The sequence below is a fragment of the Balearica regulorum genome, chromosome 2 (assembly GCF_011004875.1).
Source record: "Balearica regulorum gibbericeps isolate bBalReg1 chromosome 2, bBalReg1.pri, whole genome shotgun sequence".
Taxonomy (NCBI): domain Eukaryota; kingdom Metazoa; phylum Chordata; class Aves; order Gruiformes; family Gruidae; genus Balearica; species Balearica regulorum.
In genome coordinates this window covers 40,986,365-41,130,543 of record NC_046185.1, presented here as the reverse complement: position 1 = coordinate 41,130,543, position 144,179 = coordinate 40,986,365, and the positions used below count along the sequence as shown (strand labels likewise).

The following is a 144,179-nucleotide window of genomic DNA, read 5'->3' as shown; positions in this document are numbered from 1 at the left end:
TTGCAAAAAATGTACTTTTAGGCTCAAGACCCTAAACTAAACTAATAGTCTACAATGGTAAACAATGACTCATTAGAGAAAGTAATCAGTTCTTATTAATTGTAGAATAACTGTTCTAATGTGAGAGAATAATGAAATATAAAACATATTACTTGAAACCAAACGTACCAGAGAGCATTGATAATATTGCTAGAATCTTGAGGTAAATTGTATGTGATTCAGACTCTGTATTCATTTCATTCAGGCCCGCTTGCTACTTACATCTCAAGAGTATCCACCTAAAACTTAAAATACTTTTTTTTGCTATATTCATTGACTGCTCCCTCACCTCCACATATATGTGGGGTTTTTTGTAAATTCAAGGCTGAAGATTTAAAACACTGAAGACAATCTAAGGGAAAATAGTGATAAACACATCAAAATTTTGAGCATTACATTAAAATTCAAATCTCTTGCTTTTCCCTCTGGTAATATACTGTGCATCTTTTCAAACTGACTGTAAACCAAATTTTCTAAGGGATTTCAGTCCAGCCTGATAATTGGGCCAGCCATGTTGGTTCTGCAATACATTGGAAACATTATCTTACAAGGTACCAATTGCAGGTACAAATGATCAAATTCATAAGTCTCTTTTCCCATATCACGCATTTTGTCTCCCAGAAAGCCACTTGCTCTTCAGACTATCATTTAAGCTGCAGTTAATTGTTACTTCAGGAAGCTATTGTGATTAATTGCAGGGTCAGACTTGCTGAGGATTATTTTTTTTTTTAATTGGACCTATTTGCCTATTCTTGAGTATGATAAACTTGTTCTCTTCGCTTTTCAATGAAGTGAACTCTAAAGATACTTACTTATCACCTGGGTTTGTGTATGCACTCTGCTTTGTGTTTTTTTCAAGTCTTTTACTACTGTTCATGCATGAGCAGATGGTTCTAGTTAAGTTGAGGCACAGCGTCAAAGTTTCTGCTTCAAGCACGATTGCTTGTCCTATTGATATTTTGTATACATTGGGATTTTTTGCCATCTGGGGAACATGGAAGAACATTTCCTCAACACTCTGAATCAATTAGGGAATTTGTTTTGTTTTGTGCTGGGAATAATAGTGTGGACCCAGGTGCCCAGCCCTGAATTATTACTTCTTCAGTAAATTCTTCAGTTAGATATTTCACAAATATTAATGAACTCCTAGAACACGTCTGTGAGAGAAGGAAGTATTGCTGATAGGTAACCAAGACACAGGGAAATAAGGAGCCTTATTTATGGCCACATAAGAGATTATGAGATACCCTGCAATCAAACCTAGATCTTCATTGAGGTCTTACCTAAAAGATCATTCTTCTTTGAAGGCCACATGATGAACTATTCACCCAAACAGCATTCTCATTGGAAAGACTGGGACCTCCCTTCTTACATGAATCCTCTTGCAACTCTATGGTGACTCTACTATGCGTTGAATTAAGGTTTAGGGAAACTGCGTTAAAATGACATGCCCATTGGGAATGTGCAGAGGCACTGGCAATTATTCCCCAATAGGGAGCATGATTTCTCCCACAAAATTACTCAAGTTGAGCCACAACTCAAGCTGGGTAGAAAATTCGTCCTTTTGTGAGAAACATCCTGCTACTTTTAATTTAGCTGTTCCTTTCTCCAGAAGAAATTAAAAGCTACATATGTCCAATTTCCCCAAGAGGGAATCATGCTGTCAAGCCCCATTACCATAGGGAGAAGAAACCAAATAAAAAAACAAACATGAAACCAATGGAAAACTAGCCACAAAACAAAAGGGAAATTTACCCACTGTACAAATAACTGTAGCAATTTGAAATTGTCCACTAAATGCAAATATCAGGCTTCAAAGCACAAAAGCCATAGGCTACTCAGTGAAATGGTAAAAATGGGTCAGATCCCAAAGAGCTAAAATATGGTTCCGCATTCACCCTGTATCAAATTTCTGCCCCTGTTGAACTTACTGTCTTATGAGTCACTGGGACAAAGTAAGAGGGAAAAATGCATAATTATCTTCAAGTGAAATATCTTTTTTCTGGTGGCTGTCCTCAGGTTTCCATCCCAGACTCGGATAAGGTTCTGTCATTTGTCCCATATTAATTTCTACATCAATTTTCTGAGTGGAACCTGTTCATGTTTATTGCCAACAGTAATGTCCATTAAGTTACGGATGTTGCTCCTTTATTGTTAGGAACCCTAGAGTCTTCCCATTTCTTAATGTCATCTGGGTTTTTCTAATGGTTCCAGACAGGCATCTTTCCTTTGATTTTAATGCACTTTGCACCAGGCCATAAAACCCTGCCTTTGTTCTAAATTTTCTTTAACTAGGTGTTCATTCAGGGTGCTACTGCTTGCACCTTAGACCTCACAACTCTGCCTGGTGTCCTTTGGTCCCTTTCACTGTGTATCTCAGTAGCTATGCCTTCAGGTGGAGCCACCTTTGAGATTACCACCATCTGAATCTGCCACATTGTTCACTACTGACACCCAGCTAGTAGCTTCCCCACCCGCGCCACAGCTTGGCTGTGGTCTCCTGCTCCACATGATGGCTGTTGGTGGTCTGCAAATCCAATATCTCATTCGTCTCTCCTGCGGGTATATGTGCCTATGACTTGAGATCAGTTTTGGCCTCACAGACTGGGAACCCCAGCATATGGAATGCAAACATTATGATTTTAATTTATGAATGAAAAATAGCCTAAGAAACAAAAGAGCTAATGAGGGGCGCATTTCTCAAGCCTTTTCTCTGCTTTCTGTGAGCCACTGATGGAGTGGGAAGCCTAACTTCCACTGCTAAATAATATAACAAATTCCAGGCGAGCATGCAATGGCTCCTAACAGAAATTTAGCCAGAAGGAATTAATTGATTAATTAATACTGCATATCTGCCTTCTCTTGCCTCCTCTACTATTACGTATAATTTGTCCTAACCAACTTGTTATGACTATTTACATGCAAAAAAAGATGTGGTCTTTGTGCAGAAGAATTTAACAGATGCATTTTAAGCTTGACCTGGGCTGGATGCAGGACAAAGACAGAGGGTTAGTAGTAGTCATGTCTCTGTACCATGGGGCCTATATTACCAACAGATAATGGATTTTTGTTTGCTGACAAGGCACAGATTTGTACAGTGACAACAAAAAGGTCAGTTTTTCCCATCAAGTGTGACAAAACAGTATTTGTGAAATTTCAGGTGATTAAGAATTTCCTTATGGTTTTTGAGATTGGAAAATACCTGTGAAGTTTAACGTGCACAATACAAACAAAAATTCAATATTGATAGCGTAGGCAAGCTACAGAGTTCCACATAAGGTCATTTGGTATGTGATTTTGCTAGCTATCTCAGGATTACTCTTACAAGTACTCAGGTATACTTTCTGTGCGCTAAATAGCTGCTTCTGTGTAAATCTGTTAAGCAATAAAATTTGTCACTTGCTTTCCTGGAGACAAGAGACAAAGAGATAAGTTTTTCTTCTGCAATGAAAATTACTGTTATAAAGCAGATGTACCCTGGCTTCTCATTTTCCATCCCACCTTTCAGTGAATGTATGTGTCATTCGAAAAAAAAATTTAAAAAAATATAAATTGGAAGATATTTTCATAATATGAAAAGGTTTTATCAGAATATGCTTCATGATTTCTTGAGATATTTTTGATCAACAGAGCAATGTAACTGCTCAGCCTAAGATAAGTAAATATGTGCTGAATGAGGGCATAGAGCATGAAACACAAGCAGAAAAGAAGAAACCAAATACGTCTCTGTATTTCTGGTATTTATGGAACCAGACAGATTCAGTAAGGCAATCTCCTACAATGTATTGATAGATGAATTTTTGCTGCCCCTACTTTTCTCCTGCAATTTCACTAAATATTATTTCTGCTGTGGCTTTCATTCTTACTGATTCTTTACTGTTTTGTTTGTATTTATACTCAGAAGCTATAAACAAATACAGAAGTGGCTACATTCTTTGCCGCAGAATGTCTTTGTGGTTACTAAGGAATTGCACAGGCCTGTGATAATAATTGTCCGTTAAGAATAAACATTATGCTACAAAAAGCTCATTGTGGAACAGGAAAAGATCCAGATTATAGACAGACAGTTTAAGAAGAGATCTCAAAAAAAAAAAAAAAAAATTCTTTGTGATCCTAAAAAGCAATATTAAATATTTCCCCAAATCCTTAAAGCAGAAATACTATTAATGTGTAGAAGTATGGAAAAGACGTCACCTTTGTCTCAGTAGGTCTTTCATTTCATAATGAGACCTGAGATGTGAATTTCTATTCCTTCTTTCAGAACTTTCCCATAGCAGCCTTACGGCTGGGTCTAATAATTCTTTTAATAAAAGTTCACTCTGTAATGTGAATCCAGAACATAAACTTAGTGAAAGGTGCCTGGAGACATCCATCAATTCTTACTTCAGACAATGTAATGTTACCTTGTTTAAAGATCTTCAAAACCAGCCCAGTGGGCTGGGATAACAACCACTGAAGTGGTGACAAATTTGGTCTGTCAAGACTGGTTTTGGAAAAGAGGACCCAGCTGGTCATGTGGATTTTGCAGTGAAAGGTGTCAGTAGACTCTTCTGAGTGGCTATGTATGGCAACTCACCGGTAGAAGTTGACATATAAATTTTAATTGCAAAATAAAGTGCTGTTCTTATTAACTCATGGCAGATCCCTTCAAATCAAGAAGTTCCAGCAGAGCTTGAGCAGATCCCGCTTTATAATGCCTGTAAGGCAATAGAAAATCTCAAGGAGAAAGGCTCAAATTATTAATGGGTTGGGCATTTTTTTTGATGTCACGCAGCAAGACTGGAATTATTATGGGATTTTTTTGGTGTGAAGGGGAACATTTCTTGAAGAAGGCTGTGCCAAGAATTCATAAAATCATAGAATGGTTTGGGTTGGAAGGGACCTTTAAAATCCTCTAGTTCCAACCCCCCTGCCATTATTGCAGAATTATCCTCCGAAGTGCTTGAAGTGGTTGGATATGCTGCCTATCTCTTTCTGGCATTTTAGAGGCCAGCTGAAGAAATCTGGTTAATTAACAATAATGGTGGCTCTTCCAGAATTGCAATGATTAGGTAGGCACAGGTGCTGGGTTTCGTATGAGCTGGGTTCAAAGCTAAGTTGCAGTTTCTTCTGCTATATATAGAGTTACTTCTCATAAAAATAATATTTTATTTAAAAAATCAAGGGTCAAGATATTAAAAAAAACAGGCCCTGAAGTTAGTTTCTAAATCTGCCATTTTGCACTATTTTCCCTGTCACTGACTGTGTCAACTACATCATATCTTGAGTTTCCTGTAAGATAGGAGAGAAGAGAGGTTGAGGAGATACATGGAAGTACTTCTGCAAGTCTCTCACACTACTGCCTGAATTAATTTTCAAGTAGGATCAGAACACCTCAATGCAGAAGATAGTCACTGATAGACCTCACCACCTCATGGTCTTGTCAGTTATTCGTCCTTACCTTTTTTCTCAGCTACAGCAAATGTCATAATATTCTTTTATTTTTCTACATATCTTCAAAGAGTATGATCTGCTGAAAGCTCTAGTTCTTGTCTCTCCAGGCCTTTGTTTTACTGGGATGCTCACTAAAAGTACACTGAATTGCCATGGTTTTTCTAGCAATGGGTAGAAGTCACCTTGACTGTTCTGGGATGCAAATGCTCACGGAAGTGTGTTACGCTTACGCATTGTGGTCCACTCTCTTCTTACCAAGTGTACATCTTCTGGACAGATGTAAGTCCCTTCGCTTTCAGCATAATCTCTGTGTCTTGTGTCCCCTCGCCTATTTTTGAAAATGAAGAACTTTGGAAAACAAAACTAAAAGAAAAGTGTATGTTTTTCTAAAAAGAGCAAGTTAGTGACTCCTTCAGTATTTCCAGTATTTCAAGACAAGTTGTTTGTCTTTTCCTTTGGATCTTTTGAGGTCTGTGAGACTTCCTTTAATGAACCAGAATTTTGCAATGGACTCTAGCATACTAGAACTGATATATGGACAGGTATGATACTTAAGGACCCTTTTCAAGATTTAGACTTAAAGTTGATAATAAGACACTGGCAGCAGATAGTCTCAAATTACTTTTTCTTTCTAATTGGCAATTAGGTCTCATTAACTTTTAGTTAATATTCAATGATTTCCTTTAACAAATGGAACCCTGATGAGATCACATCTGTTAAGACCACTTGGTTTGTCTCCATTTTCTGCATATTTCTGTAGTTTATAATGAATTCAACTTCAGACTAAAAGAAGATCACGTATCAGCTGGAATGAAAGTATGCATTTATCTAAAGTTACCATGAATCCAGAAAACTGAAACAGTAATTTGAAAAATAACATCGGTATGTAATCCTCAGGGCACAGGGTATAAAACTGGTAGAGATCAAGCCGGAACTTTGAATATATTGGCGGTTTCTTTGATAGTAGCTGGATTCTTTTTGTGAAATGATTTATAATATTGCTCTGATTCTTAGACTCAATGGATAGAAATTTAAAGGGTCATGTCCTCAATTACTAGCTTTGGGGGAAAAAAAGACCACTGGATAAGTACTCATTCAAAACAAGTTGAGGATTCTGCCTCAGTGTATATACAGAAAATATATTTTGCTGATGGATCTTAGAAATTAATGTTAAGATTTACTTGAGTCTCCCAGGATGAGGAACTGGAGATACCAGATTACATTATATTAATGAGACATGAGCAAGCAAATAAGTATACTTAAGTGTTTTAGGAACTCAGCTGCAAAATTTTATCCTTACATGGACAGTCCAACTAACAAAAATAGAGCTGTTTGCATGAGCAGAGAACATTTGCCTAAGTAAAGGCTTGCAGGACAGTCATCAGGCACATTTTGTTCCCTTAGCTTTCCAGGCACTGATTTCATTCAATATCTATTTTTTATTGCTTTTTTATTTTCTCACATTGAACTAATATGTGTCATGGCTGGATTTTTTTGCTACTCACCCTATGTTTTTCCTTCTGTTTCTGTCCCATTTGGAGTGTGTTTTGTGCAATCTCTCAGTAAAATAACATGCTAGTAAGTCCTTGGAGACTGTCTCTATTTTAATCCTGCTGATTAGGAAGACTTTTCTCACTTGTTTTTTCATCAGTTCAGTATTTAATAAATATGCAGGTATTGCTCATCTTATGTGGATTAAGGGACATTTTGGCCAGCAGAATAAGACCTTTCTATATGTGGAAAATTCATACCATACAAACCACAGAATTAAAGTTTGGTTATGACTAGTGTTTTGTATTTGAAGATCAGATTCTACTTCCTTCACAGAAAAACAAAAAAATTAAATTTTGCTTGAAGAACTGAAGCAAAACAAAAATGCCAGTGCACAACATCTTTATTGTTAAAATATGGTGCTAAAGTTCATGTAACAAGCAAAATTTACAGTGCAAAGCTACATGGAGTAGCTGGATGGAAATAGCAGAAGTCATTACTCTTTGTATAAACACCATATGTCATAAAAGTTTGTTTTGGCTTAAATATAGGGCCGCTATGTATCAAACCTTTGCCACTTCATTTCTGCAATTCAGGATTTCTTTTTTTCCTGCCTTTTAAATTGAACTCTGGTTGCTTGAATGAAAAAAAAAAAAAAAAAAAAAAAAAGGAAAAAAAAAGAAAAAAAAAGACTTTCTTCACAATCAGCAAAGATTGTGAATACAACTCCTGTCGTATTTCTCTACCTAATTCAGATCCCAAATTCCAAATTTCACCTTTCCTTTGGATATGATAGGCCTGGTTCAGTGCTCATTTGCCATGGTTCGTGCTGATATGACCACGCTGACATTGTGGAATTACTTCTGACTTTTATCTGTGACAGTGGCTCAGACTGCTGCCACACTTTTCTGTAATGTAATCTCATTAAATTCCAGAAATCAGGTAAGACTTGGTTAGGTGGAATCCTTCCAAAAACAGCCCCGCAAGTGCTTAGGAAAAGAGTATGATATTCTGTGGGGTAGGTTTTTATCACAAACAAACAAAACATACAGCAAGTTGAATTCCTATTTTAGTATTTAAGAGCACTGTACAGGTTCTGTATTTCATTCTTAAAAGCAAGGTCCTAGCATCTTAGGAAAATGTAGAATATGATAGTACTTCTCATGAAAGTAGGGTTGTTAATTAGCTCTAACGCTTTGCCTAGAACAGGCTTTTGTTAATTATATATGCCTAGGTTAAATATTAATGGTTAGCATTTATAAAGAGCTTTGCATTTTTTTTAAGTACTCAGCAAACATAAACTAATTATATGTCACAATATCCTGTCTAATTAGATAACTGTGTAATTTCCCCACAAGATACATTATTTTTCACTTCCTGTCACTGAACTATTGTATAGTATTGCTTTACATCGCTAAATGGTTTCTTTCCACTCCAGGAATGATTGAAGTAGAAGGAAAAAAAAATACATGAAAGCTGCCTGGGAAATTTCATTTTGTCATTGGAAAATTCTAAGCTTGCAGTTTGCTTGAAAGAGTCACTATTGCTGAAGCTTCTGAATAGAAAAAAATGAGTGGTTTCTTTGTACAATGTGGAAATACTACATATGGTGTTTTCAATAAAAAAGATTTGGGAAAGTCTTTTTGCTCCAAAATATTGGTTTCTGTATACTAAATATAAAGGAAACACACCTTACTTGCCCCTTTTGCAGGAAGTTTTGAAATCTTTCAAACTGCTGGCTTTTGGCCTAAATCTGTTCTCTACTGCTGGGAAGCATTTGCAACTTGTGGTATATGTAGCACTAGCAGATCTTCTGTGCATCCTTCTGGGCAAATATGTGTTGCCTTTGATCTTAACATTATTAAAACAGTATGCTATGATATCTGCCCATTTGTCTGTCTATTTTTTTATGTTATCCATTCTTAACATTTCTGAAAACATCAGTTTGGGGATCAGTTTGGAACAGAAAAATTAAATTTGTACCTTGAAAATTCAGGTGATATTATGAAATCAAGGATACCTTATCAGTAGAATACCTTACATAGTATCCATCTGAGCTTAGATTTATTGGAAATACTGAATTTTGCTACATTTGCTCTCCTCTTCCATTTGTCACATCAATGCTGAGATACGTCCTGTGAAAACCGATGTCACTGACTTCACTAAATGGCAAATTGCTTTGCAAATTTGTTACGTCAATGCACCAAGAGTGACTTAAACATAGATTTCAGAAAAATTGTTTATTTTATGTAGGATGAAACCTGTCTCTTAAGAGATATCTGTGACACACCCTGCCACCAAATTGCACCTCGGTATTTATTTACCATATAAGCTTGAAGGAGCTTCTCTGCTTCTGTTTTCATGACTCACATGTGTCAGACCCAAGTTTTGTTAAGATCCTGCTAATGCTACAAGATTTGCTTTTACTATTTCATATTTGAACAGGAAACAACTTGAGTCAGGACCTTTCCTCTTCCCACAGAGCAGCATCCTGGATACTGGGACATGTAAAGCCCTTTATGCACCATGGGCAGGATGAACAGCTGTTTTTTCCTAATGCTTGGCAAGCTTATGAAATTGTCAGCTTTAGTTGCTGCTCATAGTTGTCAGTTTGCCCAAGCAGAAGGTGACATGGCATCTTTCACTGAGGCTCTAACAAATAAATATATCTACACAGGAATTCTTCTTTAAAAGAATGCGTAATGGTTAAATTCCTCATCTGTGATTTTTAGAAGGAGCTATGGGTATGAAGTCCTCAAATCCCACTGAAAGTCGAACATATAAAACTCTTAGGCACTTAAATGTTAGGACTGCCTGTTCCGAGGACTTGACAATATAACAACTGTTGTTCAAATTAGAAACTGTGTAAGAGCGAAGTGTTGCTGAAAATTAGGCCACTTATTTAGGTACTCAGGGAAGGATTGAACTGCAGTGGCAACTCTGACCCTAAATCACTTAGATATTTTGATCATGGTACCAAAAAGGCTCATCTTAAATTTACATTTCTGGTAATCTTGGCAATGCAGGAAAGTAATTTTTGCCACTCTTTCTGAAAAAAGGACTATTTCGATCCTTGTGTAGATTGTGGTAAACATCATGTATATGAGGAAAAGAAAAAGGAAAGATCCATCTGTGCTCTTCACAACAGCAGCTTCAGTAAATGCAGAAGCACAATCATCTGAAGTTTGTGTTTAAGGAAAAGGTAAAGGAAGACAGCATTTCCAGAGCTTGATGTTTTAGGGCGGCCTTTCTGGAGTAACTATGCTAACTTATCTGCTGTCTCTCTATCTGTTCTATTTAGACTTATTAGAGCTGTACCTCTTTTGAGGAGCACTGCCTGTCAAAGTTACAGCTCTTGGGTTACGCAGGCCCTACATGCTCAGTCACTCAGCCCCTATTCATGCTATGGATACACTCACCCTGCCTCAGTCTAGCTCTAATTCATAAACAGATAGATTCCCAAGGTGCTGTGCAAAGCACAGCTGCAGTGCAAACATAGATATTAACATTCCCACAGCTTTAGAAATATGGCATTACAGCTCGTGGAATTTAATAGAGTGCCACACACTCAATTCCTGTGTCACTGATGTTATTATACGTATGTTAGAAATCCCATCTGAAAGATATAGATTACTTCAGTGTCTTTTGTTCTTCACTAACTCTAGAAACCATATGGATTTTTCAAAAGCATGCACATGGACCTAAGTCTGCTCGAGTTCAAACCAGAGAGTTTTATCATTAACTTCAGTGGAACCTGAAGTAGGGCAGTGCCAGCTGCTGTAGAAGATCCAATCCTTTATGCCTATTGAAAGAAAGATGACAGAGGGAATCATTCTAGATTCAAGTCAAGGGGATCTTTGGATGTGAAAGACACTAATGGCTGGCTCTTGTGAAAGAAGAAACAAGACCTCAGAAATAGGATTTCAGAGAATGACTTTGGCTGCAGCCATGTATCCAGACATGTTGACATAGGCTCCTCAATTCAAACAGTTTCCAGGAGCATATGCGCTGGCACATTAACAGTCCTGCTGCAGGATCCAGTTCTGAAGGACGTTGTAAGAATGAGCTTAGTGCCATTCTTTTTGAGTTCTAATGCCTATGTTTTCACACAATATTATACACTGTGGTTGTGAAATGGCAAAAGCAACTTGAAGTGCTGAATGGGTACCTTAAAGCTAAGATTCTGCTAAAGCCTAACACAAGTCAGGGCAGGCAAGTGAACACTTTCAAACCTCCATGGAGTATACAGCATTTCTAATAACAAAGAATTCAAGATGAATCTGCAGGACATCAACTGCTTTTGTATCTCACAAAAGCCTTTGGGGAATTGTAGGCTTTTTGGAGGTAATTCAAATTCACATATAGCCCTGATCCCAGAGTGCATCTTGAGTGCAAAGTAGATCTACACCACTACTGGCCTCTCTTAGCTATTCTAAAGTGCCGTTCCAAAGCAAGGTAATAAAGAATTACTTAAAACTGATTAAAGAGTTACATCCCATTTCCAAATGTGCTGGAGAAATATAAAAAAATTTTAATTTAGATAAGAATCAGGCACTATCATCTTAGTCTGATAGCATTTCGCATCACTTGTAAAGCTGAATGACTACAGAAAGTGAAGAGTAATAATGAACTGATACTCTGCTTCAAGTGAGATTAAATTTTAAACAAATATCTGTATATAGATGGAGATTTATAGAGGAGTCTAAGGAGAAAAAGCTTGATATGCATTAATACAAGTATACTCTACAAATCTTCAACTTAACCCCAGGGTATCCACCTTATGTACAGTGTATTAGTATTTAATTTTACCTGAGCATACCTTTCTTTGTTATTTCAGTCCTCTTCTACAATGTCTTGGGATATGTTTTTCATGGTATTTTGTTTTTATCTTAATATTTCAATGTCTTTTATTTGTCTCCCTCCGTTCTTCTCCTCTTCTGTTAGTGAGCTTTTGGAGGTTTTTTAGACTTTCCTGAGATAATGAACCAAGAAAGCCTGGAGACCTGGTGATGCAGTCTCTGTATACCTTCAAGACTCGAAACACAAGGCAACCCTCTAAAATTAAGCAGTATACTATCCTCTTTTCCCTTCAATAACCATATTTAACTTCAGTCCTCCAGTTATGTAGGGCTCCAATAAACATTTTCTCCACAAGAGAATATTTTGGGGCAAATCTTGTCCGTAGTCTGGCATCCTGCCCAGCTCACAAGAACAAAGAGTTGGGTCACTTTCTTCCAGATTTCTAAGTCTGCAGTATTTCTCGTGAATAAACATGGCATGTATTTTATGGAGCAAAATGCTAGACTAAGTCTTATATGCTGAGCTGGGACTGGGTGGGGAAGTTGACCTACCAGCCATGCATTTAGCCCTTAACTCGGCCTTGGGCCATACCTGGCCAAATGGGCTACCACAGGAAAACCTAAAAGTTATTATAGCTCCGTGCAACCTTTCTGTGAAATAGATGGTGGTGAAGGTTTGTATCTGACCCTAAAATATAAATCAATGTTGTGCTACTAGATTTACCTTGACAACAGAAAGCAAGCAGGCTATCATTATTCCAGCACTGAATATTTTTATTTTTGTAAATTATAAATATTACTTTTTCCTCTCCACCTTCAGTCTTAAGAATGTGGTTTCACATTTCATTTAATGCTAAATGGTTCATTACATAGAGTAGCAACTTAGTTCTCTTATTATGGTGTTATCTTTCACTTTGTCAAAATATGTCTACTTGATAAGAAATCTGACAGAAGTTGCTTATGATGGGATCACTAACAGCCATCAGTTTCTCTCTAGCAAATGAAACTGTAACCATGGAAACGGCCTTTTTTTGCCAGAATGAAAATGAGACAGCACTCTGCTGCAGCCATTAGTAGAATACACAAATGTCCCTCAAGGCAAACATCTAAAGCAAATGGACTGCAAAGTAAGGAGCACTAATTTCTATTTATTTAGGATTTGTAAACCTAGCAGAGCAAGATATTAACAAAGGAACAAACAAAGGAGGTTAAAAAAAGATGTTTGTATTTTTCCTTCCATTTACAAAACTCCTTATTTTTAATAAAAATACTTTATTCTGGTTTTATAAGTATAAGCATCAATAGTACTATAACAATGCACTTAAATAATGCTATGGTTTGATTGCACCCTTTAGATGCAGAAAATATTTTTTTTAAATGACACTAGAAGAATTGCTGGTTGTTTTGGGTTTTTTTTTCCATTTTTGGAAATGTGTATTTTAGTGCAAAAGTATTAAAAATACTGAGTGTGAGCCTTTTTTTTCACACTGTTTAATTTTCAAACAACCCTGTTCATTCTGATAAGATACACCAGGGCTGATAATAAGTCTATTCTAAACACTATCAGCAGTCGACCAGTGGCTATCAAAGACCTTTCAAGTGTCAGACTCTTCTTACTGTCCTCTTTATTCAGTACTACGTCCCTCTTGCTACAAACTACTTATTGAATGCATAGATTCTTTCGACAGACTCGGATTAGGTGAGGGGTCTTAAACTATCTATGATGTACATCAGTAAGATATATCTTAACTTGTTTGCCTTCTCCTTTCACATCAAAAATCATAGTTGCTCTGGGAACAGCAATGTCTAGCCTCTGTTCTATTTCCAGCTCACTGAATAAACTGAAGATACAATTTTCCAGTAGGATAATTAGTTCGTTAACCAAAACTCTTTAAATATTTAATTCATAGCTACCAATGGATTGGAATCATCATGCCAATTAGTTACAGATATGTTGAGGTGCTTCAAATACCTGTGTGCCTATAAGTAAGACAAAGTGACATGCTGTGACAGCCAGTTTCAGAGACCTGTTTCCCATAGCGTGATTAGAAATACCCACTATTGTTCTGATATGTTTCACATAGGTCAGGGTTAAGACATACTTATAGGAGATGCCTACTGCCAGCTTACTGGCTGTAGCTGTAAAAAATTAAAGAACACGCAATGAGAGTAGAAATACTAACCTGAGAAGGCTCTAAAGGCAAAGTGTTCAAGCTTTTATAAATTTACACTCCTTGACCTTTATGGTTTTGTAAGTGTTAACCATGTCAAAAATGAACTGACGTGGATAATTAAAATGGCATGACAAAGACCGCTGCCTGTTACTTGGTTATCTTACCTGCAAAATGCCCTTAAAATACTCCCTCTCAAATCAAAAGTACATGTTAAAATACACGTTAAAAAAGGGAGAGGTGTCTTGATTTTTGGTTTTGCTTGATATTGTCTTTTAATTGTCCTAAGCATATGTTCATCCATATGTGTGAATATATATGTATACTCGCATACATACGAATATAAAGTAACAGTAGTAGAATGACATTGCAGGTGAGTTTGCAAAAAGCTTTTTCAGACTCAATTAGATATCTTCCCGAGCAGATGTATGTTTGGGAAAAAAGCAAGCTAGTAAACAAATCTTGATATATTTGGAAACTAGGGGGTGGGGGACACACAAATAGCTTTATTTTCTATCTTCTGTTATAAAAGCATAGGACTGCACCAACATTTTAAGATAAAGAACACATACCCAGACATAGCACTAGTTAAGTGCAGCGCTTGCACATACTAGTATACATAGTAGTTAATTAAAATTGGCAAAATTTCCAAGTAAATAGGTTTGTTATTGGCTGCTGGAAGCTGACAGCTGGAGTTACAATTCTCTTTAGTCCAGACATCAGAAAAAGCTTTAGCTGAATAATACTAACCTAGTCTGAAACTCTATCTCTAGAAGAACAAAAAAGATCAGTTAGCAGCTGAAATGTCTAGTACCAAAATACATTTGATGTGAGAGGACAGAAATAGATTATATCTATGGCCACATTCTTACTATTTGCATTACATTTCAAATTCAGTTATCTTTATCATGACCTAACACAGTATCTTTGTAGTTTAAGGTACAGACCTTTACTGGCTGCCCATGACTTGTTATTTCCCCACAAGATGGTGAATTATACCACTAATTATAGAAAAATAAACAAATATATGCAAATATTATGATGTTTAAACTGAATGTGACAGTGATATTACATTGCTCAAGTAGTTTGCTGTTCTGTATTATCACCATACATTCAATGGAGATTATGTACTCGTAATTTGCTTTTCAGCTGTCATCTGAGCATTTATATTTGTCCCGTAATCCTGAACTGATCCAATCTACTCAAGGCAACTAAACGGAGAGAGTACCTCTCCCAGGCTTCTTCAGTATTCAGTAAGCTCACGTAGAGAAGGATTCAGCCACCTAAAATCTAAATGACTTTGTGGAGGTGCTTATTTTTTCCATTGACCATATACGGGACTGAGAGCTGAGTTCAGATACTGCCTAAAACTGAGTGGACGAGCATTCTGCAGAAGTAGGATAAGTCACCTCCTATGCAGAAAACAACAGATCAAACATCTGAAGTCAATCTAAAAATGCACAGGCTTGCAGCACATTTTGTCACAGCAGCAGCTTCACCATTGATATTGCTACCGTGCCACTCCTTGTGTACGAACAAAGGCAAGAAAAAGAAGAAAATGAGAAGAAAAAATCAATCAGCTAGCAGGAAGAAGAGAAAGAGTAACATTCTTTTTAACTCTATTATAGACATTTTTGCCTTTGAGTCTGGCTCTGAAATAATGCTAAATGTGCCAGGAGAAACTGGTATGGCTGGAGCTGTGGCAGCATTCGCAGTCCGGACCTGGCCCTGTGATACGGCACTTCCACCAGGCGTGTGCCGTGCATTCGCTGCGGGCTAGGTCAGAGAGAGAGTTGCTGTCACAACAAATTCAGTTTTACCTGTCCTTATTAATACTACAAGGGGTTCTGTTCTTCATCAAGTAAGTGGACAAGTTGAAATATATCTTAGGAAAGCTTCTGGATTGAATTTTTTGTGATCATTCCACACTGGACTTCACTGAGCATTTCTTCTTACAATAACACCACTGAATCCCACAGTACTGCCAAGCACCATGAGTATGGTGCACTACTACATATGGTTATACTGAAAAAGGAACTTTGTATGTAGCTAATGGCCTCCGGTAACGTCAGTTATTTCTGGTCTGAAGAGCTTGTTGTGCCTATATGACAAAACAGAAATGCATTTTCTCAGTGATAGAGACAAGTTAATTTAAATCAGATAATCCTGCCTCAGACAGAAGTGATGAGAAAAATTCCAGATACTATGTGCTCTTTGCATTCAGAAATTATTAGTTTGCATATCACTATTTTCATTGATCCTAATGATGACCTAGTGATCTAAGTTCTTAGTTGCTGTTTATTGTTTGATTCTTAAAAATTATTATAAAAGGATTCTGCTTTATAAGGTAAGAAAACTTTTAAAAATAAAATATGTGAATATATGTGTGTGTTTCAAAGTGCAAATGAAAACAGGATGTTTGCCACTTTGTTTAAGAAAATATCATTTTTAAGATCTAATTAGCCCTATTATCAGTGCAGTTCCTTGGGACCATAGCCACACTGACTAACTTTGCCTGACTGTAGTGTCCCAAGATTCTTAGATGCATTGCTCCTCATAGAAATCTACCTCTTCCAGCCACTTTATAGAGAGACTAGAAGGTTTAACTTCTTATTTTGAAGAATCACATCAGTTCAACGCCTAACGCTAGGCAGTCCTAAAAGCAAACCTTGACAAAGGATCATTGATTGTTTACACTATTTGTCCCTTTCAAATAGCCCATTTCTCCCAGACCAGGTTAGGAGCAAAGTTTTTGCTACATATAAGTATGCTACATCTTTGGTTTCAAATCTGATTTCAGTTTTTGTATTGGCAGATACTATCCTGGTTGAGTGCACGAAGCAAATATCTGCATCATTTGAACCATTAAGTTCAGGAACGTCCATAGAAATTCCTCAGGTTTATTCATTAGCAGAGCATAAGTACTTCAATGAGTGTAAGAGAAACTGTATTCTGCTGACTGATTTAGTGTTTTTCAGTATGCTTAGGCATCTAATGGCACTTTAGCTCTGCTATCTATTGTAGCTTGGAGTATTCTGGGCATCATGAAAGTATGCCTTATATGTTTTCTTTAACAACCGAAAGCACCCCAGTTATCAAATAAAATATAATTGATAAGCAAGTGAGATCTGCATAGAGAACATTAAAAGGCAGATTCATCACTAAATCTAGTAACTCCTAACTGCACTAGCACGTGTATTATAGCATTATGTTCCCTGGCATAAAATAAACCTCGTTTCAAAACTCTAGGATAAATTACAGACAAACCCATTGTTGCAATTGCTACAAGGAGTATAGTTTCAAGTAATACTAAAACCTTTTATATAACAAACTAAAAAAGTAATCATGTGAAGAATCTGATTATAGGGAATAAAGAAGTCTGAAGATCTCCCACTCTAAAAGATCTCAGGTCTGTATAGTTTGATATGCAATATATTGTTGGGCTCACAGTCAGTAGATCTGTAGGGATCTGATCATAATAATCCCTGGTTTGTTTCAAATAAACCTCTGTTCTCCTGTGCTGAGCTTCCTACAGCTGTGCAATAGCTTTTTCCTGGAAACACTGCCAAGAAGGAGCACAGTAACAGGGGTCAACTCCAACCATGAACTTTATGAATTGTTTAGTGGCACATTAAAGGACAGCATCAAGTTCACTTATAAGCTTTGAAATGATCTTATTTCTAGCCTGTGCAGGTGGATGATTCCCTGTACATTTGATTCAGTTGGTCCAGATTTAACCCATTGTCTCTTGCAGCTCTCCCCTCTGCAAAAGTCTCTGCCTTCTGCTTTTTATACTTTATAACAGTTTTACCAGAAAACCAAGGGGGAAGGAGGGGGGGGGAGGGGGAGGAATCTAGAGTGTTTAGGATGCAGGGATATTGCTAACGCACAAGGCTGCTTCTTAGCTTTTTGACCACAGGTCCAAGTCCAGCAGGGACGGCCTTCTCCACAGAACTGTTTCAGAGTGGAGAACCATCTAGTTCACACAATGACACACATGGTCCTTCAGGCTCAACTGTAACAAGAACAAGGCTCCTGGTTTCTTTGGTGTTCACCCTTTCAATGCCTCGAAATGACAACAGATTTACCTAATTCAGTGACCTGCAGTTACAGCTAGCTGAAATTTGTGGGACATGTTTTGCCAATTTCTTTCATGTACTCTAAAGACCAAAGAATTAAATCTTGCAGTACCAACTTCCACATTTTCAGTGCCACTACCTATCCACCCAGAAGACATTAAATTTACCCTTGAACAAGCTCTGAATCCAAGGTCCATCCTAATCCCCATGAAAGTATCAGCTTGGTTGCTACCTGAGCAAATTCAGCTCCGCTTCCATACCACTCTTAAAATACAAAGCTGATTTCTTGTGGGGGATGTGGAACCAAATAGACAAGACAACAGTCAAGATAATATTTCTTATCTAGAAATTATTAAATAAAAATCCAGCTTCTCTTTTTTTAAACTTCATCTTTGGATTGACTCTTCTGCTTCATCTGGGAATGTTGTGCCAAGAAATTTGCATGCTAGCAGAGAGCGAATGATCCGTTGACTGCAAACTGATGGGTGCTAGTCGTATTATGAAAACAGTGTAATCCCACAGTCCCTTAGTGTACAAATAATATTCAGCATATCCATATAGACCATATCCATGTAAGTGCTGCTTTCGTTTTTTTTTCCCTGCTATGTAGCTAATTATTTTCCTTTTTTTTTTTTTTTTCTTCTGTTAAACTTTTGGCAAAAGGAGGGATGTTGGAAGCATAAGTTCTAACGGGATTAGTCTATTGCTTCCATCTACTGCTATTGCTGATGTAACATTCCTCCTCAGATTGGAGATCTTTTCTTAGTAAGAAAAGTTAGTTCATCAGTAACATGAATGATGGAAGCTTAAACATGTAACTCAGGTGCATTTAATGGAGCTGAAATGGCTACTATCATAGTAGTCTTACAGGAGTGCTAGAGGAGACCTGTGTGAATAATGGAATTTTTTGAACAAGTGGATAAAGAACAATCAATCATAAAAAATAATTTGAACATTTTTAATATTGCCACAGAAAAGAGATTTGAAAGATTTTTTTCAGATTGCCCAAAATATTAAATATTCAGGGGATCATCTTAAAAAGTGGTAAATTTTTCTAAATGAAAAGTTGTTTTGAAATGAAAAAAAAAATCAAAACATTCCACTTGAAAATGTCAGAGTGAAGTGTTTTGACTATTTAAAATGTTTTTACTGAAAAAATGATAAATTATACATGAATTTGTGAATTGTTTCATCATCTGAAATATGCATTTTAGTTAAAACAAAGTTACAGCTCCCTTCAGAGGTTTTTTCTCATGTCTCTGGTCTAAGTAAGCAAGGTTTTCTTCCCCACTTTTTGTCTTTTAATTTGTTTGATATTTAACATATATAGCTATCATAATCTCAAAGACTTGAACCATATAATTGTGTTAAGAGTAGATCTGACTTCACTGGAAAGTAATACATTCATAGACACACACACACACAAACACACACAAAGAGGGACAATTTCTACTCTGAGTTACAATAGTTTAGAACTGAATAATATGCTAAATTAAACTGAGTTACTTCAGAATCAAAATGATAAAAGGTTTAAAAGACTGGGCTCGTAGTTATAGGGAAAGTTGTGATAAATCATGGTATGACCTATTGGGTGCTCAACAACATCTTCATAATTACTGCATGATTATTGCAATATTGTCTGTACTGTATTGTATGATATAGCTTCCATGATAGAAATTAAATACTGTCATAATGTTATTTCTGTTTTCAAAGAGTTGTTTGGACAGCTAGGGAAATGAGGTAGCATTCAATTTTAGGTTTTAAGTTAAAACAAAATTGAGATCAGTAATTACTAAAAATCATTACTGAGCTTGAACCTGCTATTTCTTCCTATATTTCTTAATTTATCTGATTTATATTTGAGTAAAATCAAATCCTGAGAGAAATAATTTCTGATTAGATCATATCTGTTATTTAGTATCTGTGGGGGATTTAATGCAATTGCTACTAGTTCTTGAAATTTGGCCAAGTGGTAGTTAACATCCTACAGATGAGTTGTAACAAAATACCTTCCTTTGTCTCTGTACACAATGTAAATACAGAGAATATAAAGTGTTATTTCCTCTTTTGGTTATAAAAAGTATTTATGCTTTTTGATCCTTTCCTGTTATACATTTTTTCCATTCTTTCCTATGAATTATATTTATTTTCACTATTTCCAAACTTGGTTTAGGTCAAATATTGGGAAGGGTTAATGACTAATGTAGTTTTAAAATATAAGGAAAACTTTTTATCCTTTAAAACCATTAGAAAGAGAAAATAGAACTAATACTGCATTATTTATTTATGTTCAAAGTGCATTATAGCCCTGCAGTGAATGTTATGTCTCTCTGGGTTTGATATAAAGATAGTTTTTATTTCAATCATGATTGTTTAAAATGTAAGAGTTTAATAGTAGAAAATGAACTTTCTACCCTATAAAAGGCTTTGGGCCTTTGGGCTTTGGTCTCTTCTCTGGTAAATGGCTACAGCTCAATGAATTTCCTCAATGTTCATTCATTTGTTTACATCAGCAGAAAATTTTGGCCTCACAAATAAATACTCCCATAGGACCCAGGTGAAATGAATGGTCAAAAGACATATCACACTGAAATGAATTTTCAACATGTTTTTGTTTTTCTGTTCTGAAATGGAAGAATGATTCAAATGAAGATAAGTATCACATCAAGCATCATGACGTGTTTGCGCTAGCTGACATTTTCCTGGCTATTTTAAATAACTCTTTAAACAACTGAAAAGAGCCTTCCAGTAACTTGCTTGTATCAGCTGTGCTTGGAAGACAATAGCTTGCCAGGCTGTAATCTGGACCGTACTGAATCCTCTACATTTTCCCTTGAGTGTGAATGTTATAAATAGTGACTAACTGGAACTTTCAGACTTCAGAGCAAGATTTCGTTTGCTGGGGAATGGTGTGGGAGTAGTGTTCATGCAGAGGTGCAAAGAAAAACCGAGATAATATAATAATAGCCTAACTGGTTCTTTTTGTTTAAACTATTCCCTGGAGGTGCCCACAGTCTGAATTTGCAGGCACAGTCTCAGAAGGACTGGAAGACCTTTCTGGAAAAAAGACGTATGCCAACACAGTTTATAACAAAGAGGACATGAATTGAGGTTTAATTTGGCATCTTTATACACTTCATCAGTATTCATGCCTGTTTCAGACATCAGCATTGCTTTCAGATTAGTCAAACTTCATTGTACAGCTATGTTAGGTAAAACATAAGAAAATAAGTAAGAGGGTTTTTATCAGATGATGGCAATATTTAGGTATTCAAAAACATCTAAGTTTGCTTCTCTTCAAGATATCTCAATTTTCTTATGTACTGTATTGAAAGTATTTCTGTTTAGCTTGATTACATTTCCATTTACCTTTCTCTCAGGTTTTATTTTCCAGTAAATATTTCACCAACATGAAGTTATTTCTGAATTATTCTCTGTTTCTATCAACAGAAATGCTAAATACAGTCTGCAGCAGTGGCTGCCTTCATTAATATGATTTCAAAACAACAAACATGATGCTCAGTGAATACTTTATTTCTGCTAGGAGACATCACATTTCTAATTAAACTCAAATCATAGCTGAATGAAAATACATGGAATTCAGCATGATTATTTATATTGTACATTTAATTGTTATTACTTTTCTTTTACCAGGCAGAAGAAAAAATAATCATAGGGCAGAGGATAACATTTGAGAAAAATATACTCTCTCTATAAGCAGGCTTTGTTGTCACAAGTACTATACTGACAATAAGATCTTTAGGAGAGCTCTGTTTGTATCACAACATGTAGTATTCCTCAGGAATTAGTAAATTCACCCAAGAAAGAACCCAAAGGATTCTTTGCTATAGATCTTTGTAGTGCTTCTCAGGAAAAGTTTTGCTCTTTTAGTCTATGGAAAATTTCTTTGTACTTAAAATGAAGAAAGACAAAGAGAGAAAGAAAAAGATTTTCTTTTATTTTTTTTTTCCTGAAGAGCAGTAAGGAAGATGATGGATTAAAGCAGATGCAGACTGTTTGCAGTTATATAAGACTATTAGGTACCCTGCTTGTTCTGGCTTTTGTAATTTGTCCATGTCCTACTTTATGTAACTCAATCCATTGTGAGCAAAAACATGCAATACCAGAATAGTTCATATTTCATTTTGTCAGCAAATTAGAAAAAAAATACAAAAACAAACACAATAGACATCATATTTGCTGAGTATAGAACTGAGTATTTTTTCATATCAAAAGAGTCTGAAAAGAACAGAAGGTTAAGAAGATTTTTTTTTACAATGAGCAGATGTGCTTGTTACTGTTGATGGACAAGCTTATCCATTTACATCAATTAATATCAACAGCAAGCACATCAATATGGAAGCTTGTCCTGACGCCTTGATTTTTTCCCATCTGACAGGTAATAGTAGGGCTGGGAAAATGTCACAACAATTTAGTCATGCTTCACTGACTTTAACTACTTCAGTGACAATGGGAATGCATCATGCTAAGATTCCTTATGATTCATAATGGTACTGCATTAGTCGGCTATTGCAGAGGATTTAAACTAGTCTTTGTCAATTAAGGGTTTAAGGTCAAATCCTCTTTATGGTTTTTTCATTCGTGCATTAAGTAAAAGCAAGTTAAAATATTTATGAATGGCACTAAAATGTGGAAACTTTCTTTAGGAACCTGTCTTTTCATATTGAGTCATAACTGAAACCAACTATGTTTGACAAAGAAAGGCTATTTCATCACATGGCACGGCTTATCCCTCCCCTCCTCTAAAGGCCCAAGCTACAATCTACTCAATTTTGGCAGGAAAACTTCTGTGGATAGAAACCTGCAGTTGTAACCATTTTAGACTGTGAGATGAAGTTATGCTTCAGCACAGTTGACAATGATCAAGATATGACCATAATATTTGTAAATTGAGTGCACAGCAACCCAAGAAATATTTAAAAACCTGAAGCGAACACTGTAAATGGGTCAGTGAAAGGGGTGCAGGGTGGGGTCTCTGCTGTCCCAGCAGGAAAACCACAACAAGGCCAGACAAGCCCGGATAAGCCGTGCTGTCCCCACGGCCGCAGTGGCTGTTCAGCCCACCATCTGCAGGGCGTCCATGGCTGGCTTCCCCGGGCCCGCACGTCCTGCTTTGGGGATGGTTCAGGGAGCAGGGACAAGGAGCGGCTGCCAGCTTCACCCCTGGAGCCTTACCTGCTGGTCAGCCCATTCAGTCAGGGGGACCTCTGTGCCTTTCACTGATTTTACAAGTCGAAAACTGCTGAATATCCATACGTGTTCTTCCTGAGTAAGCAGTAACAGGCCATGCTTTGCTTATTTGCTTAGGTGCTGCCTCACTGTTTTCCATGGGTTGCACCAGGGTAGGTGAGAGCCTGTTATGTCCAATATAAGCATATTTTATTTTTATGCAATATTTTATTTCTTTGGGCTAGAAATGGCATGATGAATCCTTGTATGTAGAAACGCATACTTGCACGCTTTCTCCATTCAAATATTTTTGACTGAAATTGCCATGTATTCAGATGGTTTCTTTTCTGCTCAGTTGTTGCAAAGGGAACTCTACCTGAAGTAACAGAGGATTCAACATTCAGCTATAAGTCATTGATTTAACCTTTCTGTCATGAGAAAAGTAAAATCAACTTGCTTCCAATATAGTTAAATGTTTAGTTATATATGAAACTAGATCTTTGGAAAGGATAGGAAATTACATTTTCTATAATCAATCAATCATCTGTGAAGAGAAGTTTATTTAAAGTGACTCTTTTCTGATTACTTCTAGAAGAGATAAATAGAAAATTATTCATAAAGAACTCGATCTATTGATAATGTGACAGCCGAGAGGTTGTGCTCTTCAATGTAGATCATTTTCCAATTTTATGAATGCCTGCGAAACCAGACAATGTTATTTAAATAAGCTTGTACTAATGGCATATGTATATTGGAACAACAGCCTTTTTGGAAATTAAATAGCAATAATTAAAATTTTCTAGTCACTCTATGCCAACTATATGTAAAAGTATCAGCATGAAAAATGTATAAATAGTGAGGACATTTTTACTAATTCAGAAATTGATATGAAATATTATAAAAACAGATAATAGAGCTATATGAATATGAATGGTTTTTATATACTTACCAGACGCCTTAGTCACAGACTTTGGCCCTGAAGTTGCACACAAGTGTGTGGTGTTGCCCCCATGGCTCTGTCCTGGCCCTGGAAGCCGTATTTGGTAGATATGAGTCGTGTCCCTCATCACAGGACCTTGAAGCATGGCATATCTTTGTGCCCACTGCTAAGGTCATGGGCATGTAACAGAATGTTTTTTGTGAGGAAATACGGAGATGTTCAGTCTATATGGAAAGGCATTTCTTGGGACAACATGATGGTCTTGGGGAAAGTAATGAGAGGCACATAACAGAAATCAGCACCCAAAATCATGAAGGTGGCAGTTTTTGCGTGTCCAAATCCTGCGCTTAGTATGGCTCTGAGAGGAATAAAGAAGGAATTGAAACCTCTTAAAGATCATCAGTTTCTCCTTTTCTTCCACCTTCTGAGAAGCACCTTTTTCTAGAATGTCAGATTTCTTGGGGCAAGGTAACAAGGGACATGTCATTAAAATACTGAAACTGGATGTTTTTAACTAGATCACTTCGTGGGTTTTTTTTTTTTTTTTTTACTCTGGTCATAAAGTTCATCAGATTCAGTATGTGAAAAAGCTTGATTTTTGCCAAAGATGAAAATGGTAATTTTCAGAAAAATAAAAATTTGCATTCAGAAACTTCAATTTTTCTGAAAGTTCACTTTTCCCTACAAAAAAAAAGCCTACACCATTTCTATGGAAAACTCTCAGAAAATATGAAATACAAATCTAGTCCTAAGTAGTTAGGAGACACTGTATTAAACTCAGTGGAAATATGTTTATCAAAATTAGAAATTATTTTGACCTATTTCTTTTCCTAATGTTAGTGGAAACACCTCATAATTATTTTTTTTATATATAATTAAGGTATTTGGTGGTCTCAGTATTTAGAAATTTGATTCTTTACATTTTCAAAAAAACCTCTTATGTGTAAATCCCGCAAAGATAACTGGACTGAGAAAAATAAGAATAGAAGTATTATAAGGAAGAGTGAGTGGAAGTTTCTTGAAATGCTTTGAAAAGTTCTCTCTTGTTTTTATGAAATTTTGTTGGCAATTTTTGAGAACAAAGCAAGAGCTAGCACAATAGTGATGATGAGTACAGCTCCATACTAATGCTGGACTTACGAGGTGATCACCCTGCAAGAGCTGCTTTAAACATAATGCCTGATTCTTAGTGTAAAGTTGAAAGAGATCTTAAAGAGAGCTGTTAGTTTTCTGAGTCCTCAAAGGGAAAAAGACCTGACAAACTGGAAAAAAGAAAGGAATCTGAGAAATAGAACGAATGCACTGAAACTGCAGGATTCTGGCACAGGTATTGCCTAAGAGACTATTAGGAACAAGACACTGATACCCAAAAAGGCACTTTGCAAGGAATGAAAGAGCAGCTTTTGTGGATTTGGTCCACTGTAAGAATTTATTTCTATTCAAAAATTTGATTCTGATGCCCACTGATGTCTTATTTTGCTTCACTCTTTGAGATATTAAGGAGATGTTAAAGCATACATATTTGGTCTAGAAAATGTAGCTCTACAATTTGGAGCCAGTAGATGTATTCCTACAGAAAGTAGGCCCGGTTTTTCCCTTTGATGTGCTGCTTCAGTGGCACAGAATTCCAGGAAGTAACTTTCTGCCATTTTGTTAGAAAGAAAATCAAGGGGTGTACTGTTCTGGAGGTGCTGCAGAAACATCTTGAAACGGTCATGTGATCTGTTCTATGAGCCAAAAGAGGTGTTTCTTCAAGGCCTTTTTTAAACTGAGATGTGCTTCTGCTTGCTCAAACCCTCCCACGTACAGATGAGGACATAATATAGGGCTATGTCTCATTATGCAACCTACCTCCCACATGCATGTTCTAAAAGAAAGCCCTGAGCAGCTGCAAAACACTCCTTTGGGCATGAATAGAGTCTTTAATACCAACACTGAAATAAGAGTGATTAGTACTGTTACTGGCACACGCAGCACCTGAGCATTCATAGTTCAGTTCAATGCAGCTGATGGAATATCTCGATTTTTGAGGGGAAAGAGCTACCAGATTTGCTCGTGGGATATGTCATAGTGACTTACGGCCCAGGCGTTACTGAACCTTGCACATGGCACTCTGATTCACGCTGACTATGCGATCAACATAGACCCCTCATTAATTAGCAGCTTATTGTGATTGTTTTGCAAGAATAAAATAACAGGGGTGATGGTACAAGTTAGAATCACTAGGCTGCTACTGGGATGCCACTGCCAGTACCAGGATGGACAGTGAGAGCCTTGCCTGACCCACTCAACAGGCAGAGCCATGCAAATAGTAGTTGTAAAAGGTGTGCATCACACGGTGAAGAGAAACTCACTGTTGTAGATGGATATGTTCTCTGACAGCTCAGAAGGAAAAAGGAGAAACAGATTTAGTTGCAAGCAAGGACAGTATACTGGTAAATTAGTCCTATTTATATTCCTTGGCAAACTGAGCATTTTACCCGCCCTGCCAGGATCGCTGCCTGACCCCAGAAATCTCAGCTGTAGGAGGAGGATTGTAGAGGCTAGGAACAGGCACCGTGAAAAAATAATGCTCACAGCTCATAGCTCATGCAACAGGGTTATTTATTTATTTAGGTTCCTGCAAATGTGAAGAAGTAACTTCTCTATATGGCCTAAATGCCATTGATGTAATCTGAAAATACCTCCTGATACTCCCCATTTTTAAATAGAATGAAAAAAGATGAGCCTTGCAATATGCCCTGCAGGTCAAATTCAGGTTATATTAAGTCAGAGAAGGGGAGGAAGCCATTTCAGTGTTAGTGAGGAGTGGATCTATTTATAAGATCTTTTTAAACCATTGCTTCATTTCACAGCGTATATGACAGCTGATTTTCTGCAGCCTAGGTGACTATGGCTACAAGAGCAGCACCTTATCAGGGACCTAACCAGTCCATTGATTTCTAGTTCTTAAAAACATAATAAATAAAACAAATGAACAAGGCAAAAGAGAAAGAGAACTGAAGAAACATCAGCAGAAGGAATTTTTTTCTGTTGGTATTACAAAAGTTGTGAAATCTTTCAAGACGTCCAGTGTGGCATTTAGCATTAGGACTTTGTTCAGTACTCCAGCAAATAAGAACATTTGGAAAAACGTCCTGCCTTAGTGCCTTGTTCCAATAGTAGGAGACAATATTTGTGGGAACTTGGTTACAGATTTCAAAAAACATACAAACGTGGGTTCCCACATTTGTTAAGTACTGAAAATTCAACCTTTGCTATCTGAAGATCTAACTTTTGCAAATACTTAAGCACATGATAAACGGGAATTCCATGAGTAAAACCACACCTCTGTTTAAGTGTTTTGCAGGATTAACCATCTTTGTACATAGACTATTTTCACCATAATGCTTTTTACTTAGTTTTCCTGCAAAATATAGAACATCTATTTGCTGTGGTGAACCAAATATGATATGCAGATCAATTATCACTTTTCATATTGCACTAAAAAAAAAAATGTCCATTTAACAGTGCCTGAATACAAGAACTATTTCTCATGTTCTGTGAAACATCTTCAGTTTGTATATTAACAGAAGACCAACTCTTTGGCTTGTTAAAGAAGGAACCTGCATAATAATTTGCTTTGTGGTTGAATTCATTAGATCAGTTAGCTTCCAGAGAAGCTGATATAATGTGAAGCTTTTAAACCATCCTTTCAGATTATAGCACAGGAGCTCTGACGACCATCCTGGACTATTCTTTGTTCAAGAAACAGCTATTCTTGTATTAGAGAAAAACATTAACATTATGAACATCTAGTCAAGGAGTACCAGGCAGTGAAGAATAAAAGCTAGTTTGCTGAGTTTTATTTTCTAAATCACAAATTTTTACATATTTATCTAAATTACATAGCCTGAGTAGACGCCTATCTGTGGAGAGGGTAGAGAGAGTATCTTTGCAAATCAGAATCCATACTCCATGGCAAATTATGCTTGTTGATATGCTTTGGATTATTCAGCATTCAGAGAACGCTGATCTGCTACAGAGATCTGATGGCCATGTGCTGTTCAATGCTGGTGCAATCAGGTGTCAGGGTTGCGTAGCTTTTCTCAGAGAAGTGCCAATAAACTCTATCTTATTGCACTACCAAACATACGGCACTTCTCACACGTGTGTATGAATGCCTTATTTTCTGACTGTGAGTCAGTTAAACCTGTGTCCCCCTCTTTATGACTCACAAAGAAGTCTGAGAGAGAGCAAGGTGGCTGCTAATGGTGGGTTTCCCCTAGCTGCAGCATTTTAAAGGTAAGCTTCCACTAGAAGATAGTTGCCTAGGTTCTTTCTACGGGCACTGGAGAAAGCACAATGTTAAATAAATAAATAGATAGATAGATAGATAGATAGATAGATAGATAGATACCTGTCTTAAATCCAGTGAAACAGCCCCATGAAACACCTATACCTCTCTACTGGCTATGGAAGTAGGCAAGAATTTTAAATGGCTACAATTAGGAGAGCCACTGATGCATTTTAAAAACTTCTAAAAACTGCCTAACAGAGTTTCTTAACCCAGATGCCTACTCATGTGTAGAAATTGCAATCCAATATCTCACAAATTACTGAAAGCAATTATAAGCTGTTAAAAAATAGAGGTATTGACTTTCTAAAGGTGCCTGATTACAATGGGTAGCTTGTGGGGCCTTAAATATGACTTAAATATGAGGCTTAATATTAATAATGATGGGCCTTAACCTAATTATATTTTGTGAAGGAAAACCTATGCTTGGGAGTAAGAAGACAGTTGTCTGGTGAAAGCATATACATGTGACAGTGAATGTTTAAAAGCTGCTTTGCAGTTTGGATAACACTGATAAAAGTATACTTTCTTGCAGAGGGTGATCAGTGTGCTTAGTGGAGGCATGAGAAGATGCCTGGAGGGAGTAATAAATGCAGCTGGACGCTTTCAAATACTCATGTGAATACCTACCTGATAGTGATAGAAACGGAGATGATAGACAAAGCCAAAATACTGCACTCTACAGATTGCCCATTAATTTTGAGATAGTACAAATAATAGAAATGTATGATCATACTTTTCAGTCTCTATAATGGGACTCTTCTCGGTGCAGTGCTGCCTTCTGTTAAAAAAATAGAACACTCAAGTACTGGCATTATCCCTGCATTGGTAATACCTCCTTTTGCTTCATCCATTTTCCCAATCATTTACTGCAGAAATCCACAGGAAAGAATATTGGCACAGGTCTCTTCACTCATTAATATAATTTTTTGAATCTGTCAACACTATTTTAACCTATATTTCAAGGTTAAGTGGTAACCTCTTTCAATCTAGAGATATTGGGTAGCTGACTAGCACTAGTCAACACCTTTTTCAAAATGTCTAGAAATTCTTAATATCACAACAGTCAGAAAGGACCCATGAGGGATCCAAATCAGACTGTCTGCCCAGCTGGACACTGAAACATTCGTAGCTGGTTTCTAGCCTTGATTGTGCTTCAGACAACAACCAATGCAAAAATCTTACCATCTTTATCAGTAACTAACACTGAATCTACTTTATCTTCATTGTTGTATCTCATATAATATTGCAGTGTATATCATGTAGACCATCAAAAATACATATTGAAGCATAGTCTCCGTTGAATGGACAGGATATAAAATACATAGACAATGCCTCCTCTTGCTTTGTAGTTACAAAGAAATATCAAAATACATATGAAAAAATAAACCTTGTAGGTTTAAAAATAGACTTTGTTACACCAGGAATGTGAGATTTTTTCTTACTGTGTTTGGCAAATAGCTGGACAGTGCATTACGACCACAGTATTTGTTCTCACTTCTGAAGGAGTATTTTCAAACTGTTCCAGCAGTTACGAAAAGCCACTTATCTCTGCACTGGAGACAAACCGAGAGGCTGGTCTTTACTTAGAACTCTTTGTCAAGGATTTACTAATGCTTAACTTTGTTAATCCTTGACATTGCCACTGGAGGTGTTTGCTGAATGGCTTGTGTAAGTCACTTCACATCCTCTTGCCCCATGTCCATGCCTTGAGCATAACAGCAGTTACTGTTTCTTTAAAGTATTTTGACCTTTATGTCTGAAAGGTAGCACGCAGTGAATAAACTGTAAAAAGGATGTTACGGGAGCATTTTTGTTAGTATCATTGTGATTATTTGTAGCGTTCGACTTCTAAATTACTACACTCACCTTACCTAAGCAAGATGGGTATAGCGGTTGCATCCTAAAAATCGCTTTAAATAGAATAAGTAAACATTCATTTTCTCATCTTTCCCTTCATTGGCCAGAGTCAGAAAGGTTTCAAAGCTGGAAGAGCTTTGTTTGACTCAGTTGTTGAGGTGGATTACAATCTCCCAGAGTTACTTTCCCCTCCCATACACAGATCTGTGTGTGAATAGGCACAGGTATTACTGAATTACTGGAAGGTAATTTAGTAGATGTTTACAACAGATCAGATTTTTATTGCAATGGCAAGAAGTGAAGGGAACACTGTTGCACTATTTATGCTGATATCAAGTTTCACTGACTGCCCTGTATTGTACTACAGGTACAGTAGTTTTCACTTCCAGAAACTGGGAATAATTCCAGAGGAATGCATCTGGATAACATTTGCCTGTTACCCTCCCCAGAAAAGAATTAGTCACCAAGGGCCCTATTCATAAAAACTAATTCAGGCCATTTCCACATGAATATCACGTCTTTATGTGGAAAAAGTGTGGAGTATGCTTTTTTTTCTACATAAAGAATCCTTTTCTGTGATTAATGGAGCTGTTTCCCCCTGTCTGTAAATGGACACCTCCCTGCTTTGTTAAAGAGGAGACTGAAGTCCGAAGCAGAAGAAGTGGGAGTGGGATGGATAAGAAACTCCTAGCTTTCCAGAGTATATATGAATGGCGTTTGAGAATGGTTACAGTATAAATTATTTGGCTGCTTGAGCAGACAAATGCTTAAAAATGTAAAGGAAGAAGGATCATTCCTTACTGAACACAGAGATTTTTATGAACTGGCCTAACGTTTTTCTTAAAGTTTATAGTTCCTTATTAACTTCTCAGTGTTAAGCAAGCCAAAGCTTCCGCTTTGTGTTGCACTTTGCAAATTCCTGCTTCCAGCAGCAAGGAGTTAATCATAATGGTATGATAACTTTAATCAGCCCACAAGGTTGATAAATTGGATTGATTGGAATCACGTCGTTAGCATGTGAATTTTGGTGGAATTTTAATAGCCACCAGGGGTGCACAAGATTTATGGCGGAGTCAGCTTATGATTTTCTTTTGGTTGAATGCTCATTTTAATGTCCTGTGACATACACTAGACCTTGCCTACTGTTCAATTTGTGCTGTGATGAAGGGTTTTAACATACTGTAAGTTCAGATCATTACATTTCATGTGAGATACAGTATATAACTAAAATATTATGTTTTTCTTCAGTCACTCTAGGGAGAAGTACAGTTTTATTGAAGACATTTAAGGCCATTTGCAACTACAGCTGCAAAACACTGCCTGAATGAGGCTCACACGGCAGTGGATGTTGCTGGTTTTTGATGGATACAGTCCCAGTCTTGGTTTTACCAAGAAAATATTTAGACAAACTTGTGTAGGAGTCTTCTAGATGTTTGTGACACTCCCCTATGACAGTGAAATACAATCTATTACATGCATTAAGTTAAGAGAAGTACGATGGAAAGAAAAAACCAGAACCAAACTTTAACTTAGTGGTTCAGACTGTGCGAGTATACTGCTTGAATGCTTCTAGAGAAGATGACAAGGAGGAAAAACAGACTATTAGAGCTAAGTTGATCCATATGATAAACTCTGATGCCACTAGATAGAAATAATAGGATAATGTAACCCATCTGAAACATGAAGAAACAAAATGTTTCCTGTCATAAGACTCAAGCCTTCAACTTGTTACACAGTGATGTGTATGCCTTGCCTATGAATTAGACATGTCTGTCAAATTATGAGAACTCTCCAGATTTTTCATAAAGTATAACAAAATTTTCAACTACAAAATATCCATTCATTTAAGGACAGTATAGTAAAATGGCAACAATGTCTTCTCCATTGCCATTTTCACTATGGAGCCAACCCTTCTTGTAACAAAATAAGCAAAGTCACCAGGTATTGCTGCACACTTTTCTTCATGCACTGTTTTCTGGATTTCTCTTTTTTTGCACAAAGTTTTACAATACTGTAGCCTCAGATTTTTTGTCATAAAGTTTGCAGTCTGAATGCATAACAAATAACTTAGAACTAAAAGATCCTGAGAACTAAAATTCCCAAGTCATCCAATCCATTACAGAGATCAACACTGCCACAGGCCAAAAGCCACAGAACTAAGAAAATAAGGGCTGTTGTGGATTTTTTTTTTTCTTCCTCTGATAAACAGTAAGCCGGTGACTTTACTTGCAGTTGAATGTTAGTAGCAGTCTTTACAGGTGTAGAGCCAAGCATTCCCTATTTAGCATCAGATGTCTACTGACCATTAAGCAATGTAATTTAGAAGTACAGTCAGTTATCACTGTTTTGCTGGAAGGATGGTCCTCTGAACTTGCATTTCTGAGTGCACAGAGGCTCCATACTGGAGGGCATGTTTAGTGATCATTTTGTAATGGCATAGAAACATCAGAAACCCAGAAATAAATGGAGCATTCTTGGGCAAATTAGATTAGCTTGAGCTCTTTCCACATGTGATTGGAGATGATCTAATTGGCCTGTGGCAGTAAGTAAGTTATATTGAGTGTTTGAATATAATGCATGTATGTTTACAATAATAAATGCATTAGAAGCATTTTTATTGTTCGTCTTTCTCTTAACATGCTTCCTGTTAGCATGAAGTGCATAGTACTTGCTGTGGCAAAATGGAATATGGCTTCATACCAGTGTAAATTATTTTACTCTGCCTGCAGTTTCACCTCTTCCTGAGATCTGTCCTTATTCAAAGGACAAATCCTTCAAAGCAGAACATTGTTGAGGCGTAACAGCCATGCAGTACTGCATTGCTACAGAGGAGTTTACTTGGCACACTTAATAAGTTACAAGCATAAAACGTTTGCTACCACTCTGATAACAGATATAGATTATTAGCTTTTTTCTACTTCGGTTGAGTTCTCAGACTCATTGTCTGACTTCAGGTCCTGTTCACGCTCACAGATGTCAGTGAATTAGTGAACAACATCCTTCTACAGCAAACAAACAAGATACTCTTTACAATAGCATGATTGTTTCTGTATGGATCCATTGGTAAAGTGAGGCACAAGAAATTACAAATTCTGAGGCAGCCTTACACTAATGGCCTAGCCTTCTATAGTGCAGAGAGCCTTAAGATAGCCATGACACATGAAATCATGACCTCATCAAATTCTTCGGAGTTTCCCCTGGGTGTCAATGAGGTCAGAATTTCCCCCTGCAACTTACGGTGCTTGCAATAGAATTTGTGAAGACATCAAATAGATCCTCTGATGACTAAAAAACCATTGAGGTTTGCTTTCAGTATAGAAAATAATAGCTCCTAATAAGCCAGTTTTGTTATAACCCTGCAAAACAGTTCATCTACCACCTTTCATCATGTTCTTTTGATGACTATGAACTCAAACAACTCTAAAAAGATAGATGGAGGCATGAAAAGCGAGAAGGCTAGGGACAGCATCACACAAACAGAATACCAATTCACTTTGTAATACATTCCTTTTAGCCAATAAATTTAATTTTGTGTTGAAATGAAGTAAAATACTAGACTGTATTGACTTGGTATATAGTATAATAATAATAATACTTCCGTGTTTTGTTTTTTACTTGAGGAGAAACTAACATCCAGGAAAAAAAAAGAGCTTCTCATATTCAGCTTCTCCAACTGTTCTCCATGCCTTAAATCTTATTCAGCTACACTATCGGCTTCGTATAAACAATTGGCTGTGACTGAGTAACTCCAACCAAGTTACAACAGGGATGAATTTGGCTGATAGTTACAGAGAGCTTTCTCTGATGGTGATTTGAATTCTCAGAACAGTTTTCTGGGTGTTTGGGAGCTCTCGGGTTCATGATTACAGTTCGGCCTGCTATAGAGAAGAAGCAAATCACAAAGCCCAGTTCTGCAGAGGTACCTCATCATGGATGTCCTGGTCCTGACAAAGTGCTTTTAGCCTAATCACTAAATGATGTTTCCTATAAAAAGATGAGCTCTAAAACTCTGTATTCACCAAATGCATAAACAGAAACAAAAGAAGCCACACATAAAAAAAAAAGGTTGCATTTTTCACCTCTAAAAATCCTAGAAAAATATTAATACAGAATGTATTCCTTTATCTAATTCTGTTTAGATCTCCACTGCTGGTTTTATTTTTTACTTTAGGTAAAAGAAGCCATTACTCATACTAGTAACAAAGATGTCTGCCTTTTTCTTCACAAATGTAAGAAACTTTCTGCATGTCTGACCTGAAGGAAATTGCTTACTCATTGTAAATAATTATACACACAGTACCAGCTACCAGAGACACTATACTTTTCGCATTTCCCCGCTGCTGTACTTCGTGCATATGTGCAACATAATTTGAGTGGGAGATTAAACTTCCGCTGAAATGCTATCTAACTGCCAAAAGATAGAGAAAATTTCAGAAAGGGATGAATGCCACCCAAAACAATTAATACAGCACTAGTAGAGCAGAAAATTTTAATACAGTTAGATTTCTCTTTGTCTGTTTGGTATCCCTTTTGACCCAAGGGTAGCCACTGGGGCTGGGGAGGACAGTAAGAGGTTTGGAATTTGCTTCCACTTCAGATTAGGACTTGTATTTCAATGGTGCCATCTGTTTATTAAGGTTCAAGCTCTCTGCAGACAGCAGGGATGAAGCAGGGGGAGCCAATTTCCTTCCTCATTCCAAGCTTCTTCTTGAACAAGTCTCTGCCCAGAAGCTCTTTCACTCTTAGCTGTTCCTCAGGTTTCTGCTACAAGTGTCTGTGAGGCTTCCTGTTGATTACTCTGCGTTCTTCTCCAGTCTTTCTGCTCTGCTCTTTTAAATCCCACACCTCACACACCCCCCCCCAACCTCCCCTTCTCCTTAGTAAAATGGGAAAATTCTTTCAAATAGGGGTCAATCTCTTAGTGAGTTTGCACGTGGTCTGTTCAAGTTGATGGTTCCTGTTGTTTGTACCACTGAGAAACTTTACTGGTCTGTTAGTTACGTTTATTTTGGAGAAAGCATACTATTGTGTGTAATAGCTTCAAAAGGCTTCTTCAAGCCTTGATATCATCATTATATTAGGCCAAATCACAGCTGCCCACATTTTATCATTGAGCTAAAAAAGAATATTTTTTTTTTCTTTTTTTCCATGTATGGTTTTATCCCCATCTTCAATCCAAGTTCGTATCCATAGATTTTGTAGGAATATAGCTGAGGTTCTTCAAAAAATGATGTCCTTTATGGTTGCTACTGGAGATCTTACTTATTTGAGTCAAGTTTTCTTAAAAGAAAGTGTGAGAGGTGGATGAATGTTTATACCTAGTACTTCTTTCTAGCACAGCTTGAGGTAACAGTCTAAGTCTATTTCTCAGCTCAGCTTGCTTTAACTCCACAGTATATATCTATGCTCCTGCTCCTGAGGGTTTCAGGCTTTTCAGGGGTATATCTCATCTCTGTGAAGTCCCGTTCAGATTGCTCTAGAACAGTAAAAAAAAAATCCCAAACCTTAGTGTTGTCATAGTTATACTTTCTCCTTTGCAAATGTCATGCATTTGCGTTTATATTCTCATACAAATGAGAATCAGGTCCTAATTTTCTAATGGGATTTGACATTGAAAGAACACTTCAAATCAAGGATCTAAATTGGCTGCTTTTGAATTCAATTCTGAATTAAATGGAAAAAACGGCTTTGTCTCTTGATATAAATCTCTAATGGTATCTGGCCTTGCTGACATTTACAGGACTGCTGCTCTATATTTTCACCATGATATGAGCACTCTCTCTGGGGAAAACACCATCAAACCGTAGCTCTTTTGGCAGCTTTCTACAGTCAAATTTCTTTGCATCCACTTCCTTTCTCATTATTTTGAAGTGGAAATCCCATGGCTGTAAACTTGAAAACACATTGTATCAAGTCAAATCATGACTGTAGTTACTGGCTTTTTCTAGCTCTGGTGTCTCTGTGTCTAATTTAAACTTCATGTCTCACTTTCAGCATGATCCAAAATTTTCTCACAAGAAAGCAAGGCAGGAAACTAGTCAGCTTTGCCTTCTTTACTTTTATTTCAGAAATGAAATGCTTCATGAATAAAAAAAATAATTTAAAAGTATGCCCATTTCCCTTTTGCAACATGAAATACAGTAGTTTTAACATAAATGCGTATTGCAATCTCTAGACATTTGATTAGAGTCTACAGAGGCTCCAGATGATGGTCATTCAAAGCACCCAAGTGAAGAGCCTGTATTGACTGCACTGTGAATGCTGCTCAGATATGAAACAAGAACCCAGGAGTTGCATCATGGGAGATATAAACTGGATATTAGGAAAAATTTTCTTCACTGAAAGAGTTGTCAAGCACTGGAACAGGCTGCCCAGGGAAGTGGTTGAGTCACCATCCTTAGAGGTATTTAAAAGACGTGTAGATGTGACGCCTAGGGACATGGTTTAGTGGTGGGCTTGGCAGTGCTAGGTTACCGGTTGGACTCGATGATCTTAAAGGTCTTTTCCAACCTAAAAGTTTCTATCATTCTATGAGTACAGACACTGCCACACAGAAGCATATCACTAGCCCATCTATCAAATTTCCTATTTCCACCAGTAGCAGTATCAGATCCTTCAGCTGATTCATCGACAAACACATGAAATCCTGAACTAAAGTGTTGTGAAATAATTAGGCAGCAAGGAGAGCCTCTTAATTAATCCTCAATGAATGACTGAGGATTTGGATAACTTTGCCTTTTTAAATCTTGGCACTGGTAGCTGAGCACTCCTATAAGGTTGTTACATGCTCAGCCTTAGGTGGGTGTTAGTAAGCTTTGCTAAAAAAATATGCAAAAATGAGTTCAAAGGGCCAATTGTCAATTCAGTAAAAATGATTTCATTTTATTAATGTTAAACTCGTTGCATTCCAGATTCTGTGTACAACTTGTTCAGGCTCCTTTCTGGACCATCAGTCTCTGTCAGTCCATGAAGGTTGAAACTCTTATCTCTGTGAAAGCTGGAGTGCAGGTAAGTACAGGGCTGTTTCATAATCAGGTCACAAAGAACCTCTGCTTTGTTTGTGAGTTTGTTTTTATTATTTCCGAAGGGTTTTGCTCTTTTCAAAAGAAATTATTCTAGTGCTGTCAAGGCAGAACCACTTTTTCATTTTTTTTTTCCTTTCCAACTATTAGAGAATTTGAGGATTCAGCAATATTTTCTTTTCTTCCAGCTTTCACTGTTGTTGAATCTGTGGCCGTTGTTTATGAATGAAGAACTGTTATAAAATGAGGCTGATAAAGCCTCATCTAAAATCATTATCAGCAACTACTTCCTGGGTTTGGGAGTACAATAGATGAATAGCGTATTCTGCAGTTGAATGCTGCTCTTCTTATATAACGAATAAGCTTTCACCAAAGTGCCAAAACCTCTCCCCTGCATATTAGTCAGTCTGAAGATGTACTAAACTTTAAAATAACTTATTCAACAGACACATTACTCGTTCTGATTTGTTTAAAGCAAGTTTGCATGAAATGTAAAATGTAACTTCTGTTGAGCTATATTTCTCCTCCTCTGCATGAAATTTTTAAATGGTGATTCAGAATTAAAAATGAAGTCCCTGGGCTAGACTCTGATCTTGCATTTCACCAAAGTCATGGATTACCTGGCAGAGAATGAAGTGTCTCTGGGTTATATCAGTATAAGTAGGTCTGCAAATTTGGGGCCTAAGTTACTATGACAATAACTTCTTTTTATTCTGCAAATATTTATATACAGTTTCTAATGGTTTTTGGCATGTATTTTCTAGGTTTGTTCCAAGGTAAAATGTAATAAGTTCTCTGAGAAAACACAGGTTTTGAGGCAAATATAAAAGTTAACTTCTCTACTTAAAGATTTGCATTCAGAAACATCATCATTTTAACAGTAGAACAAGCTTCTATCAGCAAAAAATAAAGTATTTTGCCAATGCAAAACAGTGAGTGGCTTTAAATAGTGCACAGCTTCCACTGGAATTCAACAGCAACTAGCTGCATAGGCCAAAGACTTCTCTGAAACCTTTAAGCTTAAAGCTTCTAGTCTTTATTGACAATTCTACTTTCACCACTCTTGCTAGCAGTGAACTGAAAATATTTTTCTGTAGTCTCAGTAGTACTGCTCCTTTTATCACCAGTTTTACCACATAAGGTGAACACAGGAATAGCAAAGATTAAAAGCAAAATATTTTTCCTAGATTCATGGAATTTTGTCATAAAGCAAAGTGTTTACGATTAAACTATTTGTGTAACTTTATGTTCATTTTTGTTCAGTGTTCATTAGTAAGCAGCAGAGAGTGAATTTATTCAGTTTCACTCATTTTACTACAATGTCTGCATTCTATTAATGGTAAAACCAAATGGTTTTGTTTTTCTTTTTGACGGACTATATATATTTTCACTCACAACACCCACTATTTCAAAAAATCTAACATTTCTCCTTTATTTACTCAGATGAGCAAAGTTTCATTTATTTAGCATACATCATGAATCAAAAAAGTTCGTTGCATATTTTCCAGACTGCCTTGATAAAACATGCTCTGTCAATATCAAGTGTTACTTCAATAAGCATTTAAGTATAATATTTTCCAATGTGTAAGTATAAATCAGAATGAAATTGCATCCTGAAACGTGGAAAAGAGAAAGCAGATGAAATGATTTAGAATTAAAACCCTGGATCCAGATATCTCTGTTTTGGTATATCAGAGAGATCAGACTTGTTTTTTAACTGATCTCTTTTTAATCTTTCACAAAGAACTGGCGTGGAATTTGGACTCCTTGTTCTTTTTTGTTATTATTTTACTTATATTAACAGAAGTGGGTTAGGCATATAATAGAAAATAAAATGTCTTTGATGCTAAGCATTTGTAATCTAAGTAAACAATACTTAGTGAAAAGAAGACAACAATATGACAGAGTAAAAATCAGCTACTTTTGTAGGGTAATATACAGGGTAATGACCTGTAGCTGTTGCTCTTATTGCCTTATTTTTAACAGCTCTTTGTGGAAAGGCCTAGAGTTGCAGGTCACAGGGAAAAACCTTGAGATTTAAAGAAAACTTAAAATTGTAGACCGTAGATTTGAGTGCTTTATCATAGATCAACTCATATAACAAACCCTTTAGTATTTCTACCATCAGTTAATGACAGGATTAAACATAATGGCCTGGATCGTTCTTTGGCTCAAGACGACCATAAATCATAAGTCTTGCAAACTGGGAAGAGGAATGATCCTTCCCCACAAACTCTGATTTTCTGGCCCTCTACTAGAGACGTAATACTAGGCTAGACCTTTGATCTTATGCTCTGTGAGCTCACATGGTCTTTGATTATCATTCTATGAAAGTTTAGATTCAAATATAGCCTGTTCTTACTGTGTCCTAATTCCTTCTCTACCTTTCTCACTTTTCCTTACATTCCCCCTTATTAGCAAGCATTAGCAAAGAATACCACCTCACATGGGTTTTATCTATACTGCTTCCTATGGGGGCTGGATGTGAATGGGGAATGGCATTTGATAATCTCTGACTCCATTGTAAATTAAATTTAAATTAAAAGCAGCTGTTTCTTTTAAAGCAAAAGACACATCTGCATTAAATATAATACAACTTCATCTGGCTTGGGCTGTCAACACTTCAGTAAGTGTCAGACAGAAGATTCATATGGTTTTGGTCTTGTCACTGACTGTCAGCCATTTCCTAAAGCTTTTGAAGTCTTTTCAGAAAGGTGGGGAGGAATTGATTTAAGTCATTTTTAAATAGTTAAATAATGGGTTTCCTCTCTCCCCCTGACAAAGTACGCAGCTTGATGAATTTGGATAGTCAAGTGCTAAGGTTATCAATACATAAGTAGCATTTGCCTTTGATGGCAGTGTCTCATGAGCACTGGATTAACCAACAACAAAGGAGGCAGTTGGGAACAAGTCAGCCCCAAACTCACAGCCACTCCTGGGAAAGACCTTTTCTGGAGGTTGGCACATGGATGTTGCAGCTGTGAAAGCTCAGTGTATGAGTGGCTACAGGTGTTGGCTTCATTTTTCCTCCACATGTATTTGTGGGAAAATGGGCATCAGTGCCAGGGACAAAGAAAGGTTGTGCCAAGCTGTTATAGAAAAAAAGAAAATTGCTTGTGACACAATACAATCCGTATTGCTTGTATGACAGCTATATGGTGTTCTGGAGAATTCTGTTTATGAATAATAATGGGGGTTCTGGCAATGTTGGCGGTAACACCCAATGGAAAGTCAAACAAAGGGCATTTTGTTTCACATTCATATCTTTGGTAGTCAGGCATTTTGGAATCCTATAATCACAGTGGTTTCCTTTTCTAGTTTCAATTAGGTCCTTCTTCCAGTCCTGTACATTTGTTTCCACTGGTTTAAGCAAGATTATCTAACAGAGTTTGAAATTAAATGCTCTTAAAATTACTCATCCAAATGTGATTGATTAGATGAGTAAAACTGGCTCCATCTTCGGGGGCAGGGTGGGGGGAAGAAGAGGAAAAGAATGGAGATGAAAAGGAAAAAAGATGGAGAGGAAAGCTGTCTAGAAGGAATTTCTGCACAAATATTTTATCTGAGGTGGAGACAAGGATTACTTCCTATGCCTACATTGTACTGATAAAGTGGTACAAGCCACAAATTCAGTAAATTGAAAAAATAGGTGTTCTTTCAGGAAAAAAGTAAATCTAATCTTTTGGCCAAATCCAATATCTCTTCTTCTGGAGAATGACTCCAGAATTTTGAAGTCTGACCTTGAAATCCTTTAATTTTTGAACAAATTCTCTGTGGCATGGAAGTGACGTCTTTTCTTCCGAACCCCTTTCCTCACCAGTTCTTCCCTCCTGCTTGTCTCTATCCTGGCAACAGGAGAGAAGGGGAGACATGGTGTAGATGTGTGCGTAGCACAGAGGGAGCAGGATTAGAGGAGATGGTGCTCTGGAAAAGGGAGGGATCCACTGCCCAGCCTGCCGATCCCCAGCACGGTGGTCACGAGCAGAGCTGGGACTCTGACGTCTGCTCAGACGCTCAGCTGATGATGACCTTCCCTGGGATCCTGAAAAGAAAAACAGCATTGACAAAATATTATCCTCTCTGGTATAATTTTAGACTACTACAAAATTCTTTTTGGCCCACTTTCCTATTTTTTTTTCACTTGGTGTTTTAAAATGAGATTCTAGAAACAATCCCAAAATATCTCATCAAAGTCACGTGTCATGTGAAAGAGACTGATTGATGGAGAATACAGTCTTCAGAGGATTTGGTGGAACTTGGATTCTTCTGCAGAATTTTTCTCTTTTCTTTAAGGAAACAGACAATATGAACTGTGGAAAGCGGTGCAACTTTCCAATCCAGTCTTCCATTCAGGAACAGAAATCTTTCTTTAAAAATAAAAGCCCTAGACCACAAAGATAATAACTCTGCACACAAATAACACCCTCATCTATCTATAGAGAATGTCAAATTTGTTATTGCTTCTCAGACAGGATAATGTTTTCCTTGCGTGCTTAAAAGGTCTGTTTAAGTAATGCTAAACAAAGTAAATAAATTATATGTGGGATTTGCAGCACTAATTTGAAGTACATCTGGTTTTGGCTTTGAGAAGGGCCAGTGTCTGACACTTCGCAACAAGCAGCCAAAACAAGAAGCAAATGGGGAGTAATCTACCTATCAGCACTGGATTTCCTCCTAACCTTTAATAACTAACAATAGACTTACACCTTGAAGCACCGAAATTAGTGTCACTTCCAGATTTGAAATTGTGACAGCTCGGGAGATACTTATTATCAGTAAGTATATCCTTACAGTAAATGGTATCGTTCTTACTGAGGAACAGTTTGAGCTGTTCAGTTAGTTTGCAGGGTATAGTTAGATCTTCTTTAATCTCTAGCTTACTCTTGCAAAGTAGTGGTCCTTCGTCTTTTTTCTTTGGGAGTTCTAGCTGTACATATACAGAATGTTTTACTAGTTGTTTGGAAAGTCAGCCTAACTTGTGGGATTTCTCACTAAAGCCATATTTTTTGACGTCTGGTTTGACCTTCCTTTCAGACCTTTTCATTTCTTGCATGATTTCCCTTTATTACTATTAACCTTCCCAGGTGATCATTTACCAAATCAGCTCTGTAATCCCTCCCATTTCCCCCATCACTTGGGTACAAACCCTAATAATTTAGCACGTCATCCTAAAGAAATGCCGATCTCTTCATGCACATTCCTGGTCTCCTCCGTCAAATGCTTCACAAAAGCTTTCCCTGATGAAACCTAGAACTGCCTTTATAGGCCTGCCTTGGTTAATTCTTCTGTTTAATATAAACTAGGTTAATTTCTGGTTAGCTCACGCAAGGTGTGAAGCCAGCGGTCTTTCCTCTTTCTGGTTCAATGGCCACCTGGCGAAGGAAGTGTGGCATGCAATTAACCGTAAGACTGTGTTTGGATTAGTGGCAACTAGTACATCAAACTAGATTCCTGCTGTTCAGAGATTGAGTAATATGAGGGAAGTAAGTACTAAGAAAAGTAAGACAGTTTCTGACAGGTATTTTTTAATTTTACATAGGTCAAGAAACTTTTAATTGCTCTGGGTTTTGCTTTTTTTTTTTTAAAAAAATTGTTTTGCAAAGTCCATTCTCTGTTGTGTCAGCTATCACATACTCCAAAAGAAGTAGACTATAAGCCAACACATCTATTACCCTGGAGCTCTGTCAGAAGCTGTGATCAAGCTAGTGCAGCACCCTGGGAGTGGAGCAGAGTGGAGCCGGCACACAGACCTGCGGCAGCGTGCTTTTGCTTTGTGCAGAAGCACCTCGGGGAGGCTGGAGCCCCGTCCCACGGGAGACTGTGGCACACGAGACTGCTCAGCAGCTTATCTGTCTTACCCGTGCAAAACAGCTGAATCACCAAAGAATCATCAGTGGGATTTCCAGGAATAATTTTTGGTTTTAACATAATGGGGACACCATCAGTGGACCTGTTTCTATTTTGATCAATACCAGAGCTGTCTTACATTGTACAGATGCTTTTTGAGATATTTCTCTAGGTGTCATCCTATCAGATGACAGAATATACATTCCATTTTTAGGTTATATACCTAAAGCATAACAGACGTGTTAGCTAGTATATGACAGGCAAAATTAAAATGTTAAGAACTGTGAAAACTTGGAATAAACTTGAATTCGTATGACCAGTAAAATGTGGAAGTCTGCCATGTGAGATAATAGAAGCACTTATTTATTTTTTTTTAAAGTTATAAGAAAATAAATGAAGAAGATGGGGAAAGGGATTGAGTCATTAATCTGTTGGCCAGAAAGCCACCACAACCCTTTGTTATTTAGCCACATATTGAGCAACCATTTGTTTCAGAGCATTAAACTCTGAGGACCTCTATGGTGGCTGGTTCTGAGAAAACACATGAAGGTTAATCCCAGGCTAATATGACAGTCTAGCAGGGCAGCTGTCCAGCAAGAGTTCATACCTCTGCATAGTTTAGCTTGGCAAAGTATTTAATTTTGTAGGTTAAAACTAGCCTTGTTCTGTTCATTGTGTCTCACAATGAACCTCTCCTATTGATATGGATAACCAGGAGTGTCTAGAGAATTCAACATCCTGTAATTATTTAGAGCTTTTATAGGGCTTTAAAACGTAGCATGTTGCAGCAAACAGTTTTTCTTGGCTTGTCGACGAAAACAAATATCTCTATATGTCGCTCTTGCTTCCTTTCAGCATTCCTCTCCCACAATACTGGACCAAAGTACAGTCAGCCAGTGCATATGAGAGCCAAGGCGTATCCAGGCTTTCATACAGAGGACTTAAAAGAAATCTACTGTTTGGAAGCAGAACTATAAGTTTTGGTCTAGAAGAGAAATATACTCTAGAGTACAATGATGCATTGCGCTCTTTTCGCATGTATATTCTTGGGAAATCAATAATGTTACTGTGATATGGCCAGCCATATGTTACATAAAGGGCTGCATATTATGAATCGTAACAGAGATGTGATCCAGAATGTCTACTGGCAATGGAGTATAACATTACCACACAGAGCTTTATTACAAAAGTAAACTGCAGTTTTGATATTGTATTCCTCATTCCTGGATGTATTGACTGTATTTATTTCATGGAAGAGATTAATGGAATGTTTAAACAGAGATTTTGCAGCCTTCATCCTTGTTGGTAGATGCTTTTGTCTTTCTGTCTTAGCTTGAAGCATCATGTGTCTTTCAATGGAGCTATTTGACAGTTGACATTTTCTGCTTTTACTTCTACTCCAGCTGCTAATTGCATATTTACAATCCTTCAATCAAGAGGAAAAGAGAAACAGATTAGAAAAATTCTCAGTCTGTCAAGCAAACCATACATATAATGAAACATCCACTCATTAAACATAGAGAACTTTTATAGCTTTAATAATAAGTGTTATAAAGGGCACAAAGGTATTATTAATTCTGAAGGAATGCAGGACTGGAAAAACAATAAGTCATTTTGACAGTTGCTATGAAGACTATTACCAAATGTTATGTTTACTTCACTAGGTTCAATTTATAAAACAAGTCCCATAAAAAATCTACAGCCTAATCAATTGAGATACCCTATTACAAACAACAGTTAATGGAGTGAGATTCTGATATATTGATTAATGATTGAATTGTGATCATGGATTTTACAAAATTAAGATACTTAGTAATGTGGGCTGATTCCGTACATTAAAAAACAATGTGGCAATGAATTAAAATGATAGAATAAAGATTTAACACTGTAAATGTTTTTTTCTAAGTTAAGGAAGTGAATATATCTGAATGTGTGATTATCTTTCTAAAAGGAACTCACAAAAATGTGTTTATTATGCAAATATAGATACAGGAGCTTTTGTTCCCTTGCTGTAATCACCGATTAAATTCCTCCATACATCTCTCATGAAAATGAAATTTGGGGAACATAAGAAATTCTCTTCTGTTTTTGAGTAAGCTGGTTGCAATCCTGAACATAATCAAGCAAGCTGACAGTATGTATGATTATATATGATACCACTCTGCAGGAGACAGTTCCAATATTGTATCTGCACCCCTCCATTCATTATTGACAAACATGTGCCTGGAACTCATTGCAATGTTACAACTGGCATTTTGAAATACTGTGATTTCTTTTTCTTGTAGTCAGGACTTGGATTCCCCACAGGATTTATGCACACTGCATTGTATTATTCAGTACATGTTCATGACTTCCGCTAGTATTAGGAAAAGCTGTGTGTGTACATTCAGAGTAGAATATATCCCATAGTGGATTTCAGAAAATGTAACATACAGTTATTTTAAAACATGCGGTTAACAAAATAGGAACTGAAAGATAAGGAAGGGAAAACAAGCAATTTAAAAACCATTCACCCAGTAGGTTTGATCCTGTTCCCATTCTCTCCATAGTAAATCATGAGTTGCTTTACGAAAGTCAGTGCAAGTTGGCATAAAGCTGGTAGGAAATCCAACCTGAGCCTATCCTGCTTAAAAACCTGAAATATGTTCTTCTTTTTACAGCAGCCATTGTCCTGAAACCTGAAAACTGATAGATGCATTCAAACCATTCATTAGGTCACAAAATATTCTTCATAAGACCATAACTGAGTGTGGCAATAACAATACCGCAGTAGTCTGTAGCAGAGCTAAAAAGCCTAACTGGTGCTTAGGACACCATAATGGGACTCTTAAGCTCAGTTTCCAGTTCTGCCAAAATAGTATCGGCAAGTCACTTTCCCTCTCAGAGACTCTGTCTCCGTGAACTTAAAATGTGGGTACTGATACTCTTAACAGCTTTGATATCTACTGACAAAGAGCAGAGGCAATTATGTCAATACAGTTTATCAGTTACATCAGTTGGACAGGGATACCACCAGTGGGGCAGAGCCAGCTCCTGGAGAAGCCCAGGCTTCTAGTAAGGCAGAATATCTCTCTGGATCTCAAGGCACCCACAATCACAACCTCTGCTACTTATGCCTATTCAGAGGATGTTTTTCTCTGTCTAAGAAGTAGAAAAAAAATCTGGTTTACTAATGGTACCTGCTCCCACACCCTCATTCACCAGAGGAGGGGTTAAGAAAGTATGTTCACCTGATCCTCTGCAGGCAGCTGCAAGCTATCTTTGGCACTGCATGGAGCAGATGTGGTCTGGCCACTTCCAAAAGCGAATCTGAGAAACGAAGATTAGTGCTGCCCTCAGCCAGATCAAATAAACCTTTGTCAGAGCCATTTCAGATCCAGCTAATGTCCAGTTAGGGCAGAAGACCATGTGGACATCCTCAGAGCGGAGAGTGCCCTCCCCAAAGATCAGGACATGCCGCTGCACCCAGCCTACGCTGGGCTGCTCAGAGGAGAAAGCGCTGGGGTTTGGGAGGCCTCTTGAACAAAAAGGTCAAATCCGGAAAGGTTTTGGGCTACCAGATACTTCCAGTAGATTGATGAATAAAGATGATGAACAATAAAATAAAAAAAAAAAAAAAGGCTATGAAATGAAACCTAAAAGAAATCTCTGACTTTGTACCCAGTGTCTGTCAGAAAAGGTCGCCTGTTTTACAAGCCAGGAAGTGCACAACGAGAGCATCTGTAACTATTTGTAAATAGTGTCAAATTTATGGAGCTGGTTCAACATGAGGAAAAAATAACCCTGGAAAAGAGTTGCAAAACACTCTAAGTGGCTTATTTTGACATTTAAAAAACTTTTTAAAATGTTATTCTGCTTAAAAATTGATCTAAATTTACATTAGAACTATTTTGCAAGTAAACAAAGGACTTCAAAGTGAAATAGAACATTTCATTTGGGTTCAAACAAAATGTTTATTTGGATCCAAAATATTGTCTTCATTTCAGCCAGAGAACTGAAAAATAGGCAGTCATTTTCATAGCTTTCACTGTAACATCATTTTTTTTAATTTCTTTTCTGCCCCATTTCTCATATTTTCTATAAAAAGCACTCATATGATTTTTCCCCTAGTGAACTGCAAGCTTTTGATTTTGTCATAAGCTGCCATCCTCTTTTTAAAATGTTGAATTCAGTGACTGGTTGTCATCGTTGTTAGTAGTAGTAGTAATAGTGTTATTAGTACTATTACTTAGGATCTTTCCAATGTAACAATGTCATTTGCTTTTCACTATTCTCCTTCCTCTTCTGTTTTCTAAAACTTGATACTTAGTTAAATTGTACTCCCTCCCCTCCAATTACTTTTTCATTTTTATATTTAAGGTAGAAATGACTGAAAACTAAAAACATCAATGAAATTTTCCAACAGCTCAGTTTGACGGAAAATTTTCAAAATGTTCATTGAATCACTTGGAAATTTAGAAAACTATTAAAAGGTGTAAGTAACAACTGAAAAGAAAAAGCCTGAAGTTAAGAACTTTTCCAGGGTTTTTTTTTCCCTTATTTTAGCCCTCGTTATCTTTTTATCCTGCTTCCTTTTTTTCTAACACTATATTTTTCTTCCTTCTCTTTCCTTGTAGGTCTGAATCAGAAAGGTCTATCTGCAATTTAGATTTATTGGAATACAGGTAAAAAAGAATAAGAGCAACTTTTCACTGTCAGATTTGTACAAAGGAGTCAGTGCAAGTGAAAGCCAAGTTCTTTCCCGTTTATCTCTTATTCTTTTTTATCTCTGTTCACTTTCTCTCTTTCAGTCCTTTCCATCCTTCTTCCTTGCTTTCCTTCATACTTTTTTTCCCCTCTATCCCTGCCTTTGGTTTTTATAACCATCCCTCACACATCCCTACTTATTATCCAGGGACCTATTCAGCCACAGAAGTCTTGAAAGTTAAGTGTGAGAAAGTGAAAGAGAGAAACTGTTGCAACGAGCATGATGATAGATGATTTTCAGTGGGGTTTTTTTATCTGAAATGTTTTAATATTTTCAGCCAAAAATGTTCCCATCCTTTCAATAGGTTAAAAAATAACCCCTGAAGTGTTGATGTTGCTGGTATATATTACTATTGTTACAGAAGCCAGCCAGAGGGAGGAAATGACCTTTAAAATGAGAAGAAGAAAATTCTCATTCATTTCTGACTCTTCCCTGCTTTCCATTTGCTCTGTGTTTTCTCATTTTCTTTTCCTTACTTTTACATCCTTCTCTTCTGCCAGTTCCCCTACACTTTTCATTTTCATTTTTGGTGGTTAATGGATGTAAGGCTTATAATGCACTTGAAATCCGCTTTCTTAACCTAATTTGACTGCAGAGTGTAAGAACGAAGGTGAGATGCTCTGTACCTATCTCAACCCCACAAAGCCATGAGAGAAATTAAAGCAGGAGAAAGAGCGTGCTAAATATGTCAGCACAGTTACCCCCTTGGCTGCAGTCGTACATGGATGTATTTCTTAAGCACATCCATCACCGCACCCACAAACTGACCTCTCAGCATTTCAGGGTGCCGCTGTACGACACTGCTTTGTCCGTGGGGTCACACTAAAGGCTTTCCTTGATGTTGTGATGGCTCACATGAAGAGGAAGGTGCTGTGGATAATTGCTGCCTCCCAGGAAGCCTTTTTTGCTCCCTTTGCTGGAGATAGAGCTGGAGCCGCTGCATGCCTGCTCCTCTAGGACAAAGCCTGTCTGGACAGGACTGGAGCAGACAGGAGGGTCCTCTGCACTGCCCTGTCTTCATGTGAGACAAGAGAGGAGCATCACCCAAGGGTTACTGAGGGAGCCCTTCTCTAACCAGGCCTGCGCATGCACCCACATAATTTCAGTTCTCAAGTTCATACTTTGGGAAGAACCATATATACATAAAAACTCCCTGTGCATTGCAGCACCAAAAAAATGTAGACAGGAGACATAGTATAACAGTATCTGTGTTGCGAACCAAATCAAGAAGTGCTGAAGTATCTCTTATAAATACACTTCTTTGGGAACAGAATCTGCAGAATGGATTCTTTGAAAAAAGATTCAGACATATGCTCCCTCCTCTGCTAAGTGCCCTGAGAAACAAAGCTTCAGATGTCAGCAGAAAGTTAATATATAGAGTTGGGAAACCTTAGAGGAAGGTTGTAGAACAAATTCCTTAAGGAGTTTGACCTTATATGAGCTTGTATAATGTTGCAGGAAGAAAATGAAAAAAAGAAATCAAGGGAAAGAAAGTGAAACAACTAATATCTATCCAAAAGGAAAGAGAAAAATCAATATTCTAGATTTATTTAATGTTTTTGGTTGAAATAGGTTTCAGGAAAGGGACCCTTTGCTTTATCTCTAGATCTCCTCATAGGAACACAGCAGAAGGAGACTGAGAGAGAATTATTTGCCTTTCTTTTAGATTTTATTTTTGAACAATCTAGTGGAGTACTTGACTCTCTTTGTCCTTCACAGTTTCTGGTCAAAAACTATTTTACTGATTGCACAAAGACAAGTGGTGCATAGTTATGTTGCAGCGACCATGACCATGAAATTAAGAACACAACACATTTGAACAACACAAACATTTGAAATGCTTGTTCTCTGGGCTTCTTTATTAATCTTACGTGTTGGTACTTCCCTGGCCGTATGAATTTGGGAACTTCACATTAGCAACATAGCTGTTGCTTAAACTGACCCAATAAATTGACAAAACCTATCTTCTCAACCTTAGTTGAAACCACCCTTCTTAAAATTGAAGTCTGGATTCTTCAGAAATTAGTTTCATGGGTCCAGTTTTGCACTCACATAAAGCTGACATTGCTCACAGACATGGGCTCAGCCCAGGTTTAGCCTGGATTGACCACAGGAGTCTGAAGAATGTCGTCTTCCTTGCAGTTTTATATCAATACAGATGCTCTGTGTATTCCATGAACCCTTTGCAGTCAGATGAGAGTTGTATTTGGATTTTGTTTGTTTGTTTTCAAGAATTTACCAAGTCAGACTGTTCTTTTCCCTGAAATGTATTTGTCCTGTACATGAAAGAAAGTGGAGAGAGGAGGAGCTGGCTGGCATATTCTGAACTACTATATATTGCAGAACAGGCTTCCAGTTGTCAGCGTCTGCACCCTGTAGAAGTATGGTTTCAATTTTACTTTTGAAATCTGAGTCGAGCAATGTTGCCAACACATATTTTTCCCTGTCAAAACATTTCACTTATTCCTGAGTCTGTAGACAGCTTTTAGGTTACATCTTTTCCCCAATCTTATTGAAACAGGATCTTCATTTCTTTTGAAATCATTTTTCATTAGTGTGGGAGCAAAAAGTAGATACTAGAGCTGATAAGTGGCAGCACCTGGCTTAAAGATGTTCCATCAGCTCTTAGTTTCTGTGTGATCACTTCTGATAATTGGAAGATGAAAACCAAAGCAGCAGTCACATTCAAATCAGGATAGGTGAAGACATTATCTTCCTTCCTCCTCTAAGCCTTTAACAGTGCCTGTGCTCCCTCTTGTTCCACTGAGCTGATAGAACATGCAAAAAGCAGACTTAAGGGTTCACATGCTGCCTCAGCAAAAGATTTTTTGACTAATTTGGTCATGATGAGGAGTGGCTCACTGATTAATTAGACTCAAATTAGCTTAAAATGCATATAGTTTTGTGTTTCTGAATGACTTGTAAACTTATTCCCATTCTGTAGTTGCCTTAATTATTTTCAAACATATGCACACATTTCAATCTAGAGGATTCGTGCAAGTGATTGCTTCAGCTATTTGCTCTTCACTAGCTATTGTTCATGGCATGTGGCAAAGTCATATGAACTACGTTGGAGGATTCCTGCTTCCTAACTGGGTGTCCGGCAAGATAATGAGTAATAATTGGACACTAAGAAACAATGCAATTTCACCTGCCCCCCCAAAAAAATTAAGATTCAAAATTATTTGTGTTTGAAATAGTATATGTTCTGGGAACCACATGACAGAATTTTTAACCTTTAGCAGCAAATAACAATTCCCTTAATAACTAGGAAACAAAATTCCTTACATTAAAGCACAAAGATATTCAGAATCACTTCTCGTATTGTTTACCAGCCGTATTTATTGTTTCTTTCATGCTTCTGGATAAAAGCCATCCACAATTCAAACACCAAACTCCCCAACAATCTGATTTTAATCATTTGCCTAACATCAGACTGTAAAGGAGAAGCAGATCTGAGCAGTATAGAGGGGAGATGACACACTCATCAAATCTTCAGCTTTTATTTCTAGCCCAGTTCTCTATCAACATGAGGCTCAACAGCTGTACTGTTTGCAAGTCTGTGCATCAGCGACAGATTAACAAGCCAATAGAAAATGTGGGGGGCAAGAGAGTCCGAGAGCTCATGTAGACCATTCTCCTTTTCCAAGGCACGGTCAGCTCTCCCTTAAACATTTCTCGTCAATCTGAATCTAGCTCTGTCTCAAAGAGTTTCTGCGATGGTGATTTTTCCATACAATCTATTGCAGTGCTCTGTTTTCTGTAGTATTAAAAAGATTTCATACTACCTAATCTGAACCTTCCTTGCTGCAATTTCAGCCTATTGCTTTCTTCCTGCCCAACTGAGATCTGACATAATTTTTTTCTGTTCCTCTCTGCTATTTACCCTTTTGACGTCAGACATCATATCCATCCTCAGGGCCGCCTTCTTTATTCAGATATCCCCACCTGTTCAGTCTTCCCTTGGAGGCTGTGTTGTAAAGACTCTGATCCTTCTTTTTCCTCTTTGGATTTTCTTCAAACGTTCCATAATTACCTTAAGGTGGAGAAAGTATTTCAGACTGTCTTACAGGCAGTATTCCTACTTAGTCACTCTAATGTGTTATTTATTTTTTCTTAATAATAAAGTGTTGTTTGTAAATTGTGATCAACAATAATCTATAGCTCTTTGTTTGCTACCTAGTTAGCTGTTCTTTAGCTTGTCTTTAGACAGCTGATTATTCTTTCCTAAATGTAGCACTTTGCACCTGTCCCTGTTAAATTTTTAGTGAGCTCACCCTACTAACTTTTGAACCGGTTGGCCAGTCTCAGCTGAACAGACTTCAGCTGGCAGAGCTCAGCTGACACACAGTAATTTCCTACTCATTTTGTGAAAATAGTCAGCTAGAAGGGGGGAGAACATCCCCATGGAGGGGAAGGTTATTGTGTGAACTTGATGCTTCTTAGCTGCTAGCAACCCAGTACAACATGACTCTAAGGGAAATGCAGCTTCATAGAAGTATTTGTTTTAAAATTGCAGAGCTGTAAGGTTACTCCGTCCTCATGCTCTTATGTCACATAACTACTTTGGGATGTTTTCTTGTACATCTGTCAGCCACTAGAGAACTTACCACAGGACTTCGTGATCCTGGCGTTATGTTGGTTGTAGTGCTGGGTCATTCTTTGGGTGGTACAGACTCCTGGCGTTAAATTCAGAGGTCTTGCATTCAGCAGTTACTGTTAATGGTTCAGTCACAGGCTGTAGGCTGCAAAATCATGCCAGTCCAGGAGACACCTGGTTTGTGTGTGAAAATCGTTTTCTGAAGTGGCTGATATCTTTAAAGTGGGATTGTGAGTGCGTGGTGTTACAGGCTCCACCTTTATCAATGGTAGCAAAGAGTTAAATTCTCAGTTGCATCCATTTCTCTAACAAACTTTTCATGGTGTTGCGATATCATGAAAGCTCATTAAGTATTGAACTTGTGAATTAATAAAATACAGAATATCTCTATGCTGCAAACACAATGGACAAGAATTTTTACTTCACAGTATTCTGGTCTATGAGACAAAAATTGGTACCTACAGCTATGAGAAAATAAATAGGCAATTTCTTTAAGTATAACATTCTTATAATGTCGACAAAATGAAATTCCACATATTAAAAGCAGAGTAAAAGACAGGAAGAGGATCAGATGAAATACAAAGTGAACTGGAAAAATAAAGATCTGTTTGTGCATGACCACTATTCCCATTAGTTATTAAACCACAACAGAACTACGTACAGAAATAAAGACAGTAATTTAAAAGCTACAGTCAAATATCATAGTGTTCTGTGGTGACAGTTGTCTGAAGAATATATAATCAATGATTGCCTTTTCATCATTTCTATTGAGTTTAGGAAAAAGTTATATAAAAGAATATTACTGAGAATATGAAATTTTTTTCCCCTTGTTGGAAAGATATTGCATTTTATTTTGGGGGGGATGTTTGGGGTTTTTACTGGAAAAAATAAAACCTGAAATCAGAAAGTATCATATTGGGGGGGTTGATTTTTAGGATATCCTTAAGTGCTGATAAAAACAGAGGTCTCTGTGAGGAATTACAGACCATTCAAATTTATTTTGTGCTGGAATAAAGATTGATGATAAATTTCTGGCTATTTCTTATTCTTGATTGTCTAAGTAGAAACATACAAGCCAACTGTAGTAAAAGAAAACTGAAGGAAAAATTGACTGACATATGATAGGAAGTTGAAATGTATGATTTGGGGATTTTAGGTCTCTCTCTTCTCTTTGAAATAAGAAGTTTAATCCCATGAGAATGTATAGGAAACAGAAGTGAGCTGGCTGAAAATTTTCTACTCGACATTTTCTTTAAGAGAAAGATACATTTTTGATTAAACAGATTATTTTTTTCTGGAAAATGTCTGCCTTCATTTAAAATGTAACTTCCTGAAAACAAATTCATAACTCTCGTCTTTTATACCATAAAAATGAAGCAAGAACTCTAATTTTGTCTTGTTTTTTTGATGAAGAGTCAAAACCCCAAGCCATGTTTCTGCAGTTACCATCCTAGTTTTATCTGTGGTTGTCATCTGAGGTAAGTAATCTTACACTGTTAAACTTTAAGAACATATCCCAGATGATTTTATAGTAATATAGACAAATAACACAATAGAACATAAGAGTACAGACAGAAGAAAGAAACCAGAAGAAAAAACAAAACAACACAAAACAGGAAAATAATTTTTTAAATTAAACATAAAAAAATCATCAAGTAAAGCTACAAATAATTAGCTTGCTGTCTTAAGTGATGGAAATATGAAAAAAGGAAAGTTTGCAACAATGTCAGAAATACCATGGCTAAATATAAATGACAAAATATTACCTCGTTGGTTTGTTCTGGCTGTGTCAAGATTCACTTTTTACATTCACTTTTCTACTCAGTGCCCATAACAAAAGTCCTTGTAGGAATCCAGCTGCTGACTTAATTTTACATTTGGCCCGCTGACTATCATGGATACATCCCAATTTTAGAATTCAAAAGGTAGCATTATTTAGAAGAATGTTTTTCTTACTTTTAAATCCAAAGATGCTCACCCACCCATTAATATGTTTCTTTGTATCATATGTCTTTATGTTAGTATCACTCCACATTTTTTATTTCTGTGAATGCCAGATGAACAAACGGATAAAAGAGCTACTGTGGATAATACGATGTAACATATTGTATACACATTCGTGCACAGCATGTTTGGGAAGGTTCATTTGTTTGCCTAAGGCAGTGCCTCTCTGCTACCTTTTGCTTGAAAAAAGGGTCCTGGATTGGGCATGCCAGAGGGGACACCTGTCCAGCACCCCACATTGACACCTGATGCTTATAATAAAACACTTTAACACATCTCAGGATGCAGCTTCTCCAGGGTATCTACCCACGTGCCTGCATTTGGAATAGCTCATGTCCATAAGCAACGTATGGACAAGTTCATGTTTTAAACGAAAAGCCTGTATCCCCATAATAGGTCAAATTCTGCACTGCAGAGGTGAGTCACTGTCACTCCAAAACACCCACCAGTCACTAGAGACAGTTGGTGACATATACAACAAAATCCTGCCTTGTCTGTTGCCTCTTCCCATAACTGTGTTTCTTGGTTATGTGCTCATCATAACTACACCCTTCTTCTTTCTAACGTGAATGTTTTAGATTTAGTGACGGTCACCTTTCAAACTGAGAACTTTCCCAGGGTTTCTGTCTCTGTCTCCCATCTAATTTTCTCAGAAGGAAATATATTGCCAAGTTGAGTAGCTCTTCTGTTTGAGACAGCATTTGTGCACATGCAGAAAGTATTTTCAAGCATTATCTTTCTCACCTTACACATCACAAAAATGTAAGTGTATAATGATATGTTCTGTTTCTATAGAGACCAAACACAGTACATTGAGAATATAGACAAGGATTTGTAAAGAATGTTTATGCCAAATTACCTTTCTGCTTCCCCACACTTTCTATCTATTGCAGGGGCACTTGGCAAACAACAAGTTTCTAACTAGGTCTTGAGGCAACATCCAAATGTTAATCCTTTTTTCTCTGCCATCTATGGCCAAACAGAAGTTGAGACAATATCTACTCCACCTTTCTCTTCCAAAACAGCACCAGCTATATCTGATTTCATTATCTTTGTCCTAAAAAGCCTCCAGTGATGCATGCTTACTAATTGCAATTAATTCCAATGCATCATTACCTTTGATAATGCCTAATTTGGACACTTTTTGATGCAATGCCCTCTTTACCATGGGCTAGAAAAGCACATTCTTTTTTAATCAAAGGATTGAAGATTTTTGTCTTGAGTCCTCTTTTTTTTTTTTTTTTTTGATGTAGGTGTTTTGTTTTGTTTTGAGGATGTTCACCACCTAAAGATCACACTGTGACTAACCTTGATTTTAGCATGTGTATATAGCTTATTGGTGGGTTATAGATCTAAGAAAAAGAGCTGAACAAATCCCAACATAGTTGGAACACTTTCTCTTGCCCTTGGGCTGGAGATATGCCAGGACAATGCCTTTTATTGAAGAACAGTAATATAAAATGTATCACGTCTTTTGAACTGACTGACATGTAGAATTTACCAAAATGGAAACCACATGTTTATAAAAATTTAAAACACAGAGGTGGCTGCACTAGCATTATACTCACATCTGGAAGCAGCCATCTCTCACAGAGGCAGTTTCATAAATCTTTTGTGGGGGCACTATCCTAAAATTCATTTTGTCTGTGCTAAAATACAATAAGATGCACTGAAAAACATACGGTTAATGTAGGAACATAATATGAAGAATAGACAGGGAGAAGAACAAAAGGACAGACATCAAACAGGAGAGAAGGGAAAGCAAGTGGTGTCATTTCAGTGAAAACATGAGTGTACTTTTTGTTTTTCCTTTTTCTCATGAACTCATTGCCAGAACAGTATAATTCTTATCTAGCTTGTCTTTGTTCAGTGTGCAAGCGTATGCTGCGAATGACCAGATGAAACTATACCTCCTTACCCAAAAGAACTGTTTCCTGTGTATATTCAAAACCACATCTACTTTATTGACTGGAATAAGTTATTACTATTTTTTTTCCACCTTACAGCCCTTCAAAGACAGAAGAGCTGTGGGACCATGAGCAGGACTCTGATCTGCCTCGTGCATCATCCGCAGAATTGCTAACTACGCCCTGATTCACCGGCTTTATTACTGGTGGCACAGAAGGCAGAAGCACTGTGCCTTGACATTTGTACTCCAAGGGGATCTGGAGAAATTTAGGGAGCAGTACTGCCATTAGACATCTAGCATGGAGGGGTGATTCATTCCCGTGACTACCAGAATAGGAAATTCTTCAATGTCCAGGTTGAACTGGAGGTAGGATTTCTTGATCTTCACCAGAGGATTCTCTGGGCCTCTGATTTAGAAAACAGGGCTTAGCTATGTGAGCACAAGGAGCAAAGAACATGGTATGTATTTCTGTTTGAATCTTGGTTACTTTGTTGAAGAGATTCCTGGTGTGGAGGTATCAGCAGGAAGCAAATGCCATATGGGTTTGAGCTCTGTAAAAGAGAAACGGGTATATCAAATTCTGCAGCATGGAATCGATCCATATTTTTATAAGGAGTGCTGACAAAGTTGAAGAGCTAAGCAGCAGGCCAGAAAAAAGGTTATACGTGCCCTTGACTGAGTGTCCCTCAGAAACATATCCCTCTCATTACACAATTGGGAAGCTCCACTACCATGGAAATTTCATCCTCAGAGCGAGAATCCAAGGGAAACAAGTTCCAGTAGCGTCACACAGCTCTTCACAAAGTTGAAGGTAGCTCTCTAAGTAGCAAAAGGGCTTTAGCTTTTCTGCTTTCTCAGCTGTTGGAGACAGATTCCTGCCAAAAGGGCTAGCAGTTGGGAAATCACACACACACACACGCGCGCGCACACAAAAAAAGTAATATGCTCCTTTCAAACAGGTGCACTATGCCCGCAGCAAAGAGAAAGACACATGAGAAGAAGCATTTGCACAAGGAGGCATTAGAATAAAAAAGGCCTGAGCTGCAGAGACTGAAATATCTTTACAAAATGGCAGGCAGCCAGAAAGCTGGAGGGTGGGGGAATGACTGCTTTTTCTTATTTTTCACATTTTTGATTGAAGACACTTGATTCTGATTTCAGCTACATGGTTACATATTGATGCTTAAAATGTGAAATCAGCTGTTATTCAGAAGCTGATTTAACAAGCTAGGCAGGAATATCTGCCAGCATATCTAAGTTCAGAAATCAGGCACAGGTTTTCTGCCAGAAGAATTGGGAACCAAGTAAACATAACAAAACAGAGCCACACCAGCCAGTGTATGTTGCTGAAGATCAGACCCATATTAAAAATATTTTCTCAAAATGTAACAGGAATATTTATGGGTGTTTAAAAAGAGTTCATTTAATTTAAGAGAACACAGTTTGTATTTTACTATAAAAATGCTGCAATGCCTTTTAATGGATGCCCCTATTGCTGCCCTTATGTGCAACTGAGTTCTTTATGCCTGCAGAATTCTAAACTAACATAAAGTGAGATGTATACATACAGGAGCAAGCAGATACTTCTGTCAAATGGTTTGGCCTTCATTATAACATCCATGAGTTTGCAGGATGTACATGCAACCATCTGTACCTTTCCTTGAAGTGCTTATCTGTGTGATCCTTCAAAAAATTAAGCCTATTCTTTGAGTTACACAGATACATTTTTTTCACTCATATGTAATTGGTGTTTAGAAAATAAAAGCTGTTATTCTCAGTTCCTGTCTCTCAAACAATTTAACATTTCCAAAGAAAATATATACTTTATAAGTGAATCCAAGATCCCTCTAACTAAATATGTTCCATTTTTCTCACATCTTGAGAATTTTATTCTGCTTCTTCATTGACAAGCATAATGGAAAAAGTGACACAGCAAGAGCTCTGCTTATTATTTGCTTTGATAGACATAACTGGGAGGAGATGTTCTAAGTTCCAAGTATCTCAGGTAGCCATTTTAAAAGGCAATATTTACAGAGTGGCTCTCTGAGCTAGAGAAAAGACTTACAATTCAAAACTCCTGTCTGATAACATCCTGTCCACTCATTCCAGTTTATTTTGCTGAGACTTTATATGGTGATGCAAAACAAATAGGTAATGTCATACAGTTGCAATTTTTCGGTTAGAAATTTTATGTCTGCTCTCATTGCCTATAGTCTCAAATTCTTCACATTCTCTGACAGTGTATAGGAAGATTTCTAACACAGAATCAAATCTTTTTGTCGTCTTTTTGTCATAATCTCACTGCCATAATATCATCACCTTTGGCAATCATGTCTGACAGTTCATGAAAATGCAGATTCCATCAAACCTACAAGGGAGGAGCCCTCAGATGCCAGTGCATCCTTAGGGCAAGAAGTCAAACTAAAAAGTTTATTGTTCTTCAAGTGGTCATATCCCTTTGACATTTTTCCCAGTCTTTCTCCTCCCTGAACTTTTGCATACATTCAAGAAAAGAAAGATGACGTGCAGCAAAATTGACATTAATATGCAGATTTTTTTAGAGGCCTTTATTCTAGATTTAGATTGAGGTAGGTGACCAATTAAACTAGCAATTTCCATACCTTTCCTCTCAAATGACAGATTTACTTGAGGTTGGAATTTTGTTTGTATTTTTTTTTTTCATAGCATGACTGCTATTTTTCTTAGGAATTCAAAATGACCAAATATTAAATAAAATGCTTTTAGATAGATGGTTAAAAAAAACGCAAACAAAAAAAACCCAAAAGCTGGCAGCTTGAAAAGTTAAAAAACCCCAGGAATATTTAAATGCAATTGTAGCATATAAGAATCATCTGTGTATGTTATACAATTGTTAGATACTGTTAGGGAACAGCATGATCCACAGAGCCCATCTGAACATGAAGAAAAATAATTGTCTGACAAGGTCTACTCTGACCAGACATAAATGATGCCAAAGAAGATAAGAATATGAAATCTGTAATGTATACAGGAACTACAATATACAACTCCATCTCAACCCACATGGATTTCCCAATAGCTCTTTGTCTAAGGCTGACATAGATCAGCTGGTATAAAGAAAGATTCACTTCTATTAGTATTTTTCTATTTCCACAATGGAAATATCTTCTACCCCCATCAAAAGTCCGTCTTAAAAAAGGAACAACACTTGATTTTTGTGTCTTGAAGACACATAAATGCTAGTTACTGATAATTGTGTGCACAGTCAACCACCAACAATGTGTAAACACCAAAAGCATAAGAAGATTCATTGGAACATCAGCAAAACAAATATTGCTGAAATGGAACATGTGAATCAGAAAGTCACTGAGGATCAGAGATAGCAGTTACTGACAGGTATCTGAAAAAAACCCAAGATAATCCCCTGGTCTGGCATGTAATTGACTACATTCTGGTGTATTAATTAAGTCTTCATTGACAAGGGCTAGTTTTTAAGGGTACTATGTGTTTAGAGCAGCTGTTGCAATCTTTGGCAAACGCAATACTGACCCTGTGACTGATTCAAACCTATTGTTCTAGCACCTTTGAGTTTCCTAGGGTTGAAGTGAAAAAAGGTTAAGCTGAGAAGCAGAGAATGGGATAAGAAGAGGAGATGGGAAGACAGATGAAAACACCAGAGACAGGTGAAAACCTACAATTACTTTGGTAATTAATTCATTATTAAGAGCAAGAATTTGCTTACAAAATAAAGCAGGCTCTCTTTTCTTATGCCACAATTTTGCATTATAAAGTAATGAGAGGGTTTCAGAAAAACAAACACACAAACAAACAAACAAACAAAAAACCCCAAACAGATAAGCAAATACTACAAATCTGAAGCTACTGAGGTGATGAGACAAAAAAAAAAAAAAAATCAATTGTTATTAACCATTATATCATTGTGTATAATCATGTTATTTGTATATGACTAGAGGACAACATGGTCTCCAGGGTCATTAGCAAAAATGTAGTAATGAGCTGAGTTCCAATTGCACATACACTTACATAAATCATCTGTTGCTTCTTCTGAGTTACAGAGATTATGTCTCAAACCCAAACTTAATCTTGTAAAACATATTGCTTGCTGCATCATAAGAAGGTACATTGAAGTCTATGTACATACCCTTACAGAATCAGGACCCTCACACAGCCACCCCTCAGGAAGATCAGAGCTGATCCCATCTGCTTCGGCATTCCTTAAATTGTTCATCTCCCATCCTAACGCAAGCAGTAAGCTTTTCCATTCTTAATTCTTTTATTCTTATGAACTTCATTCCAATAGTGAATATTTGTTGTTGCAACCATAGTGATAACAGATAGTTACTGGAGACACTCACAAGTATTTTCAACCACCCTTTTTAAAATTTGACTATATAAGGATCTTTCCTTGGTAATGCTACAATAAAGATAAGATACACTGTTGAAATAATTGTTGCATCATTTTTCAGTTATTACATTAGCAACCGTTCTGTTTAAAACTATTCCAGAAGATAGGAAGATAGATCATTCTTCCATCTCAGCGTTTCCTTGAGAAAATACAGCTTCTCAGTGTTTTCTTCAGAACTTCACTTGTGTTTAAGCTCTTCTGGGAAGACAGCTACAGCACTTAACACAGTCTGAGTGTAGTATAAATTACCAATATTTTGTTACACATGACTGAAATAAGCAAGGGACTTTTCTTGAGGGCACATTAATATAGGCATAAAGGAGAATTTGTACTACTTTCAGAAAAAAACCCCATTTTTTTCACCTGACATAAAGAAAGGAAAAGCAAATTAAGTGAGTAGAGAATAAAAAGTATGAGGAAGGGAACAATGATTTCTATTTTCCAATTAAAACTGAGTAGAATAGACTTTTATGGACCCAATGAGATTTTTGGGTGAGATATGGAATCTAGTCATTTTAAATATGTATTTATATTTTGATATATTAGGCTCTCTTGCACATTCTGTTTCTTGTATGTGTATGGATATGTACATGCATATAGACTTGTACATGTGCATGATAGACACATATCACAAACTGTTAAAAGCAGAACATATCTACCAAGAAGTGGAGCTGATCCAGGAAACAGCTTTACTATCTTCGGAGTGGGCCACTTGTGTATGACAAGGAATAGAGTCACAAGTGGATCTGTGTAAGTAAGTAATGGAGAACAGATCTTAAACCCAGTAATCAAATTAGTCAGATAAGTTCTCCAAGGAATCATTTCAACAAAGTAGGTGTTTAACATGAAAAGATGAGATAGCAAAAAGGGGATCAAGAGCTTTATTGAAAGGCACAGCAGGATTAATAGTCTTTTAATTGTGCCCATCATAGAAAATCAGAACAGAGAATTTGTTTTGTTTGGATGTCTGAGAAATTCTGGAGATGTAAAACGAATGGAGAATTAAAAGTTTTGAATTTTGGTAAGCATAGTAAGGTTGTGAGCTGGCTAAGGGAAAATACAGTAGGAAATTGTCCAGCTGGAGGTTTTAGCAAAACTAGATTAAGGGTGGACTTCAACTTGCCTCTTTTCACTCTTTGGTACTTAACGCACTAGAGTTTCTTTGCAGCTTGTTTTACCAAGTGAGTTTCTATTTTTCCTTCTCATATATACACTTTGCTGCTTTAATTTGCTTGAGTGAATAGAACATTAGAATATATTTAGTCTACTATAAGCATTTGAAAATACAAAAGCCACGGAGCAGAAAACCGCAAAAACACAGTATAGCAAAACTTAAGGATGAACAGCAACTCAGCAGTATTAGACATATCACCCTCTCCAGATTTACCATGACATTTGAAATGAATAGGGACTGTTTAAAAGTGGAGAAAATTAGTAATGCAAAGTATAAAGAAGAAAATTAACCCATGTGAGACATCTCAGTCTGGGGATTTGGCAGTCTTTGACTGGGAAATGCGTAAACCAGATATCATGTAAAAGGATAACCTCTCACCCTCCCCAACCCCCAAACTCCCAGTAAATTTCTTCCATGATAGAAACAGAAAAATAATACTTTCAATACATTTTATTTTGTTTCACTGAAAAGATAGTCTTGATTATTTTGGGGCGGGTGTGTGTGTGTGTGTGTGTGCTTTTTTAAAAAAAGTCTCGTATCCATAATGTTTCTCTTTTAGATCTCTGGACTGACTGTACTCCGGTATGGTAGTAATAAAAGATTATCATCTGGTTTATGACCTGTGCAAAAGGCACTAAGTGGTCCCAATTCATGCTTTCCTGGCCATATCACAAAAGCAGCTGCCCCACACAGTATTCTCACACCTGGGAGAAAAAGTGTCTAAAGAGATCCCATGGAAGTCAGTGGGATAATGAAAGCTTCTCCAACCAACATTTTTACATGGACCTATGCAGGAGGGGCCAAGTCTTGAGCAGCTCTCGGATTTTTCACTGAATCATTCTTCAGTCATTCAGCTGATAAATTTTTAAAAGAAGAAAAATCAAAACCTGGGTGCAATCACAGAAGAGGATTGCTCTTTCTGGCATTGTGAATGAATATTCAGATAACAAGATACACGTCTCAGTTCTACTCCCACGACATTAACCCCCAGGTATTTCTGGAACCTGACTGCTGTCTCTTGGCACATTCCCTGGAATGCAAAGTTGCAACATATTTTTTTTGTTGCATAAAATAAAAATGTTTCCTCAGATTTTTTCCTCGGCAATTGCTTTTCCAAATTTGCCAAATATATCGGCTACCTCCATGACTCCCATGCCAGGGCTGCTCAAAAACCACTGTCAAGACATAAGTAGAGCTTAGCAGCTCCTAAAGAGTTAAACTTGCTATTCTGAGCTGAGCCAATTTCACTTTGTATGTTCTGCAGTGCAGTGAAAGTTAATTCATTCTAAAGCACAGAGCTTTCCAGCAACATTGTTAATATTATAATGTTCCTTTGCTGCACTGTCCTAGCTAGTTTATTAGATGAGAGAAAAATACAGATGTGCTGACAAGCAGAGTTATACCTACCCACACTGGCAAAATATTTATTAAAATTACTTTAAATCATTTTCATGCAGAATTACAAGCTCCTTTAAAATTCCAAAGTAGTTATTTTGATTTTTAGTGGTATAGTTGATTACATTTGATATAGGCCAGTTGTTTGTTTGTTTTCTTTTAATAAAAAGGTATGCTCTTCTGACTGTGCGATGATAATTTTTCTCTTCTTTGAGCTGCAGTAGAATTTCCTGAATTAAAAGGTAATTGGTTAGATTGGTGGTACATTTAAAGATATAGAAAAAATGAATATACCAAAATAGTAACACAAAGGCAGACATTATGGCTGTTTCTAACAACAGGAAAGCAAAACAATCCAATAGTCCTAGAGTGATTGCTGGGGAAAATACAAAACCTGGTTGATCCCACATGCAATAGCTATAATGAAACAAACAAACAAAAAAAAATCATGAAATTTCTCTGCAGAATGGAGTGAAGGTTGACAGCGCATTCCAAGTCTAACGCATTTATTGGGCAGCCTCATTCCTATCTGAGCTCTAGCAGTCAGATAAAGGCAGAAACAGTTTATTACAATATACAAAGGGTGCTGAGAAAGTCATCTCACTGGGTAAACTTTAGCAGTAGACAAGCTGGGAATAAAGGTACCTAGACAAGATTTAACACCTTTTCTTCCATTTCACTCAACACAACACTGAATTCTAGTGGCTTTTGCATTATTTAAAGCTCACTTTGTGCCAGTATCTTGTTGCACGCTTAGGTCCCCTTGACGTATGTATAAGACAGCTGATTTCAGTCTCATTTCAAGGCCTTATCCTGAGCTCTAAACACATTTAGAACAATGTCATTACTACAGCATCAATACATCTGAAAATCCACACAAACAACTAACACACTGCCATACCTGACAACCTATCCAGCTTGTCTTCAAGATAGTGGCTGTCATGACCTCCAACGGCTGAGCTCTTGGTAAAGCCCACGGCTGAGTAGAGTGCAGCACAACCACTGCCCTTTTCAGAAGCCCGTGAGAAGTGAGAGCACGAGCACAAATGCCATGGTTAGCAGAGGTGGTCTCTGCCTAGCAGTCCTTCCAGCTGAGGTGAGGGTCAAAGTCGGTGCTGACTCCTGCAATCAAGCAGCTGGAAGGGAAGATGATACAGACCAGAGGAAACCTTGCACAGTGAAAGGTGGGGTAGCAGTGGTCACTCTTGTTCTTTGGCTCAGTTATCTTTTACAGGCCTCCTGGTTGATGTTAGTTTTATGGACGTGCTGCTTTCCTAAACCATCACTGTCTTTGGAACATAATTCTTTGGTTTAGCACCTCAAAATCAACTGACGTCTCAGGCTTCAAGGCACACTTATAAGACAATGTTCATATCTTCGTTTCAGATTTTGAAAGTTCAACCAGATTATTTGTTTTGACTGCTCAGGACACAAAGAAATACTGGGAATTTTACTCAAGGAAAATGTTCAATGGAGATTTTAAAAGCTTCTCATATCCATAAACCACTCAACTTTCTCGACTTCTGAATTGACATAAAAAGAGAATGAAAGAATTCTTAAAAACTAAAACTAAAACTAAAAAACATAATACTAAAAATAAGAATTTTTAAAAGTAAAAATGTGGTGAAAATCAAATATGTTGTAGAATCTGCTTACAGTCTTGCAAGAATTATCACTGCAATAATAGTTTATAGTTTCCTGCAATGGAGATAGTTTATAATTCTTTATCCTCAGGAATTTGTAAGTATGACCATAAAAAACCCCAAACAAACAAACAAACCCCTCAACAAACAAGTGCAGTGTTCCAGAGGTAGGAGAGTAAGGTAGTTAATTGCAAGGGGATAATAGGAGAAACTGACTGAAGAAGACGTGTTTAGAGGAAAAGACAAAGCAGATGACAACAGGGGCTATCATGAGGAAGAAAGTATGAGATAAATCATATTGCCAAGAGATTAATAAAAGAATAAGAAAATCCAGAAAGTGACACCTTAGTGATATGTCAAGTGGAAGGTGGAGAATGCTGTCCTTCACGTGGAACAGCTGAATATGAAGTTTAAAATACTGCATCTAATATTTATCTAAATTGAAGAGCTATTCACTATGTTCCTGAAAGACTCCCTTTTTTCAAAACTGACTGTCTAGGTGTCTCAAGACTGACTTTCTATTCTATCCCTTCTATCAATTCTTCGTATTACCTAAGTCCAGGACAATAATCTCTAAATGACTCACTATGTAAAATTAGCTGCCTTGTGCATACCAGAGAGAATGTTGATTCAAAGATGATACAAATATGATCTGAGCTGGATATTTCTCAAACCAATTAGCCGAGCTAGAAATAAAGTTGGCCAAGAAATCAGTCTATCCACATCATATGGACTTAACTTCAGTGAATAACTGTAAAATACTAATTAAAAAAGTACTTATGGAAGGAGCAATCACAGACATAGAAAGGTATGCATGGCTAGCATACCAGTTCTGGGTATTTGGACAGCATTGTAAATGTCCAGATTTGAGGATCTGACTGTGTTTTCAAGCTCCTGGGTTCACCTTGCATCCCAGACACACTCCAGCTGCATATCATGGTACGACATATGACTGCCACCTTTGGAGGCTTGAACTTTCACAAAGAGGAAACCAACACTGCATGGACTGCATGAACTTCAACCAAGCCCCTAGTAATCTGCATGTATTTGCAGGTCCATTTAGATGCTGCTTTGTTATGTGTTCTGGTATGAGGCAGTGTTTCTGTAAGAATATAAATTACGAATTCTTGAATACATTTTGTTTTATCATTACACTGATAATATTTATTAAAGGCAGCAGTTGACATGTGATCTTCTTTACCTTTATTTATAACCACCATCATTTTGCTTTTGCTCTTAGAGCCTGTTGTGTAGGTGGAACTTGGGCTTACAGATATACTTCATGGGCAAGATCTTTTCCAAAAAATTGTGGTTTTAATACAGCTAAGTGCAAAGTTATACACTCAGAGACAAGGAAGTACAATATATTTATATGAGGATTGGAGGGAGAACCAGAGGACAGATAAATATATTGTAAAGCTGTGAAAATATAGTGGATATGTGGTTGCATATGAGTTTGTGGGAGGTATGATGGAAGAAAGGGTTACTTATGATTTGGGGATAAATAATGGGAAAAGTAATTAAAAGTAGTTAGATGAGAGCGTGGTGTACAGTTCTCGATAGGCTAATAGGAAACTAGTCCTTAATTCCACACATTAGAAAATGACAGAAATTGGAGAGGGAAAATTGGAATACCAAAATATTAGAGGTCTGAGAAGATACCTCACAGTGAGACATTTAAAGAGTCTGGTTTATTCACTTTAATAAATACAGAGTTCAAAGATCTTGATCACAGACACTAAGCACTGTCTAGAAAATAGTAGATACTAATAAGTAATTTAATGTAACAGAGAAAAGCATAACTGGAACAAAATGGCTCAAAGCATAAGGCAAGCAAAATTGCAATTAAAAATAAAGGACAAATGCTTCTTAAAGAATGTCATAAATCGTTAGAACCAAACCTGAAGAGGAATGGTGGCTTTTCTGTCTCTGCATGTCTTCAAATAAATACTTCATACTTGAGCAAGAAAGGTATTTTAGCAAAACACAAAACTGTTGGGCTTGATACAGGGGAAGCTGAATGAAACTTAATGACCTATGATTTACAAGAGGTCAGACTAGACTATCTAATAGTCCCTTCTGGCCTCACACGTTATGAATCTATGAATAAATCTATGAAAATGCTGACCTGACTCACCCACTTCCTTGCAGAAATCCATTTTCTCCTTGTCTCTAAGAAAAGGCAGGTTCTCCAGTGCTTTGAGGGTAGATTTCTGCACTGGTCAAACCTGCGTGGGAAATCATAGATGCAGTGATGCTTAGTATAAGTTAACCTGTCATCTTGCATTGACTTCACACTGGCTAGTTGTATCAAATATCTATACTGATAGCTGAAATGGTTTTAGTAAATTTTGGTTATAGCATTAATTACGATAGCCATTTCCCCTTCTTACATGATGATTGGGATTTGCATATCTTCTTTTTGCCCCCATTCTCTAGACCACTCTTTGGTCTCTACCTGTCTTTGAAAGTTGGTAGCATAGCAGATGTGTAGAAGCTGTCTAATTCTGACCTTATCAGAGGAAACTGTTGATTTTAATGTCTGAAGAGTAACACAGATGATAGTCAGATGGATGAAATCCATCCAAGCCAAAACCTTAATATCTCCGAGGATTCTGAGATAGGAAAAATAGCAAACCTTTATAAGTAGAAAAATAGGCAAGATAAAATAAAACAGAAATCTAACTTAATTCCAGACCCATGACTTCCTATATAGATGTTTATAGCAGAAAAGTAGAACCTCCTGAGCAGAAGATTTCTAGGGAATATGGTTACAAAGATAAAAATAGTGAAAAGTTTTAGCCAGAAAGCTCTATAAAGTCAAAAAGTGAGTGAAGTGGGGGGGAGAAAGCAGCACTACTAGGATAAATAGACTGCTCTGTACTTTTATCAGGATGCCATCTTCTTATTTCCAGCAGGAATTTGGTTGTTGTCCTCAGTAGAAATGCTGAAAGACAGCAGCACCCAAAATCTGCTATTTTCTCTCAGGATGAATCCTTTCCTGGGACATAAGGGACAGGCAGCAGATTTGGAGAGGTGTTGTTTATACATCTATGGGCTATGTAGGGCATTTTTGGATATGTTTCTGTCTAAATTTTACAACAGTGTATTGCAGTTTGCTTAGCAAAGAAATAATCAAGTGAAAACCATATCACTGGAAAAAAAACTTTTCATGTGCTACGATTATGAATTTGTGTGTAAGATTTTAACACCTCTATATATCCTGTCATAATGATTTTACTTTTTCTTATGACCAGTTCCTGTCCCCCAGAGTGCTTTTTTATACCCCAAAATATCTTCCTTTGCTATTAGAGAAGATTAGTTAGGCAAAGAGGGAGATATTAATCCAGTAAAGGTCACATCATCTTGATTACAGACAGCCAGTAAAGCAGAATTCTTATCTCTAGCAAAAGGGAATGGTAAAAACCTGAAAAGTTTTTATCTCTTTTTATTAAAAAAAGAGTAAGATTTCCATTTCTTTACTATTAATCCCTGGAAATCTTCCCAGTTCATTTTAATGCCATGCTAACTAAATGGAATTAATTTGACAATGCCCATCCTTGAACCTTCAACCCCAGGATTTTGTAAAGTAAAACAATTGTTTCTCTTGTCCTCTACCTTTCATTTCTTGGAATGTGTTTTCTGAGCATTTCTCTACAGGCAACATGAAATTTCATTTCCTTGCAAATTTCTGCATCCTATAGTCAGGTAATTGTATTGTATTATTTATCAGGAGCCAACTGTCTGTTCACACTCTGCAAATGTAGACAAAGATATGTGTCTTGCCCTGAGGAGCTTATAGGCTAATTCAAACAGTCTTATACAGCTCCAACATGAATAGTATAGATGTTTAAGATAAAATCATCAGGCCTGATACTGTGATTCATCTCAACCAAAACTTACAAGGTTAGTATTGTTGATTTCAAGTATACTACTTATATGACTAAACTGTAAAATGCAAAAGTGCTTGCAAATTAAGTTCTTAAAGTGATGATTTTAAAATGTGACATGCAATAACTGTATTACATTTGATAAATGAATGATTCCAGAATGCTTGGGAAAAAAATATGCTACAAAGAATGAAAATGAAATATTCTCACAAAGGTGATCTTGGTATAATATAAAAAAGGTGAAGAATCAGAATTTTGGATTTTTTGATGAAACCAGTGTCTTCCTCCTAACTGCTTTTCATATATTGAAATGAATAATTAATTCAAAGGTCTTGAATTATCAGCATTAGAATGCAGTTAAGACACTTCTAGTGGAAAACTAAGAATTAAATTTCTTTGGGTTTAATTTGACTTCACAAGTCAGAAGTTGATAGGTAGCCATTTTGTCTTACAATTTCACTGAAGTACAGGGGTGAGAGTGGGAAGGGTGCAGGAATTTGTCTCTTTCACACAACAACATAGAGTAATATCCCTTGGAGGTGAGATGAAGAGGCACAGAGTAGTGGGGAAGGAGGTGGTTGAACATGGAGAGGGAAGGAGACCTCCTCTTGCCTATCAGGCAGCATTCTGCTATGCACGAGCATTTTGCAGTGGTTCACAGGGCACCCAGACATAGCAGCAACATCTCGTTGTTTTGGTGACTGCGGTGTATCTAAGGGGAAAGGCGAATAGGACTTGGTCTTCAATAACAACGCCCAACTCGTGCTGGGGAGAGCTACTAATATTTTTGAGTGGCCACTGCTTCCTATTCCGACTCTCATTAGTTTTCCATCATCTAATGTTCTTTCTAGTACGCTGAGATCATACTTGTGCTGCAATTCAATACAGTGCCAGGATCCAAAATCTAGTACTGAATGAGTTATCTCCAATACTGGAACCAGTATAGCAGCAGCACTGCAGCAGGAAGGTTAGGCTAAATGGCATCATTAATGAGGGACAAAGTGCATCGCTGTGATGCTGTGGTACCTTACATGAATAATGTGGTTCAACAGTACCCTTTTAATCCAGGCCATATTATACTGGGCTTCCCATGATATCTGATCCCTCTTTCTAGCAAAATGGGGGAGTTCAGGCTTCACCACCTCAGACCACAGTGACAGAGCATCTGAAGCAGGAGTGTCACATGGGAAGGAGGCTTGGAGCTAAAATTACTTTGGCTTCAGTGGCCTTTGCTCTCAGCTGTCTGTAGGATGTTTGCAACAATATTTTTGCTTGTTCTGAAAAGGTTCCACTAAGTTATTTTGACTTGACTTGAATCCTGGAGAGAATTGGTGCAGTACCTTTTGGCCCTTGAACAAACTCAGTGAGTCTTTGGTTTTTCTCCTGAGCTAATGTTTTGAAATGTTCACTCTGGAATTGCCTTTCATGTGTTTTGGCATACCTGTTATCCCCAGATAACAGATCACAAACCCTCATCAACTTCATTTAGAGAACTCATGCATGATACACATTTGTTCCCAGCATCCCTGGCAATGAAAAACTGCAGTGGTGGTGGCAAAGTTAAATAAACCATGGGAGCACTACCTGGTGCCTCAGTAGATTTCCTGTTAAAAAACATGTTTCTTGGAGATAAAGATCATGACATTTTTTCCAGTATGAGCGCTCAGACTAACAGAAGTGTCCTTTCCAAAAATAAGCATACCCAAGTACAGTACATGGTTGGATAGCCTAAACCATAGCTTGCTGCTGTGATGGTTTAAAGAGACAAATTTTGGTTGACTGTCTGAGGATCACTCAACTCTTTTTTATTTCTTTTCTCTCTCTTCAAAATTATCTGCTGCACCCAGCCAGCTGTACCACACAGGCCTTTTCTCTTGATTTGCTGGATCTACCATACTTTCATTTCCCAGATTTTGCCCTGAACACTTCCTACCAGAGTATTTCTACCTAGCCACTTTCCACAGGAGCTAACCAGTGGGCCAGTGCACACAGCAACGCTGCTGCTGCCCAGCCTCGTGCTGCTGGTTCTCAGGATCACTGTTGTTACCCCAGCTGCGGCTGGAAAAGCGAGGTATTGACATTGCTGCTGGAACCGGCAGCAGGATAAAAAAAAAAAAAAAAAGCCTTTTGGGGGGTACTGCTACAGTACTGCTTTACTGTGCCTTTGCCAATGCAGAAGGGAAGTTTTGGAGTGGGAAAGTGAATGAAATGCATAATTTCTGTCTTGCAAACAGTACAAAATATCAGTCCAGCACTGCAGTGGGGGTAACAGAAAAACAATACCTGTCTGCTATGTCAAGAGAATTTCTCTAAGTGCTTTCACTTCCTATATTGCTTTCACCAAACGTTCTTTGCTCGGACTTGGGCAAGGCACATCTTCAAACAAACAAATTAATAAGCTCTTCCTCATGAGGACAGAATGACTTCAAGTGTGACTTCAAGTGGCTCTACTGAAGCAATTTTAAATGATGCATACTTATCTGAATAAAAAGTAAATAAAAATAGGGCAGCATGAGAGACTAGTGGAAATATCGCAGCACTAAGTCAAAATTAAATTGGAAACTAAAGGTACAATGCTGGAATGAAACAAAGAGAGGGAAAAAAAAAAAAAAACACCTCAGAATAAAATACTGAAGTCAGAAACTGAAATGGAAACACTGAAACAAGACAGGAAAAGTGCAACAAAAAGCCAAAATCTCTCTGGGCTCATAGAGCCATAACAAAACAGAAAAGTGAAAATGTGTCTATTTTTAATCATGCCAAATACTGTGCAGCCAAATGTTTGCCAGATAAATTTCTGTAGGTTTTTGCAAACACAAATTGAAAAGGCTACTTTAATGGTAATTAGGAAACAAACAGCAGAATAAGTCACAAGAAAGCAAAAAGTAAAAAATGGGATGAAGGAACAAGAGAGAAATCTTTGAAAGGAAACTGGAAGAAATGTGGACATTTCAAGGTATGTAGATAATCATGCCAGGCAGATATCATTTGGTTTGTATTGAGAGAGCTGTTGCAGAAATCAGATTCAACATGGAAGCAGCCCTACATCTAGAGTAAAAGCCCCTACTTGCGTTATTTGGACATAATGACCCTGACACAATGTGGGTATGTGATGTAGTGCACTGTTTGGCCATGATGCCTGAGTCAAGACTAGGTAAGAAAAGATTTTTCTGCGTGACTAGTAATATACACAGGTGGTTATAAAGCCTGAAATACAGCAAACTATGTCACAGGCAAGACAGAATGGAGAAGCTTCCAGTAGTCAAAGATTTTAGCAACAGTCATGGTAAAGAAAGTAAAGGTATTAGAAATGTTATACAAACAACCAAGGCTTTGTTGTAGCATATTATGTTGTCTGCAATCCATCACTTTAATACAGACATTTGCTTTTCAGTGTGGAAGTAGAGAACCACTAGTATTCGTTATATGCATTCAGCATCCTGAAGAAATAATCTCTTTTGTGTCTGATACAGCACTCCTTCTCTTCACTATTAAAGTAGATGTGCATGTGTGAAAAGAGAGGAGTCAAGTATGACACTGGGTTTCACGGGAGGTGTGGTAGCTTTGTCTTTGCTCATGGAGAGGTAGACAGATTTTATTGTACTCTTTTCACACAAATTAGCTAACACAGTTTGTAAGAATACTTACAAGATAACCATGTAAAATAATTGTTTATCTAGTCTATCAGAGTTATATTCTGAGTTATGGCACAGTTTTGATCTGTTCTTACATATTAAAATCTAAGTAGTGAACATTTAAAGAACTCTTTAAAATCTTTTCAGAGCTCTAGCTTTTGTATGTCATAGATTTAGATATTATGATATAGATGCAAAATTTTTGTCTTTAAAATGTACTTACGCAAATCCCACTGAACAGGGAAATGAGTACACAGAGGTATGGAATATAGGCACAGGGATGTGGCAGAGGATGGATGTACAAATGTTTTAAGTGCCACATCTAAAAACCTGGCACAACCATCTGCTGGTTTCAGACCCAGGGAAAATCTTGCTTCATATCTCTAATGTAATGTAGTTTATATTTCTGCCTGATTCAAAAATGACTGACTCTAATCATGGGTATGGTTAGTAGTAGCAAATTGTTCATAATTTTTGTTGTCTTCCTTCTCTTTCATTTTGTTCATTGCTCCAAGCAAGCCTGAAAAAATATGTTTCATGATAGGTCTTCCCCAGTGTTAAAAACTGCCCATATAGTTTCCCCAGTACAGTGCAACCTGGCACATTTGCCTGTAGCAAAACCACATACCACATGTATATAAACCAGGGTTCAGTGAAAGAGGAAAGGAGAAGTCGGGTGCCCGTGATGTTTGCTGGAGAAGCTGTCACCCATCACAGGCACAAGCTGTTGGCCTTCCCGTTTTCTGACTCCAGTGCTCTGGTGGCCAAGGGAGCACAGGGCACGGGGCACCCAGTGTGGGAAAACCCTCTGTGCTACAGGCAGGGTATGCACGGGGGTAATCTGCCCCGGGGCAGCCCAGCCTCCCCTTTGCCTCAGTATCTCCCCCTGCATTTCCTCCTGCTTGGGTTTTTTCCAGTTATGACTACACACATGATGCAGAATTTTTAAGGCAGTTAAAACATGTTTAATTCTCCAACTTTTTTTTTTTTTAATCTTTTAATTTCCTTCATTTTTTTTCTTCATGTCCCCATTACTTCTGCACTATAGCACTGCTGAACTTCAATAAAACAATGCTGGATCTAAGTCTATACAGTTATATTCAGATTATGAACACCCAGTCAAAATTTTTGCTAGGAATTGATAGGTTGGTTAACCCAAAAATTGAGATAATGTTTAGTACCTCTGAAAGCAGATATTTGAACTCTGTTTCTACCCAATCTACTGCATAATGGAATGGGCTGAACTGGTACCTTTTTCTTTCTGTACCTATTCGCATTGCAATTGTTCTCTCAGAAAGTGATTTGTTTTGTGCTGCTTTCCATTCACATCACGACCCAATCAAACCACGGAATATAGGAAAGATCAAAGTAGTACAGCATACTCGCCTACAGTAATTCACAGAATATATGAGGCATTAAAATTTTCATTCCTCATTCTCGTAAGAAAGACTATAAAGGTAACAGAAAATGATGCAGAATATGAATCTGTTCTTGAGACAATGATTGTATCAAGAATGGGAAACAGTATAAACCAACAGACCCTTTCTTGTTACTATCTTTATCACACAGAATGCAGCCCTTGCTTGTGTCGTTCACACTTTTATTTCCTTTTCATATTCTCCTGGTATATTTTTCTTAAACAGAAAGCACAATTGAAGAAAAAATCTAACATACCTTCGCAGAGGGTAATAATTTCCCCTCTTGAAATGTCTGGTTTTACTTAGAAAAATTCTGCCCAGTACATAATAGAAAAGAGGTGGATAGGAAGGATAAAAGTTGTAATGAAAATGGTTTAACACGCAGTCCTGATCTGAACTACATCTACAGACCAGATCTTAAAATGCAAAAGAAGTCTGGAATTGGAAAGAAATGGAAATAGTCAATGAAAATTAAAGTCTGGTAATACTTCACAAAGACATTTTCTGCAAGATATAAAAGGTATATTGAAAGATATATACAAATATGAAGGCAAACCTAAGAAAATCTTTACAAAATTGTTTTGTAATAATTTTTTTAACTGTGTAATTGCTTTTCTCTTTTTATTTTTAATTTTAATTTGAATGGGAAAAGCAGGTGTCATATTCCAGGGATTTGTTCCAAGGCCCATTTGAGTTCCTGGAAGCTTTTCATTCATTGCAGGGGATTCTGGCTTACAGAGGTATTATACGGAACTGTGACAAAAGAACAGCAGACCACTGGATCATGAGCTGGCTATGATATTTCAGCTTCATACCACTAGCACCTGAAGTGCAACACCGCGCATTAGCGCTGTGTTTTAGACATTGCTCTTCTAAAGCACAGAACACTTTGGCCCTCATTATACCAAACCATTTTAACACATGCTCACCTTTATCTGCAAGGTCCCGTTCAGTCATGACTGATGCTTTAAAGTCATTCACATACCTGTTCATATCAACCTCCACTGTAAGATCTGGTCACTATTGTTGTGGTCTATCTGTCCCTGAGAGTGCTCAGGTATGTCACACTTTTAGCATCCTATTAACTTGTTTTTATTTGGCTACTAACATTCATCATCATTCATATCAGCCCTGACTTTAGAAGCTGTACTGCAAAATAAAATTATTTTCCTTTGGATATCTGTAACTGTTAGTACAGATTGAGTTCAGGTACACGGGTATTTGGGGCACCTGAAGTGCACTTAATACGATTCTTATTTCATATTTCATAACCATTACCTGGTAACAATCAAGCAAGCATTTATTCCACTTTAATTTAATGCACTCTGTACAGCCCCATGTTTATTTGGCAATCACTAATACCATTTCCTTCTTTCTTGTGTTACACAACATTTGCTAATTTAAAATACCATCATTAGCAGAAAGCAAAAATCATGGCATGCATTCATCTTTGCAGGTCAGTAGACTTGCTTGCTGAAAATAGATCTGCAATCAGATGTCCTACAAAGACATAATATGCCTTATCATGTATGTTAAATCTTAAAAACTATTTTATCAGAAGTAAAATAGGCAAATCTTTTTTAACAACCAGAGGAAGACAGCTAGATCCACCATACTTAAATGTCTCATACAATTATATAGTATGCCACCCAAAATTTAGTTTGTTAGACTTAACTGAGATGGCAGTCTCCACTAACTGTGAAAGGACCATCTGCTCACCTTGAGAATCTACATATCCACCAAGAGTATTAAAAATCAATAGGAAATAGTAACACTGTCTGCACCTTTGCCAGTGCTTCCTTTCTGGATATTGATCCAAAAGAAAGTGTGTTCATAGAGATAATAGCCCACCTATCTGCATGGCTTTTATCTTCAAATCATCTTATTAAGATACAGAAGTACTGAGAAAACTTGATGATGGTGTTGCAGATGTTTTCCATCTACTTTGAATCTGGTCTTAAGGCTTAGGACATTTGCTTCCTTTATGAGTGCTCAGGCACACAAACGTGTAAAAGGACTCCATGATCATCAGCTGAACTTACGTGTAGTACAGACATCTAATTTGCTTTGACTTGACATGAGGATTCAGACAGACTTCAGGTTTCTGTCAACCTTGTCTGGGCTACAACAGAGATTTGGGAAAGAGATAATGTCCATCTCTTCAGAAAAGGAACTCTGTGAGTAAAGCTGATGGTACAGCAATAGTAAAATGCAGAGGGCTTCAACTAGTAACCGCGTACCTTATGGAGACAGGTGACAAGTGAGTTAGCTGTTCCTGGGAAGGAAACAGATTTCATTGGGTGGAAATTTAAGCGAGAAGTAACTCATCCCAATTGTAATAGATGCTTCATGTCAGATAGGGACTAATTAGCAAAAAATACTTGCTAGTATCTAACATCTAATAGATAATATGTATCTTATTACACACTTGTTAAACATCAACAGAGCAGTTTAAATAATGTATTGGCATTTCATTCACATAAAGCTGTCTTACTAAACCTAAATTAAATTCTTATTTGAGAGACTTAATTTAAAGTGGGACTGTTTTCTCTAATGAACTACCAATTTGTTTCCCCACATCGCATGTTCTACTTTGTGCTTATGATGATGTTTAAAAACATATGGGTACCAAATGTGGTTAATCCTTATGCCTATCATCTTCAAGGTACCCTAAAGGTCCCTTAAACCTTTGCAGTTTTCTCTCTAGAGATGTTAGTTTACATCACATGACCCGACCCCCCAATTTTTATTTTTGATCAGATGATGAATTAATTGTGATGAGCACAGTGGATAGCTCTAGTTAATCTGTCCAGAGACTCTCTACTCTTCAGATAAAATCAATCCGTATTCTCATAATTTACAAATTGTTCCCAGATATCAGACATCATCAGCCTTGTTATTTTCATACTGCAGTAAACACAAAAGGAGAAGGAGACATAAAAGGTAAAAGGCTTTTTGCGACATAAAAGAGAATGCAAGGTTGATGTATCCTTTGCTCATGGTATTTTTTGGCAAAAGATACAATAATGCAAGTATCTTTCTGATTGATTAAAGTATTGAAGCGTATTCTTTGCTTCATAAATAATGCTCTGTTACTTTTCTTCAAAGACAAGTAAACCTTGACAGACTGACCTTTTTCAGGGCAGAGAGTTGTTTCGGTGCCATAAATTATACTGTAAAACGAGTGGAAATGCTACTGAGAAGTGTGTGACAAAATAAGATTAAAGATTACTACACACAAAAGATTGTTGTTTTATTAATGGAATCCTGTCAGTAGGATGAAAAATTCTCAGCTTTTTACTGGATGCTGAGATCACGTCAAACAGAAAATTATGAATGCATTTTCTAAAAGGCAACCAAATGTGTCAAAATAACAATATACTGATTAGTTGCCCTCCCCCTCCTTTTATGTATTCACTTAAAACAATTTCAGTGCTTTTCAAATAAAGTTTAAGTGCTGCAGTTCAGCATGTAATTCTAAAGGATCATACAGCCTGTTGGCCTGTGATGTTACAGGCAGGTGTATGAACATTACAGGAAGACACTTTCCTAGAACAGAAGCCTAGGCATTTCTTTTGTCAGGATATATTATACCAAGAGGAAAAGCATATAGTATTTTTGTGTCCATTATTGTAACCAATAAGGACTCATTCTGAGAAAGACAGCAAGAATTTGAGAAAGCAAGACAGAGATATCCATGGAAAAATTATTCTAGCTTAAATAAGTAGCATTAGGGCTTTCTTAAATATTATTTGATAACTTGACAAATAACTTCATCATTCCAATATATAAAAACTTGTTAAAATCAAAAGAAGAAGCCTAGAAGCTCATTTAAAATGGAAGAGTTTGATGTGTTTATTTATAGGAAGTCTGTGGATTTGGTTTGCTTTATGGTCTTTTCTCCCTCTCAATCAATTTACCTGAAAGTTCTGATCAATGGCTTTTAGATCAGTGACATTTATTGAAATGATAAATAATGTTGAAAAGTCAAAGAAAATGGAATACAGCATGGAGCCTAAGTGAACAGTATAGAAATCAAAGGTTTTCTTGATGTCTGAATCAGTACAGTTCACTCAAATAATAATAATAATTAAAAAGCTGTAATAGTGCCATGGAACAAACCCATGTTACCAAAGTCATTATAAATCACTACCCAGTATAGACCATTGTTAAGATGATTGGATAAGATGCCAATGTATTGGCTTTCATTATCATTAGCAACAAAAGCCTGGATCAGAATTACCCCTATTACTCTAAGCCCTACAACGACAACAGGATGCGTGTCAGAAGCTGTAAACACATTTCAAAAGACATGACAGTTCTTGAATACAAGAGCCAAAGGCTAAAATAATGATTAGAATGGATGGGTTTGCTCAGAACTCACCATCTAATGCAAATGTGACTTCATACCTGGGGCCAGCCTTGGGCATTGCACTGCCCTGGGCGAACAGCAGGACATGGCCCCTGTCCCCTAAGCCTTCTTCTTTTCTTTTTTTTTTTCTTTTACCTTCAGATTTCTTATTTAGCTTAACATACTGAGATCAAGTGTCTTCTAAGAAATATTTATATAAAGCTTGCTACTGTACATGACCTTTCTATTGAGTCTTCTCTCTCTTTAATTTCCTGAAGTCCTTTTCCTCTCTCCTAATAGCATATCTGATCACATATTTTCCATCCTGCTTCTTGGTATTTCCCTTCAGATTTATTCTCATGAAGAATAAAATGCATCCATCTTCCCGAATTTCACCAGCTATCTCCATCTTCTGACTCTCTCTGCGTTCAGCACCCTCCACACAAAAATCCCCTCAGTCCTGGCTCTCCTACTGTCGGCTGTCCTTCCATCTTCTCCTTTGCAGATCTGCACGTGAGCACAGACCTGGTGTTTTCCAGCTCTGCCATCTCCATAGCACACAGTCTTAATTTTCCGAGCAACATGCAAACACAGCTACTGCTCCCTTCATCCCATTGCTCATCATGTCTGTTCATTCTCCTTCCTAGGAAACTTCTAGATGAATTAATAAAGAATTGCATCTGAGTTTGGGAACTCTAAAGAGTGGGTTTTTTATATTAAAAGATCTCATTCTTTATTGTAAGATTTTACTCGTACATTTCTGCAGATTTCCCACAGCTCTGTCGATTGGCTGCCTCTTGAATACTAAATAATTTATCACACCCCTGTACTTGATGGGATACTTATTTTATATTGGATACTTATTTTATATGCATAAATCCCAAGTACCCTGCCACATTATATCTTCATTCACAAGCACCCCACATGACATAGTTGTTCCCCACAGACCGCCATCCCCTTGTTCATAGATTACCTGCACTGTCACAGATTGTGGTCTCTACAGGGAAGGCTTTCCCATGTGCCAGGAGGCTGCTCGGGGGGAAAAAATACCCTTCATGCTCCACCAAGTGAACAGTGTTAGTCTCCCTACCTAAATGTCATGGCTTGAATGAATCCCAACTGATTTGCTGGATAATTTGAATGAGCAAAGAGATGCGAATTCTAGACCCCGGCCTCTTGCCTTAGCATGCTAAGATGCTGAAGGCTGGCCTTAATCAGATGATTTCTGAGGGTAAAAGAATGAGGACAAGAGGACAATAAGATGGAAGGAGGTCTCATGTTCTAGTACAGGGATATAGCATGGAGGTATGGTTTAGGTATAATGGACTTAACAGTGTCACTTGGAAGACCCCTTCGGGGAGGATGCAAGCTCATAGTCTTTCACCTGACTTATAAATTGGATAAATAATGTGTGGTTTTTTGAAATCAGATATGAATTTTGCAACATTTGAAATAACATTTTGGGGAGTGCTTTTTTTCAGTGCTCTAGTTTATTTTACTTGGCCATATGGTATATTTTCCTTCTTGCCTTCTCCATTCTGCAGCCACATGGTCTGTCTGTAGGGTGAAGTCAGCTCTCTTTATTCCAGATGTTTAGAAAAAGACACAGACGACTAAGACATGTGAACATAAAGGAAGCTTAAGAAGCCTGGTGGTGCAAGAGCTTCACGTTTGCTATTTCAAAGTTGCTGTCATTCCTTTAAGTTACACACACTTTGTGCAGTTATTTGGAAACCGTGAGTGCTCATACAAGGAAAGACTCCTTTCTATGCCAATCAATAGAGATCTGTTCATCCACATTAACTATGAGCTATTTGGATGTTCGATTATAACTTTTAAACTCTTATCATTTTGCAGCATTTATGACTCAGAGATTTAGAGTGCATCTTTGATGATAAGCATTGTTAAATTCATAGCCACAGCAAAGAGAAGCTGGAAAAAGAACATTGCAGCAACTATGTTTACAGAAGGCAACTGAATGCGAAATATGAGATGTTACTTTGATAATGTCAAATACCAGAACTTTGTTCGTTCTGGTTTTGTAAAGAGCAAACTTCAGCATCTTCCAGAATCATATGTAAATTTTTTTTAATGTTTTTCAAGTCATAATCATTTTAATGGCATTTTAATTCACAGACACATGCTGTCTTTCTCTAATATTTCTCAGATTTTACAAAGAGTTGACATTTTTCTCCAAACTTAACTGCAGGTATCTAATTAATGTACAGAAATCTTTTAGGTATGCACTTAATGGTCACTTATACTCCTTAAATTGATAAACCCTTCACATGCTCCTCTATGCTGTCCAGTATATTAAAGGCATAGAAACAAATGTCCTTTCATGCTGTGTCTTTGCTTAGTCAATGCTGACCTACTTCAACAGAAGGAATGATATATCCATAGGAGCCATTCTGCTTCCTACAACCCATACAGAGAGTGCAAGAAAATTTCCATACCATCATATTCTTAGTCATATAGAAAAATCACAGCTGCAATCTTTACAAAGCAAATTAACAATATTCAGCTAAATTGATCCTAGACACAGTCAAGAGAGAGCACAAATGAATTTGCCCGACTGTATTTTAAAATCAGTATGTTAAGATAATTCTAAGTTACATAGTATTTTATGATTCCAAGAATTACATTCTGACTTGGATTTGTTTTGAAACATTATGCCAGACATCAGAGCCAAAAGGTTTATAAAAGAGATGGGAATGCAGTAAAACTCAACTTCATTTTATTATTCTATCAGCTTAGCTTGACCTACAGCAACCATGCAAAGGGTTTCTATTCGACAGTTCCTCTCTTGCTAAATAAATTGGACCAAAGACGATTTTCTTGACTGAGAAAATTCTCTAATGTTGGCTAAAGAATTTCAGCTCTGTCTATAAATATTAATGTACTTAGTAATAAATTACACACATGGATGGCACTTTATTACTTGAAACTAAACTATTAAAAGCCTTATTTAGATTGCACAGAAAAAAAATAATGTAATTAAGGTCAGCTAAGCAAAGCCAACCCTACACATATGAAGTGTCCTGAGCAAACTCTGGACTCAACCCATGTCTCTCTACCCATAACCAAGCGTTTTTCCCACACCAAACTGTCTCAGCTATCAACCCAATATTCCAGCTGCATCTTTTCCTCTTGTAAAGCATTTATTTCTGCTCACTCACCTGGACCTTTCATTCCTGCTTCCGATTTACAGTTTGTGAAAGGACTGTAAAAGGGAGTGCTGAAATAAGTGTGCTGAAGAGGATTCTGGGATCCATGTGAAATCCAGAGATATCCACACTCCATGGCAGAGAACAATCCCTGAGAATCTCTGTTCAGAAGAATGGAAGAGCTGGTGGACTGATGGAGAGAAATGTTAAAAAAAACCTGGCAATATAAGTTCAGTGACGACTTTATAGTGAATGGGGAAAGCATTTCCAGCATCATTTTGATGTCTGTGTGGAAATGTGGCACCCTAAAATCTATCACCACAGACGGCTCTTAAAGGTCTCTCTCAAAGTAATTAACAGAGAGGAAATGTGTCTTATAAAAAAGAATTACAGTGCTTTAAGCAGACATCCTAACTTTTCTCTATTAAAGCATGTTTCAGAGTAATAGTTACTAAGTAAGCATGTCACCATCTGAATAGATTTGTTCTCCTGTGTAATTTTCTGGTTTCATCTGGGTGAACAACACAGTCAAAATATGATTGGGGTTCTCTTATTTCTTGAACAGCCTTGTAAAAAGTGTTCACTGTGTTGCAAAACTAGGCCTAAGGGCATTTCTGGGCTTGTAAAACCTATATTACTTATGATGGATGGAAAAGAAGAATCCAAACTCACTCTCAGACAGGCAGCTGAATTTGAGAGGAGAAGAAAATGTGTTTTCACTGATCAGAATTTTCTTGAATGTAGTGAAGAGCTAGAGATACAGTACAGACAGATGCCCAGCTGAGTTTAAAAAAAGACACTTAAGCGTCTCAGCTAACAGAAACCCAGTAATTTTTTTAAATACTATTAAGTGCCTGTCTGCATCTTTGAGCATCAAAACACGTCAAAATGCTGTCCCTGAGACTATCACCATGAAGCATATTCCTTCAGGCTGTCTTCATTTCCCATCCTTCAGGCCACAAAACCCCTTAGTGTGAACTGGACTTTCAAGCTGTGGCTGAAATGAGTGTGTTAAAAATATGTTATCTTATGCTTTAGCTCACAACCGCTACTAATGGCCAAATACTCTGTAAATACTTATTCTGATTTGTGATCAATTATGAAGATTAGCTGTTATAAATCCCTAAATTAATGAAGCCACTCCAGAAAATAGTAAGTAATGCACAGGTTAAATATTCTGTATAATAGCATCTAATTTCATTTTAGAAAGAACATAAGAACATTTCTTGTGTGTCAAGAAATTTATATACACCAGGCAACAACCATTTACATAAAGTTTTTCAATGAAGACCACTCAAAAAACATTGTTGGAAATTGAATATCACTGGTGCTTACTTGCTATTCAGTGGAAATACTGCATTTTCATTTGTTCTTGAGTTTTCACTTTTAAAGTTTCTAGAATTTCTTGAAAATGCAATTACTAGTAAAAATGTCGCCATTGAAATCTGATAAATAGTTATACTTAGGATGATGCTATATCTGTCAATATTCAGAAACCGGAATACTCACTGATCCTGATAGCCTTAGATCACTGACTCAGCTTCCCTGTAGTAGATAAACTTTAAGAGGAAAAAGAAATAGCATGTTTTCTTCCTTGTTTCTGGCAGTTACTTCTGTTGAATAAGTGACTTCATCTCTCCCTTACTCTGTTTGTAATTCTAGGACAATTGCCAATGGCACATTTTCACAACTATTCAAAGGCATCATTCAAGACCTGTTTACACAAAAAATGCCAGAGAAAATATTCACCTGAAATACAGTTCCCCTTTCTCTGTGGTCAGTGCTACCCATCAGAAGTGCTAGGATTTTTTTTTTTTTATTATTATTATTTTTTTCTGTAGCAATTAATAGGAAATTGCCACCATCCATCATTTTTTATACAACTGATATTCATATCCACTAGGGAAATATATGAAAGACAAATACCCGAATTGCTTAAGGTTGATCTCAAGGTCAGTCAAAATGATCCACAGGAAACATTTACAGGCAGCTGAGATTGCTTATAATTTGTCAGTAATCTTTTGGAGCAGTCTATTGTAGATAAGTTGTGTCTTGATAATTTGGAGTGGCCAACATGAGTTTTGATTCAAAGAGACAGGCTTTGAGTAGGTTAAATGAAAGAGAACGCATCTATGTAATCTTAAGCCTTCCAAGGCAGGGAGATCAGTGGTAGACATCTCCCAGTGGTGCTCTCTTACGCGGTGTGGGTTGATGCACTAGTTTGATTTAATACCAGATTATAGAGCCATAACCTTGTGCTGCTTTTTTGTTTACTGAGAAAAAAAAAGCACAGTGATTTGAAAAGGTGTCATTTGTGTGTGTTTATAGAAGACCTGCCAATAGACCATATTTGAAACAAATGTATCTCAGAACCATGGCAAATCTGTAAATTGGATGTTCAACTGTTTTTAATATACATTTTGAAAATGTCGCTATTTTCCTTATATGAGTTGATGACCCACCATTGTAGAAGTTTTGCATACAAGAAATAAGATGCTAAGTAAAACAGAATCATTGTATCACTATAGCAGGAAAACATATTGAAAATTCAGGAACATAAACTCCTGGTAGAAAAATAAATATGTATTTTTTGTTGGGCTCCAGAGAGGAGCGATTTATGGATCAAATCACCAAGGGAGTCAAAAGAACAGTCAGAACAAGTATTAATGTAGTGGAGCAGTCATCCAGTGTTAAGATTAAGGGAAGAGAACTAGAGGGCATTTTCATTTTTTTAATGTTAACATTTGTCAGCTATAAAGAAGGATAATATCAGATACAGTCAAAAAGATTCTATGATTTTGGACACTACACTCTCTGCAGTTGGAATTAACCTTTCAAAATTCAGTCCTTTGGGGATTTTTTTTTCTCCCACATGCTTTCTTTCACCTTTATCTTTAAATGAAAACACCATGCCTAAATATTAGATTACTGGGCACTTTCAAACAGCCAAAGATGGGTACATAAGAGCAGTTATAAATTAATAGCTTTTTTTTTAAAGTCAGGAGAAATCTCTGAAAAATGCCAGAATTCATTCAAATTCTTCTGCATAAGAGAGGCTGCATATGTTGAAGGAAATTCATCCCTGTGCAGTTTTCCTATAGTTGCTTTACAGTCTGCATCTGAGTGAATTCAATCTGAAGAAGATGAAAAGAATGTGCTAAATTGCCCCATTTTCTCAATACTTTAATTTTTTTTTCATCTTTCTTAAAATTCCAAATTCTTTCTTCATATAATTTTTAAAGCATCACAGCCTCCTAGGAAAAACCTATATAATTCATTTCTGAGAAAAAACGTCTGTTCCTCCCATTGCCCTAGTAGCTGTCCTCTGCACCTCTTCTAGCTTTTACCACCTTTTTCTAGGAAACGGAAAATCAAAATTATATGCTAGATCTGTTGCCACCAGTATCACTGACAGCTTTTTGTTTCTACTGGAAATACCTGCAGTACTACATGTTACAAATGCATCTGTTCTATTTATTTGATTTGTTGGTTTGTTACGTAATTTTGGCAACTGAGAAACATCCTATGGTAAAGTAATTCGTCCAGTCCTTCCCTCAGCCATTTGCACATGCTGACTCCCTGTTGTTAGTGCTTGAAGTCTGTAAGCCTACAAACTTCCACTTCATATTAATGAGTTTTATCCCATTGCTCTTATTCAAATACTGGGGATCTTCTGATTCTTTCTAACACCTCTTACCTTTGCCAGCAGATTTCATCAGCCACCTCCTGTTCTTTGTGCCAAACTCATTAGTGAAATTTTATATAACATTGCTCCCAGCACCAACCTGGTGGGGCTTCCACTGCTAAATTCCCTCTGGCCAATGTTTTCTATTCACCAGCAGATTGTTGTAATCCTTCCTGTAGCTAGCTCCTTAGCCATCTTATGATCTTTCCACTCTGCCTGCTCCAATGTGAGTAATAATTTTCTGTATTGCACTGCATCAAATACTTTACTGCATTGATACGACTGAGATCTTCCTTTTGGAAAAATCTGCTATTTAAAAAAGGGAAAGATGCCAGTTTAGTCTGATAAAATATATATTTGGTAGATTTCTATTTCATGATAAACTCATCTCTACTTATTACCATGATCTTAAATGAGTCTCTTCTTCAAAATGTTATTTCCATAGCTGGAATAAAGTAAATGCTGAGCTGAGAAATATGTTGTGAGACAGGTCATTTTCCCTTCATTTTTAAGTACAGAATGTGTGTTTTCTATTTTCTAATCATAGAAAGCATGATCTACACATAAGGATAAAAAATGTAATTAAAAAAAAGTTGGGTTTTTGGTTTGGTTTGGTTTTGTTTTTTTTTTTTACTTTTGGAATTAAGTTTTTAAAAATTGAGTTGGTCATTGTCTCACAAGTGCAAGTGAAATTTCACCTCAGTGGAAGGCAGCAACTTTTATAGCTACTTACACTCCAGTGAGAAAGTAGGCAGTACTTAAATGATGTGTAAGCCTTCCTCCACTACTACTGGTATGATTACTTTTTTTTTTCTACTGAAATATTATAAATTTGGCATGAAGATTAACAGATCTTCCATAAATCTGGTTACTCAAAGTAAGGAGGCATCATTTTTTTTCTTGTATTCCTACTGATTTATTTTTAATTTAATTATTATTTAGATGTTAAATTGCATTTTATTATTATGTTTATTCTCCATTAATATTAAATATATCTTGATCAATTCTTCAAAGTATGGTACCTTGTCTCAACCCAGTAACAACAAAATTCACTTTCCTACATAGAATGACAACAAAGCCTACACATTACTTATGATGTACTACAACAGAAGTGAGGTTGCCACAGGTCCATGTCCCAAGGTCTAACGAGCAGCGAGGCTGAGCATATGTTCCCAGTAGGCACAGGCACACACTCATATCACATACATGCATATATACATGACCAGCCACACAGATCAACACCGATAGACACACAGAGCACTCACATGAACACAGCACCAACAGCCTTGCCCTGCATCCCTCTCTGGCTGAGTGGGATGGAGGTCCACTAGTGGTAAACAGCTCCCTGTGTGTGCATACATATAGACAGATATATATACACACACACACACATATATAGAGATATTGCTAGTAATCATGCCCTGACCTACAAATGCTCACCCCCTCCAGTCTCTGGCAGCACAGACACATGGGTTCCCCAACCTATGGTCTGACTCTGCTGTGATTCACAGCCCCATACACACACACACACACACACACATGCTGAGCAGGGAGTCCCTCACCCAGGAAAATTCTTAGAAACAGAGTTTAACGAGAGGACAGGGCAGACAGTGCTGATCAAGCGCCAGGCATGGCCAGGCAAGCGTACTGACTGGGAACCTGCTCACACCCAACCAGGCCCCTTTTATCCCCTTATGCCTTTAGTTTCCCATGCTTTTTTCTCCCCAAACCATCGAGATCCCTCCCTTTCCCTGCCTTTAGTTCCTCCCCTGAACAACCCATAGTACATCTTTGGTAATCCCAAAGTGCTCTTCCCCTGTGTCCCCTAGTGATTCCCATACCCCTAGGCTGTGACTCCCTCAGTCAGTAAGGTGCTCCAGAGAGCCATTCCCCTTGACTCACCACGTTGGGTGCCATCCCTGGCCCGTGGGGTGAGCACTCTCCACGGGAGCCCTGTTAAGTGTTGCCCCACCAAGAGAGTTGAATTTACACCTGAGCTTGTGCAGCAATATTCATCTTTACCCTTGCAGACATAGCGTGAGGAATAAAAGAGCACCATTTCAAACGCAGTGGTAGTTTTAGGAGGAGGCAAAGGTTTTGCCTTCCCACTTTACACTCAGAGCATGACTGTAGCCATAAAGGACTGATCCCTGAGACTGTAAAAGATCAGGTCAATCAGAAACCAGTCTGTTTCAGGCTTGAAGAGCCCCGATAACCTGTTTTGATAACCTGTGCCCTTGCTTGCTGTGTTCCCCTTCAGTAGTCTTCCTTTGCCAGCCTACCCCATGTCTTCTCTTTTAGAAGGCATGTTATTCCCATTATGAAGATCAGCAAAAGCAGATCTGACTTACTGGCTTAAAAAAAGAATAAACCATCTCTGTAGCTTCAAGCAACATCTTAATAGTAGTTCAACATCTAGGACAATGCCATGTGAGCTCAATTTACATATTAACTTGCAGAATTTCCAGCTGACTTTTGTGCCTGTTCCTGTGATAAGCTTGCATGAAGTTACAGGCAGTTGGTCCCACACACTTTTGCAGAGACTGAGTCAAATTATTACTTATGGCAGGACCAGGGCTAAGTAAAAGCATGAACAACAGGTGAACAGATCAGGAGGGAGTGAGAGGGATTCAAAAGACTTTGAAAAAGCTCAGGAATTCTGACAAGAAGAGAAAGATATCAGCCATTTTTTTAACCTACTTTTACATTTTATTTCAATTCATTTTAACTAGGAATTCTATTTCTTGGCAGAACAATTGGACAAAAGTAGGTCTTGTGTAAGTCTCCAGTGGTGTTATAGTGAGTTATTGCACCTGTGATTCTAACTTGGATAAAACTCAATGAAGTGCTAAATAAATCAATGGTTTCTACTTCTTCCTAATAATATTTTCATGGAATCATTTTATAATTATGATAAGGCTTCAGCAGTGCCTGTCAATGATCAAATGGCAATTTCGCTGGGTAATGCAGTCAGCCGTGAACATTTATTCTGATCCACTGCAATGTACAAAAGCAGCAAGAATACCTTAGCAAATCTCAGCTTGTAAGGTTTTACCATCTGTATAGCGTATCTTTAAGGCTTACTTTCTGAATTCAAAACAGGAAAACAAAAGTGGAGATTTGGCCTAATAATTTTCTGATGAGATTTCCAGGGGTGGGATTTCCAAGGTGAGAGATAGCGTACTTCTGACATTTACCTTTAGCAAGCATCTGAACTTAGATTGTGCATAAGCATCTCTTTCCTCTACTGCTGCTGTTGCCAAATGGTCAAAACAACACAGAAACTCCTGGGTAATTCTGAAGCCACAAGGTAGTGAGACAGAAGAGGATAAGGGATGTCTCCTGAAGGTATTTCACGTTTTCACCTTGACTGTCATCTGTAATGTCAGTGAAGGTTATGCAACTGCAGGCACACGATGGGAGACCATTCATTTGAGATACTGAGCTCAAAATTCATAATTAATATCCACAATGGCCTTTTTGCAATTATCTAAGAATGACCACCTGTAACCCTTAAATAATCCAACAATTTTGGTAGATCAGACAGCTCCTGAAAAATTCTTAAAACACAGTTAAGAAAAATTTTCACATAAAGTAAAAACCTTACAAGCCATGACATATTAAAACCATGTAAAGCTTACCAAAAAATTCAATTAAATTAAAAATAAAATGTAAGTATTCACATACTTTTTTTTCAATTTATAATAAGCTCTTCAATTAAATGCAACTATTATACAATACAATTGTTCATGAGCTATAGAAAAATAATAACATTTTCCTAAAAATCCACAATTGTTTGATATCAACAAAATAGCAATTGCATGTGTAGAGCATGACTACAGTTTTAATGGGGTGCTGGTAGAAATAAAGAATTAAATTACTAAATTTAGTTCACTGTTTGCCCTTGGATGAAAAGTCTAAAATAATAAATATCTACAGGAAGATTGTCAAATCGTACTGAGAAAAAGACAATCCAAATCAGTTTCGTCAGCTGACACTTATTACACTTAAATTATTTGCTCTTATAAAATATTGTCTTCCTGCTTGACCTTCCTGGTGTGACTTCTAGGTGTTTGCTGTAGCTCTGAGACATGTCTTCAGATTCCCAAACCTCTTTTCACCAGTAAAAAATTAAGATCACTTTGTAAATAAACTATACGTAGGAGATCAATCCAATGCTTCAATAAATGCTGAGTTGTGCTTTGTGACCCTGAAGGACCCCGTAAAAGGATTACTGAAGACATGCCATAGATTGCAAGGAGAAAGTATAGATACGTAGAATTATTCAAAAAAGAAAGAAAATACACTTACTACAGTATGAATTTGTATGTAGTGCAGTGAAGTCCAGATCCAAAGCTTCGATCTTTGCAAAGCTGAAAATGTTGAAGACAAAATATTCAAGAAGATGCATCAAAGATGTTCTGGGCCATGGGGGCCACAGTTGGTTCCTGTGGACCTTCACAGTGCTGCCTTTCCTGGTGCAATTTCCCCCTGTTAAATCTTATCCTGTCATAATCATATCAGCAACTCTGCATCCCCGTTCAAAGACAGAATTACGAAAAAAAAACCACTTTGATAACCCAGTAAGCAGAATTATTAAGTGACATATATATGACTTACATCTGGACTTTATACTTAAGGTTACATTTCTAACCCATTCAATTGACACTGGTTTTGGTCAAAATACACACTTTTTTTAAATTTCCATGTCAAAATTTTGCATGGCAATATGGTAACAAGCCACAACCATCCATTCCTGAAGCACCTAAAGGGAAATCATATTTTCCTGGTGATCAGTCCTTAAGATTTGGATCTGTCTCTGACTTCAGTATTATTGTACTTGTGCCCGTTTTTATATATTTTGCTAGATTTGGTCCTTGGTATGTAACCTCAGGCAAGTATCTCAGCATCTCTATGAATCAGCATTTTGATGTAAAATGAGATTAAGAGTGATTTTCCATCTCTCAAGAGGCATGCAAGAATAGGCACTCCACACATAAAAAAGCTAAGTAGTATTAATATCAGTTAAAATGGTTAAAATTAAACACTGTCACAAGAGAAAATGAAGGTAAAACTTCCATTCTGTACTTATCTAATGCTGTTCTGCTGAATATGGAATATATTATTGGAATTAAAGTAAATAGCATCAGAAAGTTGAGAAAGAGACTGCACCATGAATTAGGATTATAAATTCTCCAGTAATGTTTTTTAGTTTTTCCCCTGTGACCACAAAATACTTTTGATACATAGTTAAACCACATTGCGCATTCCTCTGCTGCTGCCACAAAACTAAAAATTATTATAAATGCTTCAGTTCCAGTTCAGATGAGGTTAAAAAGAACAGAATTAGGTAAAGAAGTCTTTGTTTTGGGGAAGAAATAATAGAAGGCATACCGTGTCAATAAAAATATCCTGGTACTCTATTTGGCTGTACAAATTACAATCCTGTCCATTTAATCTCTTCTGACTCACTGTTGTCAATTACTCTGTATATATCAATCTTGACAAAACATGGTACCCCTTAACATTTTATTTCTTATCTGTTTTTTGAGTTTTAATTGTTGCTGCACTAGCTAGCATTTCTTCGTGTATTTGTGTTAAAGCATTAATATTTCAAATCATGAAATGACAGGACTCTGTTTCTGTCTTTTATAATTGGTGCAGTGTTATTTCCAAACAGTGCCTTTTATATGAAGCACTGTTTCATACAAACTGACAGCATGATCACTGTGATGCTGCAATATTAACTTATATTTTGGCAGGATGACATTTCCTGTAACATCCATACATTGTATTTATTTTGATTTTATTCCTAATCCAAGAAAAGTGCGGTGCTGTGCTCTTACCAGAGGAACAAATAAGGCATTTTATTGAAAGTATTCTTCCTAAAGATGTTATTTAAGAAATAATACACTAAAATTGCTCATTAACCCAAAGCATAAGCATTGGGCTTAGGAAGATAATTTATAAAATGGCTAGAATTTGCCTTTAAAAAAAATAACTATTGCAATAATTAGCATAATAGCATTATTTAAATGCAAACAGAGTAAAATTTACTACTACCTGTAATTATAGACAGCATTGGTTCTTTTAGCTGAAGCACACTAGTGGTAAGGTGATCATGCAGCTCAATATTGATGCTATTTTCTTTGCTGCAGTTGAATAAGTTTCTTAGCTGGTACTTGTACCAGATTTTCCTGTGCTGTTAATTCTGACAATGATATTTGGGAGTCTGATTGCCCTTGATTGTAGATACATTAAAAACTCCACAGCGTAATTATGACTATCACAGTCTACCTTGCCAAAATCAATGCAGATCATCTCCTTGAGTCCTTCTGTTGAGTATCCTCTGAGTATTAATAGAGGACTGTAAAGTAAGGCAAAAACCCATAGATTTTAGCTTTCCAGAGAAATTGCCTTTGCCTTAAATGAAGAGTTTATTATAAAAGTTTCACATGGACCTTACACATAGCTACATAGCATATTGATTTTAGGTTGTCTTGAGGGTCTTAGCAGCAATCATAAAATTAGCTTGACTAAGATAAATGTGACAGCATAATTATTTTTTTAGGCTAAGAGGCTACAATTCTGACAGCACACAACTTCCATTAGTGCCACCCAAACCAGGAGAATCTTGGAAATCAGACTGCTCAATAGGATGAATAGATGGAACTATATAAGAAAAAGCAGTCTCCGCCCTTTTAGCTTACAATTGGGGTTATAACATTCACAATTAAAGATGAAGCTCTCTTTAACTACCTGGGCTAACTGAAAAAAATGGAGCTATGCTTCCCAGCTCTTAACATCAAATCTTTACCAACTGTGGGTCAGTAAATGAGAAAAATCTCCACTCTTCTCTGATGCTTTGACCATTCATGGGTGGAGAACAAGTTTGAATTACAAAGATGAACTCTGACACTCAATATTTGCTATTAGCTATTTTGCAAATCTTGTATGATTCCACCATCATTATTTTCCCTTGTTTTTAAAGAAGTAGAGAAATAATTTGCTGAGACAGTATTTAGCTTAAAAAAATCAGTCCAAAACACAGCCAATGCTTATTTCCTCCAAACAGTGCATGGCTTGTATGTATCCGCTGAGACAGAAAGCGAGGTCCACCTTGTGCTGCAGCTTGCTTCCAGCCACCTACAACTGCAAATTCCCTAAAAAGAGATGTAAACACTCTAGTCCCACCGAGTGTTAACGCTCTCTAATAGCAGGTGCTGACAAAAGGGTCTCCACTTAAACGCTGCAGCGGATTACACCACCCATCTCATCATGAACAACTGTTGGAAAATATGCCTCAGACCCTAATAATTGTTCATTAAGCTGTCAGCTACTCCTCCTATGTAGCTATCAATTTTGTCTCTCTGCGGAAGAACTGAGAAGGGAAAAAGGGAGACAATGTTATAGGTAACAACAACAGGAAAAAGTGAAACTATATTATTGCTGAGCAAATAATTCACAACAAATTATTTACCTCACCCGCTTAACCTCAAATTCTGTTTGCGCAGTATCTGTAAGCCAACAGAACGTTTTTTTTCTCAATCAACTACCCTTGTTGCTCAAAATTAACCAACCACATTTTTGGCTACCTTTTGTTTAACTGCAGATCAAACACAGAAAGTCTTCTGCAATTATTCGCTGTTTAATAACCTCTATTTGGTCAATGTTAGCTAGTCATCACTTATTAAATAAATCACATGTCATTCTCTGTTTCCCTATTACACACAACCATATTTGGTGCAAATATTTGCATGTGGAAATTTTAAATTTGTTTTTTAATTACATTTGTGTCAGTGTTTTCTCATTAGCAAGAGAGCTAATGGAAAATCAATGCAGAAGAGTTTCAAGCATGGCTGGAGCAAATCTCATTTAAAATGTGGAGGAGAACTTGTGGAGCAAAGCTAGCAGTCTACTTCCACCTTCTATATTAGCCTGACTGATTTTTTTTTTTTTTTTTTAATATAGTAACAACCAACAAGCACCTTTAATTTGATGCACAATATATTTTAGACACACAGCTGCAAATGCCAGTCCATACTATTTATGAGAAAGAAAAAATAATGAACTTCATCCATCCATCCATGGAGGGGTACCAAGGAAATTAAGAAATCTAAGCATGATAGCAAAAACTCATGGGAGAGGACTCCCTGCCTAAAGAACATCGTACAACCGCAGTCCATTAACGGTATGAGACCTCTTTTTGTCTTGGAGTGCGATATGTTACATATATTTCAAACCTGTGAAACCAGTATGCTACCAGAGCTGGACTACAATCTGGAATCTAAGGCTGGATATAATAAGAGAGAAAGTTCTTCCCCTAGCAGCAAGCAGAAACTGGGAAGATCTTTATAGAAATTAAAAGGGATTTGAAATCAAGACACAACATGGCAACAATGGAAAAGTTTGTAAGACAGACAGATGGAAGAATGCCACAAGGCCTAATTAAGGTAAGCACTGGCAGGAAGATGAGCTGGTGAGCTACCTCATGCAGGAACACAGCCAGACGGGCTTGAACAAGGAGAGAGTCAAAATCAGGGTAATGGTGACCCCACATTGCTTTCTAATTCTGGTTGCTTTGGAAGAGGAAGATATCTGATCTCATACACAAACATGTGCACTCAAAATTATTGCCATCCTGTTAGGGGACTTGTCTACTGCATAGTGTACATTATTTATTAGGAATGATTTGTCTCTCTTTAGTAATTATTAAAAACCCAACATTTGTTACCAGAGGCTATACATTTGTCATATTTATATTTATTCATGCTTTACAGGGAAAATGCAATATCTTACACAGCATTTTAATCTTTGTCAGCAATGGTTATCACATAATCACTGACATTTCAAAAGTACCTAAAAAAAGACAAGTCAAATCAAAGATTTTACCTGTGTTATCCTTAAAAAAAAAAAAACAAACCAAAAACCAAACAACAAAAAAACCCACCACAGTTAAAATATATCATAGGTGATTTTTTTAATGGAATATCAAAAGCAAAATGTGTATAAGTCTGTCTTACAAGAGACTGAATTTTCCTAGAAATCAGATTGTTGGCATGAAGATGCCTGTGTGAAGAGGAGCAACTTGTTTTTTGCAGTATTGCCCACAGATCTGAGCAATCTCAGAAAGGTTTGCAAAATTTATTACCTAAAGATACTCAAAGGGTTGGAGATGCTTGAGGTGCTGAATCCCAGGGTAAGAATAGAGTTTTCTGGAAAAATCATTCTGGGTGACATGGAGTGACCTCATCTTACACAGACACTACATTTTGCATTCTGCTGAGAACTGACCATCAAGCCATGCTAAATGAAATAGTCATAATATTAGCAGAGCTGAATATCATACCAGTCCTGCTGATGCCTTCCACAGGTCAGCTCAAAACAAAGGCAAGTTGTGCAACCACAAGCATTTATTCTAAAGGTTCAGCCAAGCCACAGATGATTTTCCATGGATGATTCTATGAAATATCCTTTTTTATTTCCTTAGAACTTCATTACACTTGACACATTCTAGCTGATTGCCTTGCACAGAACATAAATTGACCTTTCTGCAATGCGAGAAGAAAACTCAAGGAAAAGAAAAGCATGTGGAAACATGGTGTAATTCACCCAGCAAAGCATCTGGAGTAGCTGAAAGTTTTATATGGTTCTGAAGAACAGGTATAACATAGACAAGGTGGATGTTGTCATCAGTTCCTTTCGCTGAAGTACTTCTGTCTCTATTTTTTGCCCTCCTTCATCTCTCCAACACAGGGTTTATGCAATGATTACTCAGCATTACAACTCAACCTGTCCGATGGTTAGTGGGAATATGCACACTGTGTGAGTGCTGTGAAACTTAGATTTACAGAGCTTGGTGAGTCAGCTGGCCCTCAGCTGGAGTCGCTGTTGGTTTAACATTATTTAGATGTATGCTTAGCAGCTTCTCCTAATGTTTCTCATAATGTATGTTTTAGCAGTTTCTCATCTGTTTCTCATAATGTGAACTAATGTGTCTGACTAAACTAATAAGGGAATGTGGAGGATGCTGAACACAATCTGCCAGCCCTCATTCTCCTCCCACACATCACCATCCTTTCATTCAGCTTCCTTTTAAGTACGGGGGAAAAAAAGATTTATAAGAATATTAAAAAAGCAATTAAGGAAATAATCAAAGAAATTAAAACATTAGAACGAATTAGTGTGGTCCTTGCTTATGCCTGATACCTGGTTATACATTTACTTAGACTCACCATCTTATGAAATTGCTACATTTAGTGACATCCATCCGCTATATCTTCCATTTATACTTTGTCTTCTCTGTCTCATAAGCTGAAATCAAATGCCTGTGCCCTGTGGGGAACACAGCTGGCACCAGGAGACTCTGCATGGCTAGAGAGATTTCCTCAAACAGCTCTAATCACACAAGTGGTCTGCACATTGCAAATCCTTTGGTTCGTGTTGTTTCTCCCCTGTCTGCCAGTCAAACACCATGCACATCTACTTTCCCACATCACTAAGCCACTACATGGAAAGAAAAGACTAAGCACTGGATTACGATACCTTCCTTTTGATTCCGTATTTTCTACTCAGATGTGTATCAGTGGTGGAGACTTGGAAATAGAACTTCATTTCTTTCTTAAAGAGATATGGTCTAAAACCAATTTTTACACTCTGCTTAAGCATTCCTGTTTCACTTGCTTGTGTTGCCTGTTCTTCCAACTTGTAAGGTGGTCAAATGGCATGTGATGGGGGGTTATTCAGTTGTGCGATTTTACTTAGTCTTCGGAGACCTCTTCCACTGGCTGACCAACAGCAGGAGACTGCCAAACCAACAGATGGGCTGAGCAGGTTGCCTAAGTCCAAATGTGATTGAACACGGTGAGTTTGAAACAATCTCATGCTTTGTAGAGTTCACATTTTGCTTAAGACTGAAAAAAAAAAAAAATCAGAAAATTAAAATGAGAGAAAAGGAAAAATGACACTGAAATAATTTGGAATGGGATAAAATAAAATTTGGATGCTGTGATGCTGTAGGGAGCAAAAGAGTAAAGAAAGGAAAGAAGAAAACTTCCACCAGGAATAAATATAATGATACCTGCACTCAGATCATCTAAGACTTTTGGTGGGTAACCCATACCTAATATATAATAGAAACATCCCTTTAGCTAAAGAAAAAAACAGAAAAAAAAAAAGGTCAATGGTCAATATTTTCCTTTTAGAAATTGAATCACCCCTGGGTTACTATTAAAACGGAAAAAAAATAGTGAATTTGCACCACCTGCCTCAAGCAGCAGCATGACAAAACTGGATGCTTACGCAGAGCTCTTCCAGCAGTGGTACCATGTGTCCATAGAAAGGCTTCCACTGACTTCAGAGGACATTGGATCAAGACCTTCCAAAATTTCCAGAAAGACCAAGTGCCTTTATTACACAAACTATGAAATGGTCAAGGGTACATATATCTAACCCTACTTGCTATGTGACAGCTAACAGCTTATTTATGTGGATTAAGACTCATTTAATGTCACAAGGTAGTGTGGGAGAGGTTTGTCCAGAGGTTGCTGCTGTAGCCACAGGACCATCAACATCAACATACTGAGTACTTGCTCAGAGCACCATGGTCTGGGCCAGCGATGACATGAATACATCTTCAGTGACATGATGTCTGTACCCAGGCCAGTTTAGAGTTACCTCAGCCATGGTCAAAAGCTGCAGTCATCTCTCTGGTCAAGGCAAAGGCTCAGAGGACCTGGAAATCAAGGGTATGACTAAGCAGAGGGATGATTAGGGATGGAGTTTCCTGACTCTCATACTGCTCTAAATGCCAAAACAGTCTTCCCTGAGTGGGTGTAGGTTTTAGGACTTTCTATATTCAGATTTACTGTTCACAGTTGGGTAAATAAAAGACTATGAAGTTTTCTCACATTTATTAGTAGACATAAAATTTCTATCTTTGGGGTTTTTTTAATGAGTATTTCTTGGTCTCTACATTGTTTTTCATCAGCTGTGATCTTTATTACTCTGGATCTGCTGATTAATTTTGATCAGATTCGCAGGACATATGGTTTATCTCCTGATGGGTTCATAGTAGCTGCTTGGATAGTTAAGATCAGTCACTCATGCAGTGTTCTAAATATTTTCCAGAATAAAAGTGTAGAAATTCCGTGCAAGAGGCTTCATTTGCAGTAATTTCAGCTAGAAATAGAAGAACCTCAAATCCTATCAGAAAGCATGCTCTTGCATTGTTTCCAGCTCAGTTTTGCAGACTTGAGGATTGGAAAAGTTTTGGATAAGCTCATCTGAATCAAACCAGAACTCTGAACCTTTTGAAGACAAAACTATAAAAACTAAATCAAAATAACAGAAGTGATAGAAAAAACGGGTTTTCTCTTCCTGCATTGGTTCACCCCTACCATTAGCAGCAAAGTTGCCTTAATTTCTGGAGCACAAGAAATACACAGCCAATAATGTATGCTGGCAAAGGTGAGTAGTATCTTTGAATCAGCATGCTATAGCCTTCACAGTTAGTATCATATAAGAATTTGTACCCCTCTATTCCTGCAGAGGTGTCCTTACCTCAGTGCTTGTGTGGCAAAGCTGGAGTTCACAAAGATTATGGGGTCTAGGAGACAGGAAAAGTACAGAGTCAATACAATCATTCCTTGGAATCTGTGTGCTGAAAAGATGTCTCCCTGGATTACATAGAGCCAACAACCAAATTATTTTTGGGTAAGATAAGAAAAGGCACTAGGGTTTGTGCTGGGGTTTTTTCACTTTTAAAGAGTTTGCTTTTTTGTTGCAAAAGCACTGAAAATTTTCCCTTAGGAAAGGTAAGAATGACTTCCTCACTCTATATAACATAGATTTTATATCTAAGTGGTCATCTGATGCTACTCTGTAGTGGTAGTAATACACTGTGGGCCCACAAAGTATATTATTGTGGCAAAATCGAAATAAATTTCTACCTTACTGAAGGAAACATTTTGACTTTTCAATACAGAATTTCTATTTTCAGAATGACCTTCTACTGAGACATTTTAAATTTCCACAGTCCCTCACAATTTGAATTAAAATAAATTTCTGAAATTATGACCTTCTGGTAGAAGGAAATTCTTTTTTTTTTTCTGTGAAAGGGAAAATCCTTAATCACCACAAGCCACCAAGCAGCTGCTGTTGCTCTGCTTAGCTTATCTTAGTTCAACAGCTCAAAAAACCATCTGCAGTTCCACTTCTTTCTTACACCAAAGTGAGCTGTGAAAGATCATCATAATGATGAATTTCCTGACCTGATACTTATCCTGCCTTTGTCACTGACCCCCATGTGGTACCCCCACTTCAACTTGCACTTAAAAGGGCTGTAGTCCTACAACAAGAAGTCTGTCAAGAGCTGTAGTACCAACAATTTGGCGCATATTTTGTGTTAGCTACCCTTGTAGTCAAATAGACCTTGTGTGAGCAATTATGTTTGCAGTCTTGCATAATACAGTTTTCCTTGTAATTGTCAGGTTATTAGCGCAGTGTTTTAATTTTGCTTTCTCCCAATTATTTGCACGTTTCTTAATTGGAAGTCATTAGCATATGTAAATACTCCATTTCCATGGCATTTTGCAGCACGAGCTCATTGTGTTGAATTAATTTGTTAGCTAAATAACCCTAAATGTTAAAAGAAAATCAGTGTGTACATACAGTGTATGAATATATATCCAAATATACAAGAAAATTGCATAGAATATCTTTTACATATTGTTTAAAATGAGTTAAATGAAGCCTGTCTACCTTCAATAGTTTATAAATATATTTACTCTATTACATAATTGATTATAGGAATCCTGTTCACACATACAAAGAATAATAACTAAATTGCTTGCTTTTCGACAGAATTAAATTACTTTCATATCATAACATAAACTATTGTTTGGCAGCCAAAGATGATACTTAACAAGTCAACATTTGCCAAAGGTTAACAGTTCCCACAGGTGCCTCCCATTCAGAAATGAGTGGAAAGCTACTGTAAAAATATTAAAATTTAATGAAAATCAGACTTTCTAAAGGAAACCACAACAGAAGGGTTTAGCCAATGTCTCTTAGAGCTGATTGATAGGTTAGTTTCATATCCTTTTAAGAGAATCTGTGATTCACTTTGACAATTCAAAGTAAAGAAAGAACAGCTATAATAGCCAGGCTTTTTAGTTGGACTTGTTGCTCATCATTAGCACTACATGCAGTAGACTTCCTGTTTACAGGGCACTTTACATTGACAGGCTGTTGTGTAGTGGTCCAGAGAAGTTAGGACTCACGAGCGCTCTGCTGGTGTGTGAACTTGACACGTGACAACCAAATGCAGCACTGAACTGATCTGCACAATGGGCATGCAAATATCAACTGAGATGCTTGAGAAATTCATTGGTTGATCATTGCATAAGGAAGTGCTTTAAGATCTAGAGTTGAAGAGTGTTCTGTAAATGCAAAGGATTAAGACTGTTACCAACATAGCATGGATCCTGGATGTCTACATATACAAATACTCCAGTAGATGAAGGAGAATGTGATAGCATCCTTACTTAAGTAAAACGGATTTCCATGAGATTCAACAAAAAGAAAAGAAAAGAAAATTCACTCTGTTACTATTTATCAATTTGCCTTTGTGAAAAACACTGCTTTCTGAGGGGGCTTTCCTCTAATCCTACCCTCAGAGATTGCTTAGCTGTTAACAATATTAGTGATCTAGAGGTAGTCCATCTGTAATTTGTAAACTTTGATGAAACTTAACTGCTTTTCATTGACCTTTTCATCCATCTAAATTTGTTTAGCTAGAATAGAAACCAACCACATCATTTTTTTTCTTGTAAAACAGTGGTGGTATGATTGCATTTACAGCTTGTGTAGCTCTCCACATACATTTCAAGGAGAGCAAGATAAGCTGTTGGGTCCTGCCACACATATCTCTAACATGCTGGGGAATGTTACCCACTAGTTTATTACAGGAACTTTTTCATTATATGCTTCCTGTAGGAAGTATTTCTATGCCATAGCTGTTTAAAGAGCAATGGTATTTAAAAGGTCTAGTTCATAAAACTTCTGCATATATTTTGCATTAACCTTTAAAGATATCCCCTACCCACCTCAGTTATTCATCCTTGATATATTTGCCATGCAGCCCAGCTGTTTGTCAGATCTAGTCAGACAAAAGCATTGCACAATCTTCCTAATAGATTCTAAGAAATTTAAAGCAATTCAAAAAGGGAAGAAAATACTCTTTCTGAATGATTTCCTAACAAAACTATCCAGCATCAGAATGGTGCTAGTTTGTGCCAGAAAATTCACAGCAATTTTTTTGTAATAAATAGAATAGGAAATTTGCCATACTGTGATATTTCAAGGTACTGGAATCGTCTACTCCCTATTTGCCAACTTTATAGCTACAAGGCATAGGAAAAAATATATATTTATTTATTTATTTATTTATCTGATTGATAGATTATTTATTTATTTATTTTTATACAGGTAAATAGCACATTATTCTATTTATTCTTGTGAAAGGGAATGAATCATTTCTACATATTTTAAAATTTGTTTCTTTTGCTACTTCACCAGGCTATTTTTTAGTTTTTATGCTTTTTAACTTACGCATTTCCCTCTTGTACATTCAACTGTCTTAATTTAGAGAAGATGAAGTTTTCAAAGCTTCTTCAAAGCTTTTTATTCTTGACCTTCCCTCCTCTGTAGTGCCCCTTCCTAATCTAACCAGTATCAAGACTTGACTACCAGTTCTGTAGTCCTCTGCTAATGAATTACTGCTTTATTTCTCTCCCAAATTATGTCTCTGGTCACTCACTTGAGCCTCTTTGGCTATCTCCTCAGGCTTTCAACCTGAATATCCCAACACTATCTCAAACAGACCATATTAAAATGAAATTTCTTGCCTTGCTTCACCAAAACCTAGACTGCCCTTTCCCTTTTCTCCTATTTCGAATACGTTTATGATCTTGTGTCGTGGTTTTACCCCAGCCAGCAGCTGAGTACCACGCAGCCACTTGTTCACTCCCCCCCCATCAGGATGGGGAAGAGAGTTGGAAGAGTTAAAGTGAGAAAACTCGTGGGTTGAGATAAAGACAGTTTAATAGGTAAAGCAAAAGCCGCGCGCACAAGCAAAGCAAAACAAGGAATTCATTCACCACTTCCCATGGGCAGGCAGGTGTTCAGCCATCCCCAGGAAAGCGGGGCTCCATCACGCGTAATGGTTACTTGGGAAGACAAACGCCATTGCTCCGAACGCCGCTGCCCCCCCTCTCTCTTCCCCCAAGCTCCTTATAAACTGAGCATGACGTCATATAGTATGGAATACCCCTTTGGTCAGTTTGGGTCACCTGTCCTGTCTGTGTCTCCTCCCAACTTCTTGTCCACCCCCAGCCATCCCGCTGGCAGGGCAGTGCAAGAAGCAGAAAAGGCCTTAGCCCCGTGTAAACACTGCTCAACAACAAGTCCATAGAACAAAAACATCTCTATATTATCAATGCTGTCTCCAGCACAAATCCGAAACATATCCCCACACTAGCTACTATGAAGAAAATCAGTCCTCTCAGCTGAAACCAGGACATCTTGCTACTCATTCTGCTTCATAAATAGTTTTATGCTTGAAACTTCTGTTTTAATGCTTAGTTTTAAGCCTCACTTCTTCTTCTTGTATCCGGTATCTCAAAAATCTCTCTTCTTCTCTCTTTACCTGGATATGGAGTTGGAGTCTTTGTCCAGAATTTGCATTAATCAAGATAAGAAAACACTGGTCTCTTTTTCTCTGGCTTGTACTCTGCATTCTGCATAAGAAAGGTTTTCTTACCTTTCTCAAGGTAAGGAAAGGCTTCTTAAGGCATCTACACCACAGGACAGCTTCTCTGTCCCTTCTACTTCCCTCTGCTGGATGTCTGAACCATGAAATGACCCCTCTATCTCGTTGACATTTCTCCTTTTCATTTGTCCAGTGAAACCCACTCGATCCCTCCTTCACATTAACTTCTTGCCTTTTCATTTTTGCCATGTTCATCTACACCAGAGGTGTCACCAAGGCCAGAAAGGCCCATCCCCCATATCATGACCACCTCCACAAGGAAGAAAAGGCGGGTTATAGTTGTAGGTGACGCCCTTCTGAGGGGAACAGAGGGTCCAATATGTCAGACAGACCCTCATCTTAGGGAAGTCTGCTGTCTCCCTGGCGCCTGGGTTAAGGACATTACGAGGAAACTTCATAGCCTGGTACGGCCCTCAGACTATTTACCTGTTACTGCTCTTCTGTGTGGGTGGCAATGAAGCCACAATGTCCAAAAGCAATCAAAAGAGACTTCAGAGCCTTGGGATGATTGGCGAGGGAATCTGGTGCACAGGTTATTTTTTCCTATCTCCTTCTAGTTGTGGGCAGCTGGAGGAGGAACAGACAGACACAGCCTATTAATATATGTCTCCGTGGCTGGTATCGCCGCCACAATTTCGGGGTTTTCGATAATGGGATGGCCTACACAACACCAGGCTTGCTGGCATCAGATGGGATTCACCTTTCTCAAAGGGGGAAGAGGGTCTTTGCTCAGCGCTCATTGACAGAACTTTAAACTAGGCTTGAAGGGGGAGGGGGATAATATCAGGCTTGCCTGCGACAAGCTGTGGAATGACATGCCAAGGTCAGAGGTACAGGGCAAGGGCCTTCAGCCTGTTGCTCAGAGACGTGCTGGATACACTGCAGCACATTTGAAGTCTTATGGACATGAGTCAGGGGCTCCTGAGGTAATAGGAGTCAACAGGGAAACACTGGTGAAGTACATAAAAGGAATTCCAGCCACTCCAGCCAGTAAGTCAGCTTCACTTGGGGCCCAACATGCAAAAGCATGTAGCATGGGCAATAAACAAGAAGAGTTAGAGATATGCGCACGCCTGCAGGGCTATGATCTCATTGGCATCACAGAGATGTGGTGGGATGGCTCCTATGACTGGTGTGTTGCAATGGAAGGATGCAGGCTCTTTAGGAGGGACAGGCAGGGGACATGAGGAGAGGGTGTCGCCCTCTATGTCAATGACCACCTGGAGTGCATGGAGTGCTGCCTGGGGATGGATGAGGAGCTGACTAGAGCTTATGAATCAGGATTAAAGGGAAGGCAGAGACAGTGGACATTATAGTGGAGGTCTGCTACAGGCCACTCAACCAGGAAGGCTAAGAGGATGAGGCCCTCTAGAGGGGCAAATAGGAGCAGGCTCACGTTCACAAGACCTGGTCCTCATGGGGGATTTAAACCACCTCGATATCTGCTGGAGGGACAACACAGGAGAGCATAAGCAATTCAGGAAGTTCCTGGAATGCATTGATGATAACTTCCTTCTCCGAGTGACAGAGGAGCCAACGAGGAGAGGTGCCATGCTGGACCTTGTTCTCACCAACAAGGAGGGGCTGGTAGGGAATGTGAAGTTCAAGGGCAGCCTTGGCTTCAGTGACCCTGAGACGGTGGAGTTCAAGAACCTCAGGGCAGCAAGGAGGGCACACAGCAAGCTCACTACCCTGGATTCAAGAGAACAGGCTTTGGCCTCTTCAAGAACCTGCTTGGTAGAGTACCATGGGATAAAGCGCTGGAGGGAAGAGAGGCCTAAGAAAGCTGGTTAGTATTCAAGAATCACCTCCTCCAAGCTCAGGAGCCATGCATCCCAACAAAGAAGAAGTCAGACAAAAACACCAGGAGGCTTGCATGGATGAACAAGGAGGTTCTGTACAAATTCAAACACAAAAAGGAAGCCTACAAAGGGTGGAAGCAAGGACAGGTAGCCTGGGAGACATACAGAGAAATCAGATTAGGGAAGTTAAAGCCTGGATAGAATTCAATCTGGCCAGGGACCTCAAGGGCAACAGGAAAAGCTTCTATAGGTACATCAGTGACAAAAGGAAGACTAGGCAAAATGTGGCCCCCCCCTCCGGATGGAAACAGGAGACCCAGTTATCCAGGATACAGAGAAGGCTGAGGTACTCAATCACTTTTTTACCTCAGTCTTCACCAGCAAGTGCTCTAGCCACACTGCCCAAGTCTCAGAAGGCAAAGGCAGGGACTGAGAGAGTGAAGAACCATCCACCTTAGAAGATCGGATTCAAGACCATCTAAGGAACTTTACAGTGCACAAGTCCATGGGACCTGATCAGTTGCATCCCTGGGTCCTAAGGGAACTGGGAGTTGCTAAGCCACTCTCGATCATATTTGAGAATTTGTGGCAGTCCAGTGAAGTTCCCACTGACTGGAAAAGGGGAAACATAATCCCATTTTTAAAAAGGGAAAAAAGGAAGACCCAGAGAACTACAGGCCGGTCAGTCTCACCTCTGTGCCTAGCAAGATCATGGAGCAGATCTTCCTGGAAACTATGCTCAAGCACTTGGAAAATAAGGAGATGATTGGTGACAGCCAACATGGCTTCACTAAGGGCAAATCATGCCTGACAAATTTGGTGGCCTTCTATGATGGGGTTACAGCATTGGTGGATAAGGGAAGAGCAACTGACGTCACCTACCTGGACTTGTGCAAAGCATTTCACACTGTCCCACACAACATCCTTGTCTCTAAATTGGAGAGAGATTTGACGGATGGAGTACTCGGTGGGTAAGGAATTGGCTGAATGGTCACGCTCACAGAGTTGTGGTCAGTGGCTTGATATCCAAGTAGAGATCAGTGATAAGTGGTGTTCCTCAGGGGTCGGTATTGTAACCGGCGGTGATTAACATCTTTGTCAGCGACATGGACAGTGGAATTGAGTGCACCCTCAGCAAGTTTGCTGATGATACCAAGCTGTGTGGTGTGGTCAACACGCTGGAGGAAAGGGATGCCATCCAGAGGGACTTTGACAGGCTTCAGAGGTGGGCCTGTGTGAACATCATGAAGTTCAACAAGGCCAAGTGCAAGGTCCTGCACATGGGTCGGCACAATCCCAAGCACAACTACAGGCTGGGTGGAGAATGGATTGAGAGCAGCCCTGAGGAGAAGGACTTGGGGGTGTTGGTTGATGAAATCTCCACGTGTCTCAGCAGTGTGTGCTTGCCACCCAGGAAACAAACCGTATCCTGGGCTGCATCAAAAGAAGCGTGGCCAGCAGGCTGAGTGAGGTGATTCTGCCCCTCTACTCTGGTCAGCCAACATGGCTTCACTAAGGGCAAATCATGCCTGACAAATTTGGTGGCCTTCTATGATGGGGTTACAGCATTGGTGGATAAGGGAAGAGCAACTGACGTCACCTACCTGGACTTGGAGTATTGCATCAAGCTCTGGGGTCCCCAACATAAGACAGACATGGACTTGTTGGAGCGAGTCCAAAAGAGGGCCATGAAGATGATCAGAGGGCTGGAGCACCTCTCCTATGAAGACAGGTGGAGAGAGTTGGGGTTGTTCAGCCTGGAGAAGAGAAGGCTCCAGGGAGACCTTATAGCAGCCTTCCAGTACCTGAAGGGAGCCTACAAGAATGCTGGAGAGGGGCTGTTTACTAGGGCATATAGTGATAGGAAAAGGGGTGATGAGTTTAAACTGAAAGAAGATAGATTTAGATTAGGTATTGGGAAAAAATTCTTTACTGTGAGGGTGGTGAAATACTGGAACAGGCTGCCCATTGAGATTGTGGATGCCCCATCCCTGGCTGTGTTCAAGGCCAGGCTGGATGGGGCTTTGGACAACGTGGTCTAGTAGAGGGTGTCCCTGCCCATGGCAGGGGAGTTGGAAGTAGATGATCTTTGAGGTCCCTTCCAACCCACACAATTCTGTGATTCTATGATAAAATCCATTCCTGCACAGGTTGCGTAGCCTCACTTCTCATTCTTCCCACCTGTTGTAAAAGTGTTCCAAAGCAGGGGAACACGCATTCTTATCTTGGCTTTCAGGATGGGCCTGATTTGCACTTTTCAATTCGTGTCAAAAGTTTTTGGAAAGAGTTGACATACTGTATGTCTTTAAAAGCATTTAAAACATTATTATTGCTTGACAAACCATTATTATTTATCTTTCATTTTGGAAGTGTATAAATAACATAATGTAGTTTAAAATGATGGGTATAGTATTGAATATGTAGTAGTAATATTTTAAAATTAGAAGATAAATAAGGCTTCTCATTATCATCTAGATAAGTCAGAAAATAGGAATCACACTATGACATTTCTTTCTTGGAAAGAAAAAGGTTAATTTTTAGTTGTTAACAGCATCAGCTTTCACTTAAACAATGCTCTTCAAAATCTATAGAACTACTTCCTCTAGGGGAGTTTTCTTTTTATTCCTGGATACAGTTGCATTTTGAACATGATTTTTCTTGCATCTGCTAGCCATCTTTCCCTTGATCATTGCAAAAGTGTGACCTTGATCAAAATGTGGAGATTGGGCAATTGTTCCAGGAATGTGTAGTTTGAACAGTTAATATTATATTCATCTCTGTAAAAAATCCCAAATCTTTCACACAAGTGAGGTTGCATAAGCCAAGAAATACATATCCCACTACTTTCACTTTTATGATTTTGGAAACCATTAAATAGCAAAGAAAGAAAAAAAAGAGCATTTGAAATGCAGCCAAGCAGTCAAGAAAAGAGGACTCTGTGTCTTTAAGCTGGGGAGAAAAATAAAACCCAATCATTCCAAATGTATTGCTTTAGTCATCTGGTTTCATTCTATTAATGACCTTTAACATCTGCAAAAATATTGTGAGAAGCTAATTTTGTTTGTACTGAGGTGGTGCAGAACAGTTTCTGGCTGTCAGTCTAGGATGTGCTATAAAATAAAATTGTCTTTCTGGGAGTCTGACAAAAACCTACTGTACAGAATCAGTTTATTTACAACAGCATGAAATGAAAAGAAAACAGAATTTTACAGCACACCAACATTCAAAAAATGAATAGTACTTACACATTTATATATATTTTAGTAATAAGTTTTCAAGATAGCCACTGAGATTAAGGGATCTATTTTGTATTTTGTGGTATTCCACAAATATTTTAACCAGTTCAAAATATTTCTCTGCAAATGTTCTTCTCTAGAATTGTAATAACCCATTACCCTGATTTTAAACAGAGCCCTCCTTAAAAACCAGAGAGTTAGCTCAGGCACAATAGGCCTTTAATTAAACAGAAAACCTTGCAGAGAAAAAAAAAGTCTCCTGTCTTTGTAACACGGTCATAAAAAAAGTGCAGCCTGGTAGAAGGGGAGTGGTGTGAAGCTGTTCCAGCAGACGGAGGACATTCACCTCCTCTACCTCCTTCCAGTCCAGATAAGATTCAGGGAGGAGGCTGAGGAGGGCTTGTAGAAAAACAAAAAATAAGTTCGTATCATAGTCTACCCAAAGAGGGCAAATTGCCACAGGTACCACCAGAGATGAGGGCTGTAGCTTTGTTGGTGCCTACCCCCCGCATAAGCAAGCTGCACTGCCCAGCCCATGGTGCTGCCTTGTAGCTCCATGCGGTGAGGACTGGGGGCTCCCAGCCAGGCTCCGCTCCTGGCCCCTTCAGGTCTGCTGAAAGAGAAGTGTGAAACTTTGTTGAGTGCAGAAAACCACATTTTAGCTGGCCTGGAAGTGAAATGCAGACTGATCCCAGAGGGAAAATCCTTCCATCCATTGGGGGAAAAAAAACCCCACCAAACCCAAAAACAAACCAAAAAACCAACAACAAAAAACAACAACAAAAAAACCCCAGAACTTGGGCTGGTGACTTCAAGGTGAAAAGCATTGTATCCCATTAGCAGTCTCTAGGTCTACCCCACATAAAGCATTTTATCTGAGCTAATATGATAAAACCAGTATTTCTATTTGTAGGGAAAGGAAGTTCATTAAGACACTTAGATCACTATAGAAATCTTTTTTGTTACAGTTTAAAGATGACCATAAAGTGACATCTTGATCCCTTATTTTCTGTAGAGTTGACTACAGTCTGAGGACATCTATGAACAATATGTATCCCCTTTGCCTCTAGACTGACCCAGTTCTATTCATATTTCTTAAGTTATCCAGAAGAAAATAATACATTTTAGTATTTAATACTCTGCTTAATCTCTGAATCCAGAAGATTATTTTCTTCTGGATTCAGAGATTAAGCAGAGTATTAAATACTAAAAAAGGCAAACAGGCATAGTAAATTACATGGCTTGGTAAACTGTGATGACTTAGAGTCGGGTACAACCAGGAACAGCACTATGCAAGGTCTGTTTATCAGCTGAGTTATATTCATCATCTGAGTTCCATGCAAAATATGAAGGTAAGAATAAGTTATGTGTTTCTCAGTTCATAATGTGGGGACTCATGCCTAGGACCGTGGAGATGCTTCCTCTACACATGACTTTACTGAAACTTATACCGGAATCCTGAGCAGAGCTGTGTTGTCCGTAAGTTTTAAAGAACACTGAAAAACTTGGTGAGGAAGCAGAAAATAGCTATTAAAATAATTTGATATCTAAAGAAATTGTCTTGTGGTCAATGTTTTAAAAAGTCAGATTTAAAAAAATACTGAAAATGTTGTGGTCGCCTAATTATCATAGAATCATAGAATCATAGAATGGTTTGGGTTGGAAGGGACCTTAAAGATCACCTAGTTCCAACCCCCATCATCTAGTTCCAATCCCCAAATTATGGTATGTTATGTGTTTTCTGGGGAAGAAAGCAGTGAGCATGAACTTCTTAATACAGAGAGAAAGGATTAGCAAGAACTAACGGCTAAAATTTCCTGACAAAGAAATTCATATTGGAAATTTTGTCAAAATGTGCTGTATATAGATGCCTGGAACAAGAGAAATCGTAGCTTCTCCATTTTTTATGTCATCTACTCATTATCATAGAACTCTGATAATGCTATTTTTGAACTATTCTTGTAAATAACTTCACCAAAACCATTCATATGTGGATTATCTATTTATGACTATATTCTGCAGCTTCATATGGCTTGTATATGATATTATTCTTTGGGGGGGGGGGGGGGGGGAGGGGAATAAGTATGGTTTCCTGTAAAGCATAAAGGGCAGCTTCTATGCAATACTACTTGAGGCATCTTATTTTTGACCTTCCTAGATCAAAATGTCATTACTCTTTGGTGTAGCAAAATACTTTGACACATTAACACTTTGAATAAAAATGGAAGATAAGCCCCTTGTCTACTAATTAGAGAAGCAGATGCTTTCAATATCCTTGTGTTAGCCTGGCATCATTTTTCTAGGATATTGAAAATAGCGGCTCCTCTAATTAGTACACAGAGCTGATTATGTAAATTGCATGCATCCCATCTTGTTCAAAACAAGTTGTATGGACACATATAATCAACAACTTCAGGGAAAATCATACTGATCCAAAAGGATAGATGGCTAGCACATAGAATCTAACACATACTTTTCCTATCCAAAGCAACAAAAGCACAAAACACTGTTACATAAAAATGTTTACAAAAATCATCAGAAGTTAAAGATGGAAACATGGAGTTAAACAAGGCAAACAGAAATGTTCCTGATGCAGACCAAAGACTGCAGTGAAAAGATGTATGGTAAATAAAGGGCCTAAGATTGGAAATTTATGGACTGAAATTGTTATATCAGAAATTAAGCATAATTAGTGGGCACAATAAAGACACAGTAGCATATTCTACTGATTGCCTTTTTGAGTAGTCCTTGATTTGTCAATAATATCTAGGGAATGGGTGAAGTAAGAAGTGAAGTCTAGCATCCTTCTCAGAGATGCTAAACTCCACTATGACATCACGAGGCCTCTGTCATACTGTTTTACATAGTAAGTCTGTCCATACTGAGCTACAGAGAACAATTCAGATAGCATCAGCACCAATCTTGGTATCTTCCGTCCTGAAGAACCTCCACAACTCAGAAATGGGTTCTCAGTTTTTTTCTTTTGGCTACTGTTTATCATAAGTCTGACTTAGCCTGTTATTGACTGTTGGCAACATGCATAAATCTATGAAAAAAAAGAAATTGTAATAACGAAGTTTTTAAATAGCCTCATGTTGGTATGGATTTTGCCAGCAGAAACTGTGCTATTCTGGGTATATTTTCAGGAGGCAAGACTGAAAAGTTGGACTATGAACCAGAAGCTGATGTTTTTCTTTACATTATTGGCTATTCTCTTCTACTCATTTTGCATTTGTTGTTCTCACTTTGCCTTCAGGACTCTAACATCAATAAAGTAGACAAACCTTGAATGTATTTCTTTTTTTTCCATAAACCATCTGAAATCCTGTCAATCAAAGGATTTTCCTTCAAAAATTCTCTGCTGTTGATGGGAATGGGAATAAGGAATGTTATTAAAATAAAAGACTAAATTACTATGCTATATTACAAATGCTTTGTCTCTTGTTCCTTGTTTCATCTAATATTTAATTTTGCCTAAAATACTTGTAATGGTAATTATATGTCATGGGACTAAACAGGTCAAGTCCTCTGTAATTAAAATTTGAACCTTATTTGATTATTTAGTGTTGGTCCTGTTAACATCTTTGAGGCCTATTTATCCCATCAAAATCAGTATAATAAAACATTGTAAGTACAACACAGAAATCTCATCTTTTTCCTGTATGTTTCAAAGCTTGATCTTTGCTCTTTCCATCTTGCTTTAGCACAGTAGATGTACTTCTGTTTATGAAACTTTTATAGCTGCCAAAAATTTTTTTTTCCAGAAATTATTTTCCAGTTTAAAAGCATGCTTTTTATTTTATAGCATTCTAGTCCAGTATTGTTTCCTGAATCTCATTACATTATCTGAGCAATTAGGAAGAAAATGTTCTATAGTTTCTGCCAGACTGCCAAATATGTACTGGCTTTGCACATGTTCTCAGCAGTTATCTCCAGTAGTTTCCTTTTTGAAGATTCCTTCACAGACTTCTTGACAGAGCTCCCAGGACTTCAAAAAACATGTTAATGAGTCAGTGTGTAGGCTGAGGAAGACACTACTTCATGTAACCTCGCTGGTGGTTTTGGCAGCTCAGATCCATCCAGTTTCAGACAATCATACTGAAACACTATATGATGGGAGAGAACTGGCTGCAAAAGATAACCCAGAGACAAAGGTTGGTGGGGTTGTCTTTTTAGTCATTTCCTTTGCTTTGGAAGCAGCACTCCTACAGTAGCCTGTTTAACGCACAGATGCTGGTTGCATGCCTATCAAAAAGCAAAGCTGGTAATTGTGTTGAACTTTCTCACTTCTCTAAGTGCTAAATGAAGACTATTGTTTACATAAATTATGCATCACCTGCTTCAGTAATATTAGATATTAGGTCAAAAATAAACAGATAAAAAAAGGATGAAGGAAGGCATTCTCAATATAAACAAATAACCAGATGGGATCAAATATCACATCATCTGAATGCTTAAGGAAGCAAATCTTTTGAAAATAGTTTTTTTGTCGTCAAAATAGTGATCTAAACCCATGCTCATAGTCATTAATGTAGCTTCATTGGCTTAGCCAATTATTAGTCGCATCTCCAGTGTGTACTGGTGTTGAATGTGATCACATTTTTAATAAAGAGGTAGGCTGAATGATGAGGCTGAAATCTGAACTACTATTCCTTTGGGACATGTCATCTCATCTTTCTAGGCATATCTCCAGAGAGGCAGCATGAAATGTATAAACATCTATTATCAATCAAAAATGCTTGCCATATGGCCCGTTATGTTCCTGTCCTTAACACTGTCACTTAGTATCATGCCAAAATTTCTGGCTGTTCAACCAGGCTGCTCTGATGCTCTGTAGGCAGAGATGTTTTTCCCTTTGTACCAGTCATCTTCACCTGTTGCCTCTGAGAAGATCCCACAGCAGTAGCAATCAAGGAGCTGCTGGCTGCCGGCCTGGCACAGTGTGCAACCCCTGCACAGGGCTTCCCTTCCTCTTGGGTCTTGGTTGCGAGAACATGCCCATCCCTCTCACTCTGAGGAGCCACTGTCACCATGACAAATCCCCAAATGCACTTATCCATTGTGTCCATCCACAGAACGTAAAGAGGAAATCATCCAGAATACTGACACAGTATTTCGTTCCAGCTTTCATTTCACTTGCATTGGGGGAAAAGAGAAATTCTCCCTTGCTTTCTCCGAAAATGGGGGCTGGTTCAAGGGATTGACCAGGAAAAGTAGACCAATTTTTAATAAATAAATAAATAAATAAATAAATAAATAAATAAATAAATAAATAAGAAAGTGTTCTAGCTTTCTCTGTGAAAAGGGAAGCATGAGGTTCTTCAGAGGGTTGAGAAAAGAAAAAGAGAAACATGCATTAGGGTTAAATAAACTAACTTGTGATCTGTGCTGGCACTTTAGCTCTCTTGTTTAGAGACAACTTTTCATTAAAGCTGCAGTCAGTAGTGTGGGTAAAGCCATAGCGCCTGTATAGCAGTGTATATGGAGGGGAAAAAATGGAGGATGGTAGGTCCTTACCCATCTTTAATGGGGATTGAAAGGACACTTAGTCATTATTTGTACATATACTTTTTTATTAGTCCAGAAATAAAAGGTTTATGCATGGTCCTGAAAAAACCTCACATTTTTTCTCCTTTTATTGCATAATCTGCTCCATTGGTGGGGTTTATACCCTCCTCAGAGTCACTGGGAGTGGGTCCCTGACAGAGACAGAATACAGGATGGAAGTACTTAACCTATCTATTCAGGTTTTGCAAATGCTCACTGGAGCAACTCTCCCAACCACCCATGGCTAAACCAGTTGCCAGCTTTAAGAAGAGGAGGCAATTTTGCCACAGATTCAGATGGAAGTGACCACTGGGTTGTCTTTGCTTTCCTCTGTAGTGGGTGCTCCTCGGATCCTTGGGGAAATTTTACTAAAGTAAAATGTTCTTGTGTGGGCATGGTGTCCCTTGTTCTGTTCTGCATTCTTCCTGAGGCATAAGAAAAGTTCAAGTTTCAGTCTCAAATTTGTTACAGAGTGGTGGTAAAATGGTTTGTAACTATTCCTATGGATCCTTTTCAACAATATATTTACTGCTCACTCACGTGATACAGAATCTACATCCAACATCTCCCACAGTTTCTCTCAAGCTAACAGATCAAACAATCCTGATTTCTTGAGAAAGCATGAAAGTGCAATCAGTGTGGTATGACCTTTTGGGGGGAAAAAAGTAGCACTTTGATATGCAGATATGAAGTCCACGTTGTTAGTAACATTTTAGATATATTAATGGTTTTATAAGGAAAGCCTTTGCTTTCAGTCTGGTACAGAAACTAACATTTTCAGGAAGATCCAGTAAGAGTTGGAGAGTTCATTCTTTTTCGTTCTGGGCAGTCACCCAATTATTCAGGCCAAACCAAAAGAACTTGCTACACTTACAGGAAAACCTCTCTGGGAAACCTGGTGTTTAGATGTCAGTTGCGAAGGGTTTTCCACCTTCCTCCAGAGCAGCTTATATGGAGTGGAGACATTCAAGATAAGTGGACAAATGAAATGGACCAGCTCCATAATGCCAATGATTTTTATACTAAAAACTGGTAGTTAAGTGGGAAAAAAACCTACTAAAACCTGTCACAAAACTTGAATTTTATACCCTTTATCAACTGCCAAAGGTGAAAGGTGGGAAGGAGATGAAAATTTTCCTCAACAGTCTGAGAACAGCTGAGCCTGCCCACACGACCTCTGTAGCCCTCTGTAACCTTTCACAGATGAGCTCTTTCTTCCAGTCCCACTTCCACCCTGTAGAGAATATCACTTTAAATCCACTTAGCTCAGTACAAGCCTCGTACAATTTCAGCTACAATTCCTTTAAAACTCCAAAGAAGCACATAGAGAGATTTCACTTGTAGCTATGTGATCTCATGTGACTTGCTATGATCTTTCATTGGAATAGGATGCTAGAGGTGGTGAACCATGATGCAGGATGGTAATTCTGCCCATCAAGGCTAAGAAATCGTGGCCACTGTTACAACACCCAAATAAACCACTGGCATTATTTACTATCGGAAAAGAACTAGAAACATACAAAGGCAAATTTATAACAAATGTTGAGATGTATCAAAGAATTCATTGATCCTTTTCACTGTTAAATTATCCGAAAGGTATGAAAAAAATAGCTAGGGCCTGTAATTAGTCAGAGCACCTGTCACAGCAGCTGGAGCGGCACACAAAATGGATGAGTGAAAGCATCCTCCTGCTGCATGGTATTGGGAAAGGGAAAACTAGTAAGTTTTAACTAAAGGGACATGTGAAGAGCAGGATAGGATGGGCAGAGAGATTTTTCACGTCCTATTGATAATGTATGCCATAGGAAGGATTTGTATGTAGATTCATTTAAATCTATATCTACCTTATCAGTATGGCTCCTAAAGGTCCAATCCAAGCTGTTTATAAATCAATGGAGAACTGCCACAGACTTCATAGATATGAGGTCCAACTCTGAGGGCCATAAAGAAATCCATAGCAACATTTGTCTGATAAAAAAGAGGAAACACTTGGGAGACACTTGGTAATTGCTGGTACTTAGCTCAAACAGAAAAGTAGGGTCTGAGCTGAGGAATACTTTGATCCCTGATCCTAAGGATCAAACACTTGTACAGTTAGTTACTGCTGTTTTCCAGGAGCTGACCTCTGTCCTGTTTGAATAGAGTGTAACATTATGATAATATTTTCATAAAGCTTCTTCCCATTCTTCCTACCCATATTTTTTTAAATAAAGTTTCTTCTATCTTTCCTACACTGAAAGAAAACAAAAAGTCACTTATTGTAATTCTCACTTTAGCATGTGTGCATTGTTTCCAACAGGTAGCTGAGTGTTCAACATTATAACGTTGATAGTTTCTGACTTTTTAATTGTCTATGATATTAATTTTAAGTGTAATGCTTTGATGATGAATATTTTTATATAAAAAGTCATGCTGCTTCATTAGAGAGAGGAAAGAAAGAGCTATCTTATAAAAATCTAGTCCTTAACACACTTTCATAAAAACTTTGTTCAATTCCCAGTAGCAAACCAGGGAAAGGAGGGATTTGAGGGATGTCTATTGGACATTTCCTCCTTCTGTGCGTTCTTCAACAGTAAAGACACCTTTCCTGTCATCAGCATGATTAGCATAGCTCTGAGTGACAGAAATGTAGTGGATTTTATAGCCAGCAATATTGGTGCCTATGGACTTGAGGCAGCTCCTCAAGGCTTCTGAGGATCTAAGTTTTGACTTACTGTTAGATGTCTGAGCATCTTGATGGATTTAGCCCTTAATCATGGAGAAAATGTTTGCTTGGCACAATGCAGTGTCATACAAGGATATCCAAATGAACTCCAAGGCAGATTAGGGACCAGACTGAGAACAGCACCTTTAATGTGGCACTCCTGTATCTTCTCCAGGTATGAGTCTACACACAGTGGTGGTAGTCTAGTAACTCTCGTAAACTGTCCAAAGTGATCCTAAATCTACAGCAGATTAAGCCTTGAAGCTGTGAAATTTGGGCCATAAGGAAAAGGTACAACTGGTTCACAATCAGTTCTCTGTGAATCAGAATCTGTAGGTAGATACATCCCCAGGGGAAGGATGTGGTAAATACCCTTTTGTAGTATGAAGAAACATTTTTGTGTCTGTGTAGTTTTATCATTTTAAATGGCAGCTGTTTATTTGGTGGATTGCAATGTTAGAAAAAAGGCTGGGTACATAGGTCTGGTTAAAGAGCAAGTGAGGTAATGATATAATCATAGAGGTGTTTACGTGTCTTTAAAATCCAACTCCACACTAACAATGGAATACAGTACATGTAAATATGTGGCCCTAATTTATTAAACTCTTGTGCCTGTAAAGTGGAAGCTACTCCCATGTCCAGTAGAGTTTCTGGGACTGTACCCTGGGTGGCCTCTAGCAGGACATGGGCTCAGACTCTGAGACAGATCCTAGTTCTTCCCAGCACTGCCTTTCTTGTACCATCTTGCTTTTCTCAAAGGTTGTTACATCTTGGTTTGGTTGAGGTTCTTCTACAGTGTATGTCAGCTTAAGACCAACAGTGTATTTGCAAATGCTGAAATTAGTGTATTTCTCCCTTTATTTCAGGAATATATGTTTCCCCAGCTCTAGTTCCATTGTCCAGTATGCAATATATATGATCTTTTCAGCCACAGAATTTTTCCAGGTAAGTACTAGATGAAGGTGGACATCCTGTAAATTTTAGTTATAATAAATTTATTTCCTATATTGTCTAATTTTTCATATTCTAAAAATAGTCTGATGATCTAGTGCTAAAGAAATTAATAACTTGCACTTCTATTATGCTGCCTCTGAGCTATCACAGAATCAATATCAAATCAACACATACAACTTAATACTAGAAAGAAAATACTGCTTTTCTATGAGCTTGGAAACTCAACAGTGAAAAAAAGGTTAGGCAAGTTTGCTCCTAATTTAGGTGTTACTAATATGCAAAACATATTGATTAACTAGTTAATCTAGTTTGTGAATCTCAAAACCTTTGGCAAAATGGTTACATAGAAAAGGACTGAGTAACTTGCTGTTGAACACCTACATCAGGACATGGAATAAATCCCAGCTGACCCAACTGCTAGTTCTGTACTTTAAATTAGGAGACATTTCCCTCAGACAGGCAGTGAGCACAAATACACTTGAGTATTTTGATGTTCAGGGCTATAGTTTAACCCAGATTTGAGCTTCCAGTAAATGTAACAGGCCAAGAGATTTCACATCCAGTACTCCGTTTGACCTAGCTTTGATGGCATCCAAAAGTGATGATTGTAAAAGGACCTGCGTGATAGAAATTCACAGTGATATTCAAATTTCTTATGGACGAATATCTTCTTCACAGTTATGACAGGTGGTGTCGGTAGTCTTGACAGATGCATCAAAGATTTAGTGATATGGAAGTTACACCATTGTGGTGTTCTGATGCTAATGACAAATCTCTGTTGGAACTTAAAACTAAGTGAGTCTTTAAGAGGCAAAGCAACAGACAGAGAGCTTGAAAGGCAAAGTGAAAGAAACATGTCTGCTCTCCTTTGTTGCTAATAAAACTCTGACTCACTTGCAAAAGTGTTCTAATAAAGCACTGCATAGGAGTGTCACATCTACAGAGAAAGCCCTGAAAACTGGATCTCCCCACAGTTAATCTCTTCTCTAGAGTGATGGCATGGTAAATTTTGGGTAGTCCTTGGATATTTTGTACTGTGGAGAAGCTCACTCCAGACATTTTCAAATGCCAGTTTCGATCATCCTAGTGGAGCTATTTTATTAGAAATTGTCTAATGATGTGATCATGAGAATGAAGATTTTTACATATGTCAAAGTATAAAACCAAAATTGGAGCATTCCCAAAATATTAGTTCTTTTTAAAAATCTTTTGTCGTTGTTGTTTTATACACAAAAGCAAATATTTAACCCAGTATTTTTCAAAAACTTTTTTTCTTGAAAAATTGAGTGCAACATAGTGGTAAAAAATAAATTGTATCAATTCATGATCAAGCTGGTAACAAGCTGTGTGTACAATCCTGACTTTCTTTTCTGTGTATGTGTTTGGTTAATAAGTATTCTTTTTTGGAATAAAACCAGAAAAAGTGGTTTCCAGAAACAAAGCCGAAGCACTCTATCCCATAAGCAGAGAAAGATGAACTGATGACTTGAAATCTTTGCTCTCTGTTTGTTTCATGAAGGAACTCTTAAACTTAGCACGTGCGAAGTTATGTCTGACTACATTTACCCAAGTGATTTTTCCAGAACTTACACTTATCACTAAGTGAATGTATAAGGACAAAATACAAATAGCCCAGGCTCTGTCTACACAATAACAAAAAGTATTGTTTCAGATTTTTTTTTCCTTGTTTTTAAGAAGGACAAGTGTGTTATGGAACAAAGCAATATTCTCAACAGTTGATAATGCCTTCTTCTTTGTATCCATACAATATTATTACTTTACTATAATAATAAAATAATTATTATATAATCTTATTATATATTATAAAATATTATTACTTACAGTCCTCTGGCTAGTCCAGTGGAGCTTAATGGCATATATAACCTTTGTATGGATAACCTTTACATGGATTTTTTTAATATACTTTTATATATACATATATATATATATCACTCTCTCAGAAATCTCATGTGCTGTAAGTCCTAAAGAAGCCTAAGGAATTAGCTGCAGAACCTGTTAAGTTTACATAAGAGACTACTGATATAGGTCTGCATCCAGTGAAGTATGCCTCAGTTCAAAATTATGGTCTGAAGAAGCTCAGTAAGCTACCACCTGATACCAGTAGTGCCTAATCCTTCCCTTTCATTTCAATTCCCCCAGGAATGGCACCACCAGTCCCGTCTTATGCTGAATAGCTCTGCATCAAGCATAGTCTTGTTTTAGAAACTGGGGATTTCTAGAAGCCTTCATGCAGGAGGTATTTCAGAGAAGGACAGATAAGCCCAAAACATGATTTCCTGATCTTTGAGTGCTTTCCATGGCACATGACCCACCTAACTTTCAGCATGTCTTTACTTTTTTAGCATGACTTACATGAATTCTCCCCTTGGAGCGCACTCTAAGTACACAAATGTCTACCCTGCAGGTCTGCCCAGGGTGAAATTGTGCCTTCGTGCCATGATCCAGTATCCCAACAGATGTCCCAGTTATGGAAAAACATCTGTTTGAGTGTGTAGATACGCGCTGCAAGATACAGAAGAGAACATTTGCTCTGAGCCAGACCCTGACAGGAAAAACTCTGTTCAAACTACAGCAAATTTGTAATGTAACATACTACAGTTTCATCTTCCTGAAGAATAGCGTTCCCCTGAGATTTAAGGTCCAGAGATTTAAGGTTCAGACACCATGACTGATACTCCAACTAAAAACAGGGGCATAACACGTCCAAAGCCACATCATGGTGCCACTTAAGCTAAAATGAGCCTACACATGAGAAAAGCCTTGGATTATTGAAAATTGAGAATTATTCCTCATCACTTATTCTTGCACACTATAAACTCTTAAATTCTTGTTTTTCCTGAGAGCTGCAACTATGAGAAATCTTTCTGCAGATATGTTGGATTTTTAAGTGCTATTATTAGCTTATTGAAATGAAACTGCTGTTAAAATGAAAGGCTTAAATGCGAAACCAGTATGGGGTAACCTTAAACAGGGATAACTTCATTGTCTTGCCAAAAATCATACTCCAGTAAGGCCTGTCATGTGATGGCTATGGACATGAAGAAGTTAGTAAGGATTTAATATCTAGAAATTGTAGTAGTAATGCTATAAAATACAGTAGCACCGCTTTAAGCAGAGAGAGAAGATAGTTAATCTATCAAGATTCCATCTCTTCCACTGAAAAGAGCAGCGCCCAAGAAGAACCCAAAGGCTAAATAGCCAAAATGTAAAATTACAGATCTCTGAGATGACTACAGCAGAGGTGGACTTGCCGATATTAAACTAGTGTGTCACAGGACTGTAAGCACTTTGCTACTTTCCAAAGAGTGATTTGCCACCTAGCTCAATAATGGAGTGGATGGCTGGAAAATGGGCTGTGCTCAGTTTTTTTATATATATATATATATATATATATATATATGTATGCCGATTGTCTACCAGGAACTTGGTCATAACCTCAAATGGCATTATAGCTCTGATGGTTATGCCTCCTGCCCTACCTTGCCTTTAGCATCAACAAGACCACGTTGTATATCCAGGTCACTTTATGCTATTTACCTTAAAAAAAAAACCAATCTCAAAGACAGATCCAAAAACAAAGGTTGATTCAGAACCAAAAAGCAACAAAGAAAAGCAGAAAAGAAAACCAGAGGGAAAAGCTAACAGACTTTTGGAGGTATTTTAGTTAATAATATTAGAATATTATTTTTTAAAAAAAAAAAAGTTTTTAAAGCTTTTAAATTTTGAGGAAAGAAAATACAAAATCTAGTCATTGGCAAGAGCGGAAGCTGCAAAGAACGTTTCACCTCTACTAGTTAAGACTGGCCACAATTTTAGGCTAGGGTTAATGTAAAAAAAAATAAGGCAAAGTTTAGAAATAATTGGCACAGAGGTTGATTGACAAATCAAGTTCACATGGCAGGCATCTTTGTAATAAAGCTGCTTCATACTAAGAATTAGATGACAAAAGAAGGGCTCTGGTCTGAAGATGTATTTGCCTAGCATTGTACTCCATACCTTCAGGTGTACTGGGACTTCTTTGTAAATTTGCATCTGAGGCTTGGGTAAGAGTTATCCCTAGCAGTTTAATGTGAAATTACCTTGTTTTCTAAATTATGATTATTTTTCTGATAATTTCACTTGAATTTTACTTTGCTGTTCACTTCAATAACAACTAAAATGTAAGATTTCCCCTCTCTCCCACAAATACTGTTTTATAGCCTTTTTCTCACAGGCCCACCTGTGTTCTGACCCCAAGTTCCACCTTTGTCCAGGAAACATTGCAAATCTTTATGCTGGCTGGAGTTAACAGAACGTTTTCAACACGATGACTCAACAGAAACTGCCTTATTCATACATATTTTATGCTCTGGATAGAAGGATAACACAACAAAGCAGCTCAGCTTCTATAAAAAGAGTTTGAGGACCTAATTTTCCTGTTTGTTAGTCCAGGTTTATGTCAATAGAATTTCAGTAGAGTCCGACCTGAATAACGCCATGGTGAATCAGTCTCTGAGGTCATACCCCCTGTGTGCAGGTACATTAGCTAGGAGTTCTTCTATTTTATAAATCTTTTTATAATCAGGATGCCTAAGACTGTAAGACACAAGATTTTTAATATTTCCAATAGCCTACATACACATCCACAAACAGAGAGAACAAAAGCTATAAAGCACCAATCACACTGATGCACTGCCTTAACCTTTTGAATATGTGATGTTTTGCTTCATGGTTATGTGTTTCACAGAGTCTTAGATTATACAAAAGAAGTAAGCAGCCAGTAAAAACAGAGAACTACACCTTCAATTAATGTGAATTATCTGTAAGAGGCAAAGCAGATATTTTTGCCCTTTTTTTAGCTGAAAAATAACTTAAATTTTTAGGGGAAAAAATGAATAGACTTTCTTTTAGTAGACAATCCTGGGGGTAATGGGGCAGAAGAGGGTAGATAACATGCTTAGCTTTGTAAGCAGAAGTAACATTCCCCTTTCTTTCAAGATACTAATTCCACTCTTCCATTTACAAATATTTTTTAGCAAAAATACTTACCATTACACAAGCATTAGGAGTATTAAATGTACACTATAATAAAAAATTAATTAGTAAGGAAGGCAACTCTGCCTCCAGGCAGGTACTGATAGGAATCAGTGGCTGACTCCTACCTATACATTTCAGCTGGCACCGACAGGGTGAGAGCTAGCCCAAATGTTCAATGCTTGTCTCTTGCTTCTGTTTTCCTTCATTCAACTTGCTTATTTTCTTTATTGCATGGAAGTAAATGTGTATAGAAGTGGGAGGTTTTTTGGTCTAATTTGCAACATTTTCACTTTTTGAATATCTGTCAGGCACAAGTGACTTACAGAGCAAAGATTGAGTAACAGCGAACTAGAGAAGACTAAGAAGCTAAAGGGAATGAGGTTTAGTTCTCTTTTCAAATGCATAAGGAGTGCTGAAATTCTGATATCTCATTCTTGTGAAAGATTGCAATAGTCACCAGAAATGGTACGTATATGGTAGAGCAATCAAGTGAAGCAAAAAAGTGACAACCTTCTTCCCTGGAGTGAATCAAGGGTAACAACTAGAAATTATAACAAGTTTTTGATGCCAGTTGTGGAATTTCCAGACATCACCTGGAAAGAAAACCTGACACAGAAAAGCAGGCAAGGGGACAGAAGGAAGGCAAGCATAGCCTAAGCTCTTGTTAAACTGAATTGGCTTGTAGAGGCTTGCAGTCTATCCATCAGCCAAACACTCAATCGTGCATCTGAATGAGGCAAAATTCTGTAGCCAAACATTTCACTGAAATGCCAAAACCAGCACTTAGCTGAAACGTACATGCAAAGGTTTTTGTTTTTCTAGTTGCATTCCAGAGTTGCAGTCCAGCTGTTCCTAAGTGTACTGGGTGTATTGCCACAGAGAAGTGGTTATAAGGTAACATTTTTGAGGCAATCAGAAGAATGGTACCTCTATGAAATTTCAAATGTGAAATTTAAGATACAGCAATTTTTAGCTGGCCTGAAAATGACAAGAAATGGAAATACTTTCATCAATCAGACTTAAATGCATGTAAAAATTATTTATGATATGCTTACCAACAGATAAATTATCCTGTGGTGAAATGCAGAATTTGTTTAATAGGTAAACCTTTGCTTTAGCATCAGAGTGGAAATATATTTTGGACTGCATCTGGTCCTTGAATTGATTTAATCATGGGGGGGGAAATGGTTTTGGAAAAGCAATCAATTATCTGTTCTGTGACAGGAAAAAATATTGCCACGATATTTAACATGATCTTGCATTAAGAAGCCTTTAATTGTAACACAGTGAAATAATTGCCATTAAACACGGGAGTTTATGTCACTATCTAAGCAATTCTGCCATAACTTGTAAAAACACATGCATTTGGGAAACACAGGGTCAAAAAACCCTCTCTGCCTGAGTTCTCATTACAGCCCATTGCTCCCCCTTCGTGCTATTAGCCTTTCATAATGTAAAACATTTCTTCATTTCCAACAGATAATACTTTCAGTCAAAAGGTAATTTTTGAAGTCTATTACTTGCATTCTTAGTGAAGAGTACAATGTAGCATTTTGTTCTAATATGCCATTGAAATTGTTTGAGTAGACACACCATGGAATCAAATACAAAATGTCAAAATGGTTTCCATTAACTATGCACATTTGCACTGCTTCAGTTAATGGGCATGTTTTTGTTCTTCTCCTTCATCTTCGCATCTATAAGATGAAATGATTCAGTTAATGTAACTGAAAAGTACATTGAAAAGGTAGAGCAAATTACAAAAGCATCAAACCACAATTCCACCCACGTACTTTATTTTATAATGAAGTTTAATAATGACTAAAATTGTCTTCAGATTTAAACATCAGTCATTTCTGCAATTGTGGTTAATGTGAAAAATCTCACCCACAGTAATGTTTTAGGAAAACATGGTAGAAATTGTACATTATATTTTATACTGAGATGTCATAATGAAATCTTAACTAGATATCATTGAAATATATAGTATGTTAAAAGTAATTTACCACTATGGGCAGGACTGAAACAGGGACTATGTCCCCATCAGCATGATAACAGGTAGGGAAAGTACTTTTTATGTTATAAAACCTCTATTGTGCTTCACCACCATTATGGTGAGAGAGACTTTGATACTAGGTATCATCTAAAATACTGTTATAATATCTAAAGTACTTGTTTTGTACTGATAGTGTCATAAAGAGTGTTTTACGAGACTGAACATCAATGAGAATATTATTTTCTCGGAAGGACACAAAATGGATTCATCTTCATTTTGAACACAGAAGTCTCTTACAGCAATAAGATGTTTTTGAATGGTTGCCTTTCTTACCCTTGCTTTGTGGGGCTGTTATATGCCACCAAATCCTTAGCCCCTGAGTGGGCCACGTTTAGGAGCAGGATCCCCAGGAAGGTCTCCGGGCTGCCTCCTGTGTTTCAGTAGCACCAGCTGGCTTCATATAGGTTCCTGCGGCAAAGAGCAAAACAGCCGAGGAGAAATGTTCTCACATAGCTCTGTGCCTGGTTGAGAGAGAGCTAAACATTGTCCTTCTCTGGCTGAATGAATTTTTAGACATTGAAATTTAATTTGGGTCAAAGTTGGATTAACTGCCATGGAAACTGTATTTAAGCCACTCTTAAAAAGAAAAAAAAAAAAATCCCCCAACCCTATATTCTGCATATTCAGGTTCTCTTAGTGCCTGAATAAATGAGCTCTCCCAATAATTAAATTTAAAGCCAGCCCTGTGCGGCACCTCTCTCTAAGGACCTGTGCGGCGAGGAGAGGCAGCCCAGGCACAGGGCTGGGAGGGAGAGATGGCTGCTGATGCTACCCCTGCCCTGGCACCTGCCTGCCCCTGCTTCCTCGCCCCTTCCTCACCCACTAACAAGTTAAATCCTACATTTGTTAGGTTTTTGGTTTTCTCCTCGAGATTAAATTTTCTGGCAGTGGTCACCAGATGGCAGTATTATATCATCAACCCTTTACCCCTGCGGACCCCCTTAAATGACAGAGCAAAAAAATAGGTTTAAGTGGGCCATGGCTGGTGCTGCTGCACAGTGGCTTGCTAGGACCTGGCTTGGACAAAGCATCCTGTGTCCTTCTATCCTCTTAAGGCCAAAAAAATCTTAAAAGAGATGCTATGTGGCCTAGCCTGCAAACCCTAAACTCAGGACTTTCCACTGAAGATGCTTCTTACGTAAGGTGAAGGGTATTTCTTTGGGGAAGGAAAGTGTGTTTGTGGTTTCATGTCTATAAATTCGGATACAGTTAGTCTCACAGCTGAGCTAGACGAGTCAGTTTTTTCCAAGACTGAGAAATTGCCACTTCCACTAAGTTTGATGGGCAATGTGCTGCTAAATATCAGAAAGAGGCTAAATAATTTATTCTATCTTGATTTATTTACAGTATATATTACTTCTGCAGAACATAACTTTCTGTAGACCCCTGTATACCTGAATTGTGGATGACCTAAGGAACCACACATTTGATTATCTTGCCAGCTGCTCAGATTCAGTCCCAATGCTCCTTAGGTCCAAGCTTCTTATAATGGACTTTTTTCTTTTCTGGTAGACTGTATGGTTAATTTCCTCAATAAATTAAAATGTACATAGTTTAGATGTCCATAAACACTGGGTGAGTCACAGACAGTGTCTGGGATGATGCTGCAGTATCCTCTGGGGCCACATTGCAGCACAAAATACGTGTTTTCCACTGTTAGACACGTGGCCACAACCTACAGTTAGTTCGTATTCCCTCCCTTTCTGCCCCTGCTTCAGTGTGGTTGCAAGAGTCTGTAAGTAGAAATAACACCAAGGTTCTTTCTGTATGTGACAAGTTCATATCAGATTTAAAATCCTCTGTTCATTCACTTGAATGTCAGTTTTAATGAAAATGTCTAGGACTGCAAAAGCAAAGTAAAAGTACAAGCAATTAGATGGCCTGCAACCCTCCTTATGTGATTCCTGCAACACCACCACTATGCAGATATAAGATCATCTACTGCCAGTGATACTAGACCATAGGATGGTATCATTAATACCGATGTCGATGCTTCTGTTTTGCAGGTTTGTGTCTTCTTCAGACAACGATCAAAAAATGACAAGACCATCATTCCCCACACATCATGCATCATATGCTTCCTAAACCTGGTGGACATAAGCTGCAAAGATAGCTAGGCATTACCTAAATTATCTGCAGTCCTTTGACATGCGAATCCTGTTCTCACAGGTAATCCATTAAAATACCATTTTTCCCTCCGCACAGAGGAATGTGACATGGCAGAAAGCACCACGCTCTTCAATTATCTGGATTAATTCTCCAAGCTATGGACTAGTTCAGTTAAGTCACACCCTCAAGGTTTTATGTGTGCCCACAGGCACAGCAAATAAGACACTGCTAGTTACTCAGTTTTCACTGTATCCTGGAAAAATTCCTTGCCACTGCAATCTATGGGTCACAGCTATTGTACTCAGATCATTGATTTTGTATACTGCTATAATAACTAAAGATACTCTATTCAGGGCTCAGCACCACATGATGAAAACTGGCCTGGGTTGCTATCAGCTCTTCCTGCTCCCCCCAGGGAGTTTGTGTCAGTTAGAAAGGTGTTATTCCATAAAATAAAGGGAAGCAATTTGTTTTTCTAGGAAGTTCAAAGGTCAGAAGGGAAAATTCAAATGCAAAAGGTCTTATCACAATCTCCTCACTAGATGCAACTAGTTCTAGTCACAGGCAAGAGAAGAAATAATGAATGAAAGTAACCCCCTTTGGGGGCACTGGTGCATCGGGTGCCAGTTACTGAATTACAGGGCAGACCAAGATTCAGGTATGTCATATCCTCTGCACAAAAAAACTAGGTCACCTTTTTCACAGATATGTGCCAATTTGAGCAAAGTCTCATCTGTAAGATATTATTTATAAAGGACTCTGACATTTGCTCGTATCTAACTCGGTATCACAACATAGCTGATATCATCTCATTAAAAGCAGGGTAGCATTGATTGCCATTAATGCCCCTGGGTCGAACTATTTATTATTTAGTTATTGAGCAGATCTATATGGAACAAGAAACTTGTCTTTGCCCCAAGGATCTTGGTGTATGTTCTGCTGGAAAAGCAAGTAGTAGATCTAGATATTATTAAAACCCATTCCCTGCTACAACATGAAACAATTAAGAGCTGGATTCAGGCTAAAGGTACTGCTGGTTTACTGTTTTAATGCAGCGATGCTTAGGAACCTTTGTGGGGGTTTTTTTTCTGGTATTCTTAGTGGAGCTTTACTTTCTTGTCTTCAAAATAGAATAAGACAGACACAGAAAAAGAGAGACGAGTGTAGTGGGATTTCTCTTTGATGCTGACCAACAGCTGAAGCTGAGAACAAGTTGTGCCTGTGCACTTTTCCATTGGAATTGGCAGATTTGCTTTAACAGATGAATGACAGCTCTGCTAGACAGCACAGGAGATGAGTGTTTTAAGAGGGACATGAGCAAAAAAAAGGTAATATTTTTATGCATAAGGCTGAGAAGGAACTCCTTCATTAGTGGTCAGCATGAAAAAATTGCACAAAAGGGAGAAGAATAGAAATTCGTAGATAGAACTAAATGTGAAGATGGAGACTGAGAGAAGCAGAGAAACTGGAGGCACAGGGACACAGCAGTGCAGCGGTGGAAAAGAGAGTTACACTTTCTGCAATGAATGGGAGCCAGTGGGAAGACTTGAAGAGGTGAGTGGCTTCATGATGGAAGACTGATGAATCAGAAAAAAATTTCTTTCTTGCCTTTTGCTAAATCTATTTGGCTAAGTAAGGTTTTTGTGCCTTTAGTTGTGCTATCAGATAATCTGTGGAACCTCTGTCACCCCATACGCTTACAGAAGATCCATGGAGCTTTTTTATATTTTTGGAAGCTGTTTGCCAACATAAATTTTTGCAGTGGTTTGTAAAGGCAGCTCAGCATAACGAGCAAGGATCCTTCTGTACCTAAGGGTAGAGCGTTGCAAAGGTGAGTAGGAAGTTCTCATCTAACACACCACGCACGCAGGCACAATCCTCCTTTTGCAGCCCAGACAGACTTTACACTCATGGGTGCTTCTTAAACTGCAAAGACTGGGCATAGAAATCAGTTACAATGCAGAAAGAGATCTATTTTAAATATATGTCAATCAATCCCATTTGCTGTTTGGACTCTGTACATGGATTTTTGTGTTATTTCTTGGCTGTTAAAGTTGGTGCCAGAGTCAAGGCATTTGTTTTTCTAACACAATGTTCTATATGTGTGAAAGAGGACTTCAAAAGTGGAACAAAGCTCCTGTTGTCAGAACAAAATCATAACTTTACTGAGAACATAGCTGAATATGACAGACATCAGTTGCTAAAAGGTACCATTCTTACTCCTCTATATTAAATAAAAATCAAATTTGGAGAATTACCATCCCATTAAGCTATTTTTAAATGGAAATTCGATGACATCTGCAAAGGTAAGTGGGTTTTTTTCTGGGTTTTTCCCTGGCCCTTTTGCTGAAAATGAAGCACAAAAGAAAAAAAACCCAAAAAACCAAAACAAACCCACAGTGTGGAAAGTGACTCTTCATTTTTGCTTAGGTGGTTAGGTGGCATATCCAAGGCCTGGTGACATCCAACACACTAAGCAAACATTATTCTTCTGGATTGTGGTGCTGGTGATTGTCAAAATAATATTTGAATAGTGAAAAATGTGACAGGATGTGTAATGTGCCAAATGAACTTTAAAGAAAGATTAATAAGCCAGGAAATAGTGCTCCAGTCTTTTTAATGCAACCTAATTACATTGCCATAATGATATTTAGATAGACCCATATGATACTTAGAAGAACTGTAAATCTGATGACGCTGATACTTTGTTTTTCTTTTTCATTTTTTGCTTTTCCTGACCTCTTTAAAACATGTATATTGTTCTCTACAGTTTGCCTTTGCTTCTCACGTCTCTGGAGAAACCCTCCTATCAGACTAGTTTTCCTCATAATTAGCAAGAAAAGGTTTTTTTTCTCAAGTTACTTTAAAGTGCCACTAATGATATATTAGAGAAGGATTCTTCCTAAGTAAGGAATACAACGGGAGATTATAAAAGATGTCATTGTCAAATGGATGCAGATGCATTCATATCCACTCCTGGGCAGACTGGGTAGGTGTTTAATGAAGAATATCTACTAAAAGTAACCCTACATCAACTTCTGAAGACCATGAAAAAAAAAAATACAGAGCAGTACAGTTGACTCAGAGTTTGCAAGTCTGGCTGGTTAAAGAGATTTGAGGTTTGGTTTTTTGTTGGGTTTGGGGTTTTGGGGGGTTTTTTTGGTCTGTAAATGAGCACTGAAATAGTTGTTATTGTTGTATAGTTTATATAGTTCTTTGCTGTACTACTGTTAGCCATCCAGTGCATGAATCCAGCTGAACATAATCATAAAGTAGAGCAAAAGCCTTGAAGTGATGGGTGAGGGGGGAGGGACAAAAACCAAATTACACCAGTGTAGTGCAGTCAGAAAAAAAACACAAATGGGCACCCTTCTTACAATACAGATTTTGTGAAATTGTGGAAATACTCCTATCATTTATGATTTCCTGAAGAATGGATAGCTATTTATAAATGAATGGCTCTGTAATAACTCGGTGACACCTTCATAAATCTCACCAATGTAGAGCAGTGTGTGACACATCTGATGAGAAATGTGTTTACTCCTTTCGGATTAAAAATAGAAAAACACAATAGAACAAGTTCATTGGCAGGTTCAGGTGGCCACTTAGTATATAATAGAATCAGGAAATGAAAGTGCCCTGTGGCACGGAGAGAAAAACCACTAGCACCCCTTTTTAGAGGACATGAGCAAGCGTGTTACTGTGGCTTGGTTTGTTTTTTTTATTTTCAGCATGTAAATATCAGCAACTGTACCTCTTTACAATCAACTAAATATTTATTCAATTCTTCTGCTTGTTATTTCTTCATTAACAAGGTTTTCCCTGCTGCGCAGTGGAATATGTGAGTAACACTGCAAATGTCAGAAGCACTCAATTTGGATCAACTGGAGGAAGTGATAACAAGACTCATAATCAAGTAGAAGTACAATAGTGGCACATTTCAAGCTGCAAAATAATAGATTGATTCAGAAGACTCTTCTCATGGGATAATACATCCATTTGTTCTTATTTTGAGATTTGTTTTTATTCATCTTCTCAATGGAATGATATGTTTTTCTTTTAGCATCCTATTTGGAGACAGTAATTTAAATTATATTAGACCACTAATTGTTGTTTTATAAAAGAAATGTTATATTTTTAATAAAGATAAACTCAAGCTAATATAAGGAGGGTTTAAAAAGCTTTGGATTAAGTTCTGAGGGTCTCACACTTCTTGCATGTCTGAGTTCTAGTGGCAGGGAGTTTTAACAGCATAGTGAAAAGTATTGAGCATCCTGTTTTAAAAGAGCAATGCTGTAATTTATTCTGGCAGCAAGGAAGGATCACATAAGCAAGTGAAACAGGGCTTTTATGAAAATTGGGGGTTTAAATTTGAAATGACACAATTTTTTCTTTACACTATAATCTATAAAAGTGTTACAATCGCATAACTAGTAAGAAAATCTAGAATATTTTCCTTTTGTCTGCTGAATCGCTGGATATCTAGTCTGTGGCAACAATAAAATGTCATTAGATTAATTTCATTGATACTGCTTGCTGTTCTCTCTAGATCTTTTTGCAGTGCAATGACAGGTTAATATTAAAGTCTGGTTCCATTATTTTTCAAAGACATTAACTGTAGAATATTGTCTCAAAATTACAACTCAGAGGTCTTTCTCCATTTCCTGTTTGCTAATCAGTTGGTGGCTTCTGAGTCATTTTTTCATTTCCAAACTGAAATGAATTAGATGTGTTCTATTGTTCTTTCTCTATGGGAAAAAAAATATATCAAATTTATTAAACATGATGGTCTTTACCCAGTAGGCCATTTTGAAGGACTCTCTAGGTTTCAGCATGATTATTCATGTGATTGGAGGCTACAAGATTGGGTCTCTCTTTGGCTGATGTATATTTTTATCCTCTTTGACCAAGGAAATGCTCTAACATAATTTCCAGTTAAAAACCTTTCTTATGGGACAAATCAACACCCCCCCTCAGCTTTAGGTACCTAGTGTACCTGTCATGGTTTAGCCCCAGCCAGCAAATAAGCCACGCATCTGCTTGCTCACTCCTGCCCCCCTCAGTGGGATGGGAAGGAGAATTGGAAGAAAAAAATGTAAAACTCCCTTGTTGGGATAAGGACAGTTTACTAGGACAGCAAAGGAAAAGGAAAATAGCAACAACAGTACTTAGAATATACATAGTGGGTGATACACAATGCAATTTGCTCACCGCCTGGAACCTGATGCCCATCCTGCCCATCTTCCTCCTTTATATGCTGAGCATGACATCATATGATATCAAATACCTCTTTGGCTAGTTTCGGTCAGCTGTCCTGGCTGTGTCCCCTCCCAGCTTCTTGTGGAAATTAACTCTATCCCAGACGTAAACAAGGACATGTATCTCATGCAGTTGACCAGATTCTCTGAGATCTGACGAAGGGATGGGAACAGCCTCCTTCAGGCAGCAGCTTGGCATGGAAAGGTCAGGTTCGGATTCAGAGTCACCCTTCAAGAGGAAGACTTTCCTTTCTCCTAGTTTGGTAGCTGATTTAGGCACCTGAGTGATGGGAAAAACAGTAACCCCTTCATTTCAATATATCACTAGATATTGAAACCTCAGCTAATGTAAATTGACATTGTTTACTTGAAGGCATTGATGCTATACTGATTTAAACCAGTGAAGAGCTGGCCTTGCATAGTTTCACTGTGCATCTATTCCTCCATGTGGCTGAGCTTTCCAACCTTCACTTTCTTTTTAGCGTAAAGGATATTCATGAATATCCTGTCATATCGGGTTATCGAGTTGAAAGAAAATTGGTTTACTTGTCTGGAATTGGGCCACGTAGGGCAAAATATCAGTCTATAGACATCTCAACAAATAAGCCTTAGACATCTAGCTATACCTAAATCTCTTCCCCTGTGCCACACTGGAACAGGAACATTTCCAAATCAGATAGGGAGAGGAACTGGACCTTTTACCACATGCCTGTCTCAGTTGCCTGGTCCCTGAGATCGTTCTTTCACAGTCGGGGTTCCACATTCTAATCTGCACTAAGCTTCCCTTGGCTCTTCCCATGCCAGGGAAACCACTGAGACCAGCGATTTAGTAGGATTTGAAAAGGATCATGCATTTATACTGGCAGTAAGTGCGCTTTAAATTCAGTTAAACAGGATTTGTTTTAAGTTAGAAAGGGATATAAACCTTACTGCTTCTGAGACCAGCAAATTTGTAGCTGCTGGAGTTAGAAAGAATTGGCTTCTTCTGGACAGGCACACTGCACCGCTGCCTTGTCGGGAGCTCTGTGCCTTCCTGTTGGTGCTGGTGTCTGCTGAAGACACCACCAGCAGCTCAATGAAGGAACTTGGTTCAGATTTTGCCTCAAAAAAAGGACAGCTATATGGCAAAGATCACATCACATCAGATTTGGGCAGTAGTCAGTGTGACTCAGAAAAGCCAAGAATCCTGAGACAAAAACCTCTGTGCCCATCCTGCACAGATGAAGCAATTCACCATACAAAAATTTCAAGGAAAATTACACATATCAGTTCCTGACCTGAAAGTAGCTCCTTCTGATTGCTTCCCTGAGTCTACCTACAGATTATTTTGTTAACATTAACCTGGATGTATGATCTGTGGCATGGATAGGGGATGAAGGTGATATTTCATGCTCTGAACATTTATCTTCCAGATGCTTGTGATACAAAATAGCTAGCAACCACATAAAAGGTGGCTAGAGAAAGAAAGGATAAATTGCTGTTATTAATTTAAGAAAAAAACCCACCACACAATACATAAAAATTCATGTTCACTGCCCCTCCATCAAGTTCATTAACAAGCTCCTGCAGGGATCAGCCAATTTCCTCCAAGACTGTCGTATGAAGGACAGAAGAAAATGGATTTTTATTTTTTTTCTATGCTGCCTGAGAAACTTTAGAAGTGTTAACAACTTGAGTTCCTTCAGATAAGCATGACATGAAAGCAGTAAAGGCAGCAGACAACCACTCTTCTCATTGCTACTTGGAGCTGAAGAAATTTCTGTAATATTTCTGTCCAAATCTCCTTCTCTTGAAACTTTGGGTCAGAGTCTGCTAGGACATCATAGAAGGAAGCCAATTTCTTGTGGAGAATGATGAATTATAAGCAGATTTTGTGGTTTCTTCTCTGGGCTATTGTGATTGTTTTAGTACCTGTTATTTTTTAAAAATCACAAATAATATTGTTCAGACTCTACCTGTTAAAACAGAGTATGTGCTTTTGCTGCCCAAGAGACTGGAAATGGATGTATAGTCTACAAATATTAAAAATCCCCAGATAACATTATTCTCACCACTTTGGTATAATAGAAAGTAAATTATTTTGAAGATAAGTGGCCTGGATGTAGAGCCTTGCTTTTGTAATTTTTCTGTATGTTGCGATGGTATGGTCACACTCTACTAAATATAGACCTTACATGAAAGGGAAAACCAATCTTTCTGTTTTCACTAATCTGCAATAGCCCATCCACCATCAAACTCTCTATTTCCTTTGATTGTGATGATATTATTATACAGAAATCTAGCATTACTCCGGACTGGCTAAACCATAAAATGTGAGTGTTTCTAAAATTGCCTTAGAATATGTTCATTTTCAATTTATATAAAAATGTTACAGTAAAAGAATGGGATGAATATATATAAAATTTCTATCAATGCTGATACAAGCCTTGTGGTTTGTATTACACACACAAATCATATGTTCAAAAAAAGAAGCTTTCAAATCAAGCCCTCAGTAGTTAGGCAATGTCAGAATTAAGGTTGCCATTGTAAGGTTATGTGCACATTTTTCTATTATTGTCTTTAATTACACAACTACAAAATAATTCCTCACACAGGACCTACCTCTTTCAGCACACAAAATGGTCTTAAGAATAATGTAATCAATATTCTGGTTTTTCTTTATTGTTCAGTCTGCAAACTCAGGCCATATTTTTGGCTAAAATGTAGACTTAAAGACAGAAAAATGAATTCTTCTTTTCAGTGTCACTCATCACTTCCACAACTGAGTGACACATAAATATTAATTAATTTATTTTCACAACATCTTTGTAAGCTGAAGAGTGGCGTGAATATTATTTTATAGCCAGGGTGCCTGAACACACATATGAAAACAAATATTTCCACTGATTAGCAGGCAGAATTTGAGACACAGGAAGATCAGACTCCTCAGAGCACTTTACATCATATAGCAGCTTACATAATCCTATTGACTTCAGCTGAAGTTGCGAGTTCCTAGTATTTTTCTAAATCAGATTGCCTGGTACTGCAGTAAAAATTAGTGATGAGCTGTGAAAATTCCAATTTACTGTGACTTCCTGTCATTTTACAGCTATATGTCCTCTTGGCTGGGAGCCTAAATTTGTCCACATGGTCTGGATTTAAGTCTCTCTTTAAGAAAAGGGTTTGAGCCCACAAAGAGGGAGCAGGGTATGGAAACTGTGGTGCCATCATAACAGTCGTAGATCGAATGCAATTACACTGCCGATGCTATGCAGTTCAAAGACAGAAGGAGGTTTGTAGATATCTGCCCACCTGGAGCATGGTCACATGAGTCAAGGAACTGTGGGAAAGTGTTCTCCAGGCTGTATTCAAGGGATTTTTTGGTCTTATTTGATTAGTATTTTCTTGCAGTTCCCTGTGTTGGTCACCAGACAACTGCAACTGGCAAAAATAAGTTCTGCCAGAGCTGCCTTTGTACACAGCATCGCTCGTTTCCCAAATTGTTCCTGGACTTGTACTGAGAATGGAAGGGCACTTCAGGAGATGAAAAGGGCAAAACAGCATGCAATAGATGTCACAATACCTATTGAAAAAGGAATTTTTAATTAAAATTGCACAGTGAACCTTAATTTTCAAGTTTCCACATTTCTGAATGTTGAATGTAAATGTTGAATGTAAATGTTGCCAGAAGAGGTGACACCAAAGGTGAGCCTAGCCCCATGTCTCCAGTGGGGAGTGTGTGTAGAGAGTGAGCCAACCTCCATCAATAGCTGACTTATTCTAGAGGTTACAGCTCATCATGTGTATTAGCCAACAGTGGATCTTGCCTGCATGAATTTCTCTGATCCCTTTCTAAACTCACTTAGAAAAGTATACCTTTTGTGCATGAAAACTATACCTTTTTTTGTCTTTCAAAGTCTATTTTGACAATTTCATTTGGTGGTGTTACCTATACTGTGAGAAGAGTTGTTTGCTATTGATCTTCTCTGTTCTACAAATCTCTTTCATATTCTTTGTCACCTTTCTGTTCCAAATTCAGATTTACTTTTTTATTTGCTCTGTAGCTGTATGAAAGACAATCCACATCTCTGTTTATTTTTGTTGTCTTTGTCTGGATTCTTGGTTATTCTATTATACCTTTTTCTTTTGCTATGGCATGCCCAGGACCACAAGCTTGATTTCTTAAATTTAGAACAATGAAATCTTGAAATATTAATAGATTATTAAAATACACTGAGACATGATTATGCATTCTGTCAGGATTCTAATTATTTTCCTAATTATTCTTCAAATTCTAGCTACATTTATAGACACCGTTGAACTCTAAGCTATTGTTCTGAAGAACAGTTTGCAGTGGCTTCAAGATATCTCTTCTGAATGATGGCAACTACAGGAAAGGTCATCATATATTAATACACGTAGGTTATTTCTTTTCCTAGGCATTATATTCCACTTTCTAACATTTCATTTCATCTACCTTTTTATAATCTACTTTAGGTCCTTTATAATCTAGTTTAGCTCCTTGACAAGTTCTCGCAATCAGCTTTACATTATCCCAAATAATTCTGTACCATTTTCAGATTTTGCTTCCTTATCATTCAAGTGATATCCATTTAAGAATATGTTGAATGGCACATTTTTCACATGTAGAATATGTTTGAACTCCTTTCTGAAAACCAACTACCCACTCCTACCATCTGTTTATGTTTTAACAAATTCTTAACCCACCATGGGACATTCTCTTTTCTCTCATGACAGCTTAGTGTCTTTCAGTGATTTTGCAATGAGATCTCAAAAGTTCTTTGAAGATGCCTGTGCATTACATCACCTGAACCATATGCTTAGTGGCTCCTCTAAAGATGTCTAACTCATACGTGGAGTCATGACTTCTCTATGCAAAGGCTATGTTGGCCTTTCCCTAGTATATCATATTTTACTATTTTATTACTCTGTCTGTTCTTACAGAATGGAATCTTCCCATAAATTTTCTCTTATACAAATGTAATTTTTCAGTTTGTAATTGTCTGAGTTAATCTACAAAATCTTAAAAAATATTGGTGTCATGTTTGCCACTTTCCATTCTTCTGGTAACACAACTTATTTAAATGACAGATTATTATTCACAATTAATAGTTCAGCAGTTGCTTATTTCAGTTGTTTAAGAATTTCTGAGGGACACAATCCTGTGAACTCATTCTCTGGAAAAGAACGGTTCTGGGGTAGGAATCTCTCTGACCTCTTCTAGAATAAATATTGACACAAATAATTAATTTTGAGATTATTTTTTCTCTAGTAGCATCATCTTAGTGAATCTACCTTTTACATCTTGATCAACTATTGGACCCACATATTATCTTGAACGTTTTTTGTTCTCATTTTAGAAGAAAAAATGTTTTAATTTTGTTATCTTGTTAGCTTTCCTCCTGTGTGGTTTTTTTTCTGTGTGAACTCGGGGCTTTTTTTAAAAGAAGAAACTGGAGGAAATGTTGTCCTGTGGCCACAAATGACAGAGCTGGAGAAGAACTTTGGAGGTCTTAGCAGAAAGCAGATAGCAGCAATGTAGTTCTTGCAGGTCAGCTATGGAGCCCTGACATCAGAGATTGCCATCACATTGTCATTTTTACTAGCAGCAGAACAATAGTGAGACTCAGGACACTTGTGTTCACCCAGCAATGTGCATTTTGGGCAAAGACTTTTTTTTCCCATTCCTCCCTTCTTTGACCCCTTCTTTGACCTTGACCTTTGAGCCTTACTTCAGCTCATTTGAACTATTTTGGTTGGCTTTTTCCAGGAACTGCAATCTGAAGTCAACATTCAAGATGTAAAATATCAGCCCAGAGAAGTTGGCAAATTTAGAAGTCACTGAAAATAGATCTTTATAATGGAAAGCACGAAACTGGCAAAGTAAGAGACAACACTCAGTTCTGCCTAAAATTGCTACTGTTAAAGAAACTCATTTCTAGCTATGTGCTTTCAGGAGCATTCACTAGGAGAACCACAGGATGTCAATGGTACTATGGGATTATAGCTTTGAAATTGTAACTGATTCTAAATACAAATTATTTCATCCAAGAAAAAAAAAAAAAATGTCAAAATTCAACATCTTTGTATCATCAATCTGCAAGCATTTTCCCAAAAAGGCTCATACAACTTCCTTTCTATCACTCTCTCTTTCTCCGTCTTGCTGGGCTTTACAAGAGCTTTACACTGGAAATCACTCCCCAACTACATATTCATATGAATGCTACGCTGCATGCTATGAACCCTTGCCAGGGATCTCTGGGAAAGGATTGGTGCTTTCAGACCTCTAACTTTCAGGGAGGTCCTCTGCAAAACCGTGAAACTAATCTGAACCTTACACTTAGTTCAGGTTTCATTCTGTGACCTTGCAGTGCAGATCCTATGAATAGAACATTGTCCTCTCTTTGCAGTCTCAATAACTGGACATTTTCTGGGTCTGTGGATTTGTACAATGAGATATCTACTACAATCTGTGTGCATAATGCTCCAATGCCCGCCAGGAATGGCTGCAATATTGACGCCTTTCAATGTAGATCACATCATTCACAGAGCAGAGTTCAATAAAATGATACTGTAGTTAACAAGTTTTATAACACAAAGTTACTTTAAAACATGGAACTAATCAGGAGGAAGCCTGTTTATGCATGTCACAGTTACACTGAATTGTCAATAAATAAACAAAGATTTGCTTCACCTATTGTCATGTATATCAAGTAAGTCATTAATCTAAACTAATGAAGCTTAAGATATATGACCGGCAGTTTTTATGGAGCTCTTTCTTAATGATATGTTTGCTTTTCATTATAACACCAATAGACACCATCATCTAGAAAGCAGCACATTAGAGCCAAAAAGCCTTGAATCCACTGCTTCTCTCTTTGTTCCTGGCTCACAGTAAGTAGCACTTACACTTATATTTTCACAGAGCTCTCCTGGATGAATAACACTACTCAGAAATGAATAAAATATCCAGATAAGAATTGCAACAGGAAAATAATGTGTCCATTGCTTGACCTTTAGTCAGTTAGTTATTTCATTAGATAGCTAGTTAGTTAAGAATTTTTGATGTGGCCTGGAAGACAAAAATGAAGGCTGGATTCAAACAGTTTCATATGAATGTCCATTTTAAATTTATGAGAGTATTGATTCTACAAAGCTTTAAGTGATTGCTTGCTGTTGACATGAACCTACCTTTGTTATGAAGCAGCATGGAATAAACCCATTAAAAATGTTTCAGAGAAAGAAAACAAACTCATGCTTTCCTGCAAATTTCCAAGAATAAGATTACTAGTTTCTCTCCATGGATTTGCCAGCTTGATACTAAAGAACAGAAAAAAAGGAACGGCAATCTTATTTTTCATTTCCTTCTGAAAATGGTCAGAATTAATACAGGAAGATCAACTAGTAACAGATCAGTTTCGTTTCCTACTGTGTAAGGTGCTCAAACATAAGCATCTAGTGCCAGTTTGGACGCCCCGGGGTATGAGACACACATCCAGGACAAGCAGCTGTGACACCGCTGTAAAGAGAGACCTGTACTTGCACAGCATCTGGAGACCAGATCACATCTTCTAGAGCACCTCAGATGGCACTAGACACCCCTGTTTTGCCTCCTGAATCAAGCACAGGATGCTTTCCACATTCCTGTGTTTGAGTGAAGGTGTTTCCAGAGGTAGATACTAAATCTTGATTGGAGGGGAACAAAATGTCTCTTCAAAATCTTCATCTTTCTCTTGGTACTCTGTATCAGAAATTAATTGCCTCACTGTTGAAAATGATTGCCCTGGTTCTAATTTCACTTTAACTCTTTTAACTCCTAGCCATTACATTTTGCAGTGCTTTGCCACAGTAAAGACGCTGATTGTCTTTCTGTTCCCCTGAAAGTACTGAAATGCTTGACTGTTTAGTACTCACATCACTCTGGGACTGAAGGTCATTTCATGAAAAAGAAAAAGCTTGTCAAGTGTTGGTGAAAAATGCTCTTTTCACGTAAAACATGTTTGCATTGATGTTACAACTTCTATTGATCCAGGTTGCACAAAGGTGGTACAACCACCATTTGGGGAATACATATGTGTAAGTGTATATATCCCATTTTTATGTTGTGAGTTTTTTCTAGTTGTAACCTTTCATTATGGCTTTGAGTCTTCATTTTATAGGAAGAATATGACACCTTCTGGACTCACTGTTGAGCTCTCAAGTGACTATGTCTAGCTGATGGCTGTTGACTTTGAAGAGGTCTGTATTCAGATAGTAACAGAAAACAGAAGTATGAAATTCCTTGGTGAAATTTCATCAGAGCATTTAAAAAAAAAAAAAAAAACCCAAAACAACAAAAGGACACTGCAAAACTCTCAAATGCAAACTTTCCAAGTCAGTGGAAACCAACAAACTGCCACACACAGGCTAATCAGGCTAAAAAGACAGAGCTGAAATGGCTGATATAACTCAGATCAAAACCAAAACTTTTGTGGGTGACAAAATTCTGCATTAATGACTGTGTTCGGGAGTTTGATGTCTTTGTGTGTGACTTTCCTGTTCTTGTTCTAGTGCGTACTTTGTGTGTGTATACAAGAATTGTGTGTGTGTCCATGTAAGAAGTTACTTAGCTGAGCTTAGCTCCTTGCTTTATTGACACAATCAAGGTTACCAGAAAAAGTGGTTCCTACGGCCAAGTGAAGGTAAAGGCAGGAGAGAGGCTAAGCAGCTTGTCTAGTAGCCAGAGCAATTCTTTCAATATCTAGACAACTGGACTATGGTCTTCTAAAAATGTCTCCAAATAGTATCAGGCAGGCATTAAGATCTGAGAGATCCAGAATTTAAAAGACTCATTACACAAAGGAGACCTAGATGATCATGGACTCAGTGTTTTGAATTCATCATAAGAGACTCTTGCTACCTTGGAGGCCAGGAGGAAACAGGTTAAAGGAAACAAGAAGAGAGACGACTTATGTGAAAAAGTTAAAATAAGGTGTTTGACTCCTGGCTTTCAAAAGAAGAATACCTAATTATCTTGCGTGGTTTTGGAACTTCCAGGAGAGCACAACCAACAAGAAATTAATTGTTCAGAGCCTGCTTCTTCTATGTCTATAAAATCATATCTCTGAATAGTTGATGACAGTACCAAACTATTCCCCTGGCATCAGTGTCATTCTGATTTAAGGTGTCAATATATGGTTTCTTAGTAGGTCAAAACCTGGAAGGAAGTATCTTGCCATATTACCTGAAATAAAGTTTCAAAGAGACCTGCACATTTTTTTTCCATTAGAACAATTTTCTGATGGAACATGCAGGTTTTCTAAATTAATATGTTCCATGGGCATATTTCAATTAGATTTTATGTCTTCCAATCCCATTGTGAATTGTTTCAGATTGCTGTGCCCAGATTGAAATATTTCATTGAACTGAGGAACCTAAAACATATCATTTGAAAACCTTCTTAGAATTGGCTGGATTTCTTTGGAATGTTGGAACCCTCTTGTTCCTAAGGACTGGGCTCTGCAAAACTATTTTTTCCATAAGGCAATATGACAAAGCTGACAAAGACGGTCAATATCTTGTTGACATAATGCTGAATGCATCGTGCAAAATCTAGTACCTCTACAAAACTTGAGATTTTCTGGTCAGCTTAAGATTTTGGTTGTCGATGACTTTTATGGACTTAGACCACTGCCTGACAAAGAGTGAAGTATGCAGTTCACATCAAGTGTGGATGCATCTCATTAGATTCAGTTGCATATGCCTTACACAGATGAAGCAGAATCGATATGTATGTTGGGATGTTAAGGCTTTAGTGCCTTGACTAGTAGCACTCTTTTAGCAACCTCTTTCAGTCTAACATAAATAGCAATCAAACACTGAGAACATCATAGATTTTCAGGCCTGAAGCAAGAATTTAAAAGGAGTTATCCTATACACTGAAAATATGTTATTATAGGAATTAAATGATATCCAAGGATCATTGTTCCGTACTTAGTTTTCAAGAAATATCACTTTCCAGATCCTAAGCCTGCACAGGCATTTACCACTTTTAGGAAACCGCCCGTCATGAAACACCCCTGCCCTTCAAACCAGCCTCTAAAATACCTCATATTTTCTTTTCCTGTTTTGTACCATAGACAATTCTTTGCACTAGATCTTGAGCTCCTATGAACAGAAATAAAATGTTATTTATCAGGTCTCCTTCACTAAGCAGAGAATCTAGTCTTCAGAACTGCTGTAGGACTAATTCAAAGTAACTGAGATTTTCATTTAGTATAAGCCATCTGAACACACCATCCTAGCATAAAATGGTTCTGTGAATCACTATAGCCAATCTGTCTGGGGTTTGTTCTCATTCGTAAATACTTTGCCACTGATGTAATGCATGCAGTTGTCAAATTCCCTTATGCATAAAGTGTAAATATTGGTAGTTGTTCAGTATTAATGGACATCTAATAGGTATTAAAGAAAGCAAGGTTTGGAGAGAAAGTGGGGGTTTTTTCAAAGTTCTACTATAACTTTGCAGTAAGAGAGGGTTTTTTTGCTTTTTCCTTTATTTTCTGGGATTAAAAAAGAAACTGTTTTGTTTACTACATAGCCATTTACATTCTGGCTTTGGATTTTCAAGAAGACAAAAAGTCTGTTTCCATTAGCACTAAAACCAAAGAGAGGCTTTCACCCTAGAAATGTCAGGCACCATTACTTTCTGTAGAGTCTGAAAGCACTGCATCTGTTGATGTCAGAAATGGGCAATATGTCTATCCATAGAAGAGCAATGAGGCCTGTGAAAAGAATTTGTAAAAAGCCAGGCAAAACTGTTGTCATAGAGGGCAAGTATCAGCACTGGTAAGAAAAATACCAAATTTCCCTTCCATAAGGAAGAAATACATGACTCAAAGAAGCCACTTGAGCCAAATTCTTTATTTTGGGGGAAGAAAAAGCCATTACAAATATTTGTATGGCTGAGGCATATGTGGTTTCCAAAGTTTGTTACACAATTCGGACACAATAGATGAATGCAATATTGGTGAATATTCTACTTCAAGTAGCACTTTAAATAATTAATGTTGACTTGAGCTATTTTTTTTTTTGTTGTGTACTCTAAAATCCATTTTTTTGAGAAAGATATTATGATTAACAGGTAGATATTAAATGTAAATGTTTATGAGAAAGTACTGAATGAACAAAATACCAGAATTACTAGCATGTGAACTTAACCATACAAATTCTTTACTATTTAAACAATTCTTGTTCACATAACATACTCACCTTAACTTGGATAGAGGTATTAACATATCTAAAGCTTTGCAAAAGCATTCTACATGCATTTTCAACCTGTATTCAAATGAAAATCCAGGCATGCATCCTTGAGTTCTCTTTCATCTGGCCTGGACACTCAGGAGTAACTGTTACATACTTCACTTTTTCACTGAGATCATATTCTTCCCAATAGTAAGATGCTTTGCATGCATGAGTTTTACAGATTCTGTGTCTCAAAATAAGCCAATGTGGACGAATCAGGTCAAAAGTTATGTGTTCAAGTAATATATACCCTCAGATCTGCCCTGCTATTTAAACATTTTTTTAAATGTAGTCTATATCAACATAATAACATTTTCATGTATTTGGGTTAAAAACATTAAAACTCCACAATTGTACATGGGAAGGCTGATATTTTTCACAGGTATGAATTATTATTATAAATTTCTTTTATTCAGCAAACTAAACTGACAGTGATTTTAGGTATATAACCATATCTGTTGCCAGTACATCTGATGACTGTAGTTGCCATCATGGTCATGAGTCATATCAAAAAGGGATTTTTTCAAAGCTGTGAAATTCATTCTCTTCAACTGAATTATAGATACTTCATTTTAAATATAGGCTTTGCTTGGAAAATTGTAACACAGCTCTGACCACCCACTCAATAGATTTTATTAGTTTTGAGCTTAAAATAAACATAGTTAAATGAAATTCAGAAATTAGTAAATGAAAGGATAGTGCTGAAAGACAAGATGCCCCTGAGAGTTCAAATAAAGACCTAACCTAATCTTTTTTTTTTTTTTTTTAATTTTTTTTTATTTTTGCAGTCATTAAAGATAGTATGATATGGGTCACAAGACAGCAGCCCTGGTAATCAGATTGTTAAGACGAAGAACAAAAATAGCATTATCAAGTGTGCGAAGGACTCTCTGGATTGTGTCAGGAACATTCCTCAATTGCCCCATAAGCTCTTAGCATCTCTCTTTATAGTCTATTGGGGAGAGAGAATTGGAATATGCAGCTATTGGACCCACTACCTATACAGTAAAAGCAGCATTTACTTCACAAGGTCTGGATTTCACTCCCTGTGTGTAAAACCACTAGTAAAAGTTATTCAGGACCTTGGGTAAACATTGCTTAAAAGCATGGAACCTCTCAGTAGGGCCATTTAAAAAAAAACATGTCACAAATTCACAAATGCACTCTGTGTTGAATGTAATGGTAATTTAACTGTCATCATAGTGTTGTCAGTGTGCATCTGTGTCTAATTGAAAATACATTTCATTGGAGTTTTAGCCATAAACAGTGTGTGAAAGCCTTTCTTGGAGGACTGAGGGATTGGTTCTGCAGCATTTGGTACTTTTTGTTTGTTTGTTTTGGTGTAAGCTGTAGCCAGGAACACCAGAAATGAGAAATCAGAAGAATTAAACAAATAAAATTAGCCATATAATTACAAATTTCAAGAAAGTTTGGGTCTAGCTGAATCTTAAATTGATTTTCCTGTCACTAATACTAGCATTGATCTGAGCAGAAAAAATTTATTAACAATTTTCCATTGTAGATCATTTTAAAAGAGTTATGTACTTTAGGCCTGAATACCACATGCAACAATTCATAGCAGAGCAATCCATATGCTACACATCTCTGTTAATCTGTCAAGTGAAAGTACTAAACCAGGAGCAGATGAGAAGAATAGATTTATTGTGACAGTCTATTTTGGATTCCTTCTTTGCTTTTCTCACCTAAAAACTTCTACATGCTAGATATTATTCTTAGGTAAATACTTATTCATGATTTTATGTCCTTTCCTGCTGAGAATTCATCTTTTCTCACCAAGACTCTAAGCAGAGACTGCCCAAATCACCAGTTCAATATTCACTACAGGTCATCCTATAAGTAATGCAATATTTATTGCTAGTCCTAAAGAAACAGAAATTAATTGAGTAGATGGTAAATATAAACATAAGTCTGCAAGGGAATAGATCCGAAAGTATTGTGGGTATTGCTTTAAACTCTTGTTACAATAAAGTTACAGAAAGCTGACATACTACAATAAGATATTTTTGGCTCATTCATGCAGCCCAAAATTATTTAGCTTTTTTAATATGAATAAAATCCTAATTACTTAAATTCTAATCTGGATAAAATCATAGGTATTGATGAGTTTGCCC

General features: G+C 37.5%; 3 long non-coding RNA genes across 6 annotated transcripts; 2 read left to right on the top strand and 1 right to left on the bottom strand.

The window, feature by feature from the left end:
• Positions 1-37,245: 37,245 nt before the first annotated feature.
• LOC142600364 (uncharacterized) lies at positions 37,246-129,964 on the top strand. Its single transcript, XR_012833815.1, has 5 exons — positions 37,246-37,346; positions 95,995-96,093; positions 116,217-116,295; positions 125,404-125,566; positions 129,322-129,964. It is a non-coding gene; the product is annotated as an uncharacterized LOC142600364 (long non-coding RNA).
• Positions 37,877-63,986, bottom strand: LOC142600363 (uncharacterized). 4 transcript variants are annotated; one of them, XR_012833811.1, is made up of 6 exons: positions 60,609-63,986; positions 56,795-57,018; positions 52,565-52,728; positions 51,841-51,990; positions 41,361-41,402; positions 37,877-41,205 (listed from the first exon to the last, which is right to left on the bottom strand). It is a non-coding gene; the product is annotated as an uncharacterized LOC142600363 (long non-coding RNA). The 4 variants fall into 4 exon arrangements; XR_012833813.1 differs by having other exon boundaries at positions 51,903-51,990; XR_012833814.1 differs by having other exon boundaries at positions 56,955-57,018; positions 60,609-63,981.
• On the top strand, positions 53,919-56,686 carry LOC142600365 (uncharacterized). Its single transcript, XR_012833816.1, has 3 exons — positions 53,919-54,032; positions 54,380-54,479; positions 56,565-56,686. It is a non-coding gene; the product is annotated as an uncharacterized LOC142600365 (long non-coding RNA).
• Positions 129,965-144,179: the final 14,215 nt, after the last annotated feature.